Consider the following 144,179-nt stretch of genomic DNA (forward strand, 5'->3'; position numbering starts at 1 on the left):
AGAGCAATGCAGTCCCATACTCTTGCCAGGATCTCCTTCACACTGTTGCCAAATATCTGCATACTGACTGGGATGCATGCTGACTTACAATCTTCCCTTTTTACAGTGGTGGAACATCCTTCACATCCAGTCGCAAGCCTAGAAGGTCCTTTACGAAAACATCAAGTTCATATTTTGTTTTGTTTTTCTTATGTTGGAAGATAACTATTCTTATCAGATTAGTGACACATGCCTTCAATCCTAGAGCTGAGACAGAAGAAGCAAGAATTTTTGACCATCCCAGGAGAACATAGGCAGTTTAAGGCAAGCCTGAGATATATAAGGAGCCCCTGTTTAAAGCAAGCAAGAAAACAAACAAATACCTTTGGTTTCTTGCTTTATGCTTGGTGCTTAATTTCTTTGTCTCAAAAGTGTAAAATTAGTTTGGAGATGTCTCAGTGAGTAAAGCACTTGCCACACAAACTTGAGGACCAGAGTTTGGATCCCCCAGAACCCCATATTAAAATCTGTGTGGGTGTTAGCTCACTTATAATCCCAGCACTCAGAGGCAGAGACAGGGGACATTCAGAGCCAGCTAGCTCGCCAGATTAGCTGACCTGTTGTGGTCTGAGCTCAAGAAAGACACTGAACATTAACCTCTGGCCTCCACATACACATGCATGTGCACCCACACACACATCACACAAACATATGTATGCACACCACACATACACACAATGTAAAGCTATAGTCAGATTATTTCTATTTCATTACTTCTTTTTTTTGAGAAAATGATGAAATTTTTTATTTAAGAACAGAAAATTTGAACTGCTGTGCTGGATAGTTTTTGTCAACATGACACAAACTAGAGTCACCTGTGGTAAGGGAACCTCAACTGAGAAATGCCTCCATCCGATTGGCCTAAGGGTAAGCCTGTGGGGGCATTTTCTTGCTTGATCAATGATTAATGGGGGCGAGTCGAGCTCACTGTGGGTGATGCCACTCCTGAGCAGGTGGCCCTGAATTGGTAGTCTAAGAAAACAGGCTGAGCAAGCTATGGAGAGCAGGCCAGTAGGTAGCACCCTCCACCATTACTGCTGAGTTTCCTGCCTTGGTTTCCCTCAGCCAGCTGTTACCTAGAAATATAAAGTACAACAAACACCGTCCTTTTCAGGCTGCTTCTAGTCATGATGCTTACCATAGTAATGGAAAAACCAAACTAATATGGGGCTGTGGATGTTACTAGATGGAAGCATCTTTAAAATGCGCAAAGGTCTGGATGTAATCTCAACACTCAGGAGGCTGAGGAGGGAGGATCTGGAGGTTGAAGCCAGCCTAGGTTAGTGCAAGCTAGAAAAGCTTACAGTGGGACTTGGGAGATGGCTCAGCAACAAACAACAAAACTCTCTCTCTCTCTCTCTCTCTCTCTCTCTCTCTCTCTCTCTCTCACACACACACACACACACGCACACACACACACAAACACATGCACAATTAGCAAAGTTTCGTTTGATAAATGTTTTATAAACCTGTATCCACTGACTGCCATTTCCCTGCCCTTTTTATATTTAACTTCTACTACTGATGGCTTTTCCACACTGAGGAGAAAAACTGAAATGGCGTGAATCAAAACAGGACCGTGACCAGTACAAGCAGATAGATTACTGTAGCTGCCTCTCACAGCCGTCACCAGACCCCTCACTAGTGCCCAGAAAGACGAACCCTGTGGAATTGTAACAGAAGCATGAAATGTGCATTCGGGGACACACATAGCTCTGTCCTCAAGGAAAGAGGAACCACAGAGATACAGTCTAGAAAGAACAAATAAGATTAGAAGCAATAGTCTGGCCTCGATGTTTTGTCAAATTCTTAGTAGAATAGATAAAAGTTTGTCTTTATTTCCACAGTCCAAAAGGAAAAATAATGCCTGCAGCCAGGAAGATGTCACTGCTAATTCAATTTTCCTTTTCTAGTGTGTGTGTCACTTAGCACCTCTGGATATTTTGTAACCCTCCACTGTCTGCTGTGTTTCTTAATCCTGTTAGGTCTGAACTTCATGGCCAGTTGCTTTGGTCTTAGAAAAACCACAAGTGAGACCTGGTAGGACACCCTCTGGCCTCCAGGGATATGTGTTAGGAAATTTGGAATCCCTGGGCACCTAAAACCCCAGGGGATATAAACAGTCACTGGTTAGAGTAGTTCCCAAAGTATCTGCCTTTCTCCTTTCCCCTCTGCATTCTGAATCCCACAAGGAACAGGGGTGGGAGTGGGGTGGAACATGGTACATAAAGCTTTTCTTTTTCTTGTTAGTGTGTGTGTGTGCTTGTGGATGTGTGGTGTCTGCATGTGTTTATGTGCCCGTGTGGATGTTTGCACACAGGTAGCATGTGTGTCCATACATCTGGGGGCCACAGACTGATTTTGGTTATCTTCTTTGATGGCTCTCTGCCTTATTTTTTGAGACAGTGTCTCTCACTGACCTGGGGCTCACTAGCTAGCTAGCTGAACGACAAACCCCAGAAATCTATCTGTCTCTGCCATCTCCCCCACTGCTGGCTGGGGTTACAGGCGTACACTACCATGCCTAGCTTGTGTGTGGGTCCCGGGAATCCAAAGTCAGGTCAGCATGCTCATGCAGCAAACACTTTCCCACCTGAGCCATCTCCTGAGTCCCACTGTAAGCTTTTCTAGCTTGCACTAACTTAGGCTGGCCTCAACCTCCAGATCCTCCATCCTCAGCCTTCTGAGTGTTGAGATTACATTCAGCCTTCTCTTAAACACAAAAGTTGATGCCTCTGGGTCAGATGGGAGTTAATTCAACAATGCCTAGGGTTCAGGCACAGTTGTGGTTGAAACAGTATGGAGCCCTTTAAGGTTGGTGAAAAATCATTAAACATATAAAGCTTCCAGAATTTGTAATCCAAATCTATAAACTGATTTCCATACGCTGATGTAGAGAAGGCTCAATTATCATTCATCGCAGCTCTGTTATTGTCACAGCGTCTGAGCTGAGGCCAATCGGCAGCCGGATGCCTGCTTCTCCACCGCACCCCACCTGAAGCTCAAAGTGAAGGGGACAGGAGACACACGTTGAATAATTCAGGCCCTAAATCGCCCCCTGAGCTCCCTCTCAATTGTGTCTCATTCTCTGTAGATCCGGATGGTTCTGTGAACATCTATGGGTTTGAATCACGAAATTACCTCTATTGATTTCACTGGTGTGTGTGATATAAATTTACATTCTATCTTCCTGGCCTCATGCTTAAATGCCAATAAGTGTCCCTTCCAAACAGCCCAGCACACACCCGACCTTCAGCTTGCTGTGTTGTAAGGGAGCCTCTGCTGTTTCAAGCATGGTCTGCAGGGACTGTTATGGTCTGAAATTTAATATTTAAAATGTTACTTGTGAATGACTTACAACCTACAGCAAATGAGGAAACAGCCGCCTATGTGTCCAGTACCAAAATCATTTAAGTGTTCACATTTTCCCATACGCACTTTTGACTTGCCTGTAGATGGATCAATGGAAGCAAAAACAGAGAACCTCCCAGATTCACCTTACAGTCTGACACCTTCAGACTGTGTTTCTCTAAGCACACCTCTCAATTTGTGTGGTTCTTTCTCCCAGGAATGTTCCAGTATTTTTATTTTACACATGCGTGTGCACACACACACGTAATATATATTCATCTGTATATCTATATCAATATCTACATCTATATCTATATCCACTTTAAAGTGTACAGAAGGCTCACTGGATTCTGTTGCATGGTCACAAGGAGAACTTACATCAAAGGATCAAAAAGCAACATGTCTATGAACTACATGATGGCATTTTATTCAGCTATAGAGAAGAATGGAATTGTGTCTCAGGCAGGAAAGAGAATCCAATAACACTCATCATGTTATTCACTACATAAGCCAGACTCAGAAGGACAAAGACAAACAGGTTTTCTCTTTGCTGACCAGCCAGTCTTCAGCACTGTCCACCAACTGGAAGCAGTGCAGGAAGCTCTGCCACCTCCCGTCCCTCTTGTGGCTGTCACTGGTGAACGCCCACACTTTGCCATACTGATCAGTGCAATGGAAGCCCACTTCCCACTTCCACTAGTAATGCCCTATCCACCTTCCATACAAATGCTCAGAGTGGTGATTTGTGTGTGTCACTGGAATGTGCTTTTTGTCTCTATGTCTGAATGTTTAGTAATTTCTAGCAAATGCTTTTACATAGGGTCTTTTGTGTTTGTTGAGATTGTTTAATAGCCTGAAGAAATTTTAATAACTCTTCCAGGTGTGCATAACAGGAATATATTCTAATTTTATCATCTATATCCTTAACATGTGATTAGACTAAGCTTATTAATTGTGGCATTCAGAACTTCAATATCCATACGTACTTTTCATTTTCTTGATCTATCCATTTCCGAGAAATGTTTATTAAAATATCCCTGTGTGGCTGCAAAACTGTCACATTTCTTTCAGCTCTATCATTTTGGATTTATATGTTTTAAAGCTGTGTTGTTTGTTGAAATATCTTGGGAGGCAATTCTCTCTTAGAGCACACCTGCGCTCCTGGATGTGTCATAATTCCCTTCACAGGGACTCCATCCTCCTCATAACCTCATGCTTAACGTCTATATTAAAAATCTTATAAAGAGCTTGTGACATTTCTCTTAAATGTATGTGTCATGACCAGTTTTAGTCCTCAATTATACTAAGTTGTCTTAAATAGTATTCCATCAATGTTGATGTTGGACTGTTGGCTTCTTTTGCTAGTTTATCAGGAATAGCTTCTCCCATCTTATTACTTCCAAAGTTGCTTTTCAGGTACAGGTCTAGTAATTAGCATATAGGAATATTCAGGGTTTTAAGACAGTTCAAGAATGCATACATACTAGTTGATAGCTGTAACCCACTTACATTTATTGTGATTTCTAGGGCAGGTGGATTTTTGTCGTCTCATTATGTATGTTCTATTCTGCTTTCTATACTGTGTAGTTTATGGTTCCTTCTCATATTGAATGAGTTTTCTCCCTGTGCAATCCCATACTTTCTGAAGTCAGGCTCTGGTCTTCTGGTAGTTGCCCTTGCATTTTCAATGTTGGTACTTCATCACTGTGGTTAGCCCATTTCTCCTATTCTCCAGAGCAACACGGATTTTAGAAACCAGTAACCCCCATCTTCTCCTCCTCACCTGCTCCATTTCTGACTGTTTATTTTATATCCACCTTGTTTTCACTCCACCTCACATAAATGTTGTAAGAGAAATACTTCCTTAAAAAAGCTCAGGTTTTTCTGAGTAGCGACTGTGGCTATCAATCTGATTTTCCTTCAAGGTAATTTCATTGTCTTCTACCTCTGGTGACTTTTTACAGTTTTTCTTGTTTTTAATATTTTCAGCCTTACTTTGACGTACTCGGGTGCTTTATGTTTTTATCCCCTTAGAGCTCTAGTGTATCTCCTGAGCTTCAGAAGTCTTTCACATTGAATGTTGACTGCTTTCACTGTCTCAACTCTTTCCTTCCAAACATTTCTCACATTCTATTCTACATATTTCTTATCTGTCTTGTCTACCTCTTCTTCTCTGAGACATTCATCTTCATTAATGGTCTCTGCTTTACCTCATATCTTAACAATTCTGCTTAATTTTGTTAAATCTGGTGTCTAACACATTTATTATTGAGATTTGTTTTTCCAAAGCATATGCATTTTATCAGGACATATTTCATTTGTGTTTTTCTCTCAAATATGCTTTTGAATATTTTCATATTATCCTGGTTTTCATATCAGCTTATTTTCTCTTTTATTTAATTATTGAATACACTTACAAGCTCTTTTAAGCTGTTTCAGAAGTTCCTGGGATTGCTAATTTTACTGCCTATGGAATCTGCTGCATCCTTCTCATAGCTGGCCATTTATTCTTAGAGTTTTATGTTTATGAATTATTTCTAGTGGTGGTTATCTAGTGTCATTGGTGTTTCATGGGGTCTACTGATACAGTAGTTACTAGAGAAAGGTTTTGCATCAAAGTCTATAAGGACACATCATGTTTGCTGCTGTAGAACAAGTTTGTAATGTTAACCAGTCACTTGAGACTTTGGACAGCCCACGCTTTAAAAAGGATTCACCAAGCTTCACTTGTAAAGTGACCCCATAATGTAGACTTCGAATTTTGACTTCTCATGGAAGAGTTATTTTGCAACTCTCCAACTTAGGTTCCAACCTAGTGATAAATTCAACACCTTTTCTGGGTAGTACCAACAGACACAACTCTTCTGGTCTCCCCCTCACACATCAAGGATCTAGTGTCAACTTACCTAGACCTCAGCTTTCAATACTGCCCATCATCCTTGTAGGAACAGCATTTAGAACAACCCAAATGCATGAAGGTTTGCCTTCAATAACCAGTGATGCTGACCTCAACACCAAGGCTCTCTCCACTCATCGTGTACCACATGCTTTTTCTGTTGGGCCATCATCCAACACATCACAAACCCACTGTCTAACTCAGATATGCAGCAAGAAGGCCCTTGCCACTCCATTCTCGTTCATCTCCGTCTGATGAAAGGCTCTTTTCTTATAAGTTTGCTATCATTCTGCTCTGTAGAAATGTAAATTTTTGTATTCCCAAGGGCCATGCTACATTCTTCTTTTGCATCCAGAGTTGATGGGAGATGTCCTTCTGAATGCTGTGAATATATGTTTCTCTTATTGGTTGATGAATAAATGCTGATGGCCAGTAGCCATGCAGGAAGTATAGGCGGGGCTACCAGACAAGGAGAATTCTGGGAAGAGGAGGATAGAGAAAAAGGAGTGGCCAGGGAGACACCATGTAGCCCCCAATGGCAATACATAGCTGAATAGAAATGGGTTAATAATTATGGGACAGCTAGCCAATAAGAAGCCTGAGCCATTGGCCAAATGGTTTATAATTAATATAAGCCTCTGTGTGTTTATTTTGGAGCTAAATAGATGTGGCACTTGGCTGGAAAGAAACTCTGTCTTCACAGAGTCCTTGACTTTTTCTCTCTGTCTCTCTCTCTGTCTCTGCCGGTATCTCTCTTTTCTCTATCTTTCTGAGGTTGTCTTTATTTCTTCTTTCATTCACTCTCTTTCCTTCTTCCACCCCCAAGCTGGCACCTCAGTGCTCCTCCTTATCTAGAAGACCCGATTCTAGTGCAGTGGAGTATCTCCATGTTTTCAGCTAATCTTCCTTGCCTATGTTTTATGTCCTTTTTCTTTAAAGGCCAAAACTCAGAAGTAAAAAGCCTCAGAGGAAACCCTGGCTTCTAATTCTACACTGCTACAAACATCCCACACAGAAGGAGTTTGGTATGCTCCCTGCCCCTGAGTGAGTCTAAGCAAGGGATGACGGGAGGGGAAGGAAGACAGAAGCAGCTGTGGGGAGAGCAGCATTGATGAGTCCCCATGCCTTCCTGAGAGGTGTCAAAGTGGCTTCAGTTGTGGAGTCTGACACTCCTGTTCACATCCTGGTTATAGATTGAAGTTTCTGTCCCACCTGATCCTGCAGCTATTTAGTCCCAATTAAACGCACAGAGTGTGAGTTGCACTGGTTCCATCAACTTTCCAGAAGCTGCTTCCTTGTTTTAATGCTTTGGTTTGTTGGTTGGTTGGTTGGTTGGTTTTTTGAGACAGGGTTTCTCTGTGTAACTTTGGAGCCTGTTCTGGAACTCACTTTGTAGACCAGGTTGGATTTGAACTCACAGAGATCTACCTGCTTCTGCCTCCCAAGTGCTGGGATTAAAGTCAAGCACCACCACCACCTAGCTTGTTTTAATTGAGGGATAACTAGATCCTCTGTCCCATAGGCAGTAAATTAAACAGCATGCATTAAGGCATTATTAAATATTCCTCAACGAAGAATGGTTCCATTTCCATAATTTTTAAACTTTACCATGATGCAAAAGAATACTTATTTCATAAAACTGTACTTCAAATCTTAAATTTGACCTTTTCCTCTGCCAGCTATAAGTAGTATGAACTCCAGTCCCAGTCAGCCCCGCAATCAGGGAAACAACCAATGATCTACAGTACCCTGTGTCACTGAACTGACATGTGGAGTGGATTATAAGAATTAAATGCATGCTCAACTAAAGATATTTTCAACTTATGATGGATTTATCAAGATGTAACCCAGTATAAGCCAAGGAGCATCTACATGCTGTGACCTAGCAGGCTGTAACTTAATTGCCCAATAACTGGTGGTGGTTTTTATGAACACATGAGTAATGTTAGGGATCCACGTTTTACTTTGGACTGGGTGACCTTGAATGAATTATTTACTATCTCAATCTCTTTGCTCCCTCATCTGTCATAAATTGCATGGGGGTGTCATTTTCAACAACAGTACTTCCAAGCCTACAATACAGGATGTAGATTCCTTACCTAAAATACTTAGTATCAGAAATGTTGTGGCTTTTGGATTTTTTTAATTTGGAAGGGAGGGAGGGGTGTGTGTGTGTGTATGTGTGTTTGGTATTTTGGAAGGCAATTCTAAGCCTGGACTTCATTTGTATCTGTCTATATCTTAGACATAGAGCCCAGAGATATTTTTACAGAATATTATTTTTGTATACCTGTGTTTTGATTGCAGCCCCTCACATTGAAGTCAGGGTGGACCGTAAAGCATTTGTATTTTGGATTTTTTTGACGGGGCTGATGCTCTTGGTTTCCTTTGGGTCTCTTTTAGAGTTCCCAGCTTCTTATGACTGACCACCACAAGCTAATACTTGCACTTTTTCAAAATGACTTCATTACCTATTTTGTCACCCAAGATTTAAGTGGCTGGCTTCTCCCTATTATACTGAATTAATAGTAAGCCAAGATCTTTTTTACCTTACCGCTCTCATAAAGACATAAAGCAATGCTGACATTCCAGGTACTTGGGAATGTTTGTTGAATGAGCAAGTGGGTGAATAAATGGAAAAGAATAGTGTGGAGCGATCTGTTTCTGAAATGTGTGGCTCATACTGGCTAAGTTCCTGCCTGTGTCTGGCTTCCATCTAAGTTCATTTTAGTTCCAGTTAATGAACATTTACTTTGTACTCTCTCTGTCTCTCTCTGTCTCTCTGTCTCTCTCTCTCTCTTTCTCTCTCTCTCTCTCTCTCTCTCTCTCTCTCTGTGTGTGTGTGTGTGTGTGTGTGTGTGTGTGTGTGTGTGTGTGTGTGCAGGTGCATGTGTCTGTGCACGGGCCAGAAGTCAGTGTCGTTTCTTATTCTCCACCTTGTTTTTTTTAATATAGAGTCTCCCACTGAACCTTGAACTCACTGGTTAGGCTAGATGACTAACCTGCTAGCCTCAAGGATCCTCCTGTCTCTGCCTTGCAGTGCTGAGATCACAGGCACCCACCATCACACCTATTTGTGGGAGCTCTGGGGATCTGAATTCAGCATACTCATTACACTCATGCAGCAAGCCACCTCCTCACCCCCTCTATTCATGTGGTGAAACCCCTTGTCAGTTTCCAGCCAATAAGCAATTGGCCTCACATAAGGCTGATAAAGGTGGTGATGAGATCCCAGAGCCCCAGTAATCACCAAGAGAAATGCAACTTAAGGCAACAGAAGAGCCAGCTAACGGCAAATCAGATGAGCCAGACTTCAAGGGTATCTTCTGCTATCCAGGCAGACTGCCTAGGAATTCCTGTGTGTGTTCAGGACAGTTTTGGACATGAAAGTGGACTGCAGGAAGGGCACTTGGTTCCAGTCCAGGAGTCCCTGGTCCAGACTGTGGGCAGAGTTTTGAAGCATCAGGTGCTTTTCTTGTGGCGGTTGGTGATTGGATCACAGACAAGTATGGGACCCATATTGAGCCAATCAGATTATCTGTCTAGACCAAAAAAAAAAAAAAACAAGCAAATGAAAACAGCTATATAACTGATAGACCAGGGTTTAAGAGGTTGGAAGCTTTACTGGACCAGAGAGGAACTTTAGATGAAGGTTGAGAACATCCTATTGTAGAGGTCTCAGGGGCACCCTTGCATCCTGTAATTCCTTGAGTGAACAATTTACCTTTCTCTGAAATTCTCATAACTTCTATGTCCTTGGATCCTCCCAAGATGTTTCCTTTTCCCACATAAACTAGCAAGTCTGGATTTTGTAGCAAGAATTAACTCTGCTCAGTAAAGCGGTGTAGCTACCTTTTACCTGTGTTTAACTTCCTTTGATGTATTTCTCTGTGATTCTTAAGAGGGAAATAAACGGATACTCTGCAGTATACACACAGAGATCATCTCAACACAGGACAGAAAGTGTTCTAACACAGGACTAGGGCAGGGCCTGGGAACAAAAAAAAAAAAAAAAAGAAACATTCTGACTCTGCTTGAGTCAGGAGAGGGGAGGGTCTCAAGCAGTTCTGCATCCTGAGGGTGAGTGGGAGTTCTGGTGCATTACCAGAGCATCCAGAGCGTATTATAAGTACCTTGCACTAACGGATTGAGCAACTGGAGCTCCATCCGGAAAGTATTAACGGCACTTAGGATGCTTAAAGGAGGGAAGAGATGAAAAACCAAATGTAATTTGTATCCTATTTAATAGCTGCTTTAGTCAAGACGGGTTCCGATAGGGTAACAGATTCCACCTGGACTCTCAGGAGCTTACCCCAGGAAGGTTTACTGCCTCCTAGAGAGACATACCCAGCAAGACCAATGGAGAGCTCAGCTCCATGCAGTCTCTCAGGGATCTAAGTTGATGAAGATCCTGGAAGCTCTGACACTGTTCCTGAGCCATCTGAGACTCGAGACCTTCTTAGTCCTCACAGCAGAGGCAAGAAAGTGTCACTGTTAGCTTGATTATTAAATGCTTTGTGCCAGAAGATGTACATTTCACTTCTACTCTACCCCATTGTTCACAGCTAGCAACATAGTCCCACCCAACCTTCCAGTCATCCTCCTCAGGGGTATCCAGGAGGAAACCAGATGAGGGTGAGCATGACAAGTCCCCCAAGAAGGAAATTCTTCATATCGTACTCATGTGTGAACTTCACTGAACCCTTCTCCATCTGGGCATTCTTCCCATCTTCCCTTGTTAGGTGTCACAGACTCTCATGTACCCAGAGTTCTTGGGGCTAGAGCTGTGGTCCCATGAATGAGGTGCTCACTGAACAAGAGTGAGGACCTGAGTTTGTATCCCCAGAGTTCACACAACAAACTGGGTGTGGTGGTGTATACCTGTAACCCCAACACTGGAGATGGGAGTGGCAGAGGCTCGCTGGCTAGCCAGTCAAGCTGAAATAGAAACTTCTAAGTTCTCAGGGAGACACTTTCTCAAGAAATAAGGTGGACTGTCATGTGATAATAACGTTAACTGCTGGCCTTTCTAATGCACAGCCACATGGCCCAGATGCTTCTCACCACTTTCCTTTATGTCAGTCTAGACTGAGCCACCATCATTTCATGATTTTCTCATTGGTCCTTCACTGACCTTATAGCCTGTATTCTGTGATCTGCTCTCTACACAGTGCCGCCAGACCCCGTGAGTATCAATCCATCAAAGGTTCTTTTGGTCAGCCCCTTAAAGAAATACAAAATAATCTTTCCACTGCCTCTCCCACAGTGTTCTCTGATCCTTGGGTGTGGGAGTGTTTTTGCAGATGTGTCCATGAGACTGGGCTCCATAGCTCTGCATTTAGATTGGTTGTGGTTTTCTGCAGCTGTCTCCATCTAATGCAAGGAGAAATTTCCTTGATGAGGGTGTTTATAGTTTGCTGTTAGGGATTATGATTGTTTGTAAAGTGACAATTCTCCTTCAACAACCACGACTTCAATAGCACTGAGTAGTTGGCTTGGTTTCCCTCTTGTTGATCAGGTTTTAAACCTAATTAGAGAGCTATTGGTTATCCCCAAGGTGTGCATGCCACTATTGTGCCCTCACAGTTATTGTGACATAGTGGTCACTAAAGTGGTTTATAGGTAACTAGCTGGGTAGTACTCTTGGTTGCCTCCCTCCTTTGGAAGCTTGTGTGGTGCCTTCTTGTTCCATGGAAGCTGGTCCTTGGGGAGAAGACATTCATGTCACTTCCAGATCAAGGGTCTCTGGGGCCTGTGTCTGAAGTACTCTCACAAGCAGTTCACCCTTGACCCAGGATCTGTTCATGCATGCTGGCTCCATCTGAAATCAGTTTGCAAAAGACAATAGAGGATTGCTGCATCGCAGGAAGGTCACATGCCGGTCTGAGTCAGGCATTGTGCAGGTGCTGGGGTTGTTGGAATGGCTTTCATATACTTAGTACAAAGTTGGTTGTTGTAGCATGGTTATCTTAAACCAGGCAGTGGGGTGAAACCCAGGACCGTGTGCCTTCCCATTCCATCTCATAATAATGATGCTCCAGATCATTTGCTCTTCTACTCAAAACTCCATGGCCAGTCTCCATTGCATTCAAAGGAAAAGACAAAATCTTCACAATAACCTATGAGGCCCTGCATTGTGTGCTCTTCCTGTCTCACCACATTCCCACTTTGTTCTCTTCTGGTCCCCCCACCGCTCCTGTAGAGCCTGCTTCCTTGCCTTCCCCTCCAGAACCCTGAACTCCCCAATCTCAAGGCCTTTACTCTTGCTGCTGATTCTTGCCCTGAAGGACTTTGCCCCAAATATCACAACCTTAACTATTATACCTCTTTCAAGTAGTGGCTAAAATTCACACTCTTGGTGATGTATACTTAGACCACCCTATTTAATACTGTGAGTCTGTCTCACCCATGCACCAACTCTGGCATTACTCTCTTCCACTTTTCTATCTTTATCATCTCCTAATCAACTACACCAGCACACTTTCCTATCTCTGCTTGTGGCCCTTTTCACCCGAGGAAATTTAATGCAACTCCAGATACATAAAACAGGTATATAAATCAAATATTTCCTGAAAATAAACTGTAAAAGGATTTATCTTTAAGACAATTCTTCAATATACATAAGATTTTTCCCATTTCTTTAAAAATTGAATACTAACAAGATGGGTCTATTTGTTTACTTCTTCCATGAAGAATTAAATCTTGGCTGAATGTTTGGATGCTACAGGGTGAAAAGCATTTTGCAGAATTGACTGATATTTTGATTTTATAATTGTCAGCATTAAAAATGTAGTACAAAATAGTAGAAGTAAATTCAGGACTATTTCAGTTTTTTTTTCCTTGAACCTGTGTCCTAATTTTAAAACAAAATGTATTGAACAATGTTTTAGAGAGACTCATCAGCAACTCAAACAGAAATTTTTAAAATCAAACATTCTGAAACAATACAACCCGAAGTTTTACCAATTTTATACTCACGTGTTGAAGAGTGACAGCAAAAAATTATTAAATGTCTTTGTTTTCCTCAACTGAGTAACTGTGTGTCTGTAAGAGCAGAGAATGTCTAATAGACAATAGAGTCGTGGCAGCTCACGATGCCCAGTCACCTGAAAGCTCAGTCAAGGTGTGTTGGCAACATTTGTGGACAGCGAGTGGCATGATGGCATGCGCAGTGAAGAGAGAGCATTGCATGCTCAGAACCACACTGCAGTGAAGTCGCATGACACTACATGGGTGTGCACTGCCAAAACACCCAGGATTTGATGTGTGTTTGATTTTGACTTAATTTTTAGTTGTTGCACATTCAGAAACCTATGACTATTGACAGCCTTTTTGCAACTTCCCCATGAGGTCATGACCCATCCCTTAAGAACTGAGGGTAAACAACTGGATTGTTTACTGTGCTTGTTGTTTGTCCCTTGTTCCCCCAGGTTGTGAGATTCTTGCACTGGTCTCTTATCAGGAGCTACTTTAACAAGATGTTCATCTGTTTTACCTTGGGCATCAAGAACGGTACTTGCCACATATGTGCTCCACAAATATTTGCAGAATAAGTTAAAGAAATATGGGTTTGCTCTCAGTGATTCTGTCTGGTGAAATTACCTCACACCTCTGTGATCTTATAATATAAAATACAAGTTCATTAGGTAAAGATCAATCATCCTAGAAGAAGAATGGTCAGTGGATCTGAAATATAGCCTTATTAAATAACAAACAACTAGTAAAAGCTCTGTATCACTCATAAACAAATACAAACAAAAACAATAAGATAACATTCCCAGCTATTAAACTAAAAAACACTATCTTGCATTGGCAAATGTGCAGAGATGTTAGCACTCCTGTACACTATATATCCTGCGGGGAACCATGGAGTTGGCCTGGCATACCTGCCTTGAAAGACACGCACCATAGGTTTTTCAGGTTAGAGTCCATGGCTCCTGTAGCACAATGTACCATTCAGTTCCTCAGAGACCAATGTGTTCCCTCAGGCAGTGAAACATTTTTTGTTTCTCTGTATGTTCCCTTAGAAATCAAGGAAGCATGCCATTATATTCTGTTTCTGATAAATATATAAAAAGTCTGATTGCTCTTAATAAAATTGCCATAGCTTAAATTTTACCATTAACCCTCCATCTGGCCTAGTTACATTCTTTGAGATCATATCAAATGACCTTGGCCCAGTAAGTGCCAGCACTTACAATTTCCAAGAGGATAAATAACATTTTAGCAAGCATCTAGAAACCATAACATCATTTATACAGGTTTTCTCCTTTATAATCATAAATATGTATAAATACTTAGACATTAGAATCCTGCATCAATACAGTGGTTATATTAGCAAAAACTCTGGAAATAAGATAAATGCCAAAAAGAAATTACTCAAACTATGATGTCTATGAGAAATAGAAAGAAACTGGAAAAGAAAGAGTAAGTTCCCCCATCTGTCAATATTGATCCCACTCAGCAACTGGCCCTGGAGCATGCACTCAGTTCTCAGTGTCACTGACACTAAGATCCACAAGAGAGGGGCCCTTCCATCAAGGAAGCCATGGGTATGCCGAGAGACATTTGGTAAATTGAGTAAAAAAAGGGTGAGCTGAAAGTACCCATCTTCTTACCCTCAAAGAAAGGTCTATTCTGGGTGGAGTTTAGACTACTAAGAATCAAAATCACCAGCTAGAAATTCTAAACCATGAATGAAAATACTAGAGATGGAGGGAATATCACACCAGAAATGAAGGTAGTCATGGGGTGGACACTCCAATCTCAAGTCAGGAGGCACTAGTTATCCATCACTAACATTATCAACAACTCCAAATGGCTCTTATCGTGGTTGTTACCAAGTAGGAGTCTAAACATAGCTTAGCTGACTCTCTACTGCCAGGTCTCACAAGGCTGCAGTCCAGGTGCCTATCAACTCTGAGCTCTTGTCTGAAAGCTTGACTGGTAAAGAACCAGATTTGAAGCTCATACTGTTGTTGGCAGGATTCAGGTCCTGTGGGCTTTGGGCTGAGGGCCCCAGTCTCTTGCTAGCTGTTAGAGAATTAGAGTTTGTCACCAGCCCCCAGATATTTGTTGGCCTTCTCAACACAGCCACTTAGGATAAGTCAGCAAGTCTTCAAGAATTAAGTCTTCTGGTGAAATATGCTGTTTTGTTAATCATAAGCTTAACATATCCTGTCATCTTTGCCATATTAGTGAGAAGAGGGTCAGAGGTCCTATCCAGCCTCCAGAGGTGTATTGGTTAGAATTTGCTGTCAGTTGACACAGTCTGGAGTCATTTAAGACAATCAATGAGGAGTTGTCTAGATTGGATTGGCCTGTGGACGTGTCTGTGAGAGGGTGTCTCTATTGTTAGTTGACCCAGCACAACATTGGCAGCACCATTCCCAAGACAGAAGATGAATGAATAAGAATGAGACAACCTAACAAGCAGGCAGCATGGGTACATTAGTTACTCTCTGTTGTTGGTTGTGAGTGTAATGTAAAACAGCTCCTTGACTTCTTCAAAATGATGGAATATAACCTGAAATTATGAGCCTAACAAACCCTGTCTCCCTCAAAGTTTCTTTTGGCTAGGATATTTTATCAAAACAACAGAAATAAAGCTAAGACAAGAGGGGAAGACTGTATGGGTATGGGACTACCAGAAGTTGATTTGGGACAGACTTAGCGTCTTTCCAATGCAGAGCTCAAAAAGAATACTGTTAGTTCACGAGTCTGCCTCCTAGGGACTCCAAGTGTGAGCAGAGGGTGGGGAAGGGTGGAAGAGTTCACAAACCCAGTACCATAGAGTAGTCTTGATCTTGTCTGTCAACTAAAATGATCCCAAAATTTGCAAGATGATCCCCAACTTTACAAGATAATCCCTCCATCCTATAACTTCTAAGCATGGATATGGTTTTATCAAGAGTAGGAAACTAAGACTCAAAGAACTGTGCAGGTAAAAGAATATGGCACACAGCTTTCCCATGAAGGGAGGGGTGGGGAGTGTTGCAGCCTAGAACACACAGCCTATCACAAAGAGTAGCTCGGGAGACTGTCACCTGGCTAGAATCTCACAAATGAAATCTCCCTAGATTTAAAATTGTGTGGGCTCAATGAAACACATCTGTAAGCCGGATCCAGCTCCCAGCACCCCAGCCTCAGACCTTTGTGACTTTTGCAGAACACGTCAAGGCATTTGCTGAATTAAATTTTTTCCCACTCTCCTGATTCCTAGCTGCCCCTCAATTTCTGTCTTCTGAGCTTCCGGTTGTGTGAACCCCTCACATTCAAAGCCAGTCAGCCTGATGATTAGCTTTAAATTTCAGGAGCTTTAAGGTCTCCAAATTTGGAGGTAAGCGTAGTCTCATTAAGAAGTCATTTGATAAAAATTAGTCCCTCCAGGAATATTCTGGACTCAGAAGAAAGCTACAGCGTGCTCATTAGCTGGTGTAAGTTCCCAGTCCACCTTGGAGACCCTGATCCTCCTCTGAGTTTATCTCGGAAGCTCCAAACAGCTGCCATGGCATCTGGGGACCAGATGCCAATGATCCTACAATCTTTGGAAAGAAGGTAACAGAACTTGGAGCCACAGTCAGGGCTCTGCCCCTTGAGCCCTGCTTCCCTGTTTTAATCACTTCGACTTGAGCCTGAGAATGAAGGGACAGATTTCATCTTGCTGAGCAGATTTCTGAGCTTACCTCACCTAATCCTTGCAGGCTCTGTCACCGACTCAGTGGGGACAATCACTAAACGATGCTGGGGTGAACACAGGGAACTGCCCCTGGAGAAGGACCATCCCCCTAGGCCCATCCAGCTGTCTTCCTTCCCCTCAAGGTGATGGCTATATGTCCCTGGGAACCTGTAAACCTGTCCAGAAAAGGCCCCAACTTTAATCTCTCACCAAACCTGTTATAAAAGCTTTTTATGTTAAGTCGGTGGTGGTGTCAGAAGCAATGTGGCTGTATTTTTTGTCTCAAATATTTCTATTTTTATTTTTTGAAAATATAATTCATGCACATGAGTAAAGGAAAAATGCAAACAAAATAAAAGAGAGGTCTGTGGAAAGGAAATCCTTCACCAACACCCCTGAATCCCAGCTCCCCACCCCAGGGCAACTGCTGTGCTGGACTAGGTTCTCTGCTAAGAAAGATGGCTGTTTTTAAATTTTCTAATTTGGTCTCAGAAATAGCCAAAGGCCAAATAGAGTCCACAATAATGTAATTAAAATGAGTGATGAGGCTACACATGGAACATGTCAGAGCAAGAGAAAGATCACAAACAGTCTCACACACTGAGCAGAAAGTGTGTGTGTGTGTGTGTGTGTGTGTGAGAGAGAGAGAGAGAGAGAGAGAGAGAGAGAGAGAGAACCTCTCTGAAAACTCTAGTCAATTCCATAAACATTTATTGCATGCAGTGTGCCAGGCCCTGTCCCCAGTACTGTGGGTTATACTGAGATAAATCATATAAGGTCTCTGGCTTTGGGGAGCTTACAATAAGAATAACTCACATTGGATTGGCCCCTTTCCCTTTACAGGGAAAATTTCAGGAGAGTTGTGTCATAACTCAGGCCAGCCACAGCCAGAGGCATGCTGGGACTTGATCAGCCCAGGCTGGCAGGAGGGGGAAAGCAGCATGGGGGATGGCAACAGAGAACTAGCAACCTTAGCCAGGGCTCAGAACTACCGAGGAACAAGGACTTGGGCCAGAGCTCCGGCCCCTTGGGAAGGTTCAGGTACCATGGTCAAAGAAGCTGGATGCTTTCTATGCTGTTATGGGAATTCCATCTATCAGGCAACCATGCCTTTGAGCCCAGCTCTGCTCCTAATTACAAGTGTGGTTGGGAGCCAATTACTTCACCCTGGTACATCTCATCAGCTAAGAGAAATGATAGCTCCTTCCTTCCAGAGCTGATAGGAGGATTAGGGAGATCTGGCAAGCAAAAGCAGCATGGAGTTGTTTAAATAATGTTTAGCATGGATGTGGTTCTTGCATTGGAAATATTCAATCATGCTAGACTGTGGATCTCCACCACTTACTACAAAGAAGGGGATCATCCTGGTGAGGAGAGGTGACCAACAAATACTCTGGTTTACTTCAATTTCGTTTGATGCTGTGAGTCTGGTACCCACTCTGCCTTTTATGTTCTAGTCCCAGCATAGCATAGGGGAAACAGCAGAGTTTCCAAAACTCTAAGTTAAATGTTAAGTAAAATCAGCTCTCCATATACTGGACTCGGCTCTCCTACTCTGCCCCCACCTAGCCGGCTCACCAGGCTCTCCTGTCTCTTTCTGCACACAACTTCCAGGAACAAAGTAGTTCTGCATGAGCCCCTCACTTGCCAGCTCCAAGACTAATGGGTACCTAAGCTTTGAAAGCCTGTATCAGGGGTCCTATGCTAGGCAGAAGATCAGAACTGTTCCTCAGAGAAAGCTACACTTGGACAAAGGCCTGACGCTCTAGTTAGAGTATCTAGTTGGGAAGCTGGGCAGTTCCTGCATTCCTAGGAATGCAGAAAAGAATAATCTAGACTGATGGAACAGTGTGTGCAAAGGTCCTGGGGTGTTAAAGTATGTGGTGATTTGGGAATCTGGAAAGAAAAAGTAATGTGCCTGAAAAGGTAGATAATAAAAGACAAAATAGTTTTAAAAGGACACTGAAGGGGCATACAGTAGGCAGCTTGCAAAGGGTGTTATGGCCGAGTATGACAACACTGTGTCATACCCCTCACACTCTTTTCAAGGAAGGAGTGGCCACTTCTGATTCTGAACATGTGTTGCCAGCCTTCAGCTGTCAGACCCCTCTGGCATGACCTGGGATGCAGCTTCACCTATTGCCACGTTCTTCATGGGTTACCTCACAAACAGCAAAGGTGGAAGAAGTTGACACAGCTGAGGAGAACTGTGATGAACAGACTTGAGTCCTGAGCTCCTTGAGGAATAGCTGAGGCTGCTGTGGTCCCATTTCATACCTCTGCTCTCTGTGCCCCTATTCTCTTCTCCCCTTCATGGGTGAGGATACCAAGGGTAGACCTCTTAACAGACACGCTTTGTGCTGAAGTGTGTCTGAGAATCTGGCTTGTATAGAACCTGCTAAGAGCTTGGGATTTAACCTAAGAGTCACAAGAAGGGATTTAACCTAAACTCATGAGAAGGAGTAACACAATCATGGTTTCCTCTCAGAAATCTCAGCTGGTGGAATGGGGGAAGCGTTCAGTGGGTGAAGTGCTTGCCACGGAAGCATGAGGATGAGTTAGGATCCCCAGACCCCATGTGAAGGGCAGATGTGATGTACATGTACAATTCCAGCACATGGCAGATCCCGGGACCTCAGTGGCCAGCCAGTCTAGCAGGAGCGATGAGCTCCAGGTTCAGTGAGAGACCCTTTCTACATGTTAGATGGGAATGTTAGACATCCAGCATCAACCTCTGGCCTCCATGTGCACGCACACATGTGGAGACCAGAGGTTGACATCTCATGTCCCCTTCTACTGCTCTCCACCAGTTTTGAGACAGGTTCTCTCACTGACCTTGGAGTTCATTCATTGGCTAGAGCAGCTGGTCAAAGAGCTCCAGGGGAAAGGAGTACAAGACTTGTGTGTTCTTGCAGCAAGTTAGCAAGCAGAAAGATAAACTGCTTAGGCAAAGCAATTTTCTGGTTTGTTGTTTTGGTGTTTTCTCTGTGTTGGCTTATTTTGTGTTCTCTCAGAATTTAACGATTTGAATATCCCAGCTGGTATACTTCTGCTTCAGGGAAGGGTGCTTTTATACCTGTTCTGACCTGCGCACAGGAGACACAGCAGTGAATGTGACCGAGACTTTACTCAAGGAGTTTACTTCCTAGTGGCAAGGGGTGTGTGATGAACAAAGCATACCAAGTAGAGATGAGTCTTAGAACAGTAAATGACGGAAGGGAAGTGGGGTTCTGAGGAGGGAGCAACCACAAGCAGAACCTGGGAGAACAGCTTCCAGATTCCACTTGGCTTTTCTTATTGTGAGATTTTAAAGAAGAATGTCCCCTCGCTTTTTACATGGTAGACACAGAAGCAGCTCAGTGGCAGATGGTAGCCCACTCTGGGAGTCACTCAGGGCCCGGCAGGAAGAGGCCCCTCCTATTATTTTGCCACCAATTCTAATGGCTCGAACTGCTCCATGTCTTCCTTAAGAGTTGCCTTTCCTTCCCTCACGTTCCTCGAATTAGAGAAGGGTGGATGAGTGTGGTGTCAAGATGGATTGAAAATGCTAAAGAGCTTGAGTGTTCTTACAGCAAGCTATCTAGAATGATAGACTGTGCTCAGGCAAATTCCAGGTGTTGTGTTGCACCTATTGTGCATGTGTGTCTGTGTACGCATGTGCACATGTATGTGCACATAGAAGCCAGAGGTCCATGTAGGGTCTCTTCTTCAATTGCTCTCCGTTTAATTTTTTAAGACAAGGCCTCTTACTAAACCTGAAGCTCATCAATTGGCTAAACTGGCTAATCAGAGCCTCAAGGGTTGTCCTATGTCTGCCTCCCCAATGTCAAGACCGTCAGCTGGGCTGGTAGCCTGCCAGCAAGCCCAGGAGCTCTGCCTGTCTCCACCCTGCCCCCACAAAGTACATGATGATGTGTCCAGCTTTTTGGGGGTGATGAGGATCCAAACTCAGGTCCTCATGCCTGCACTGCAAGCGCTTCGCTGACTGAGCCATCTCCCCAGCCCCACCAAAAAGATTACAGGAGGCAATGCATGCAAGTACTGCACCTAGACTGTGACAACAATACCTTTACTCGGGGCTGGCACCATGTAGGTGCTCAGTAAACATTTGTTAAGTGAATGAATGAACAAATCAGATAACCTCCAAACCCCTTGCCCGAGTCCCCGCTCACCCTCCTGGAACACACATTGATTTGTTCTGGATTTCTTGATAATTAATCTCTTGACAAAATTTAAGACCTGTTAATTACCCCTGATTAATTAGGGTGAACTTTTTAATTGCTTCTCTAAGCTGAAATACACTGTCAATAGGCCCCATAATTAGTGACCCAGTAATCAGTTTTAAACCAATTATCCCAGGGTAACAAGTGAAACTAGGCAAGAAGTGCCCCAGGGGCTTGGGCCAATTTCAGTGGAACTCAGAATAATACAAATTGGCACTTGTGGAGTGAAGAACGTATGTTTGGTGTGATTAGAAATACGGATACTTAGGGTCTCTGGAGTGTTTCATTTGTCCGAGTTTTCAGCCCTGTATTATTGATAGCGAAACAATAGGTGCGCTTCCTGAGTATCCAATGAAGCCTGGGGCAGATTCTCAGGTTGTTTGTACGTCTTGGAGACAACATAGTCATGCAGGTTGTGCACTGCACAGTTCCAGGGGCATCATTTATACTGAACCCACATGAACAGCACCTCTGAAAATCGTGCAGTGCAAAGCATAGGTGTGATGCCTGTGGGTCACATGGTGTGAAGTAGAATTTGTGTTCCTACAAGGGAGACTTGGAGGTAGGCTTGGCGGCATGTTAAGCTCTCCCGAGATGGGAAAACGCAAGGACTGGGCAGCGTTTGTGGTCTATCACGAGCACAGAGTTGTATCATGTGTGCATTTAATTTCTACCAATCTTACCTCTTGTGTTTGGAAAGAAATTTAACAAAAGGAAATAATAACGAACCGTACAGGCAATTCTGCTTGCCACTCCATTCAATACAGGCACACCCAGAGCGAGCCTGAACCTGCTGTTCCCCATGTTCTTCTACAAAGAGATGGTCACACCGTGTGAAGCATTTAAAGATTAGTACCTTTGTTTTCAGTGTTATTAACTTTTTAAACAGCAGGGCCTTCTTGCAGTCATTCATTGGATATCCAATTGGAGAAGAGATTTCTTCCCATAGTGACGGGAAACTGGCTGGGCTGGCCTTTCTGAAAGATGGCATATGATCTCCAGCACAGAGCCTTTCTTGGTAATTTTCAAGAATAATTTTGAAAATGCAGGGTTTTTCCCCTCTACTTTTCTGCCATTTTGAATTTTTCTTCTACTGTTATTCTTTCCCAGGAATCACACCCTGAGCCTCATAAATGCTAGGCAAATGCTTTGCCAGCTGAGCTGCTTTCTTAGCTAGATTGTCCTCCTTTTATGTCCCCTGGAAACCCCAAGGCAAAGCATAATTCCATCTTAAGGGAGTCTGGTAAAATTGTCTTTCTTAATAGGTACAGATCCTAGTAGACCAGAGGATTCTCAGGTCATGGCTAAGGCCAGCTGCATCAGAAGCATCTAGAATGCTTGCATTAAGAAAATGCAGACTTGTGCCAGGTAGAATGGAACACCCTTGCCATCTTGGTAATCTAGAGGTTAAGCCAAGAGGAATAAAAGTTTGAGGCCTGTCTGAGCTACAAGTGAGTTCAAGTTCAGCCCAAGTCACAGGATCCTATCTCAAAAAATAAAAGGAAGACTAGGGATGTAACTTAGGGGCATGTTCAAGGCTTTAGGCTCAGTTCCCTCTAAAACCAAACAACATTCCAAAAGGGAAAAACACAACTTATTCATGCCAGGCCTGGAGCTCATGACGGTAGAATACCCTATTCACACCAATCCTGGTGACACATGCCTGTAAATCCAGAATTATGATCATTGAGACATAATGGTCAATGCTGGGGAATGGTTCATTTAGCAGTGCTCTCCATAAAATCCTGAGGACCTGAATTCAATACCCAGAACCCACGCAAAATACTCAAGAATGGGCACCAATTTATAATCCTAGCTCTTGAGGTAGAATAGCCAAATTGGGGAGCTCTAGGTAAAAGTGGGAGTCCTTGAACCAAAAAGATAGAGAATCATTAAAGAAGACAACTGAAGCTGCCTTCCATGCATACCCCCCTACACACACACTTGAGTTTAGATCCCAGCACCTACTCTGAAAACCAGGCATCCCCAGAGCTATGGCCAGAAAGAGAGGGATCCCAGAGGCTGGCTGACTGGCCAAACTAGCCAAAAAGCAAGCTCCATGTTCTTTAAGAGACCTTGTGTCAACAAAAACAGTAGAGAATGATGGAGGATGACACCTGGTATCAACCTCTGGCCTTTATATATGTCTGCAAAGGCAAGCACATCCACATATATACATACAACGCACACACACACACACACACACACACACACATACACACACACAATAAGAACACTGATTGTTGATTCCCACTTCAGACCTATTATATCATAATATGCAGGCAAAAGGTCCTAAAATCTTCATTTTAAGGAGCTTTCTGGGCCTTTGAGGCACACACTATAAACTTAGGTGAAGGGAAAATGAGGGTCCCTGTCAGTCACTGATCTGCCTTCTCCACCTAGGACAAGATTGTTTCATAGTACACATTTGAGAAGTATTGATTCACTGCAAACAAGGCTCTGGGTTTGCTCTGGTTCGTGAGTACATAGGCCCAGCCAGCCCTAGATGGAGGAGAAGGGATGAGCGCCTCCTGCTCTTCCCTCAGGCTTCTCCAGGACAGAGGCCAGGGACCTGCCTTAGGAAACTGCAGCTCAGCAAGGACCCTGCCACCTGCTTCTCATCCTCTGGGAAGCATCTCACAGATGCCATTAGCCATTCATTTGAGGCCTAATCCTCTAATCCAACTGCTTGCCTGCTGATGTGCCAAGTGAGAAATATGCACAGACACAAGCCACTTGTTCCCACAGTTATTTCCAGCTGGTGAGAAGGAGGCAGCTGGGGGAAGAGGCTTTAGGCTTTGCTCTCTGAGCCAGGAAGCCCCAGAGTGGTAGTGGGACTTAGCCCTTCCATCCAGGCTCTTCTCACTCAGATGCCTACAGCTTGGAGAGGACGAGTCCCTGAGAAGATGGCAGGATGGCTCCATATTGAGACTATTGTGTGAAAGTCACATGTTGCTCAAGCACCTCACTCTTTCGGGAAGGATTTGCTGAGTATCTATTGCATGCATAGCACTGTGTGGGTGGCATGGACTCACGAGCAGACTCAGAGTCAGGCTTTGGGGAGCTCGCAGGCAGCTTCCTGTGCTCTCAGTTTTCTGTTCCTTTGTCAGCCCAAAGAGCTTACTAGCTCTCCAAAGTTCTACTCCATTTGGAGACAAGGAGATTGCCTTAGTCATGGTTTCCAGTGCTGCGATGGAACACCACGACCAAAAGCAAGTCGGAGAGGAAAGTGTCTATTTGGCCTCCACTTCACATTACAGACCATCATTGAAGCAAACCATGATAGGAACTCTAACGGGACTGGAACCCGGAGGCAGGAGCAAATGCACAAGTCATGGAGGAACAGGGCTTACTATTGGCTTGCTTCCGACGGCTTACTCAGTCTGCTTTCTTAGAGAACCCAACATGATCAGTCAAGGGATAGCACTACCCACAATGCTCTGGGCCCTCCCACACCAATCACTAATTAAGAAAATGCCCTAGAACCCAATCTTATGGAGGTCTTTTCTCAGTTGAGGTTCCTCCTCTCAGATGACTTTAGCTGTGTCAACATAAAACTGTCCAGCAGAGATAGCAACACCGTGGCTTCACCCTCCGCTATGCCATCCTCCACATCCCCACTACCCACTGTGTTCCCACCACCCCACCACATTTCTGTGATCCCCTTATTTGATACAAATGCTTCTCACTTGTGCTTACTTAAATGTGCCATCTGTTTTTCCGAGCAGAGCCCCACTCAGGCTCCCTCTCTGAGGTGGGGGATAGGTCGGTGAGTAAGGGAGGGTGTGCTCCCCTGTGTGGCACCCATGAAGGCCAGTGGATGACATCAGGATAGCTTCCTTAGTCATCTTCCACCTTTTTATTTTATTTTATTTTTGAGACAAGGTGTCTCCATAAACCTGGAACTCACTGTTAGGCTAGTATCCCTAAGATCTGCAATATCTGTCCCTCTAACCCCAGCACTGGGGTTGCAGGTAGGCATTGTCGTGCCCAGCTTTTATGTGAATGCAAGAGATACAAACTCAGATCCGCACACTTGCATCACAAGCACTGTACACTCTCCCTCATATACACATCTCCCATACATACGTCTCTCATGCACGCTTGATGAAGAAGCTGAGATCAAGGTTGCAAATTGAGTCCTTGGACCACATGTGGCACAGATGTGTCTCCTCAAGCCTGTAGTGTGTTGGGTCTTCACTTGTTTTCATATTTGCAAGAATAGTTGCAGTCACTGATAAAACAAAAACAAATGACAAAACGAAACAACCTCCCTTAACAACTAAAACAAAGGGACAGCAGCAGGCTTCTAGTTCTGGGTGGCATCAGCATTTCAGGCTGGGTGTCAGCTGCTCACTCTAAGGCACGGTGGTTTCCTGTTGGCCACAGTCTCCACCATTCCCTATGGGGCACTGGTGCTGTGACTGTTCTTCTCTTGCTACACCCCTGCTGCCTTTCTGAGGGTAAAGAGGAAAAGGAACGTTCTCTCTTCTTGTGCCAAGTAGACACTGAGAAGATAAAAGTTAGACCTGGGGGTGGGGCATAAGCAAATATCTTTGTAGAAACAGATTCATCCCAAATCATAACAGGACACCCTGCCTGCTAAACATTCATTTTCATTACCTTCCAAACTCAAGAGATGATTTACACTGTGGGCACTAAAATAGAGTTTTCGTTAAATTTCTGCCTTAAAGGCATCCAACAATAGCTCAGTAAGATAGATAACAAGTGAATTTGGACCAAATTAGACAAAGGCAGGCTAAATGAGTCCTCTAATCTCTACATGTCCTCACTCTCCAGCATAAACTGCAGACTCCCTGGAGTACAGATTCCAGGAAAAGGACCAGGCTGATCTAGAAAACACGTTCAACTGAGATAGATAAGGGCCTGATCTAGCCTTACATACAGACCTCTGTTTACACCACTTCAATTTTGCTTTCAAGGAAGGAGAAACTGAGACTGATTGAATTTTACACCGCACTAGAGATTTTGTACATACTATTTTGTTTGGTACACAGGGTTTCATGTACCCCAGGCTGGCCTCCCACTTGATATGCAGCTGAAGATGCCTTTTAACTGCTAATCCTACCTCTTCTACTTCCCAAGTGCTGGGATCATAGGCCTGCACCACAATCCCCGGCTATATACAATGCAGGGATCAAACCCAAGAGTTGCACATGCTAGGCAGCTCTACTGACTGAACTTCCATATGATCCCTTTTGAACAAGGTAAGAATTTTGTAAAGTATCTGTTATGACTCCCATTTTTAATATAAAGAATCTGAAGTCCAAAGAGAAGAAACTGGGGCAACATCACAGGACTCGGATGTGCCGGAACCGAGAGACAAAGCATTCACATACATCTCTATTGTCACCACTGGATAAAGACTTCAAGAGAGTTAAGCAAGCTGAGGAAACCTCATTATTTAATTAATATAAGGTTTTCTGTCTTTAACAATATAGAGATCTTCCCATATCTGTCTTCACGGGTCTACCCTCATTCTCATTAGCAGCTGTAAGAAGTCCGGATGCCAGAGCTGCCTACCTGCTCTCTGTTGGTGGACACGGACAGTTTCCCAGTGTGTCATGGACTGAGGTGCACTGCTGTAGACTCTCTGCACCACCCCCCACCTTTGCATTCTTTTGTGACTAGCTCTATAAGCAAATTACTAAAACTGGAATTGCTTTTTCAGTGGCATGTACATTTAAATTTTCTATGTAGGTCCAGCCAGATTTTCCCAGGCCAATTCACCATTCCCATTAACAGGAATACTTGTTTTCACAGTCCCCTCATGGACAGAGCAGTCTTTTAATAATCTTTTTCTGTGCTAGGCAAAAGGCTATGATTTTATTGGATATCATTAATTATTATTATTACTAGTGTATAAGTCACTTGTTTTTTTTTTCTCCTGTAAGATAGGCTGTTGTATGTCCTTTGCCTATTTGAGGTAAGATTGAAGCCCTTTGTCTCACTTGAGTATCTCAGTTCAGATAAGGTCACAGGTTCTTGAGAAGGACTCCAAAAGGAACTTGGAACAAGTCTATGGTCCAAAAAGAGAACAGCAGTCTGTCAGTATCATATGAGAGAGTTAATAAGAATAGGTTCAACCTAGGTCGGATGGTAGTAGTGCACACTTTTAATCCCAGAACTCAGGAGTAAGAGGCAGGTGGATCTCTGTGACTCTTAGGCCAGCCTGGTCTACAAAGAATGGTTTCAACCCAGGGCACTTGCAGCAAAGCCAGGGCTATACAGTAAGCATCCCGGCAGTCAGATTTTAAGTGACAACAGCCCTATCCCCTCCATGTCACATCTGTGATGGGAAGATCTGTAGACAAGGAGTGCCATATCCTGCTCCAGGGAACATAACGCTGGAGACAAATGAGACAAGTCACAAAGTTGTCACTGCATAAATAAGTATATGACTAAGAGCCAAGGGACTTTGAGAACTCAGGGATAAGTGCTGGTGAGCAGACAACAAAAGTTCTGTCCCAAATGCACCTGTTTCTTTCAAGACAATCAGCCACAGTTAGAAATGGGAGAAGGGCTTCCAAGACAATAACAGAAGAGATGCTTTTCTTTATCAGAGACAAGGGAGATCCTTTATCCCTCAGCTGTAGTTGGGGCAAGACATGCACAGCCATATCCCTTTGTATCTGGAGGGTGTCAAGACACCCGAGATGACACTATTTGCATACGTCCCTGCCACATCCTGCCACACACTGTGAATCATCTCCAGATGACTTAGGATACAGATACAACGGAGACATCATGTAAATGGCCTGACTGTGGTCCTCAGGGAATATCACCAAAAAAAAAGTGTGTGTTTTTAGCACAGACACAAATCTTTTTCCATGTTCCGTGGATCTGTTGTTGGCTGAGTTCATCAGTGTAGAGCCCAAAACTATTGAAGACCAAGTACACTGCTTAAAAATATGAAGTCTAGACCAGCAAGATGGCTCAGCAGACAAAAGTGTTTGCCATGAAGTCTGACAACCTGATCTCATCCTGGAACTCACAAGTTGTCCTCTGACCTCCACGTGTGTTTTGCTATATGCCCGTTCCCTAATTAAATAAATATAAAAAAATTAAAGTCTGATTGCTCACACCAGAATTTCCAAGGAAGCAATAGGCAAAGTTGTATGTTTAACAAGCACCCAGATGATTACATGCACAGAGAAATTTCTCTGAGACAATCGTTCTCAGCAGAGTACTTACAGACATGCCACTCATGACAATATAGTTTATTGTTCTGGAACTAGGTCAGGCACTTCTTTGTGGTTGGTTGTTTGGTTAGCTGGTTGGTTGGTTGGTTGGTTGGTTAGCTGGTTGATTGGTTGGTTAGTTGGTTGGTTGTTTGGTTAACTGGTTGGTTGACTTTCTCTCTGCTAGTGATTGCAACTTTTCTGTCCATATTGAAAAACACTGGTCCCTTGGTGGTCAACCTGACAGACGACCAGAAGCACCTGGATGCTGAAACACTAATTTTATAACCCAGACAATGAAACAGTTTCTGGATGGATCCTCAGAACACACAGACCATTGTCACACTGTAATTGCTTGGAATTTGTTCTACAAGCCACCCTATGCCCACATCTGTGGATGCTTATACCTTCCCATATGCTCTAAAGTTTAAGGTAAAAATCATAGAAGTCTAAACATCTCTAGTTTACTTACAATACCTAGCACAAATTGAATGTTGTAGAAACATGTTGTATAAACAGTTATTGTATGATATTACTTGGAGAATGATGATAAGAAAAATGTCTGCAAATGTTCACTGCAGATACTTTCTTAAAATAAATTTAATCATTTGGCTGAATCCATAGATACTGAAGACTGCCTGCTTGCCATGACATTACCATGTACTATGGTTGCAATACCCAAGAGAGTTACTAATTTAGTTCATTCACAAGTTGGAACCCTCTCTCAGGAAGACCACACCCAAGAAGACTGGATGTGAGAAAACAGAGATGTTCCAGAAATAGAGGGAGGTGAGGGTGGGAGAATCCTTCTAGGGAAGGCCCCTACTTACTGTGTTCCTTGCTAGGTTTATCCTGAACCTATAGGCAATTTGTTGACCCCTGTTCCTGCTCTATGGAAATGCAACAGAGACCTTAGGGGATTGGAAGGGTTCCTTTTGTCCTTTTCATGTTTGTTTGTTTCTTTGGTTGTTCATTTGTGTTTCTTTTATATTTTCCATGTCAAGGTCTCACTATGCAGCTCAGGCTAGCCTTGAAGTTGGAAGGCTCCTGCCTCAATGAGGCATTAATGCTAGGCACCTGTGGTGGTTTGAACAGGAATGACACAATAGGCTCAAATATGTGAATGCTTGGTTATTAAAGAGTGGCACTACCTGAGAGAGATTAGGAGGTGTGGTCCTGTTTTGAGTGGGTGTCACCTTGTTGAAGGAATAATGTCACTGAGGGTGGACTTGAGGTTTAAAAACCCCAAGCCAGTTCCAGTGTGACTCTCTTCCTGCTGTCTGAGGATCTGGTCGTAGACTCTCAGCTCCTTCTCCAACACCATGTTTGCCTTCATGCCACCATGCTTCCCACCATGAAGATAATGGACTAAACCTCTGAAACTGTAAGTCAGCCCCATTTAGATACTTTCCTTTATAAGAGTTGCTGTGGTCGTGGTGTCTCTTCCCAGCAATGGAAACCCTAAGACAGCGCCTCACCTGCCTCTTCTTTTGTTAGTTTTTTTTCCATCTGTGTAATATCATCACTAATCTGCACAAAACCTGTCCTTTCTTCTACTACATTGGTCAGTCCCTTTCCCTTCCCCCTGCCCCATATCTTGGAAGGACAGCACGACCTTAAACTTTCTGAGACCTGCTCTTAACACTCTCTGAGCTACTGGTCTTGCTGCTCTGACTTCTCACCATTCCAGTGACAGACTCTGAGGCTGCCATGTCACTGGGACCTTTCTCGTCCTCAGTTCTCCTGAGAGCAGGGTTCAGAGAAACAGATACTCAATTCCATTAAGTGTCAACATTTTGCAGACACTCACCCACTGACATTCTGACTGCAGACCTAAGGCTTCCAGAAGCTCCCTTCCCCATCCAAAACCAGCCCTGCCCAGATTCTCTGCCCAGGAGTATAAAGTTGTATCTTTTTATTATTTTCATTATTGTTAATGGATACTTCTATATACTTGCTCACCTTTTTTTGTTGGATGACTGTTTCTTTTTTTTATAAATTTTATTTAAATTAGAAACAATCTTATTTTACATATCAATCCCAGTTCCCTCCCCCTCCCATCCTCCCATGTTCCCCATCCCATCCCCCATCGACTTCCCAGGGAGGGTGAGGCCTCACAAAATCTGTCAAGTCATTTGGGGCAGGGCCTAGGCCCTCCCCTGTGTATCTAGACTAAGAAAGTATAAACAGCTGTCCTGAGCAAATGGGAACTCATGAACCCCAGTCTGACAGCTGGGAAACCAACATAGGACCAAACCAGGCCCCTGAATGTGTGTATCAGCTAGGAGCACTGGGCAGTCTATGGGGCCTCTGGCAGTGGAACCAGGATGTATCCCCAGTGCACGAATGGGCTTCAGGAGCCCATTTCCTATGGAGGAATACTCAATTGTTCACCTTTTACGCTCACACTTTCTTCTCTACGAGTCTACCTCTTAGGGGATTCTTACCAAATCAATTTACCATCCTCATTTTGTCTTTCTAGAGGTTTCTGTTGTAAGGAGAGTGGTGCATGGGGATTCTTTCAAGTTGACTTCTTTCAGAATGGAGGTAGATTGCTTTGCTGGTGGATGTTGTTGCCTGTTCCTTTAAGTCACATGAAGTCCAGAGATAAGCCTCTGACATCCTTGTGTGTCCAGAGCCTCAGAACATGCTCTGATCAAAGTTGCCTTTCACAGCCTGTTGTACTCCCAGACTCAGTTTCCCACAGGTCACTACCCCTCCTTCTCGGACCTGACCCTGGGCTATTGCTCACATTTTCTTCTCTGTGACTCCAGTTGCCAATTGTTTACTCAGAATCTCTGTCTTATTCCCTCTGAGATACTGTAACAAATTGACAGAAGCTTCTTGGCCCTCCCAGTCTGCTTTTGCTGCTGTAACAAAGTATCATAGGCTGGGAAATTGATAATCATCAAAATTCATTTATCTTATGGGGTTTGGGGAGACCAAGATAAATGCTTCAATGTGTTGGGTGTCTGGTGAGGGCTTGGCCTGTGCTTCCAAGATGGCATCTCAAAGAATGTGTCCCCACATGGCGAAAGAACAAAATGGCAAAGCTCTGTGGGAAGCTTTTTGTAAGCAAGGATATTAATGTCATTCACAAAGGGGGAATCCTCATAACCTGAAGTTCACATGTCTTAGTATCGTAGCAAAGGGAATTGCATTACATCGAGAATTTTAGAGAGATTCAAGCCATGGCTTGAGCTACAGTATTTATTTCTCGAAGTTTTGCTAGGTATGCATTTTTTTCTATGCACCTTGACAAAAACTTGAGAGAACCACTTAGAGGAAGAAAGACTTATTTTGTCTCACAGTTTCCCGGGGTTCAGTGTATAGTCACTTGATCCCATGGGCTAAGGCGTGGTGTGGTGCCTGTCACAAAAGCAGTTCTTCACCTCATGGTCAACAGGAAGCAGAGGGGACCAGGCGCAACCTTCAAAATAGTCGCCCATTCTTCAACTAGAACTTACTTCCCAATGTTTCCAGAGACCTCCGAAATAATGCCCTCAACTGGGAAACCAAGCCTTCAACACAGGAGCCTGTGGGGGAGTTTGATGTATAAAATTTTGATGCTGGCCATCACAGTGCTGGCGGATGTGGGGTCTGATGGAAGCCCTTTCCTGGTTTACATTTTCTTATTTTCTTACGGCTCAGAAAGAAAGCTATTGAGCCTTGCAGCTCCTCTTGTGATTGTGGCTGTGTGTGTTCAGCCAAAGGTTGCTATCAGGTATCTTCCTCAGCCATTTCTACCTCCATTTTTGAGACACATTTCTCCCTGAACCTGGAGTTTGCTGATTCAGCTGCCTCCCACTGCTGAAATGACAGGTATATGCTACTGCCCCGGCTTTTTTACATAAACGCTGAAGATTCAAACTCAGAGCCTGCCGGCTGCACAGCAAGCGCTTTACCAGCTAGGTCACTGCCCCAGTTACTTGTTTCACCATCCATAAGGGCTCCACCCTAAGGGCCTAATTATATTTCCAAGGCTCCACTACCAAATGCTATAGCACTGGATGTTAGCATTCCATCATGCGGATTTGATCAGTAGGGACACACCAACATTCTATGTGGTTCCTTGGAATTGAAAAAATTAAAAAACAAACAAACAAAGCAAAGCAGGAAACTCACCAGAGAAATCACTGGAAAGCCACAGGAACAGCAATGAATCTTTGAAGGTTTAGGGCATATAACCCATGGATAAAGACAGAAATTTAGGGGCCCTTTGATGGGAGTGGCCCAAGAACGAGCAGCATCAGCAGCATCCCCCATCTGTTGGGAAATCAGAAGCTTAGGCTCTGTCCCGTGCACTCATTTCTACAAATCTGTCACCTCCCAAACCAACCCCTACCTTTAGAAGGAGGCTAGCCATCCTCATCCATCCATCCTCATTTCTCTGGTATCTTTCCCTACTTTCTCTCATTCCAACAGTATGGTTGCAAATGGACATGAACAAATAAGAGACAGACAGTCGAGGGGTTGTTAAAGAAAGAGTATCCTCTTGACCAGCATCACCTAGCAAAGATGTCCTATTACAAGTATATTCCCGCTATGTTCTTATGGATCATGTCCCTGGGATAACCCAGCTTTCTTACATTATTCTGTGTTCTTTTTAAAGTGCTATAGCCACTACTCCTATGGTTGGGTAGCTGGGTTTTGTGAGCTGAAGACAAGTATATTGTGTAGATAGGGCCTATGCATTCGGGATGTTGTAGAGTTCGGGAGGGAGGAATTGGGGGTAAGTTACTAAGGACATCTGAATCACACTATCACAGGCATGGAAGCCCTTGGTGCTACATCACAGTTAATACCTTTTGCTTTGTTTGTATCATACATCATTTTTTATTTGTCCCAACAGATGCAGAAATGCTCACATCCCAGGTCAATAGTTTTTGCATTAGAAACTTTCTGCTAACATGTACTCCTTCCAAAAAAAATACCTTCCAAATACAAGCACATACTTTTTCTCAAGTTGAGGCACACTATGTGACTAAGATCTGGTCACAGCCACAACCTTATCCTGGTGGATAAGGAGTTGTTAGGTCCTTGTGTATGCCTTGGGATTGAGCTGGCTCAGCTCACACTCCTTTGTGTATGCCTTCCTGGTGGGGGGTGCCTAGCTTTGGAATCATCTTTACATCACAGGTTAACTGATACCTAAGAAGATCTAGACTGTTGTACCATTCTGCAATTTAATGATGTACTATCTAATTAAGCCATGTTCATCTGTCTGCCTGCAGAGTCTTAACAGCCACCGATCATATTTTTGCTTCTTTTGTTTCATAGTTATGATGCCTTTCAAATTTCCCTTCTGCCAAAGGCTTGGCCCCTGAGGCTGTTTCTTATCATTTATTCCTTCTGCCGCAGGCACACTGTACATTCCTCTTCTCTCACTTTGCAGAGAGCTTCCTTTCTGTAGATAGCCAAGTCCAAAATGCCTGCAAACTCTCTCAGACAAAAGACTTAGCTGAATAAAATTCATGTGTGTGTGTGTGTGTGTGTGTGTGTGTGTGTGTGTGTGTGTGTACATACTTTGCTGTGGAAGTTGAGGGAGGCAATAGGACACATGCAACATGAATAGGACACATACAATATAAAAGTGAGGGGGAAACTGCTTGGGGTCTGAAGGATACAAAGTAAGGAGAGGGGTTTAACAGGGGTTGTGGGGAAATACCACAATGATGGGAGATAAGAATTGGAAAGGGAGAATGATAGAAGGGAAGTTTAAATGGGGATAAAAGTGGGAGGATAGATCAGAGAGGAGTACTAGGGGAAGAATAACTTGCACTAAGGATATTTGGGAAAAGCCATATTTTATAATATATAAATATGCATATATAGTGTGTTTGCTTGTGTTTGTGTACATGTGAATAAGAGTGTGTGTGTGTGTGTGTGTGTGTGTGTGTGTGTGTGTGTGTGTGTGTGTGTGTGTGTGCATTTAGTTGGGCTTTCTCTACACAGGGATTTGCTTATCCAAATAAGAAGCCCAGTACCAGGTATAAGCTACAGACCCTAACTTTTTTTATCAGAGGTGCCCTGGAGGGCCCTGAAACAATACAGGTTATTACCATTGCTCTTGATTGCCCACCAGAACTCAATTGTAAGACAATTTCTGAACAAAGCACACATGTTCACTAGAAAGCATGGATAAATCTAATTAGAATCAAAGGGGAAGCTTCTTCCGTTCTGTCTGGTTTTCACAGCTCTGGAAGCTGGTATGCAGGCTGCTAGCGGGAAAAGTCATCAACAGTTTTACCCAGCTGTGAACCCTGAACTGCAATAATGACCAGCATGGCAAGGTATACCCCTGGGTGTAATAATGGCACAGATGTTATGGGGTTAACAAATCACTTTCTGGTTGGATTTAAGGCCTGATTCACAGGAGGAAGCACATGTCTAGTGTTGTAAACCTGACTAAGAACCCATTGTTGGGAAGCTCACAGTTTCTAGGAATGAACCTATTACCATTATTCTACTAGATGGACACAGCACCAAACTGCCCTCTAAATTCATATTTTTCTACTATAGATTAACAAAGTTTTCAGACTTTATGAGAGAAGTAAATTTCTATGTCCAGTGGATGGCAGTTAAATCAGAAACTCACAACCCATCAACTAGTGGTTAAATCTGACACTTAGAACTGGTCAAGTGTCACTAGGGTGTTCAGTCACAAATGGTGTATCACACCCCTCCCCAAAGCTCAGGGACCATCAAAGAAGACAAATACCATCCTTATCAAACTCAGGATTGAATCTTTAATCCAAAATCTTATCTTAGAAACAAACACAATTTAGTCCACGTTGTGTATTAGTCCATTGTTTTACATTTATTTATTTGTTTATTATTTATGCGGGGTGGGAGGTGCACTCCACGGTGCACATGTGCAGGCAGAGGATAAGTTTCCAGAGTTGATTTTCTCTCCCTGATGTGTGGGTTCTGGGAATAGAATTCACATCTTCAGGCTTAATGGCAAGAATAGTCACTTTTTATTACCATAACAAAATATACACAGCTGAGTAACTACACAGAAAAACAAAAATGTTTCTGTAGCTCACAGCTGGAGAGGCTGAAAGTCCAAAACACCTAGTAAGGCATCCATGGCAGACATCAGGGGCCCAAATCAGAGCCAGAGATCACATCACCAGACAGGAAGCCAAAATGACTGGAGCCTTCAATCCCTGGCAAAGGCATGCCTCCCACTGACCTAACCAGCAGCTAACATGCATACTATTGAACAAGCCTGCAAAGCACAAGCCCTTGGGGGAGAAAACACAGCCAAACCATAATCCATCCACTGACCACCACTGCACATGCTTCAGTAACAGAAAAACAAAGTCATTTGCAGTTCTCCTTGGTTCTCAATTTTATAGTAAAGAAACAGTAACAGAATGGCATAAATATAATACCCACCATTCAACATAGTCATGTAAACAAAGTTGGAACAACAGGGTCCTTGGCTACAGAAAAGAGATTTTCTGAGCCAGACTCTCATCTGTCCCTAGAGAACTTATTAAAAGTACAGATTTCTACAGAGCATGGTGGTGCATGCCTTTAATCCCAGCACTGGAGTGGCTGAGGCAGGAAGACCACAAATTCACAATACAATGATCAATCCAGAGAGAAGGGAAATGGGAATGAATCCTGCTGCTCACCTGAGGTTAAAACATACAAGTTGTAGTGGAATAAAAATGGCTCCATAGACTCATATACTTACATGCTTATTCTCCCCCCCCCCACCTTCCCACCCCCACACCTCCCCCCCTGCAGTTGGTGGAACTGTTTGGGAAGGATTAGAAGGTGTGGCCTTGTTGGAGGCGGTATATCCCTGGGGGTGGGTTTTGAAGTTTAAAATCCCATGCTATTCCCAGTTAGCATGCTCTGTGTGTGTGTGTGTGTGTGTCTCTGTCTCTGTCTCTCCCTTTTCCGCTTCCTCTCCCTCTCCCTCTCTCTCTTCCTCTTTCTCTAGTTCTCATTGTTGTCTTAATACATAGGTTCTCAGCTATTGGTCTAGTGTCAAGCCTGCCTATCTGATGTTATAATCCCTGTCATGATGCTCAAGTACTCTTAACCCTTTGAAACTATGAGCAAGCCCCCAATGAGCTCTTTCTTCTATGAGTTTCCTTGGCTATGGCATCTCTTCATAAAAATAGAAAAGTAACTAAGACACCAGTGAATTCTGTCAAAGCAAGTTTAGTGATCACTACCTTGGGGAAATCCAGGAGAATGGGAATATACGAAAAGAAATCATTCAGAACCAGGGGATGGTACTTACCATAGGACTTTGTATGCAATTCTGTGAGAGAATGCAGGCTTATCCCTTGTGGTTCTGCCAGGGAAAGGAGCCACACCAGTTACTAGGATGGATGAATACAACCTAAGAAACATTTTGTAAAGTATAAAGTTGTATTTAAAAGGGGGTAACTAAAAGGAGGGAAGAAAACTCAGAGACATGAGTACATCCCCCAAGGGTCAAGGCAGCGAGGGAAGGAACTAGTGTTTCTAAAACTCAAAAGTTCAGAGGTGATGCAAACCAGCTGGCACTGATGCTGAAGTCTCTCATGAGACTGAGTCACCTATGAGTTCAGAAAACCAACACCACAGGCTGGACAAGGAGAGAAAAGTCTTGTTCCGATGTTCACAGAACAGGAAGCTAATGGGAAGAGGTTAAGTCTCCCCTTTTTGTTTCATCCCCACAGCTTACTTTAACAGAGGAAGCCTCCCCTACGGGCAGAGTCTGACTGGGAGTAAAGGCTGTGCCTCACAGTAGGAAGAAATATGATTGACAGTCTCAGTCACAGCATCATAAAAACCAATACAGAGGGTTGAATCTGCAGCCAGTGTGTGCAAAAAGAAAGAGGGGCTCTTTCACAATCACTTTGCAGAAGAATTTTATTCTGTCACTATACTCCCATGAAGATGAAGCCCAGAGAGGTCAAGTTACCTGTGAAAGGTCACACAGTAGCATTAATTCTGAGTTGGCTCCTGCCCTCACAGAGCACTCAGATGAGAATTCTGTTTTGCAATCTCCACTCGTTTTTCCCCGGAATTGGTTTCTACCCCATCTCGCCTACCCCCAAGAGGAGCTGCTCCTGAGATGTAATTTAGTTTCCCAAAAGCTAAGGTTTTCCTTTTCTGAGTTTACCAGGACCTGCATGTAATTGAGGTACCACTGACAATGTCTTCACTGGATGGACCAGGGAATGGTTTACAGCTTCAAGAGTTGAATCACTGTACATGAGAAAGCTTTCCAGCCATCACTCCATTGGGGTTGGAGGTAAAATTATCAGAAGACCTTTGAACTAGCTTATGGCATATTGTGGATCCCACCAAATTCTCCAGTTCTCCAGCCACACTCTTTGCAATGACTTCATTGCTCCTCCTGTTGCTCTGGCTATCAAGAACGGTATGGTACAAGCAAAGTCTTTTAAAATCATTAGCTTCTCTTCCTTCCCTCCTTCCCTTTCCCCTCCCTCCCTCCTTCCTCCTCTCCTCTTTCCTTCCCTCCCTCCATCTCTCCTTTCTTCTTTCCTTCATTCTCTCCCTCCTTCCTTCCCTCCCTATAAATCTATTGAAGAAAAGACACAGTGAACACAGCAGTCATCCCAGATCAGCTGACCCAATTGCCAGATGACCAACCAGGCAGGTGAGACCATCAACTGTTTAGTTAAATCTTCATCTAACTGTAGTTTCATGAGTTAACAGGGCTTAGTGATCCATAGACTCATAGCATAAAAGCTTAATGTTTCAAGTCAGAGTAGTATGATTATTTGTTACACAGGACTGTGACAATGAGCAAACTGATCCACTATACCAAAGGTAAAACCAAGAGCCATGCCACAGGCACAGAGAAAGATGGCATTAGGGATCCACGGGGTAGGAAGCTATAGACAGGAGCAATTCCAAAGACCCAGTTCTAACCTGTTTTTACTGTGCTGTATTTCTCCTCTGTTCCTGTGGAGTTCCTCCTGTTATTCAGCTCAACCATCAAATCCCAGAGAAAGAATATGATTGGTCCATTATGGAACTTTAACTCAGCCCTGGTCTGCATTGTGATTGACAACTCCCCCCAAATCACTGGACATGGATTTCAATAGTTCCTCAAAGAGTTTCTGAGATACAGCAGCCCCAAAATGAAACATGAGCTCTGGGCAAGCATGAGGAATGGAATCTTCTACAAGCTCAGGATCTTCCTTCAGGTTTCATAGCATACATTTGTCAGGGAGCCAGGACACAAGGAGTTCTGGCTACGGTTGGATGACAGATTGAGCGTCCAAAAGATTCTCCAACAATTGGAATCACAGCCCAAAGCTAGCAAGATGAAATTAAATGTGGATTAATGTGAAGGCCTGCACTTGTGTTCAAAGGAAGTAACAGCTGGTGGGGGATGAGATAAGAGTGTTGACGTTTAATGGTAGCTTGTGTGGAAAGATTAGAAACTCAGAATGTGCCAACAGTGAGAAGATGTCAAAGATGGCGGACAGCTGCTGCTGGGCTAACGAGAGGGCTAAGGAACGGAAGATGTGATCTTCATAAACAATCCCCTCAGCTCTATGAGGCCACTCTGGGACACTAACAGCCTAAGATTGGGTGTCTAGCACACGCTAGATGAGCTTGCATCAGCTAGACCATCTCAATTAACTAACTCATGCACACAATGCTATTATTCCTATCTTCCAGGTGATGTAAGCAAAGCAAGGAGACGTTAAGTAACTTGCCCAAGGACACCCAGCTTTGATGGAGCTTTGGAACCCAAAATGAATGATTCCAGGTCTTATGCTCATAACTCCTAAGTCACATGGCTCCCAGTGTGACAATGGCATCCTGCTCTTGGGTGGAAGACAGAAGGAAGTGTGATTGGTTTGTACCCTGGATTTACAGGCACCTTCATCCTGGAAGGTGTTAGATTTGCCCTTTCAACCATGAGACTTCATGGGAAAGAACTAGACCACGCTAGGGCCAATAGCTAAAGAAATGTAGTCCCGTGCATCCAGGCGTTGAGGAGTGAGACACGAGGATGAAATCTACTCCGTTAGCTGTTAGAGCTGAAGCTGAAGCCATGGGTAGGGTTTATGGTGGCATAGCTTCCTCTCAGGGCTCTGAAGATCGTTCTGATCGAGACTGTACTCATACTAAATCTCAGAACACAAATAATATACCATTACTAGACTTTTATTATATGCTAAGAATGTCTCAGTCGTGACATAGAGAGGCATTTTCATAATAAAACCGTAAGACCGGTTGCCATTAAGTCGATTACTGTATGCTAATCACTGCATGGTTTTAAGGAAAGGGTGTCAATATCATCCCCACAAAAACAAAACAAAACAAACAAACAAACAAACAAAAACACAACATGCAGCACAGAGAGGCTAAGAAAGCATCCAACGTCACACAGCTAGGAAAAGGCAGGTTCGGTTTGTGAATCAAATTGCCCAATCCTTAGCCAGAGCTCCCTGCTGTAAGACTGCAGGTCTCCTGGGACAATAGGGAGCCCTGGTGAAGGCTTCTAGACACTAGAAAGCTTGCAACCTCTGTGGGCATACTGGAATGAAATCAAAGTCTCCTCCCACCCTTGGAATCTAAAGCCCAGCGGCACATTGTTTAATTCTGGAAGAATACCAGCAGACACATACAGCCCCGCACTGTGGGGATGTGCAGTGATCCCGCCAGACCTGGGCTCTGCTGTGCAGCCAGGATGTTCCACACAGCGGGCCAGCTCGATGTGTTTTATTAAAAGGCAGCGTTTATCCGGCCTGCTCCTGGCAGGGCTGCGGCTGCAGTTTATTAGGACATCATTTGGAGTGTAAATTGTTGCCGGTTTATAAAAAGGCTTTCGCAAAGCGTCTCCGCTGGGATGGCTGGTATCCGCAGCTTGGGGCAAACAGGCTTTAACTAAATCATTGATTTCCCTGGGAAGCAGCAGCGGGCAGGAGCCTCGCCCAGCTGCTTAGCTGCTGACACCCTGTTCCTGGAGGGCAAAGTGGCAAGGCTCCTTCCAGCTGCCCTGACAGCACATGTGCCTCCTGTCTCCTATATGCCCAAAAGCTAGTAGTGGCTCCGGGGACATTTGAAAGCGGCTGCTGGGAACCCCTGTCTCGCCTCAGTAAATGAGGGCATTGTGAGCAATGTCACAATCAGGCAGGCATGGTACCAAGGGTGACCCTGGGCTTCGATGCTGGATTCAGCAAAGAAAAATGAGGACCAAGAGCGTCAAGATAGCTCAGTGAATAAAGACGTCTGCCGCCAACCTTGACAGCCTCGGTTCTGGGACCCACATTGTGGAATGTGGTGGAAAGAGAGAACTGACTTCTGCAGCACACCCACTGGCACAGACGCCCCAACATACGCACGCTCACAAATAAGTAAATGAGAAGACCAGATTGACAATGACCAACTTTTTAGAGTAAATGAGAAGACCAGATTGACAATGACCAACTTTTTAGAGTAAGTGTGGAGCCTGTTGGTCCGAAATTTGCAGCCGGCTGCCTTCACCACCCCTTAGTCCCTCTTGAGTGAAGTCCTCTGTGTTTTGAAAGTTAGCGTACACAGTAATGGGTTTCATTGTAGCATTGTCATAGGCTCGTCCTTATCCTTCCTTCCACTGTGCACCCTGCTGTGCCCCTGCCCTCTGTAACTGGTTGGGTTCCTTGCGTGAGATGCTACACACCTGTAATTTCAAATCACATCATCTATGCCATCTCCACCATTCCTCCACCAAGATTTCTTTCTCTCTTCTAACAACCTACTGTCAAGTTTCATAATCTCCTCTGTGTGTGTGTGTGTGTGTGTGTGTGTGTGTATCTACATAATTTTAAATGCAGCTTCCATGAGTGCCAGGAAACATGCAGTGTTTGCTTTTCTAAGCCTGGCTTATTTCACTTAACAGAATGACTTACAGGTCCATTTATTTTCCTATAAATGTCATGACTTCATTCCTCTTTATGGCTGAATACAATTCACTGGTATGCATGTACCACATCTTCATCATGTGTCTGTCTGTTGATGGGTGTCTAGACTGATTCCACTTCTTGGCTATTGTGAATAGTGTAGCATTAAGCATGCATTCATGGGTATCCTTGTGGCATGTTGATTGCAGCTCTTCCTTCAGGTATGTATGGAATAGCTGTGTCATTCGAAAGTTCTGTTTCTCATTTTTGAAAGAATCTGCACACTGATTCCCACAGTGGCTAAACGAGTGTCTATTGCCACCAGCAGTTTGTCAGTTTGCTCTTTCCCCACATCTTTGCCAGAAATCTTCACCACTTGTTGCTGTGATGATGTCTATTCTGACTGAGGTGAGATGGAATCTCAGCAGTTTTCATTTGTTTCCCTGATAACTAAGGATTTTGAACACCTTTTCAAATATTTATTAGTCATTTATAAAGTCTTCTATTGAAAACTATTTCGTTCTTTGCTCCACTAATTGGTTGGACAATTTTTGATGTTTAATTTGTGCAGTTCTTTATATATTCATAATAATAATCCCTTCTACATTGTAATTGGCAAGGATTTTTTTCTTGTTCTGCAGGCTGTCTCTCCACTCTGGTGATTGTTTCTGTCCTGTGCAGGAGCTTTTATCCCACATATATCATTTGTCAGTTCTTCAGATTGTTTCCTGTGTCAATAGAGTTTTTTTCTGAAATGTCTTGCCTATTCCTGTATTGTGAAGTGTCCTCCCCTGACAGTTCTAGGGTTTCAGGTGTCACATAAAGATCTTTGCTCCACTTTAAATTGACTTTTGTACAGAGAGTTGTGGATGTAGTTTCTTTCTTATAAGTATGGAAATAGAACTTTCCCAACACCATTTCTTAAAGAGATCATCTTTCTGCCAATGTATGTCTTGACCCCTTTATCAGAACTTCAGCTGCTATAACTGGGTTTATTTCTGAGTCTTCTAGTCAATTCTATTGTTCTACATGTTTGGTCTGCATTTGTGCCAGAACCATGCTGGGTTTGTTACCACATCTCTGTAATATAATTTGAGATCAATCAAGGATTGTGATACTTCCAGAATTGCTCTTGGTCATTTGGAGTTTTTTGTGCTTCCTATGAATTTTAGGATTTTTTTCTTAGTTCTGCAAAGAATGCTGTTGGGATTTTTGTTGGAGAATGAATCTGTTCTTGGTGTCACAACCATTTTCACAACACAAATCTTGCTGATCCCTGAGTGTCAATGGCCTTTCTATCTAGTCACATCTTCTTTCGTTTTCATCATAAATTTGCATTGTAAATGTCTATAGGCTATTTCTAGCTTGAGGGGTGGTGATGTTTGTGGTGTGAGGAATGTTGTAAGTGAAATTTTCACCTGGTTTCTTTCTCATTAAGTGCCCTGTTGGTATATGGAAATGGTGCTGGTTATGTCTAATGATTTTGTGCCTTGCTCAAACATTTCTCTGAAAGTATCCACCATGTATTTCTGGCAGAACTTTCAGGGTCTCTTAAGTATAGGACCATGCTATCTGCAAGTAGGGATAATTTGACTTACAGCTTTCTTATTTCTATCCCTTTTATTTCTTTTTCTTGTCATATTGTTCTAGCTAAGACTTGAATCACCGCATCGAATGTCAGTAGAAAAAGTGAGCACCATTATCTCATGCTAGATTTTGGAAGAAATGTTTTCAGTTTTCTCTCATTTGATACAATGCTGGCTTTAGTTTTATTTTGTTGAGAGAAGTTCCTTTTTTTCCCTTTTCAGGATTTTTATGAAGAAGAGATGTTAAGTTTGCCTAAGTCCTTTTCTGCACCAGTTGAGATGACCATGTGCGGCTCTTCCAAAGTCTGTTATGTGCTGAATTACGTATACTGATTTGCATATGTTAAATCAGCCTTGCCTCCATGGAAAAAAACCAACTTGCTCTTGATTATAATCTTAATGTGTTCTTCAATTTAGTCTGCTGAAATTTTATTAAGAAATTTATGTCTGTGTTCATCATGGAGATTGGTTTAAAGTTTTTTGTGTGTGTGTGTGTCCTTATCCAACCTTTGGCTTCATCTGAGCCTGGTGGAACCCTTTCCTATTCTAGTTTATGAACAGCCAAAGGAGTAGGGGTGTTTGGTGGGATTCTGCAGTGGATCGATCCAGTCCCACACTTGGGAGACATTATCACTTTGAGCTCACTGATTTTTTAAATGGATGATCAAGTTAAATTGTTTATATCATCTTGACTTAATTATGGTAGACCATATGTGCCTAGGAATTTATTCATTTCTTCTACATTTTTCCAGTTAATACCAGTTTTCAAAGTATTCCTTAACAGTTTTCTGGATCTCATGGGAATCTATAGTAAGCTACCATTTCTAATTCCTAATTATATTAATTTGGATCATCTGTTCCTCTTAGTTTGGCTGTGAATCTGACATTCCTGTCAATCTTTTCAAAAAACCAATTTGTTTTTGGATTGTGAGCATTATTCTTATAGTCTTGCTAGTGTTAACTTCTGTCTTGCAACAATAGTAAGAATAGTCTTTATTATTTTCTTGTGATCTACTACAGTTTCAGGGCTTGGATTGCTATTGTTTTACTAAGACCTTTATATGAATCCATCATTAGGCTATTATTTGAAATCTTCATGTTTTTTAAAGTAGTTATAGCAATAAATTTTCCTCTTAGAACTGTATCCCAAAGGTTCTGATAAGTTGAATTACATTTTCATTTGATTCTAGTAATTTTTACATTTCCTTCATGATTTGTTAAATTACTAGTCATTAAAGGGTCAATTGTTTAATACCTATGTATTATGTAGTTTCTGTAGGTTTAGATGAGTTTTGTTTGATTTTTTTGGGGGGGAGAGGGGTTTGCTTTGCTACTGATTTCTACTGTTGCTGTAATCTGAGCTGATAAGATACAAGAAATTATCTTGATACTTCCATATGTGGTATGACTTGATTTGTGTCCTAGCATTCTAGGAGCTCTGCTTTAGAGAAGGTTCCACAGGTTGCTGAGAAGAATGTGCCTTCTGGTAGGTGGAATAGTCTGAATCTGTTAAGTCCATTTTGATCTCTAGCATAGTTTAACTCTGAAGGAGTCATTGTTGGTTTTTAAGATGATCTATGTAAATTAGAATGAACTACTGAAATCACCACTCTTACTGTATCAAGACTTACTCTACTTTTTATGATTATTAGTGATTATTTTATGAAATTGGAGGCCCAAGCATTTGATGTGCAAATATTCACAATTGTTATAACCTTTTGATGAAATAGTCCTTGTGTTTGTATGTAATGGTCTTCTTTATCTCTTTGAAGTTTGGTTTGAAGTCTGTTTTATCAGTTATCAGAATAGTGACACCAGATTTCTTTTGACTTCCATTTGCTTAATTGATTGTTTTTCATTCTTTGACTCTCAGTTAGTGGTTGTCATTACCAGTAAGATGTGTTTCTTGGAAACAGCACCTAGTTGTATCTAGATTTTAATCTGGTCAGTTGATACAATTTTATAAGTGAGTTAAGACCATTTACATATAAAGTTATAATAGAGAAAATCCCTGTTATTTTGTTAGTTACTTTTCTGGTTGTGGATTTTTGGTTTTGTTTTCTACTCTATCAGTACTATTAATTTGTTTAGTTAGTGTTATTTGATATAATGGGTTGCTTATGAACTTTCCTATATCTATCTCTTACTCTCATGAAATTTATTCTTTTCTATGCGCTCATGATTAAGATACTCTTTCTCCTATACTTATAGTACATATAGTATTCTTTTAAGTGTCTTCCTACAATGGTCTTATGGAGGTCATAAATGCCTCCTGTGTTGGAATGTCTATTTCTCTCTCTCTAGACCTGGGGAAATTTTCTTCTTCGTTTCATTGACTGGAGTCTCTATGTCATGAGTGTTTATCATGGCACTTCTAGCTCATGGATTCTTAGGTTTGGTTTCTTGATTATATCCCACAGTTCTTAGATATTGTGGTCATGCTTGTTGATTTTTCCTTTTTTATAACTGAATATTGTATTTTGTCAGCCTTGTATTTCATCTATGAGCATCTATCTTCTGTGTGGTTGAGTATAGTGATGATGTTTTCCATTATTTTTTGGTTTGGGTTTTGACTTCTAGTCACTGACTTTTCTATTTCCAACATTTCTAATTGATTTTCTTTCTCAGAATCTTGATTTCCTTAATACATTTTTTTCTTTCATGCTGATTTTCTCATTCTAGATAGTTTGGCACAGAAAATGTATATCAGGTAATGATTACCACAATCACGGTGCTGTGTAACAAATCACCAGGAGCTTATTGATTTATTCAAAGAATATTTGTGCTCAAGCTCCAAGCAATGGGAGTTTAATCTGTAGATTATTCTGGAAGCTGCTTCTGGTTCCAGCACATGAATGACTTTGGGTCTAACCAAGAGTATCTGTCCTAGGACCCAAGAAACATGGATGGCAGTCATTATGGAGTAAGTTCTTTACATTGTAAATCATAGGAGTTAATGGAGTGGGGTCCAATGATATAATTAAATGTAAGGCCTCTGTTCATATCTAATCTCTAGTATCCCATTTTTCAACAAGTTCAACACTAGTGGAGAAGGAAAGTATGATCTCCTAGAAGCATATGTAGATAAAAAGTAAACCTGACATCATAAGAGGTATTTGTTGGATGACTGAACCAAAAATAGCTAACCAAGTAGTTCATTCCCTCCTGCCTCTGTGGAGGACTTCTCTCTTCATTATTTCTTCATTGTTTTCTAGCACTGTTCTTCTTTCCCTTTAGCCTCTGTAGAATGTTCATCTCACTTTCAAAGCAAAGAAGAACAAAGAGAAAGATGGAAAACAAAAGAAAGAAGAAGGAATGAGAAGAAAGGAAGGTAAATTCAAATGCAAAACCATTAAGCTGGGGTGTGGCTAACTGGAGGAGTACCTTCCTGGCATTCACAAAGCCCTGGGTTTGATCCCAATACCGCCATCAAAAATGTCTCTTGACCTTACTTCCTCATTGCCCTTTTTTCAACTCCAATACATCTTCTTTAAAAAGTACAATTTAAAGCATCAAGAAGCTGCACATTCTACCCACCAGATGGGTTAAATGAAGGGTTTTCTGGAGCAAGGCATTCTAAGAGTGTGGACTCAGAACACACGCATTCTCTGTGAAAAGAAGTCTGAAAGTGTCTATGGGAATTTAATACACACTTACCCATTGAGTCAGCAATTCTACCTCTAGGAATTTATCCAACAAACATCTCTGCACATTTCTTTGTAGAAAAAAAGGAAGAATTGTAGAATAATAGCTATTATAACAGTGTTTGCAAGAATAAAAGCTATCCGTAAGTATGATATAGCCACTAATAAAACACTATAGATATTGAAAGAATGAAGTTGGTCTATACTTTGTGACTTGGAAATTTCTCCAAGATACATTAAGCTAGGGAGATATTGAACAGTATAAAGGATATGCACTCGTGTGTGTGTGTGTGTGTGTGTGTGTGTGTGTATGTAAAATGGTTCCCTCTGAGCACAGTTCCAAACACAATGTCTGCAGATCACTGACTCAGAGTTCACATTCCCAGTAGACCAAACTACAACACCTGAAATGAACACTTACTAATTCTGTAAAGAGGTAAACTTACTTTTTAAAAAGTCACTTTAAATACCCCACTTTTTGGCGTTCATAATCTTCCACTGTGAAAAATTGTTCTTCCTCAAAGTGACCGCTAAGGTACTCTGATTGCTATTCCAGGGTCCTACCAGGAAAGTTATGAAGGTCATTAATCAATTAGGTTCTTTGTCTTCTGATCAGTCCCCTTCTAGTGGTGTCTGACCCCAACCACCTGACATTTCCGTAACCCAGTTGCCACTTCACGCGTGCCAAATGACTTCTTGTTGTCCCAAACTTGGAGATTTTAATCTCGTGTATTAAGCCAGCAGGGCCCAGTAATTCCCTGAATGCATTTTTATTGACTTTGTAAATCAGACTTGCCCACATCAGGGACTGCGACCAGGAAAGAGGTGTTTGTCTGTGAAATTGGCTGGACACACACCATTGACTGTGATGATAACCAGTGATTCGTGGGGCCAGATAGACAAGCCACATGCACTAAGCAGATTAAAATATAACAAAACAAAAAGGTTCCATTACCAGGAATACCATCAAAGAGCAGCAGGATGTTTGTGATAAAGGATGGAAAAACAAACTGGTTCCACATCTGGAAGGAAGCCCCAAACAATGCTCTGCTTCCTCTTTGATCAGCCAAAGAGAAAGTATGGGGACGCTGATGCAGGTGAGCCCACACTTCCTCCCAAGCCCTTTGGCCAAAGTCAGAAGCTGTTTCTTGTTTCCACTGGCCCCTGTGAACAAGGTTGCACATAACTCCATGAATCTCTGCAGGAATCACCTATAAAATAAGTGTTTTAAAATGATCTCTCCCACTAAGGACAGAATCTAATGAGTGCAATGGTCTAACCCATGTGACTTCATCTTTCATTAGCCTCCTTTCCCATAATCCTCAGGGCCTTTCTACTTGTCATTCTTTCTGCCTGCAATAGTCTTCATCCAGATAACTCCATATCTAGCTTATTCACTCCACTTAGGACTCTAGATAGATGCCACCACTTTTTGCAAAGCCTTCCTTGGCTGGACATGATAGTGTGTGCCTGTAATCCCAGCACACAGGATGCTGAGGCAGGGGGACTGAGGGGTCAAGGTCAACCTGAGTTATGTAGTAAGCTCAAGGCCAACTTGGACCACACAGTGAGACCTGCCACAAAAAAAAGAAAGGAAAAAAGGAAAGAAGGAAGGAAGGAAATGAGGAGGAAGAAGAGGATGAGGAGGAGAAAGAGGAAGAAACACAACAACAGCCTTTGATCAGGAAATAAAAGTGGCCCTTACTTCCCATCCTCCCACTTCTGTTTCTTTCTCCATAGCATTTGTGTGGAGTGGTGTCATATCGTGTATTCTGTGCTTATTTATTTTAGGCCCTGCCCTCCAGAGAGCAAGTGGTTTGTGTCTGTTCTGCTCGCTGCTGTATGCTCGGTGTCTAGAATACTAACTGCACAAATATTTGATGAATGAATGAATGATGTCGCTGAGTTCCTTTTCGTTTCTCTTATCCTAAGTGGCTTAATTCATTCATACATTTGTCTAACAAACGTTTGCAGAGGAACTGCTGCAAGCCAGTCATATGTTGTGCTGGGTCTCAACAGGATGGTGCCATGGTGAGTGTAAAATGCCATGTTCTCTGCAGGTTTCAGGAGCATTTGGCATCAGTTCATTTACTGGGAAGAACTGTGTGTCTCAGCCGCAATAAACAAGAAGACAGGTGTCCTGCATATAGTGATGAGACGATTACTCAAAATTCCTTACCCTCCTTCTCTGGAACTTTCTTCGTACCTTGCATTCTGGGTCTTAACCATTATCACAGCTTCCAGTCTCTCCAAGACAGAGGCTGCTGGCTGGCCATCACTGCTGGTTCTCAGCTTCTTTGACACACGGAGGCTCAGCCCAAGATTTTGTTCACATTTCCCAGTATCCATTGCAGTGTCTGTTTAATTTCTGTCCAATGGGATGTGAGTATGAGTGATATGTTGATTTCCCAATAGTCAGACCTGCACTGCCTAGTAAAAATAGACTGTAAGCCATTGCCAATGTAGTGATCATGCTTGATATGTAAAAAGAGAAACAAGAAACTAAGTTTAATAATATACTTAAACAATTGTATAGGCTATTGTTCTCAAGATACCAGACAAGAAGCAGCTTCAGGGAAAGAGGCTTATCTGGGCTCATGGTTTGAGGAGATGCAGCCCATTGTGGTAGGAAGAGCTGGCAGCTGGAGACTGAGGCTGTTGGCTGTTTGTATCCACTGTCAGGAGACAGCAATAGGACAATGTGTGTGGATGGTTTAAACTTCAAGTACTGCCCACAGTGGCCCATTTCCTCCAACAAGACTCCACCACTTAAAGATCCCACAGCTTCTCAAAACAGCACCCCTATCTGGTGTTCCAATAGCCTATGGGGGCATTTAACACCAAACAACAAAAACAGTATGTTCAAACAGTCCTGATGTCAATGAGAAAACCTCCTAACAGCATCAATGAGGTGTTTGCATCCTTCTGCCTTGGGTCCTCAGACCATGATGATAATGCTGAATTTTCCTCAGGAATCTCTGATCTATATTTAAAACACCATTCTCAGGTCATTCAAACACACAAGCTTTACAATAACCAAACAAAGTCCTTCTATAATTTGAATTAAAGACAATGGAAATTAGATATAAATTCTCTTCCTCCATCTCACTAGCCACTTTGCTAGTGCCCAATAGGTTCTATGGCTGTAAAGATCTGAAGACCAGCATGCACTGCTCTGTGATCTCCCTCTGCCCTCTGACTGGGGAATGAAGACATTCAGAAGAGGAGACTTGTAATGGGGAGTCATACGTTGGGGTTGGCAAAGTCACTCTACCTGCCGCTGAACTATTATATGCAGGAGAAACAAACCCACGTTCTCTTTAAGCCTGTGTTTTCTCATACCTTAGCTGTAGTTTACCCACCACTAACTAACATGAACTCCAGGATTTTTGTTACAGCTGCACTAGAGACTCCCAGAATATCACTCCCAAAACGTCACCTGGATATATCTCTAAAACTAGTGTTACTTTCTAGTAATACCATCAGCACTAGAGTTTCCCGGCCTGTGCATCATTTCAGCCTCTCCATCATGGCTCAGCAAATTCTCATCTGGGATTCTATGGGAGCCTGGGGTGGGTAAAGATGCCTACGTTTGAATTCAGCCTCCACCACTAGGATGGTTAACTTCATATATCAGCTTTGTTGGACCACAAGGTACTCCTTTATTTGATCACATACTATTCTGAGTGAGGATGCTGCTGGTGAGACTGACACTTTAAACAGTGGACTGAGTTGAAGCAGATGACCCTTCCTAAAGTTGTGGGCCCTATCCAATCACTTAGAACAAAAAGACTGATTCTCCCAAACTCAGAGGGAGTCCTTCTTCCTGACAGCTTTTAAACTGGAATGTTGGCTCTTTGGTGCCTTCAAACTCAAGCTGAAGCATCAACTCTTTCTGGAACCTACGCTTGCCAGTGTTGATACTGCAATGCACCATCAGCCTCCAGTCCCAGATCTTCAACTCAATGACAGTATATCTTGGGAGTTGTCAGTCTCAAAAAGAGAAAATCACATGAACCAGTTCCTTAGAAAAATGAATGAATGAATGAATCAGTGCCCTTCCTCTGGAGAGCATCATTACTGACTAACAGACCAAATGACACCACTGCACCTTGGTTTCCTCCACTATAAAATGAAGATGATAGCAGCCCTCTGCTACATATTAGTCATGATTATTGTGTTATTATTATCACACGCAAGCTCTGCCAGCCACTGCTAAGAGAGAATATAAACTATGCTGGTGTGTACTGGGATGGGGGAGCAAGTTCAAGGTCTCCAGCTCTGCCTGGTACCTCAGCATTCAGAGAACACTTTGTACCCATCCTTGGTCATTTCCCTCTCCTATTCCCTTCAGCAACTGATGAGTTTCAGACCCACAGTATTACCTCCTCTTGCCCCCTAAGATAGCCTTCTTCCCCTCAGGTTAAGCCCTGCCTTCTATTTCACAGAGAAAATTATGGCTCTCAGGCAAGAACTTGTTAATTAATTTTGTTTCATCCTCTCATGCTTTTGATCTTGTGCCCTCTCCCTCCTTAGGGATGTTCTCTTCACATTAACTTTTCTCTCTTGATTCTGAGCCTTCCCCTTTCCTGCAGCTCTTTCTGTCTTAACCAGTCACCATGCCTGGGGCCAGCTTATTGTTAGACACTTCCTGCTGTCTAGCCTCTTCTTAACACCCCACCTGTCAGGCTTCTTCAGACACTGCTCCACTTTTGCGGTCTAGTCTCCTTTCCAGCCTTCTCAATAGGGCAGTTCAGGAAAGGGAATAGGCTGCTCCCATTGCTAGGAAAGACCAGGCCAGGTGGAAGGATCAAGGTGCATAATCCTCAAGGTCGGGATGTGCTTGCATTGGAACAGAATGAGAAAAGAGGAGAGCGTTAAAGATGAAATCTGGACAGCAGGTATGGTCCAGTGTCACAGGGAGTTGGCTTTGACTGTAAGAGTAATGAGGAGTCATAGCAGGGTTTTGAGAATAGCAGTAGTAGGATCCCAGCCTCTAGCTTACATTGTAAACAGCTCTTTTTACAAAGAAGCAAGTGTACAAATATGGTTCAGCCAATAAAATGCTTAATGCTTGCTACACAAGTCTAAAGACCTGAGTTCAGATCCCCTGCACTCATGTGAAAGCCAGGCATGGCGGTGTATACCTGACATCCTAGCACTTGGGAGGCTGAGATGGAGGGTCTCTGAAGCTTCCTGGGAAACTACTGTTGCCAAATTAGCGAGCTCCAGATAAAATAGGAGAGCCTGTCTCAAAAACTGAAGTGGCAAGGAATAGAGGAAGATGACTGATATCAACTAACTTCTGGCTCACACACCAAAAGCATAGCAAAATAAAATAATTACACTAATCCAATTCTGGGTATATTTTAAAAGTCAAGCCAAAAGGATCTGCTGGCATTTGGGATGTGAACAAGAAAAAAGAGAAATTAAAGGGGACTGGGTATGGTAGCACAGACCTGTAATCTTGGCTGCTTGGGAAGCTGACGCAGGAGAATCAAGAGTGTGAGGCCAATCTGGAGTACAAAGGGATAACTCCCATCTGGAAAACAAAAGTCACAAAGAATGCACCAAGGTTTTTTGCTTTCCCATCTATAGTTCACTTATCCTACAGTCTCACACTTAAATGAGCATCAGATTTAAAATTATGGCCCAAATGTTTTACACACAGTGCAAGAGTAAGTAAATAATATAAGCATGGCAAGAAAATGGGGGAGAGAAAGGTGTTAATATCTAAGATAGATAGATAGATAGATAGATAGATAGATAGATAGATAGATAGATTGATTGATAGTCTTAGTTAGGGTTTCTATTGCTGTAAAGAGACACCATGACCACTACAACCCTTATAAAGAAAAACATTTATGTGGATGGGTTATAGTTTCAGAGGTTTAGTCCATTATCATCATGATGGGACATGGTGGCATGCAGGCAGATAAGGTACTGGAGAAGGAGCTAAGAGTTCTACATCTTGATCTGCAGGCAGCAAAAGGAGTCTGTGTACTAGACCTATTTTGAGCATATATAACCTCAAAGCCTGCCTCCACAGTGACATGCTTCCTCCAACAAGGCCACACCTACTCCAACAAACACACACCTCCTAATAGTGCCACTCCCTATGGCCTATGGGGGCCATTTTCATTCAATCCAATATATGATAGATGGATAGAGGTATATCTGTGTTTGCTGTTATGCATATACTGAAGGATGGCCACTTGAAGACACTTTCAAAAGAGTTATAATTAGAAATCTTTGAGAATGAGACTTCAGAGTGGGAAGGAGTAGAGCAAGAACAATGGGTTTCAAGAATAGTTATTTTATGCCAATTTCTTTCCATTTTTAAAAACAATGAATATAAATTGTTTTTATTAAAAATGTAAGAAGTAAATGAGCTTGGGGCTTGTGCTCCAATATATAACCCCATGCCCATTAAACCCAGTAGATCACAAAACAAAGCAAAACAGCAAATGACGTGAAAATCGGAGGGGGACTTGTTGGAAGAACAGGTTCAGCAAGAATTGAGTGGGATGAAGGAAGGTAATGGAGAGCTGTGAGATGAAACTGTCAAAGAATAATAACAGCATAGTCATAAAAAGTGGGAGAGGCTCTTCTGTTCTGCAAGTTATAGCACGAGCCTGCCGTATCCTCCCATACTCAAGCAAAAATCGCATTTCCTCCTTTGTTCAAGTTTTTCTTGATTCCCTTTATTGGCATGATAATGCTGATCTTGCTATAAATTTTTTAAAGAGCTCGGGCAAAACATAAACATTTGGGCTCCCAAGTGATGTTGCCTGTCAGCACCATTCAGAAGCTTATTTCCCATAATGCCACTTCAATGTAGAAGCAAGCCCAGAGCTGCCAGAGGACCTGCTGCAGAGGTTTGCTTTGACATAGACCATGGTGTGCATGAGAGAAAGACAGAGACAGAGACAGAGAGAGACAGTGTGTGTGTACACAGGCAGGTTGTGGGGGATTCATGACTGTTACACAAAGACAGTGACCCAGGTCACTGGCATTGCTCCTAATTGTTAGGTGCTTGTTAAATATCCTTCTTAAGCTGGGTGGTAGTGCACTCACCTTTAATCCCAGCACTTGGGAGGCAGAGGCAAGTGGATCTCAGTGAGTTTGAAGCTAGTCTGGTCTACAAAGTGAGTTCCAGGACATCCAGAACTGTTACACAGAGAAACCCTGTCATGAAAAAGCAATAAATAAATAAATAAATCCCCCTAAAGACAGTTTTTGTGAAGGACTATAGCTCAGTTGGTAGAGTGCTTGCCTAGCACACATGAACCCTGAGGTTCAGTCCCTAGCACTGTATAAAGTGGGTGGGTGTGGTCATTTGTACTTCTAATTCCCAGTGATTAAAGCAGGAGGATCAGAAGTTCAACGCCATCTTTAGTTTCATAAAAAGTTCAGGGCCAACCTCAGTTACATGACATCCTGTCTGGAAAACAAGAACTACTAAAGGGCTAAATAGTTTCGGCAATCTAGACCTATGTAATTTTTCTATGTCACCACCTCCCTTCACTCACTTGTCCCCTGCACCTGCTCACTTGTGGCCCTTATTGTTCATGACACTGCATTCTTCGCCTGCTGGCCTTTGCCTGTGAAGGTAGCCTTGCCAGCTAATCTCTTTTTGTACTAGCAATTGTACAAATAAGGGGTTTCATCAGGATATGTCCATGCAAGTATTCAATGCACTTTGTTCGTATGCACCCCATCTATTTCCCTCTCTGATCTCCCTTTTTTCCTCCTTCCACATCCCATTTGCTTCCATTTCTCCCCTCCCAGATTCCACATTTAAGAGAAAACCTGCAATATTTGTCTGCATTGACTTACTTTGCTTAGCATAATGATCTCCGGTTCCATCCATTTCCCCGTAACTGACATCATTTCATTTTTCTTTATGGATGAATAAAACTCCATTGTGTGTAAGTACTACATTTTCTTTATCCATTCACCTGTTGATGGATATCAAGGCTGGTTCTGTGCACTGAATACTATGAATAGAGCTGCAGAAAATAAGGGTGTGCTGCAGGTCTCTCTCTGGTATGTTGACTTAGCGTCTGCTGGGTATACCAAGCAGTAGTGTGACTAGGGCTTAGGAAAGTTCTAGTTTGAGAGTTTTGAGGAATCTCCATACTGATTTGCATAGTGGATGCACCAGTCTACACTCCCATCAGCAACATATATGTTCCCTTTTCAGTACTCTCTCCATCATCTGCTGTCACTTGCTTTCTTGATGACAACAAACCTCTCTGGCATGGGTAAGTTGAAGCTTGGTGAGTTGCTGGCCAGCATGTCCCTGATGAGCTCTCCTATTAAAGAGTTAATGGAGCATCATTGCTGTAGGGATCTACCTACCTAACCCTGCATCCTTGTTCCCAGCTCTGAAAGCCCATGTGTTGGAATGTTAACCTTTTATGTTTTGATTCTTATATTGCTGGAACTTAGAGGTGGAGCTTTGGAGCACCCAGGGTTAGAAGCCTTGAGGGTGGGGCCTTCAAGATAGGATTGGTGTCTTTACAATCAAGAGTGGTCTGAGCTGGTACACTGCCTTTCTGCTGTCATGTGATGCCTTCCTCCGTGAAAACGGTACAGCAAGAATGCCCTTGCCATATTCAGACTGATTGACATTGGTCTTCCTGTCTCCACCCTCAAGAATTATAGGAAGCACATTTCTTTGGGAATTAACCTGTCTGTTGAATTCTGCTACAGTAACATCAAACACACTGAGACATCAGCCCTGGCTGGTCCTGTGAACTTTTCGGTTCTTAGTCTTTAGACCGTGGATTCTTTGTAACTACTGCCATCCACTCCAGCCCTGAAGGCTGCCCCAGGGATGGAAAGCATGTATTCTGCCTCTTGGTCTGTACATTCATTCACGTATGCCCTCAACCTACAAATGTGTCTGGATGGCAAGCACTGAGAGCACCACCATGATCAGAACACCAGAGACATTGTCTAATGGGTAATGGTGGACAGCCAAACGAGAAATAGCTGCTGTGTCAAGGGTCTGCTCAGAGAGGAAGTGCAGTATACCAAAAGGACACACACAAATATGCATGACTAGGCGAGAAGGCAGGACGGACTGAAAGGAAGTAGAGAGGAGGAAGAACATTACACAAACACATCTTAGACACGGAAGTCCAGGGAGAGTGGAGAGAGTGGTACATGAACTAAGTGGCAGAGATGCTGCCGGGGGCAGGGTTGGAGAAATGGAGAGCAGGAAAATCCAGGCCTCCGAAGGTCTTGCAGATCCGCTGAGGGAGTTTGGAATTTATTCTAAAGTAATTGAGAGCTGTGGGGGACTCAAAGCAGGGGAGTGACATGACCAACCCTCTGCTTTCTCACAACTTTACATTTTAGACTCTTACTGTTAAAGCTGGCAGGGCTAGTCAGGAAATCATGTAACATACTAGGATGTTTCAAAGTTAAATCTTACAGAACATTCATAGACATGTTTTCTCATCACTGTGACTTCCTGAAATCCTTCTGAGTTGACATGTTAACTAATTATTTTTATTGTAAAGGTATACTGGAGGTCTGGAGAGATGGCTCAGTGGCTAGGAGCAGTAGCTGCTCTTTCGGGGGCTCCAGGTACAATTCCTAGCACCCACACACTGCTTACCACCATCTGTAACTCCAGGTCCAGGGGACCTGTGCCCACTTCTGGCCTCTGCAGGCACCAGGCACACATATGGTGCACATACATGTGAGCAGGCAAAAAAACGCCAAACACACAAAAATAAATGTTTCTTAAAAGATACATAAGCCCAGCACAATTCTTCACAGACCTTGAAAGAACAATAATCAATTTTGTATGGAAAAACAAAAGACCCAGGATAGCCAAAACAACCCTGTTCAACAAGGCAACGTCCGGAGGCATCACTATCCCTGACCTCAAGCTCTATTATAGAGCTATAGTCCTGAAAACAGCTTGGTATTGGCACAAAAATAGACAGGCAGACCAATGGAATCGAATTGAAAATCCGGGTATTAACCCACACACGTACGAACATCTGATCTTTGACAAAGAAGCTAAAAATATACAATGGAATAAAGAAAGCATCTTCAACAAATGGTGCTGGCATAATTGGAGACTGGCATGTAGAAGAATGCGGATCGATCCATGTTTATCGCCATGCACAAAACTTAAGTCCAAATGGATCAAAGACCTCAACATAAATCCAGCCACACTGAACCTCTTAGAAGAGAAAGTGGGTGGTACCCTTGAACGAATTGGTACAGGAGACAGCTTCCTGAACATAACACCAGTAGCACAGACAGTGAGATCAACAATTAATAAATGGGACCTACTGAAACTGAGAAGCTTCTGTAAGGCAAAGGACACAGTCAGCAAGACAAAAAGGCAGCCCACAGAATGGGAAAAAATATTCACTAATCCCACATCTGACAGAGGGTTGATCTCCAAAATTTACAAAGAACTCAAGAAGCAAGTCTCCAAAACAGCAAAGGACCCAATTAAGAAGTGGGCTGCAGAACTAAATAGAGAGTTTTCAATAGAGGAGTCTAAAATGGCTGAGAGGCACTTGAGAAAGTGCTCAACATCCTTAGCCATCCGGGAAATGCAAATCAAAGCAACTCTGAGATACCATCTCACTCCTGTCAGAATGGCTAAAATCAAAAACACCAATGACAATTTATGCTGGAGAGGATGTGGTGAAAGGGGGACACTCCTCCATTGCTGGTGGGAGTGCCAACTGGTTCAGCCACTTTGGAAAGCAGCATGGAGATTCCTCAGAAAAATGGGAATAAACCTACCACAAGACCCAGCAACTCCACTCTTAGGCATATATCCAAAAGATGCCCATTCATATAACAAAGATGTCTGTTCCACTATGTTCATAGCAGCTTTATTTGTAATAGCCAGAACTTGGAAGCAACCTAGATGTCCCTCACCCGAAGAGTGGATAGAGAAAATGTGGTACATCTACACAATGGAGTACTATTCAGCAGAAAAAAATAATGGAATCATGAGATTCGCAGGCAAATGGATGACACTAGAAGAAACCATCCTGAGTGAGGTAACCCAGTCACAAAAAGAGAAACATGGCATGTACTCTCTCATATATGGATTTTAGACATAGATCTGGGGAGTGCCAGCCTACAATCCTATGGCCAGAGAGTCTGGGAAACAGAAACTTCATTTAGTGGCTGGTTAAGTACTGAGCTGAACTCAAGAAAGCCAGTATCAGAGAGGGAGGACTGATGATCAAAAGGATTAAGACTGGGCTGGTTTAACCCCCAGAAACAGCTGACCAGACAAAGGTTAACTCTTGAATCCCAGGCATCAGCCTGGGAATCCAGCATGGGACTGATCAAGACCCCCTGAATCTGGGTGTCAGTGAGGAGGCCTAGGTAATCTATTGAGCCTTGGACAGCAGATCAGTACCCATCCCAAGTATACACACGGACTCTGGACTCCCATAGAACAATGTGAGGTGCACTCTCACCCTGAACTCTTGGGGAAGGGTCTAGGCCCTGCCCTATATGAAATGACAGACTATGGACACCCCCATGGAGGGCCTCACCCTCCCTGGGGGAATGAGGGGATAACGGGGGGGGGGATGGGGGGAGGACATGGGAGGAGGGGAGGGAAAGGGAGAGGGACCTCGAACTGACTTGTGAAGCAACCTTGTTTCTTATCTAAATTTAAAATGGAAAATAAAAAAAAATAATAATAAATAAAAAAAGATAACAGAGAACAAAAAGATACATAAGAACCAGATATAACAGAACATTTCACTAATTTTCTAAACACAGTTTCTGCAACTCAAATCACCCCCAGGTTTACTAGTGACAGGCAACGGCCATCCTCCCGTGTGCCCATGGGTAGCCTCATACACCACTATACACATGCATCCTTCCACATGTATTGAATTCCAAAGTCTATGTTCTTCACTTAACAAATATCACAATAGTTTTTCATGTTATTAGGATTGTTATTCAAAGATTTCATGGTGGGTTATTTTTATTGTGATTTTTGTTCCTTGAGTAATAATTCCCAACACAGAACATGGCATTAGAGTCAGCTCTTATAAAAAAAAAAAGTGCTTTCCAGGTAAGCATTTCAGTAAATGCCCTTGTGGTTTTTTTTCATTCTCTGTACATGTGTTTATTCCTAAGAAAAACTCATTTTTAAGAAGGAAAAAGAAAAACATATTTGTCTTAGAAATAAACATGGTTCCTACCACTTTTGGAGCCTGCTTCTTATTTAGCAATATATTGTGAACATTTTCTCTATGAATGATACATGTTTCTCTGTATAGTCGGAAACCCCATTGGTGTTCTGCCCTCTACTATTTAGGGTCAAACTTATCAAACCTCCCTCATTGCCCTTACCAACCTTTGGAGTGCCTGCTAACAAAGCCCCATGTACTTAAGCCTTAATTAGGTGAAGGGAAATGCTCACTGTATTACATGGCACTGTAAGATGTTGTGGTTTGAATGAGAATGGCCCCCATTGTTGTGGAATGTTACTTTAAGCAAAGATGTGTTACATATGTTTGTGCTACATTTGTTTCAAGATGTAAAGATGTGTTCTTTTGCCTGCCTAAGGCACCTGATTGGTCTAATAAAAAGCCGAACATCCAATAGCTAGGCAGTAGAGGGATAGGTAGAGTTAGCAGGCAGAAAGAATAAGTAGGAGCAGGAAACGAGGCTCAAGAGGAGAGAGAAGAAAGAACAAGGTAGAGAGAAAGATACCCAGGACCAGTCAGCCAGGGAGCCACCAGACAGACAGACAGACACAGGGTAGGACACACAGAATGAAAGAAAGGTAAAAAAGAAAATCCCGGAGTCAAAACATAGGTGAAGAGAAGCAGTTTAAATTGAGTTGTAAGTCAGTAGGGCAAGCATAAGATAAGGCTAAGCATTTGTAATATTAATGTCTCTATGTTATGATTTGGGAGCTGTTTGGTGGTTCAAAAAGAAGCCTGCTACATGCCATAAACTCATATATTTGAATGCTTAGATACCAGGGAGAGGAAACATTTGAAAGAATTAAAAGGATTAGGAAGTATCACCTTACTGGAGTAGGAATGGCCTTGTTGGAGGAAGTGTGTCACTGGGATTGAGCTCTGAGGTTCCAAAAACTCATGCCAAGCTCAGGCTCTCTCTTGCCCCTTCTTTCCCACACCTGCTTATGGATCAAGATGTAGCTCTCAACTACTGCTCCATTGCCATTCTCCCCACCATGATGATAATGGAGTAAGCCTTTGAAATCGTAAGCAACCCCCGGTTCAATGCTTTCCTTTGTAAGAGTTGCCTTGGTTGTGGCATCTCTTCATAGCAATAGGACACTGTCTAAGACAGAAGTTTAGCTGGGTGCTGAGTTTTTCACAGTCCTGTTTGATATTACGATTCCTCATTAGTCTCCTTGTGTAACCTTAACTCCCCTCCCCAGAATAATCAATTTCTCTGTCTGCTACCCACATATTTAGGCTCATGCATTTCTCAATTCTACATTTATCATGTGGTTTAAAAGTTGGTTTCCCACAGGCCCTGTACCCTGCCTGGGCAGCACAATAGAGCCAGTCCTGTTGATGGAGTTGTGAGTGAGCCAGCCCCAAAGTTGTGAGCATGGGAGAGCTGTCCCCATTACTCATCTGTCATGTGTCAGCATGGGCAGGGCAGAGATGTCCTTCCCCGACCCCTGCCCATCAATGCCTTGGGCAGGTGGAAGAGCTGACCCTGAGGTCAGAAGGGCAGAAAGTTGCCCCTAACCACCACCAGCAGCAACACTCGAGAGAGCAGGCCCTGCACCTCAAGTGAGGAGCACAATGGATCCAACCCCATTGACAGAGGTGTGGGCCAGCCCTGATGCTGTGAGCATGGAAGAGCAATCCCCATTACTCGCCTGTCAGGTGACGGCACAGGCAGAACAGAGATGTCCCCCTTGCTGCCCATCAATGCCTGAGGCGGGTGGGAGAGCTGGCCCCACCCTCATCAGCTGCAGTGCTGGGGAGTGTGGCCCCTATACCACACCATGCCTGAGCAACACAGCAGAGCTGACCCTGAGGACATGAAAGCAGAACTGCCCCCCCCTTGCTCAGTGCTGCAAAGGGTGAACTACCCAGGACAGTGCAGGAGAGCTCATCCTGGTGGTGAGGACAGGGAGAGCTGGCAGGCTGACCAACCCTGCAACTACCCAGGCCCAGAACTAGGGTTATGGGTTGGCCCACCCCAACATCCACCCCATCTGTGATCTGCTGGAGCACGTAAAGGGACTGCTCCTGCAGATCCAAAGCTGCAGGATTCCCACATCACAGGGCAACAGCAGGATAACCAAAAGGAGTTCCAGTTAGGGCCCAGCATCAATAGTGTAGCAGAAACCAGAGGCCCCTAACCAGACCAATGACTCTGCAATGAACACTTGCAAGTAAAGACGTATGGACAAAAAGGTTTACTGTGTGACTCACTGTGTCACACTACAAATTCCACAGTAATAATTTTCCTTTTGTTCTCTTAAATTGTATTGGGTGAGTGGGGTTCAAGGGTAGAGGGTAGATATGAAGGGATGGAAAACGAATGGGATTGAGATGCATGATATGAAAGACAGGACAATAAATAAAAAGAAAGTTGGTTTCTCTCTTTTTTAATTACCACTGTTCAATACCGTCTGTTAACTGTATTCTGTACGCCACTGTTCACACCACTGTGTCATACAAGGAAGGGTTATGAAAATCCCAATGCTCATGGATTTACAAAGGATTGCAGAGACTGGCAGACATGTAACACTGAGGACCAGGTATTTTGTTAGGGAATAAGCACAGAGTGTTGTTACAGGACAGAGCAGAGCATCAGCTTGCAGATAATGAGTAGAAAAGGAATGAGGACAGCCAGGGAGCTGCCTGGAGGAGACAGCTAAACTAATTCTTACTTGTTTGGCATGCGCTGTCTCTACTGAGACTGCCTCTGCTCTTACCAAAATCACAAAGTTCCACCATTGCCTCCCTTCAAGACAATGGCCTTAATTCAGTCCACACTCTACATGATGTCTCTGTGGGGCTTCTCACTATCCATTGTCCACTAATTTCTCATTTATTTATTTGCCAGATATTACCTGAGAATACTTCTTATGCTGACAAGGGGGGTGCAGGGTGAGTTCTTGCCTTTTGTGGCATATCTCCTAGTCCCACATTTTAGACCCTTCAACCATATGATTTGAATATGGTTTGTCTCCTCCTCCATTCAATCTTGGTCCCCAGACAGTCAAAACTTACACCACTGTAACAAAGCACCCAGCATAAATGACACAGGACAGGAAATTTTTCTTTTGGTTTTAGAACGTTCAGTGTCATGGCAGGGAGGGCATGGTGAAGCAGCTGAGTTCACATCACAGGGCCAAGAAGCAGGATGAGGCAACAGCAGGACTCTTCTGTCTCTTTCCTACATCCCCTTTTGATCCATCAGGACCTGCATCCCATGGCATGGTGCCACTTACCTTTATGGAGGGCCCTGCACCTCAGAGCTCTCTGAAAACACCTTCACAGGTGTCCTGAGACCTGAACTTCACCAAGCCAGAACCTTCAGTTCTCCCTCTTGTTTTTTCAAACAGAGTTTGCTCTTGTCTTGGAACCTGCCAAATGAGCTGAGCTGACTGGTTAGTGAGCCGAGAGTTTTGTTTGTCATCTCAATATTCCCAGCTCTGGGATTATGCATACATATTACCATGTCTGGCTTTAAAAAACAAAACAAAACCATAGACATGGATTTTGGGCATCAAATTCAGGTCTTTATGTTTGCAAAGCCAGCATTTTCCTGACTGAGTCATTTCCCGAATCCATTGATTTCACTAGTGACCTACTCACCTCTCAAGGTTCACACAGTCTCTCAACACTGTTACTGGAAACTATGGTTAAACTTTGTTGTTACCTTGATATACATCCACATACATGAGAGTCTTCCTCTAGAGTAGCCAACAGTTAACTCAAGAATGGGTTGTTACAAAGGGAGTCTGGTCCCTGGTGCTTGTCTCTTGCATGCACTTGATCCCTCTTCTAGCATCTACCAGAAGCTGAGAGCCCTGAACCAAAATAAATCCTAGAATCCACTCAGTCTCAAGCATTCTGTTGTATCAACAGAACACAGGTGAATGCTGCCCCGTCTGACTTCATTTACTCTTTGGTCACTAGGTTCTCTCAGAAATCCTTTTATTCCAGTGGCTCCAAGAAGTCAATAACCACTATGAATCACTAACCCCAAAGCTGATGTATTCATACAATCTTCAATTTCCAGAAGACTAAATATTTTGTATAGGAAAACATTTTCATGGTTTGTCTATGCTCTCATTGCTAGAAATAGGATGAACAAGGCAATTTTCCTCCTGTCAAGGTGCTTCAGTAGCAAAGTTACCTATGAATATATTCAGACTCACTAAACTTCATCCAGACATGTGTGTCCTGGTCCATTCTTGAATACAGAACATTCTGCTTTCACAGCTTCCTGTGATTCCACTGCACACCCCAGGGGCCACTGCTCATACAATCTACAAAGTATATTAGGCCCTCCTACAAATGACCAGTACACAACCTACACAGCCTATGTGACAGTTTTCACCAGATGCCATGTGCAGCTCAGAGAGTGACAGGTAACTAGTTATCAACCCTGATGGCTCAATTGGTGGCTTCCTTGGTGATTGTCCTCTGCTGGGTGAGAGGTTAGATCTGGATTAATTTTCCTCACTTTGCTTACACTATCCCTCAGGAGCAGAGTTCTAAAACTACAAGTCTCTGCTGTGGAACAGTCTTTTTGTATACTGTGAATATTTTCTGTTGTCATTACTTTAATAAAGGGCTAAATGGCCAATAGCTAGGCAGGTAAAGGTTAAATGGGACTTTTGGACAAAAAGAGAGCACGGGGATGAAGAAGGGCGGAGTCACCAGCCAGACACAGAGGAAGCAGGATATGTAGAAAATGAGGTAACAAGCCATGAGCCATGTGGCAGCATTTAAATTAATAAACATGGGTTAATTTAAGTTGTAAATTAAGTTAATAATAATTAAATTAAATTAAGTTAGTAATAATAATAATTTGGGAGCTGGCTGATGGAACAGAGAGATTCTGCCTACAGGTCTCCTCCCATTAAGTGATGAGACAAAGCCTTGACTTAAAGGACTCTGTCTTCCTTCTTCAGGGCTCTGAGTAGTTGTTAAGTAATTTCTCCATTCCACAATCTACTCCCAGACTGACCGACTGTATACTGTGTCTTGTTTGCCCTGCATTGGTATTTTGAATTTAACTGTCAACTAATTTCCCATAAATAAACATTTTCAGCTTCTTTGGAAAAGCTGGAATAAAGGACACTGAGACCACATTCCAGGCTAAGTGCAGTCAAGTGAAACCAGGGAGCAGCCTCCTGGGGCAGCAAATGTCATACGTAGACATAGCCTGCCTGCTGACTCTCTGATCTAGCTGGCTTTGTTTTGTCACCCGCCTGACCCCTACAGCCAGTCACTCACAGTAATTTTAATTCTTTTTTTCATTTAGCAATGATTGATTTTCAAAGTCTATTAATTCATTGGATTTTCTAGTGATAACAAGTCTTGACCATAGGATAAAAATAACTCAATAAGTTTAAAACACACAACAAAACAGATTCCAAGAGTATTTTAGATGTATACACACCCATACACACTCATACACACACACACACTTGTTTGTAGAGGCCAGAAGAAAGCATCATCAATGCCTCTAGCTGAAGCTACAGGCAATTCATGGTTCTGGGAACTGAACGCTATTGTGAAGAGCAGGAGTCCTTTTTCACTTCTGAGCCATATCTCCAGCCCCACAACACCCCCCAACCTTGTCACTATACACACAATCTATTATACCTGAGGAAGCAGTGGCCCAGCCTTCATTTCTTCCAAGAAGACCTGCCCAATGACGAATGTATTTTCAAAACTCATCTCTGATTTACCTTGAAATGAGCTCAGATATCTCCCAAAGCCAGTAATCAGCTGAATCCAAAAGGCAAGGCTCCCCAGCAGAGGGTTTGAATCATTTTAAAGTAACCCTTTGTGACCTCACCAGACATTGATGAGAAAGGGAAATACTGTTCCTAAGCAAGCTCCTGGAACTAAATGCAAACTTAAGATTCAGCATTTCCATGTAAGAAAAGTCTAGATGTTCAAAGATACCCAGCAAAGGCAGAACAGGCATGCTCCAATTTACTGTTTTGATCAGTGCAAATGGTCTACCTTTAGAGAAAGTATACTTCAACACGCACGCACGCACGCGCACGCACACACACACGCACACACACACACACACGCTTGCCTTGATGCATATTGTACAGTTACTGGATTAACATGGGACTGCATGAACACTCAGCTCTCTCATTCCTCCACTTAGAGGCAAACAGAAGGTATAGATGGTGTGTAACTAACAAAACAGGGACATCAAGGAACTTCTGCCCAATGCAGTATGGACTTCTAGAACCAGCTCAATGGTTCTCAGAGTCTGGCAATTGACCGGCAACTTATTCAAGGAAAGGAGAGAAGCTAGTAGAGCACTACCATCCATCTCCCCTTCCAACCTGCTTCCTTGAGTCCAAGTAGTTTGGGCTCCAGGCAGGAAAGGAGAAAAGGCTGGACTCCTGACTTCTTCCTGGAGATGTGCAGAGACACACAGAAGTTTGAGCTTCCAAATCAAGCAGGAGACTCCATTCCTTCATACCCACCAAGGAGTGTAGCCCAACAGACCTACATAGTCATCAACTTTCATTTCACCTACCCCTCTGCTACCAACACAGATAAACTACCCTACAAAACTGGTTGGTTTTCACAACGAAAAAAAATCACCATTCCCTTCAATATCCAGCACAGTTAGCGTCAGTCTCACCTCCGAGTGCATCTTCCCCCATCTTCCTCCTATCACCCTCGCCCCCGGTGGAAGAGAATCTGCTTCCCAAGTTAACTCTTCCAAAAGGCAGGCTTTGAATGAGTCATCCTTCTCTTCCGGTTCCATCCTTCAAAACACCGATGAAGGCCTCTCTGTGCTCTCAAGAATCCTGGACACCTAAATGAGATCCTGACAACGTGGAATTGGCTGGCACATACCTTTTGCCTGCGGTGCTCTCCCGCTGCCTCCTCTCACTTCCACACTTGTTGCAGGTGAAACCATCAGCTTCCAGAGGACTCCTCACTTCTTCTGGAAGCGTCTCCTGATCTCCCATCTTCTCACAGGAAGCAAGTGCTTGGATTAGCATCTGACTAATATCCTATAAAGTGTAATGCCCAAGAAAACAAAGACTCATACTGGAAGCCCCAGCACCCAGAACAGTCTAGAATAATGTGATTGAGTGAATATTTGAAATACAAAGAATTGAAGACTGCCATTTGGAATGTGACAGAGTCTAACTATGTAACCCCATATGGCCTTGAACTCAGCACCTCCTGTCTCTCAGCCTCCACAGCAGTAGAGATGTAGGCCAGATGGATTGGTTTTAAAATCAGACTTGGGACTTCTTGGTCACACCAACTTTCAGCTGATGAGGGACAGAGTAAAACCTTTCCCTTGCAGACCTGTGTTTGGTGAGAAGTTTCCACAGATGGGAAGAATCTTTCTCATCTCTGTTACCCACAAGGCTTTACCTCTGAGTCCCTGTCAGAAAAGCCTTGGGATTTGTTTTCAATGTCTGTGGCAAACTCTGAGACTCCACTCCTTCCTTTATCCTTAAGGTTCCTCTTCCTCCCCTCCATCTCACCACCCACACCAGCTTCTGGGTTTCCCAAAGCAGCGCTTGACTGGTATTCACTTTATTTCATCCCTTTTCTCCTCAAGTGAGGGATGGAAATTGCCTTTTATGACGATCTTAGCTGATGTAAGAAGCCTACAAATACACTCTGGACTCCAAAGAAAGGGAGCATACAGAGTACAGAGTCAAGAGAAATTGAATTGCTACCAAGCAGAAGAGACGAGTAAGAGGGGAAGGGAGGGGGAAACATGTTTTATTGTCCCTCTCCATGAGATCCAATACACTTCTTTCCCCTATGAAAGTAGAATGAGCATCGTATTGAGAAATTCACTGAAAATCAAGAATAATCAATCGTCTCAGGTAAAAGACAATAAGCAAATTGGAAGCTACTTTGAAGGCAACCAGTAGAAGGCAAGGCTAATACAAGAGACAGAATCAGTGATGGAGGAAATAAATAAGGAAATTCACTTCCTTCTCTTACCAAACTCGGGGGGGGGAGGCAAAATAACAAAAACCAAAAGCAAATTGCAGAAATCTCCCCAAGGAAACTTCTTTTGCAGTGGTGTGGAGGACTGCAGACTCCCAGTTGAGAATGAGAGACATTGAAGGCTTCTGTGACAATGCCCCTTCCCCTACTCCACCCCCAAAAGAAACAATCTAGACAGGAAGCCATTAAAGAGAACTCTCAAAATTTGTGATAGGAATCGTGAAGGTGAAGTGTAGCTCCTCACGATCAATGGCCTCTGGTGGAGGTGGGGTGGGGAAGGACTCAGTTTTCCTTAAGGGATTGGCACCAGGAGTTTAACCATGCTCCAGTGAGTATATGGACAACACAAATTTATGGACAGCACAAATTGGACTTGTATTTTTTCTGTTCTTTTTTTTTTCAGTGTGGGGCAGCGTCACAAGTCAGGGGTGAACTTGGGAGGGCTGGAAACAAATGTGATTGGAGTGGGCCATGTGAAACTCCCAAATAATCAATAAAATATTATGTTGGAAAATAAAATAACTAAGAACTAAAAAGAGGGTGAGAGAGAGAGGTGGGAGGAGGAAACTAGTAATAATTGAAAACTGAGGCGTGACTTTCTTTTAAACAATTAAATTAAAGAAATACTGAGAAAAATTAATTCCTACTCATATTCAAGGGAAACTATGGTATTGGCCTAATACTGTGCCCTATACCACTAAATGGTCTCTACAATGGCGCTAAATTGGAGTGGTGTCCAAAAGTTCTATATATACAACCACGTTGTCATTTGGAGCAAAAAGCTGAATAAGGTACTTGAAGACAAGTGTCAGAAAAATAAGATCATAATCCCAGGTAAATCCTCAAAGATATAATGGGTGAGTGCTATCTGTGTAACCTGATTTCAAACCCCTAGCTCCTACATCAAAAGCCAGGGATGGAAGCATAGATCTGTAACCTCAGAATGGGGGACAGAGATAGGCAGAGACTGGGAGCTCACTGGTCAGCCAATCAAACTGAAATGCCAAGCTCCAGGCTCAGTGAGAGACACTTTGCAAAGAAAAAAGATGGAAAGTCACAGAGGAAGACATCCAACATCACATGTACAGGCAAGAAGTGCATCTGCACACAGGTGAATGTGTGTGTGTGTAAACATGCTTCTTGCCTATACATGTGATACTGGATGTCTTCTTCTGTGACTCTCCATCTTTTTCATATATATATGAAATATATGTGTGAGTGTGTGTGCATGTGTGTGTCTGTGTGTGTGTGTCACCATTCTGCACACACACACTTAAAGCTCTGTACTCCAGGGGGAGTAAGCATGAATGTTACCCTGACATAAAAAGAATAAGAGCAGTCAGTCTTCAATATTGTATGTATGTATGTATGTATGCATATATATAATGCACATAAGTTTCATTGCCCCACACAGAATGTTTTCTCTTTAAATAATTATTTTAAAGATGGAATTAAACTCACAAACCCTTGCAAAGAGAAAAGTCTCTGTTTAATTGGGGTTTTTATTGCTGTGAAGAGACACAATGACCAGGGCAAATCTTATACAGGAAAATCTAATTTGGGCTGGCTTACAGTTCAGAGGTGTGGTCCATTATCATGGTGGGAAGCATAACAGCACACAGGCAGACATGGTGCTGGAGAGGGAGTCGAGAGTTCTGCATAAGGATCAGCAAGCAATGGGAAGGGAGACACACACAGGGCCTGACTTGAGCTTCTGAAACCTCAAAGGCACCCTCAGCGACGTACTTCCTCCAAGGCCACACCTCCTAATAGTACCACTCCCTTTTGACCAAGTATTCAAATATTGAGCCCATGGGGAACCATTCTTATTCAAACCATCACAGTCTCATAACAAAATTTCTCATCTATTACAGAAAGGAGCACTTTAGTTTGTATTCCAGGATGGATTTTGATAGTATAAGATAGGCTGAAGAAGGCTCTAAAAGAAAATAAGGTATTTGCTGATAAAATTAAAATTAAAGTAAATGCTTCTCAAGTTTTTACAGAAATTTGTTGAGGGGATCTTAAAGATAAAGGAAACACTAAAAACAAAATGTCAAAAAATAAAGCAAACAAGTAGGATTAAAAATATCTGTTGGTAACCATCATTAGAATGTTTTTGGGGGGAGATAAAATGGACAGCGGTGGTAAGGATTGATCCAAATCCATGCTCAGTGGCTTTATAATATTACATGATGAATTAGCCAATGGACATGGAGATGGGGACTCAATGAGGAGAAGAAAGCCAGATACAGTGGAGCATATCTGTAACCTCAGCACTCAGGAGACTGCGGCAAAGGAGATAGTGACACCCAGGCCAGCCTGTGATACATAGTGAGACTCTGTCTCAAGAGAGAGAAAGTCATCCAGGACACCAGATCCATAGCCTGTGTGGCCAGGACAGTGGTGCCACCAACTGAGAAAGATTCAAAAAAAGGTATGAACGTGGCTTTGGCCATATTAATGGGCCTTGCCTGAGGTGCTTTGATGGATGTGTGAAGTAGAGTGTTCAGATATATGGCCTGGGCCACAGAATGTTCACCACCATAGAAAATCAGAGTCCACCCCGCCAAGATTTGTACCGAGTACTTTACCTAGAGGGATTTCCCAGCACAAAATTTTACGAACACTACAGAAAGATTTATAGAGAGTTATATAGTCCCCACCAAGAAATGGGAACTATATACATTTCAGTCCAAATGGATGGATAACTAAAACCAACAAAGCATGAGTGATTTATGCCTGCAGTTCTGATGCTCATTGCTGTATAAGAAACACTCCAGGACAAGACAGTGCCTCTGATCCCCAAGCTTATTTCCACTCTGGGCCTACCACTTACCAACTGTGGGTGTGCTTGTTGACATACTGGAGACCATCCCCATCCCTTTGGATTTTATGAGGATCAACCCATGTCAGAAGATTGTCAGGGCATGGCATTCAGTCAGTATTGCCCATTGATCTTATTGAAGTCTAATCTAGAGTGTGTTGGTTGCACAATCCAATATCCTGTCTTCTACCATCCACTGTTGAGGCAGGTACTCACTGCTGCTTCTAATTCAGCCCTATTGATGTTTGAAAAGAAATTGTGCCTTGTGGTTTATGTACTTGCATAAGATCTGATTATATACAAGTTTCTAGTGATGCCATGAAAAGATTTAACCCTTTTCTGACAGGATTCCAGAAATTTCAGCAAGATATTAAGTATTCTTGATTTAAAAGTGGGAAGCAAAATATTTAATTACATATTTTGAGGCATATGTGTACAGATGTATGAATTTTTTTCTATTTATTTCTCACAAATAATCCACCTTAGGTCCAAAATCTAACACCCTACCTTTGTGCTGCAAATAACTCTGCCTGGTTACAGACACAGTCTTGGGAGAACATTCTAGCTAACCTCTGCTTGGTTCCACAGAAGCAAATGGGTGGGTGAGAGATTTCCCAAGAGGCTAGATATTAATTTGTCCTCATTGATCATGATTGATGACAGTCACCAGGCTTCCTAGGTGCTGTCCAAACTTAGGACAATGACAGCTGCCAGAAAGAAGCAGAAATATGGTTCACCATCTCTTAGTCTCCTAAGCTGGCTTCAATAACAGCATCAAGAGAAAAGACATGTCTTGAGTTATTCTTGAGGAATCACCCCAAATAAAGACTGAATATATCTGTGATTCATGGCAACCGCTTTCAGGGCATGATCTCAGAATACGTGATCTGTGCAAGCCCCACCCACATTTCCCTCCAGATCTTCCCTTGTCGTGGAACAGAAAGGCTCACATTTTGTGATATCCATATTGACCTTGTGCTTCATCAGCTTGAGGCATGCCCCAGTTGACTGTCACTATGGGGACCAGTAGCCTTGTCACCTTGCCTCCAGGGCAGGTTCTACACAGTTGAGTAAAAGGGAGTTCAGATCACTGAGTGTGAACTCAGGCTATGTTCTTGGCTTAATTCCTTCTTCTTACCATAGGAGGATGCTCCGAGAGCTTCCTCATCTCATTGAGTCCTCAACTACCTACCAGTCAAGACATCCCTTCAACTATCTTAGCTTACTTCCATTTCCATCCATATAGCACATGTAACCCTCCTAACCTGCAAAAACAAACAGACATCAGCCATTGCACACCTTGGAAATAAAAAGCTCTTCTTTCTGCTCAATACTACTCACAAGGGAAGTCAAGAAACCTTATGATTCTTCACAGAAGACAGTTAACCTATTCCTTCATGGTCCACAACTCATGACGTTTCTACTTCATACTATCCCATAGCCCTGTGCATGCCTATTTCACCATCCTCAAGTTGAAAAGAAGAAGAAGATGATGATGATGATGATGTGTGTGTGTATCTGTCTGTCTGTCTGTCTGTGTAGACAAATGTTTGTACATGCATAGAGGCCAGAGTCAACACTGAATGCCTTCCTCCATTGCCTTTCACCTTAATTTTGAAGACAGTCTGTCATGGAAATTAGGGCTCACAGATTCAGTGGGGTAACTGGTCAACAAGCTCCTGGGATCCCCTTGCTAGCCCTTCCCCAAGTACTGGGATTACAGGAATTTATAGCTTGCTTTTATATGTGGGTTCTGGAGATTCAATTCAGGTCCTCATGCTTTTGGGACATGCACTTTGTCAACTGAGTCACCACCTGAGCCTCAGTTTACCATTGGACTCTTGGATTGAATCAGACTAAACTGCAAGAATCTGGAATGTGTGGATGATGTTCAGTGAATTTTAGTTTACAAAGAGAGTCTTGGTGGTGATCTAGGGGCTCTGGAGATGGCTTTGTGGTAAAGTGCTTCTCATGCAAACATGAAGACCTGAGTTTAGATTTCCAGCATACACATAAAAGTCAGATATGGGCACATTTGTCTATAACCCCAGACCTGGTGCTGGAGCATAGGGCACAAACAGGAGAATCCTTGGAGCTCATTGGCCAGCCACCTAGCTAAATCAATAAGCTTCTTTTTCAGTGAGGGACTCTATCTCAAGACAAAATAAGGCAGAGAACAGCCAAGGAAGATATTAACCTCTGCCCTCCACATGCACATGCACATACACATCACACACATATATATACACACACACACACATACATGCACATGAACACGCACATACACATACACACGTACAAACACATACACATGCACATACACACACATATACATACACACACACATGCACATACACATACACACATGCATAAAACACCTGGGTACATACGAGCACAGGCACACATTAACAGGCACATACAACATGCACAAACACATGCCTAATAACATTCAGCACTGCACACATACACTCATAGAAAGCAGCTAAAACTTGAGTTATAGAAAGGCTAAATAACTTTTGCAAGGTCACATAGCTGGTAATTCATAAAGGGGGAGTCAAAGTCAGCTGACCTTTCTCACCATTGGATTGGTATCAATATATTTGCCTTCCAGTCCCATCTACTATCTTTTCTGAAAAACAGCAACACCTTTCCAAAGTCCTCCTTGTCAAACAAAATGCACATCACACCCTTTACATGATAATTCTGCTGTGGCTTCTGCTGGCTTGCGACTGGTTCATCCAACCTTGCAGCAATTTATGTGGAGTGGTCACATGCCCCTTTGGGATAATGGGTCCTTCCTGGTGAAAATGCCTTTGCTTCTAAGCTGGACACTCTTAATAATGTTTCCAAGCCTGTAGGTAAGTTACGAGAAGTCTTGGTGAGAAGTTGGGCTTTCGTATAGCTTTCATATGGGCTGAGCATGGGTAGGGCTGTGGGTGCTGGGTTAGGTGGCATGCCAAGAGATTTAAACCAGGGTTGTTTGGTGCAGACAGACCTTAAATCAGTGCAGGTACTGCAGTCTTTAGCTGCTGGATTTTGCCACAAGTTTCTTTTGGAGCCTATTTACTAACGGCTGAACCAGAGGCCATCCTGAGACTCAGCTGTCCCCTTCAGCTGGCAAGCAGCCACCTAAAATGGGAGTTTGCTAAGCAGCAGTGTCTACCTCGCAGTCCCTTCCCAGGGGACAGGGGACCTTTTGCATCAGAATCGAAGCAAAGGTATTATGTTTTTAATGTGTCCCTGGCCCTAACTGGGCATTGCATGACAGAGGCCCAGAGTGGCATCTTTAACAGATGACTCAAGCACTCTATTTCAATCTGTTCCAAGTTCTGCAGTGACAGTCGATTTTTTTAAGCCTTGTCATCTTTCAGAGCCATTAAGTCAACAGGCACAGCCGTCTGGCACTGAGACATAGCTACAACTTCACAAGGTTTAGCAGACGATCCATAAAAGGCGTTTCTCTCCTTCGCACCCACTCGCCTCCTACACCCACCACTTCACGTTAAAAAAAAGTAAAATGCTTTTACTGCCCCAAACATAAATAAGTAATAAAGTGTGAGCCTCCATGGTGATGCCCTGAATGTTAAAGGAGTCTGCAGAGCCATCCCAGTCAGCTTTTGATGCTGCCGATGCACGGTGATGTCTTAGCCAAGTGCTTTCTGGCATCACATTGTCTGGGTCCAAGTCCCAAACTTGTCTCTTACACACAATGTTGCTTCAAGATGCAGTCTGGCTCCTGTGGGCCTCAGTTCCCTTACCTGCTACTTTAGTAGTACCAACAGGACTCGTGGCTGCAAGTTTTCAATCAAATGGGTTGGTGTGTGCAGCATGGGTGGCTTAGGGGAAAAGGACAATCCCCTCTGGCTGCCACTGGGAAAAAACACTGTAAGATGAACTGAATGAGAGCCATCAGCACAAGAGAAATTATTGGGGGATGGAAGGATAATTTAGCTCACAATTGCCTGTAACCTGTAACTCTGGCACCAGGGAATCTGAAAAATGGACATATACACACATGCATGCACACACACACACACACACACACACGAGACATACACACACAAACAAGCATAAAAATAAATCCAAATCGTGAAAATCTAGGAATTGTTGACAACAAGAAGGAATGGAGGCAGAGAGTAAACATCTGCTGACAACTAGAACAACACAGGTTGCTGGGAAACATTTAGCATCATTTTTTGCAGGCTTTCAAAATGAAAATAATACATAAAATATACAATAATAATTTTTGAAAATGATACGAATTTGAAGGATAGTGTACAGGGGTAGATGGGAGGGATTGGTGGGAGGAAAGGGGAGGAAGAAATGTTATAATTAAAATACAATCCCAAGAACAAAAGAAAAAAATTTTAATTTACAAAGGTAGTGGGTTTCTTTGCCACTTCCAGGAAAGGCCAAGGGACCAAACTCCTTGCTGGTGAGCAAGCTCCCTGAAGAGAGGTGCTACCTAAACAAAAGTTATTTTTTTAATATCTTCATAAGCAGTGAAAGTAAAAGACGTTCTTTGAAATTAATTACAGAGTCAGAACTGGCTCTGTTTCCAAGTTCCTCTTTGGCCTTGTAAAAATGGAAGTGAGATTTCCCAGCAGGGCAAGAGAGAGAACTGTTTTCTTTAGTGAGGGACTGTGGGTTGCTTCTCACTCTGCCTCCTTTGGGCAAGAATCCCAGGCGCTGTGACCTCCATTTACAAGGCTTCAATGGGAAAATAATAATAATAATAATATGTTCTGTTCCTCCAAGATTGTCAAGTGTCATGCAGATATTAACTAATTAATTCTCCTAAATCAGCAGAGAAAATGGATTCCAAAGGTTTCTGAGCACTCTTGAAATGTAAATGAGGTCACACACCAGCCTGTCCCTTCCAGGCCTGCAGCACAGAAATGGCTACTAGATCACCTGGAATGAAAGTCAAATTCTGCCTTGAAAGGACCCTTGGGCTGGGTGTCTGCTAACTCTAGCCCAGTGGTTCTCAACCTGTGTGTTGCAGGTAGCCCAAGACCATCAGAAAACACAGATGTCTATATTATGATTCATAGAAGTAGCAAAATTACAATTAAAAGTAGGAATGGAAATAATTTTATGGTTGGGGGTCACCACAGCATGAGTAACAGTATTAAAGGGAGCAGTGTTGGGAAGGTTGAGATCCACTGCTCTAGACCATCACAGGGCTCCAGCTCATTCTGCCTAGGGACTTTGACATCCACACTCTGATCCCTCTATCTGGAATTCTCTCACTGTATGTTACTCTCCCCACACTTAAGCTCCTAGCCAGGCATGTGTGGCCTTCTCAGAAAGGCCTCCTGGCCTACTCTCTTGCATGCATGCTCCTGCTTCTACTTTCTTTTCTGTGAGACCTGCCTCAAGTTACACTATCCAGTGTGTTTGCTCTTGTTCGTGGTGTCAGTCAGCTTTCCATTTGTATAACAAAACACCTGAGGTGATCAACTTAAAAAGAGGAAAGATTGACTTTGGCTCACGGTTGTGGAGGACTAAGTCATAGCCAGTAGCTACCTGTGGCAGGACATCATGGAGTGTACGATGGTTTTTGCTGACTAACACGTAGAGTCATCTAGGAAATGAGCCTGTGCGCATGTCCATATGGGCATTTTTTTATTAGGTTAATGCGGTAGGAAGATCCAGCATAAACCAGGAGGCACCGTTTGCTGTGTTAGATCCCAGACTGAATCAAAAGGAGAGAGTTGAGCACCTACATTCACCTTCCCCTGGTTTCTGACTGCCGGCACGATGTGACCGGCGCCTCATGCTCTCACCTCTGTGCCTTCCCACCATGACAGACTGTCCCCTGGAACTGTAAGCCCCAAATATTTTCTTTCTGAAATTGCTTTTGTGAGGGTATTTTATCACAGCAACGAGGAAAACAGACGTGTGATGGAGTGAAACCTCACACCTTATAGCTGGGACTCAGTGAGAGACGTGTCCCCATTGACCTGAAATCTTCCATTAGGCTCCACATTTTAAGGTCACTACTACCTCCCAACAGTGCCAGGCTGTGACAAAGCCTTTAACACTCAGACCTCTGAGAGCCATTCCACGTTCTGCTGCGATACTCAAACATTGTTTTTCTGGTTAAAATGAGACCTGAAGTATAGGCAGAGTTTCTCTATATCTCGGCAGCTGCTCCCCCAAATAACCACACAGACACTTATTATTAATTATAAATTCTCAACTGACAGCTCAGGCTTATTACTAACTAGCTTTTACAACTTAACCTATTTCTATGAATCCATGTGCTGCCCTGGGGCTCGTGGCTTTACCTCTCTTGAATGTCATGCTTCCTTTCCATCTGGCTGGTGACTCCCCTCTCTACCCTCCTTAATTCTAGCATTCTCTCTGCCCCAAATTTCCTGCCTAGACATCAGCCAATCAACTTTTTATTAACAATGAAAGCAACACATATATACAGTGTACAAAGATTGTTCTGAAGTACTGGGGCACATCTGGTTGGCTCCCCTATCATAGTATATTTTGGTATAAGTGGTATACAATAGATAATCAATAAATTTTAAATTCACAAATAAGTGAAGACAAAGATAATTTGACCTATTCTTTTATGTCCAAACTAGCAGAGATGAAGTGACATTTTGTGCATAAGATTCCCTCCTCTAAGATGTCCAGACTTATCCCATATAAGACTTCAGGATTGAACTTGTCGTCCCCAAGCTGCCTTCTTTTTTCTTGAGTACACTCAGAATTCTCTCATCTTGTCAAATCCATCTCCTCAGAAGCCAAGTGCTATCCCCAAAAGCACATGTTCTCACCTAGTACTCTGCCTGCTTTGGGGATTTGCATTATGGCCCCATCTGACATCATGAGTTGGAGATGAGTAAGCATGGGCTACTAAGCCCAGGAGAGCTGGAGACTTGGAGATGTCTTCCCCCTCTCTTGTTGATGAAAAACCCAGTTTGAGAGTGTGAAAGGCTCACGAACCCCCAGTAATCCAGGATCAGTTACTGTGTCCCACTTCTTCCATTGACCCAAGAGGTTTTCTAGAGACTAGGACCCCATAGTTACTACCCATTAGTGTGGCACAAGATATACTTAAATGTACTTGAATCTCCCCAACACTCAAATTAGGCATTGGTGAGCCAGTTTTACCAACAAATAAATTGTGGTCCAAAGAATTTAACAGGATGTTAAGAAACTGTGACTTCCACATTCACTGTTACGTCAATATTATCTTAAGTGTTACTATAATAGTCATACTGGCTGGTTTTGTGTGTCAACTTGACACAAGCTAGTGTCATCAGATGGAGCCTCAGTTGAAGAAATGCCTCCATGAGATCCAGCTGTAAGGCATTTTCACAATTAGCCCATTGTGAGTGGTACCATCCCTGGGCTGGTGGTCCTAGCTTCTATAAGCAAGTCAGGGAAGGAGCACCCCTCCATAGTCTCTGTATCAACTGCTGCCTCCAGGATCCTGCCCTGCTTGAGTTCCTGCCCTGACTTCCTTCAGTAATGAGCAGCAATGCAGCAGTGTAAACCAAATAAACCCTTTCCTCCCTAACTTGCTTTTTGGTCATGGTGTTTCATCACAGCCATAGAAACTCTAATTAAGGCAATAATTATCAAGTCCCTACTGAGTGGGCCCAACATCATGATTCTGGGAACACCAAACACCTCCTCACTAGCCCCCTACCGCTATCCCAGTCAACACAGTGGTTCCTGCCATTTGTAACTAGAAGTTGCTACAGTACACCCTTGGTTGGCTTTTCATCTCTTCTTTTACCTGTGTGGCTAATTCTGTCTATCAGATTATCCGTTTGAAATACCTAGAAATATGTGTGCTTTTCTGGTTATCCAATGAGCAGTTGAGATTCTTATCCATCCCCTGCCTATATACCTCTCCATACTCATCATCTTTTCTCATGACAAAATCCAAACCCATCAAACTACAGGACCCAGTTAGTCACATTTGCAGAGACATTGCTCTCTAAACCCACTAGGTTCTTTCTACCCTGGAATTCTTCTGTTCCTTAAATAAACCATGTTCGTGCCCAATTCAGGTCTTGTGTCATTTTTCTCCCTCTGAAAAGCCTGCTCTGCTTGGCATGTTCTGCTCACACATCTAATATTCTCCTTACAGTGGGATCTCTTCACAGTATCTAGACTATCCCTTTTAATCCAGGCTATGTTCTGCCTTCTTACCACCATCTAGCACCTCCAAATAAGACCACAACTCCTTGATATGATGAAAAGACCCTATGTGATTGTCCTCCACCCATAATTTCCCCTGGCCCATTCTGCCCTACCCACACCATCCTCTTGGTAGTTCCCTGAAGAAACCAAATCTGATGCCTCAAGCTCACTATACTTCTGGTTCCCTGGGGATTTTCCCAAGTACTCTTCCTTCCTACCATGGAGGTCTTGGTCCAAATATCCCTTCTTTGGAGTGATCTTCCCCTAACCAACTCTTCCAGCATTTCCCCAGTGATGGGCCCCTAATCACCTGTTCCAGCACTACTCTCTGACTCTACTCTTGATTATGGACCCTTCCAGACATGCCCCAAATTGACTGGATTTGCTTCTCCCTCAAAGCCTCCATGGAACACTGTGGTGACTCTCAAGATGCTCACATACACTCTAGTATGTATAATACTGTCCTTTCCTTAAACCTTTCTTTCTCTTGATGTCAAGGCTTTAATATATATTAGAACTTTTTCTTGATAACCCCAACTTGGCTTTATAAATAAAAACAAATATTGTATTTGTCATTGTCATCTTCATTGCTAAGATTTATTGACCACTGCACTTGCTATACACAAAGTATTTTATAAGAGCCTTATACATATTTCACTGAACTTTCATGACAACTCTACAATGAGTACTATTAATACCCTCACTTCAGAAAAGGGGACCCTGAGGCATAGGGAAGCAGATTAAGTATCCAAAACGTGTGACACGACTAGCAAATGGGAAATGTGACCTCATTCCTTCCCTGCCAGTGAGGTTTTGGGTTCTGGTGGAATGCATGATGTCAAGTAGTTGCAGTATATAGTAACAGTAAAGAATATAGAAATTAGATAACCTTGGTGGATTATAAAAAGATGAGTATAGATTTGGGGGAGAATGGAATATGATCAAAATGTATTGTATGCATGCATGAAATTCTCAAAGAACTCATAAAAACAATATATTTTTAAAGAGAAATTTGTTCTGAAAGGGAACACACAGTAAGTCATAATTCTTAATTATAACTGAGCTGCATGCTGGGAAGATAAAGCACGGGGTGCTAAGAGAATCGATATGGACACTAAAAGGCCCTGGGAAGAGTTTCTCAGAGGAAGATACCATGCCAGTGAGAGAAATCACTGTTTAGGCAAAGAAAAGTTTGTCACGCAAAGGCTTGGGCAGAAAGGATTTTGCTGCCCAGAGGAACTTAAAGGAGACCATCACAGACCCAGAAGAAGGAGTAGCTAAGAGAAAGCTCGTGAGAATAGTAACGACAATTATAGGCATGCAGAGTTCCATGCCTAGTGCTACCCCAACCCCAATATTTTAGTCAACTTTCTGTTTCTATAACAAAAAACCCGAGGCAAACAACTTAAAAGAAGTAAAGATGTACTTTGTCCATAGTTTCAGAGTTTCCATCTATAGTCACTGTCCACATTGGTTTGAGGCATGATGTGGTGAAAAAGACCATCGTGGTGGGGAGCCCATGGTGGAGCCAAGATCCTCACCTCACTACAGACATAAAGCAAAAATACAGAGAAGAGGAGGCCAGGATCTCAATATCCCCTTCGAAGACACTCCCACATAATGATATAAATTCTCTTCACAAGGTTTTCCCTCCTAAAGGCCCCAGAACTCACAGTTAAGAACCAAAGCAAACCTAGTACATGGAGGCAACACAGGCACAGGGTGGCTTGTGGCAGTCACTGTTTTCAGTGACTGCAGGCATGACCTAAACATGAAGAAATGGTTCTATGTGCCCTGGCTGTCAGCATCTTTTAATCTCCCAGTCCCCCAAGTCAGACATATTTCCCAGAGAAAAGGGACAGTTACTTTCCAACTAGTAAAGAAAAATCCCACCTGGAGGAAGCTGGATTTAAAATAAGATATTGGTCTCTTTTGCACCAAGAAGGGTTTATACTTTCATTATTGGTGTTTGGACAATGGTTATTAAAAACACACAAAAGGTGAACATGAATCTATAGTCAAAGATTCTTTTTTTAACTGAATTAAACCTGAGATACAGATGTTCACCCTAAACAGGATCAGAGTTTTAAGGAGTACCTTTATTTAGAATTGTGTACATTTTTTGATAGGTCATATAATTTATGGGCTAATTGTTTAAGCAAATAACTGCACAGCTCCTGGACATCAGATAAACTTTGTGTTACTCTGGGCCTTGGAAACTAATAGAAAGAGATAGCAGAAGAGTGTGGGTCCTTTCTCTAAAGCTGTTTCTGGGTCAGAGATGCTCAGTGTGTGGAACCAGGCAAAGCCTAGGAATGGAGTCTGTCCAGAAGTCTCAGAAGGAGCAAGCAACAGATATTGAAGATCTCTGCAGACCAGACATTTGTGTTGTCCTAAGCACCAAACTGGTCATCATCAGCTACAGCAGCAATTATCTCTGTAAAGAACACAGGAAGAAATCAAAGATGGAAGGGAGGAAACCCCAGTTTGGTTGGCATCAGATTTCTCATTAGCCTCAAATTTTAACTGCAAGATAATGGAGTAGTTATATGCAAGTCCATGGCCACACTCAGAAAGTCTAAAGTGGGTAACACAGTGTGACAAGAAAACTGACAAAAGCAGCCGGGTGGTGGTGGTGCACGCCTTTAATCCCAGCACTCGGGAGGCAGAGGCAGGCGGATCTCTGTGAGTTCGAGGCCAGGCTGGACCGACAGCCTCCAAAACAATACAGAGAAACCCTGTCTCATAAAACTAAAAAAAAATAAAAATTAAAAAAAGAAAACTGACAAAAGCCTGAACAGATGAATAACTATGGATGAGTGCAGAGGCCATGGTCAACTTTTTATAGAGATCCACATCCAAATTTCTTGCCAAATAATTCCTATGTTATTTAAATTAGCTAAGGTCATAGGGAAGGATGACTCAAGTTGACTCTGTCTTCAAAGCTCTAGTCTTGCAGGAATGGGAAAATTGTGGGAAAGATGGTTACTAAGTTGACTTTCCTCTTAGAGACAGTCTTGATATGTAGCTCAAGTTGGTCTCAAACTCATGATGTAATTCATACTGGCCTCAAAATTGTGATCCCTCTGCCTCAGCCTCCCCAGTGCTGGCGTGCATTTACTCAAGTTGATTTTATAGTATCTCCATGGCATTCAAATGGTTAAAATTCATATCACAGCTTTAAGTAAATATAAAGGCTAAAATAATTAATAGAGGGTCCATTTGTTGAGAGGTTGATTATTGGAACACCCAGAGTAAATGTGGTCACTAGGGAAGAATGTGATGCCTAAAGGAAAAGCAAGATAGAACTTCAGAAGCATTTAAAGCTTAAATTTTAAGCTATGGAGTGAGGATGTCAAGTCCAGGAGAAGCATGAGTAATTGATGGAGATCCAGGTGCACATGGAACCATGATGTGCATGGCCAGTAGTCTTGAATGCCAAGGAAGGACCAAGTTGGAAGAGTATTCAGCAATATGGCCTCTGAATGGCTAGGAGAAATACCTTCAGTGAAGTGTGTGGATTGAGTGGAAGCATCTCTCTGTCTCCTAGTTACACAGACAGGGAGGGAGCAGACCACATAATCTACACTATTTTTCAGTAAAAGTGAACAGAAGCTTAAACTTAGAGATCAGGGTAACACAGATTCAGATGCCAGCTCTACTATTGGAAATCTGTCAATCATTTCATATCTCTGAGCAGAACTCACCTTATGTGTAGAATAATGCCAATGCTAATCTTGTAGCTCTTGTGGCAACTGAAATAACTCATTTTATGTTAGTTACACTGGCAACTAACATACAGTAGTGGTCAGCAAACTTAGGATATTATTGTTATTTTTAATAAAACGGATAATTAAGTCATCTGCTGAGAAAGGATAGGAGACTCAAAGAGAAGCAGAAACAGCTGCTGTACATATTTAAATGGATAACTTCCCACAGCTTAAAAAAGGGCCAGGAGCAGTAAGATTCAGCTGGAACAAGAGTATATAAACTTGAAAAGAACCCAGCCATCCTGCACAATAAGACACTGTAGTGGCTAGTCTTGGTTGTCAGTCTGGGACATCTTAGAGGATGGGACCTCATTTGAAGAACTGCCCCCCATCAGATTGCCCTGTGGGCATGTTGGAGAGTATTCTCTTGTTTGCAAACTGATGCAGAAGGGCTCATCTCACTATGAGCAATATACCATGCCTAGGCAGGCAGGCCAGGGCTATGTAAAAAGGGTAGCTGATGTGAGCCAGCAGCAAACGGTGTTCCTCTGTGAGTTCTGCCTCAAGCTCCTGCCTTGAGTTCCTGCTTGGTTTCCTGGGTAATGGACTGTAACCTATATAATAATAACACTGCAAGATGAACAAGCTGTAAGATGAAATAAACTTTCTTCCCCAAGTTGTTTTGGGTCTTGGTAGTTCTCAGAAATACACAATTAGTGATCTATGGATTGGGTAGAACAAATGATTGTTGGGAGAATTTTGCAGAATGGCAATAGCTAAACTCACTTGGTAAGGGAAAGGACAGATCCAATCAAAATAGGAGAGCCCAGTATATTTGGAGATAGGGCAGAACTGTGAGTCACAGTATGGAAATATCAAGATTTATGAGAAACTGGGCCTTGAGTCAGGGTAGACTTAGAGCACCTCAATCATGTTTCGTCTAATTCTACCTTTTACTGTATTTCTTCTATGATCAACCTGCTATCTATGGATATACAGTATGTTCAATAATCTTATCTCAAGATGATGTTCATTAGAGGTAGACATCTTAGAGTCAGGCACACACTGCATTAAACGCAATCTCAAAGATAATTCTATAGGCCAAGTAGATTTTGATGTTAACTATAGTAAACTCAAAAGAATGAGTAACTGGACCAGGACTGGGACCTGGGCAATGTGAACCCAAAGGCTGAGCGGGCAAACATGCACACACTGCATATACAGCATAAAGGCAGGGAGGCTCTGAGATGGGGCCAGTAACCCAGGTTTCCAGGTAGTCATATCTCTTGTGTGTATAGAGGATGGAATGGCCAGAGCTATAGTGGCTGCTGCATAGATGATGATAAAGTGATAATTTCAGTGTTCATATTACAAAGAGACTTGATCTTCCATCACAGGTACTCACTCCCTCTGAAGGAAACCAGAAGCCAAGTTCTTGAGCCCGAAATAACCAACTATGCAACCTCCCCCCAGATTCCTAACTCCCAGAAACCATGAGATAATACTTATTGTTTTGTGAGGTTTGTTGTAAATTTCTTTTTTTAATAATTTGTTAAATAATTTGTTCTTTTTTTTGGTTTTTTGAGACAGTGTTTCTCTGTATTGTTTTGGTGACTGTCCTGGAACTCACTCTGTAGACCAGGCTAGCCTTGAACTCACAGAGATCTGCCTGCCTCTGCCTCCCGAGTGCTGGGATTAAAGGCGTGCACCACCAACGTCCAGCAGTTTGTTTATTTTTATTTATGTACATTGGCATTTTGCCTGCATGTTTGTCTGTATGAGGGCATCAGATCCCCTGGAACAGGAGTTACAGACAGCTATGACCTGCTACATGGGTGCTTGGAATTGAACTTGGGTCCTCTGGAAGAACAGCCAGTGCTCTTAACCACTGAGCCTTCCCTTTTAAACTTCTTTACATTTGAGAATTCCATTGAGTAACTGGTTATGCTGCAATAGCTAACTAGTGCAACCATCTATGCTGTTTCTGACACTCCCTGATGCTGAGCATAGAGGACTAAGTAAGACTCAGCTCCTGACATGTGAAAATTTATATGGAAGCAAAGATGTGAATAAACGTCTGGCTTCATTTATCCATATGCAGAGCTTGTCAGGCTTGGGTTGGGAGGGGACACTTATATTAGTGGTCAACTCTACTACATAGGAACCAAAAAGTATGCACTGAGGGGGTAACACAACTTTCATCTTGAAGATGAATCACAGTTAGGCGGATGACAAGGTGGGGAAGAGACAGTCAATGCAGAGAGAACAGATCCGTGACAAGGTGCAGAAGATAGAACAGCAATGTGATGGTTGAGTATGGCCAGAATTAGAAATAACCAAATAACGAGATGTCCCATGAGCTTTGCAAAGAGCCCTGAATATTCAAAAGAAACTGTCATGTGCACTACACATTTGATCCATTTGAGAAGCCATACTATTTTAAAGTCATTTTTCAGGTCAGAGGTCACACATTGATATTCTCTGGGGAACATGAATCAATTTTTTTTCACCTTCGAAGTTACTAAATGAATCTGGATCAGTTATTAACATTCTTTAAAAAGGAGTTTCTTAGATGAGATCCAGACTTTCAACTCTGATGAAACTATCAGAGGATCTGCTGGTACATTTCCATTTTCTAGTTGCCTAGAATGAGGTGGCAGCTTCAGATAGAGCAAACATCTCATAGTTACCGGAGTTCCCATCTGGCGGGTACAATGTATTCAACTTTGCATCTCCTGCAACTGGAAGATAAATATGTGTGTGGTACAAATATCACACCTGTAAGAGAACAGCTGTGAACTCCCATCACCTGCAGCAACTAAGGACCACCTGGAAGGATGAAGCAAACGAATATTGATTTACAGAAGTGACTCTTCCCTTCTGACATGCACATGAATTGCCTAGGGTCTTGTTAAAACACAAAATTCTGGTTCACTTGGCCAGCATGAGACCTGAGATTGTGTGAATCCTCCCAGGTGACATGGATACCTTTGGTCCAAAATCACATGCCAAGTTGCAAGGGATCTGGGGACCTTGGTGTGTGGATGGAAGATGAGACATAACAATTATTATTTTTAGAATAGTGTAGAACTTTCAGGAAATTAATACCTATGGATACTTTTGACTTGTACAGATAATTTTACACACAACCTCACGCACACACACACACACACACACACACATGCACACACACACACAAGCATAAGCATTCTGGGGTCAGACTGCCTAGATTCACTTCCCAACTGTACCACTTAGAAATAGTTACTACCCTCTAGGGTTCAGCTTTCCATCCATGAAACTGAGTCTTACAGAAGCACCTGACTTAAGATTGTTATCAAGACAAAGTAGGGAACACACAGATAGAACTCAGTGGTACAGTGCGTGGCATACACACTACATGACCAACTTATATTTGCTATTTCTACTACCCTTGCTTTGTGGATGAGAAAAATAACACTGCAGAAGGTTAATTTGAGGAAGAGGTAGGATCCGTTTCTTTCTTCTTCTTCTTTTCTTTGAAATTATCTTGGAAAACAAAGAACAAGAGGTTTGGGTGAGGACATGTCTAGAGAGAGAAACAATCCATGCTCTCCCTCTAAGCCCTGAAGTATGCTGCTTTCCAGTTTAAGTATGTCCAGAAGACATCAGATCATGGTAATAGTGACAGAGAAAATTCACCGAATTTCCCCAGCAATTTCATGACAGAAGCAAGCACTGTTGAATTATTACTCCTGGACTCTGCTGATAGATGATGTGAACTAGCCCAAAGTTCACCAACTGGCAAGTTTGGAGTTTGAGCTAAGGTAGTTTGGTTCAAGCATTGGAGAGCTCTGCTGCCTCAATAAAATTTGCTTGTGAGGAGCTGGGGGACAGCTCAGTAGTTAACACTTGCAGTGAAAGAGAAAAGTCAGAGTTCCAATACCCAGAATGACCCACCTGTAATCCCAGCTTCAGGAAGCAGAGAAAGGGTGGTCTGGCAACACTATTCCTATTGAGCAGCTCTAGATCTGATTAAAACATCCTGCTTTAATACATAGGGTGGAAGGAGTACTAAGGATAGTTCCTGACATTAGCTCAAGCCTCCACATGTATAGGGACCCACATTCCTATGCACACACAAGTGTGGCTACACACATGCAAACATGCATATACACACATACATACCACATGAAAATAGGAAAAAGGGAAAATGCACAAGGAGATGATTTTACTGATAAATTCTACCAACAATCTAAGGAACAAATAATTCTACTTTTGCATTAAATTTTCCATAAAAGGAATAAATACTCTCTAACTGATCCTGTAAGAACAACATGACCCCACTAATAAAATCAGATAAGAATATTACAAGAAAACTACAGACCAAGTATTTACAATTATACACAGAAATGATAATCAAAATATTAGCACACTGAATTCAACAATAAAACCAACTGTAGTTATGCACACCTGTAATAACCCCAGCATTTGGGAGATGGAGACAATAATACCCAGTGTTCAGGTTATCCTGGTTTACATGGTAAGCATGAGGCCAACCAGGGTTGAATGCAACACTGCTTCAAGAAAATATTCAGCAGTCTTTTTAAAAAATAATACATTATAACCAAAAGGCTTTATCCCAGAGAAGCAAGGTTGATTTAGTATTCAAAATAAATCAAATAGTTAAGCTACCTGTCAAAACATATTAATAAACTAAGAAAGAATAATATATATGATTATCTCAACAGCTGCCAAAAATATCATTTGTAAAAATACACAACACTCCTTTCTAATACACTCAGCAACGCAGGATAAAAGTTCTCCAATCTAATAAAGAGCATCTACAAATAATGTTCTATAAATACCATGATGAAATGGTAAGTGCTTTTCCCTGGGGATAAGGAAGAAGGCAAGGGTATCCACTCTAACTACTTCTATTAAACATTGTACTGAAGTCCAAACAGTGATGCTGAGAAAGAAAAGAACTAGACACAGTCACACAGAAAGCAAATGAAACTCTACTCTGATAGAATCAGCAAGAAGGCTACTAGAAGTAGCAAGTACTTTCAGCAAGGTGGCAGGAATGAATAATTAGAAATTGACATTAATAAAATAATACCACTCATAATAACATCTTAGGGGATAAATTTGACAACCCAAGTTTTATCCCCAGGACCCACACAGTGAAAGGAGAGAACTGATTCCCCAAAGTTGTTCTCTGACTTCTGTGCATGCTCATTCATAGGCATGCAGAAAGATAGATAGATGATAGATAGATAGATAGATAAATATATATATAGATGATAGATAGATACAAATGATAGATTGATAGATGATAGATAGATATATAGATATACAAGCATGAATAAATATTATATTAACTCTTTTAAAAAGAACAAAACAAGTTGCAGAGAAGAGAGTATCATATCTAATAAATGATGTTGCTGATAACAGACTAGAATGTCAAATGTATAAGGAACTCTCAAGTGTTCCCAATAAGACAAATATACCAGCAAATGGTTCAAATACTGGAATGGATGTTTCACCAGAGAAGAATGCAGATGAGAAGTAATCCATGAAAGAAGATGCAGCCATTGGTCTTTAGAGAAGTGTAAAATGGAAGTACATGTTGCCGCTGTTTCCATTAGAGTAGTGAGAACTGAAGCATCACCTAGGAAGGGTGGGAAGTAGTGGACTTCTGGAAAGTGGGTTCTCAATTCCTGTTTGTTTGTTTGTTTGTTTGTTTGTTTTTTGAGAAAGGGTTTCTCTGTGTAGCTTTGTAGACCAGGCTGGCCTCAAACTCAGAGAGATCCGCCAGCCTCTGCCTCCCAAGTGTTGGGATTAAAGATGTGCACCACCACTGCCTGGAAAGGGTTATCAATTCCTTAAGAACACATTCTTTGTGCTACCATGTATAGATGCCACAATTTCCATTCATCTGTGGGTAGGCAGTTAAGCTAACTCCCTGATTTGGCTGATGTAGGGAACGTGGTAAACATGGGAAAGCAGCGTCGCTGCTGTATACTGACTTTTACTTCTTCACCTATCTGCTTAACTGTAGTACAATAAGACTATATGGTAGTTTGATTCATAGTTTTGTTTGTTTCTGAAGCATTTTCAGGAACATGGATGTCATTGTGTTAAGCAAAATAAGCCAGACTCGGAAAAACAAGTACCACATGTTTACTCCCATGATGAACCTTTAAATAAAAGAAAGACATGAAAGCAAAAGGAAGGACTTGTAGTAAACAGAAAGGGGGCCCACTAGAGATAGGGGTTAACTGCATGCAATGTGGGTGATAAATATAAACAAAGTAGCATATAGATGTGCTTGAAAATGTCATGATAAAAGTCACTCTTTTGCACTACCCATACACTAATTGAGGGATAAATACACCCATTCTATGAAGCAACCATTCTAACCATAGCTGTCTTTGCCAAAAAAGAAGTGGAAGCACATGTCCATATGAAACTTTGTACGTTAAAGTTCATAACACCACTGCAATTAATACCAAAACCTGAAAACAACCCAAGTATGCCATTGTTAGGCAAATTCAACAAATGCTTGTGTAGTCACACAATTCTCAGCAATAAGAGATGATGGAATGTGGATACACCTCAATGTGAATAATCTCAAAATAATTATGCTAAGTGAAGAAAATGGAACAAAAAATATACATGTTAACCCACTTTGATGAAAAAACATGCAAACTAATATTCCCAAATGGCACACAGCATCTGGGAGGGTGGATGAAAAGCATTTAAAGGGGCACAAGGCAGGGCTGCGGAGGTGACAGGCTTGGTGCACCAGCATGAGAACCTAAGTTTGGATCTCCAGCCCATAGTGACTATGGTTGCTTACAATCCCACCCAGCACCAGGAACCTGGGAGGTCCTTGCTCCATCAGACACCCTGCGTCAAAAACCAAGTGGAGAACAACTGGAATAGACACCAGCATCAACCTCCACACACATGCACATGCAACCACACGCAATGTGCACACACGTCCAGGGACAAACACATAGGCACACACACAAATAAAAGGACACAAGGAAACTTTTAAGGTGATCATCACATTCATTATATCTGTGGTTTCACAGGCATAGAAACGGGGAAAGTTATCAGTTGTGCATTGCATATCTGTGCAATTTATTAATATCATTGATGCATCAAGACTCTGGGGACTTTTAGCTGCATCAACAGGTAGGTGGGTGGGTGGGGGAGCAGATGAAGAGAGAAACGTTTTCTTCACTTGTGGCTAAGAAACAAGACAATTTCCCTCTGGATGTTCCACCCTGGGATTCATTTCTCTCCCTGTTCATATCACATCCACATTTATCATCTGTCTGAACTCTGCCACCCCCAGGGACCAGATGCTTGATCGCTAATTGCATTGCCATTAGATTGGTCTCCCCTCTGGGACTGTGAGACATTTGTGAGTTCAGAGCTTTTCATTTTCTTATCTCACCATGATCACAGACCTCATGTTAGCGCACACACAAAAAGCACTCAATAAAGATTTTCTGGCTAATTGATTTACTGATTAATTAATTGGAAAAGCTATAAATTCTGTAAGATGGTATTTCTAAAATCCGATGGGACTTAGAGAAGTAGGTTTTTATTAAACTGTTTGCTTTCAAAAATGGGGGAGAAAAGTATAGAATCTTTGACTTCCACATTTTTCATGATTGCTACCTAAGCTTTTACAGTTGGAAAACTGCCTCTAAAAATAACTAAGTAAGTAAATACACCACTTAAAATTTAAAAAAAAAGCTCCAACAGACACATTGGTGACTCTGGCAAAATCAGACTAAGTCTTTTCACTGTCTGGGTTTTGCCAGAGGTTGGCATCCAACTCCCTTCTTCTCTTAAGTGGTTCTAGAAGATTCAAGTTAAAAACCACAGAGTGAAACAAAACAATGGATTCATGGAACCAAGTAATCAGAAAAAAATCCAACACCAAGCCAAGCTGTCTGCTTGGGCAAAAGCCATGACCCAGCAAATCGCAGAAATTTCCATCTATATTTATAGCTCTGAAACGCTTGGGGGACCATGGGACAGGCAGGTGAGGGAGTTCTGGCTCTGAGAGGTCCTGGGAACACAGTGTTCTCTCCCGCCTTTGACAGAAAGAAAGCCAAGGTTGGAGCTTACCAGAGGCTGTTGACACCAGAAGAGACACCTAGTTTCACCAAGCATTCGTTTCTTCCTTTGTTTGACAGGGTCTTTTATTCCTACTTGGTTCATAAACCAAGACAACTATATGGGGATACAGCTCAGTAACAAAGCCCTTGCTTAGCATGTGCGAGGCCCTGAGTTCAGTCCCCAGTGCTGAGGGGAAAACAGTATTTATTAGTAGTATGTATCCTATTCAAGAGCACAGATAAGTAATCCATTTGCATAAACATACTGATGGAGATATACTCTCTGATGATGCAACAGAGGCTTTACGCCGATTAAAGATTTGCCCAAGATTCACACAGCCAGCTAAGTGATGGATGGAGGATCTGAACTTGGGTCTGCCTGGCTCCAAAAGCCTTGGATCTCAATCTATGGGCAACAAGATGGCTCAGCAGGTAAAGGCACCTGCTGCCAAGCCTGATAATCTGAGTTCAATCCCTGGGACACACAGGGGGAAGGAGAGAATCACCTTTTAAGCTGCCGTGGGTCTCCAATTTGTGGCTAAATGTGGTAGAGTACAAATGGAAATGTGGGGACTAGTCTCTTACCAGGGCTCTGTTAGGAGCCCAGCACACTACAAGAGTCACAAACATAAATTTTTCTTAAATTGAAAAATGAATATAATATGTGTCTTTGTCTAAACCAAATACAATCCAAGTTCAAACCCCAATCCCACCAGAACAGGGCTACCCGGAAGGTGCACTTTGTTAGTCTTTTCTTCCTCTTCCTCTGGTCCCAACACAGCTCCAAGACAAATTCAAAGGCTGCCCCCACACACACACATACCCAGGGCCTAATGGCTCCAGCCATTGTTTCCACTTGGGGGTAGCCTGCGGTAGAATTGTTAGCCACCAGTTCCTGGCTCTTCAGGCAGTCTTCCTGGCACTGCCAATACTTTCTTCCTTTCAAGACTTGCAAGATCTGACCACCTGAGGGAAAATCTGCTTCATCTTCCCTGGAAGTGAATACAAACTTAAAGGACACAAGGACTGATTAAGCCACCTGAATGAGAGAAGAAAAGGGACATCTCAGCCTTTTCTGCTGAACTCCAACTGAGAAATAAGGCACAACTCATTCCTCCACAGCCCATTCAGCCAGATTCAATTCCTAATGAATTGCTGTGCTGAACTTGCATCCTCAGTCAGTTCTCCCCATGGTGGTGGGCTGTTTGTCTACAGGCTTAAGCAAGAGTATGTGGCCAGCTTACAGATTGTGACAGAGGACTCAGTCTTCCTGTGAGGTCACAGCCCTTCATGCATGTGAAAAAGAAGAGGCAAGGCAGTCGTCACCGTTTATTTACATGTACATGTTAATGCATTTATTGATGTATTTACTAAGCATCTGCCATGTCTAAGATACAATGCAAAACTCAAGTATTTTATTCCAAGTTCATCTCATGACCAGGAAATGTTAATTTTATTTCTATTTTACACATGAGAAGGCTTACCAAAATTAAAGGTCTTTCCCAGGGCCCTAGGGCCAACAAACGAGAGAATCAAGATCTGAACCCAAAGCACCAAATTTCGACAATTACTACTTTTGGTGTTTTATTCTCTTACTTTTTGTCCTTTTCAGGGTCCTGTCACACCACTCCCACATAAATCACACATGGAGGCTTATTCTTAGTTATGAATGCCCGGCCTTAGCTTGGCTTGTTGCCAGTCAGCTTTTCTTCAATTAACCTGCCTACCTTTTCCCTTTGGGCTTTTATCTTTCTTTCTTCTATATTTCTTACTTTCCTTCTTATTCCATGGCTGGCTGGTGGCTGGTGGCTGGGTGGCTGTGTGGCTGGGTGGCTGTGTGGCTGGGTGGCTGTGTGGCTGGGTGGCTGGGTGGCTGGGTGGCTGGTGGCTGTGTGGCTGTGTGGATGTGTGGCTGAGTGGCTGGGTGGCTGGGTGGCTGTGTGGCTGTGTGGCTGTGTGGCTGGGTGGCTGGGTGGCTGGTGGCTGGGTGGCTGGGTGGCTGTGTGGCTGGGTGGCTGGGTGGCTGTGTGGCTGTGTGGCTGGGTGGCTGGGTGGCTGGGTGGCTGGGTGGCTGGGTGGCTGGGTGGCTGGGTGGCTGGGTGGCTGGGTGGCTGGGTGGCTGGGTGGCTGGGTGGCTGACTCCTCATGTCTTCCTCTCCTTGTTCTCTCACTGCTCTCTTCCCCTTGGTTCTCTTCTATTTACACTCTTGCCTGCCAGTCCCGCCTATCCTTGCTCCTGCCTCGCTATTGGCCATTCCATTCTTTGTTAAACCATCAGGTGTTTTAGACAGGCAAAGAATCACAGCTTCACAGAGTTAAATAAATGAAGCATAAACAAAAGTCACACACCTTAAAATAATAGTCTACCACAAATTACAGTGGCTCTCATGGCACTTTTACAATCCAAACTGACAAGGCAACTACCTACTTGCTATAAAGGAGGTTAAAGGCATAACAACGTGACTGAATGAGTAATTTGACTTCAATAAAAGAAAGTGCTTTGAAAAGCTAGAGGCAGCCGTAGGAAGATGGCCCAGGGAGTAACAACAGCACTTGCTCAGGAAGCCTAGGACATGAGTTCAAATCCCTAAAAGTTGACATGGCTATACATGCCTGTAGCATTGGGAGATGGAGCAATTCCCAAGAACTCATAAGCTAGCCAGCCTAGCCAAAATGGTGAGCTTTGGGTTCAGGGAGAGACCCTGTCTCAAGACAGTAAGACAGAGAGTAATAAAGGGATACGGTAAACTCTTGCTCTGGCCTCTGCATGCATGCAACACACACACACACACACACACACACACCACGGGGTGGAAGGAAGTAAATCCAATTTTCTCTGAAATTTTAGTATGTCCTCAGCCCCAAAGAGTTCATATATTGATGGGGGATGTCCTTCTGTATATATGTTTCTCTTATTAGTTGATAACTAAAACACTGATTGGCCAGTAGCTAGGCAGGAGGTATAGGTGGGGCTATGAAATGAGAATTCTGGGAAGGAGGAAGGCAGAGAGAAGCCACAAGTGAGATGCCATGTAGCTACTGGGAAGATAGGACGCGCCAGGTGTTCTTTGGTAGCATAAGAACATGTAGAAACATATATGTTACTAGTTATGGGTTAATAATTAAGAGAGAGCTAGTCAATAAGAAGCCTGAGCCATAGACCAAACAGTTTATAATTAATATAAGTTTTTGTGTGTTTATTTGGAGCTAATCAGCTGTGGAACCATGTGGGAAAGAAACTCCATCTACAATACATCTTTCTTTAAATGCTGTTGGATCACAGGGGATGGGAAGGAAAAAGGTAAATACGTGGCTTTGATTTCTTAAAGGGCTCCACTCAAACAGTCACCCCTGGATCCATGCTAAAAACATTGTAAACATTTATGAAAATGATAGCAAATTTTACATGCTATTTCCTATATGCTGGATGCTATTCCAGGTAACTTGTAAATACATTAGCCATTCAACCATCTAAACAATTTTTTTCAGTCAGTGTTAAATGTGTGCTTTTGAGAGTTAAGCAACTAGCTCTGATGCGAGACCTGCCTAGCAGCATTTGCCAATACCCTAGTGTGAATATTGCCTCCACCACCAATGGCAAGCTACCATTGTGACATCACAAACCTCAGAGGTGGTGGAGTCTCACATCACCTGTCCCTGTGACAATGACATCCTATGTCATGGGGAGGGAGATGCACTGTGTGTCACTGTCACCACACAGAAGAAAAAGACACAAATAGCCCCAGGAGCACAGAGAGTAAACTGGGGGAGACTCATTAGCAATTGATGAGTCTGGAGTATTTATTGCATTTAATTTTAATTGCAAGTTTATAAAATTTAATTTTTAATGATGGCCATCTTTAGCAGCCAGCTCTCAAATTTTCTGATTATCAGTTGGCTCTGACAAACCATTGACTTCAGCATGTAATGGTCCTTCGTGCCATTTACAGAAGGAAACCGATGCATGGAGAGGCTGCATGCTTTGTAAAAGGTCACACAGCTAGCAAATGGAGGGGACAGAACTAGAATTCTAGAATCTATTCTCACCTATCTGTCAATGGCTTCCTTCCAGGACTGTTAACTTCCTGACCCAATAGGCCATGGGTTTCCTTTTGGGTTTTTCTCAAGGTCTACATCAACTGCATTTGATGGACTAGTCAACCATAGGGCTATGGGTTGAGTGTGGTTTCTTCCCCAGACCTTGGGAGCTAAAACATCCTTTTGTACCCACAGCCAAGAGGTTCTCACCATATGATTGGTTCCCAGGCCTTCACCTGGCCTTGCTGCCAGCCCAGCATGCCTTGCCCTTTGTGTTCTGCGCCTGCGTCCAACCGCACATCCATTATGGAAAGGAGGGTCCCTTAATGCAGCGCAAATTACAGCTGGAACACCGGCAAATTGCCGGCTTTTACTAGCACATAAACTGAGCGGAACCTCTGAGATAGATCCGTATTACCCTAAACGGCATCCATAATTCATACCTGCCGCAGAAACGCTTCCCTCTCCCAGGGCTGGAGCCGATCTATTATTGATGGGCCCCTCGGAAGGCCACGACCGTTTCTCATGCCCCAGCCATCTGCTGGCGAGGTCCATTCCTCAGGCGGCAGCCACGCATTTATTCATCAGAATCAACCCCCAATTAGTTTCCTAGCAGGACCCGGGGGGAGGATTTATTTGAGGAATCAAAGTGAGTGCTTCTAGAACAGTACCCCCAGTCCCACCCCTGTGATGCTGATCAATACACACAGAACCAGCCAGCAGCAGGCTATGTTAACGTTCATGCCTTAGGAAGCCACAGGATCAAAACTAAAAGCTGCATCCCTCGATCCTGCAAAGGGCTGGGTGGCTGCAGCTTCAGGCCTAGGGTGAAGTCGCTGCTTCTCCCAGCACAGAGAAGTCATTGCAGAGAAGCGGGGGGCTCCCCGTCAAGACATAGTGGTGGGAAATATAATAATAATAATAATAATAATAATAATAATAATAATAATAATAATAATAATAATAATCAGGAGGAGGGGAGAGGGAAAAGGAAGACGAAGGAGCATTGCACGAATTATGATCTAGACCTTTCAGGAAAGTCTTAACAACTCTATGAGGTAAGTTTTGATTATTCTCTTCGCTTTATGGCTGGGGAAACTGACCAGCATGCCTTGAGCCTCTTGACTGGGTAGTTGGCACTACCAAGTGTTTGAGCCCAGAAGTCCATACTCTTAACCACTGCTCTATGCTGCCATCTAGAGGAAGAGGGGAGGGAGCGCACAAGCTACGTCCCTTCAATGGCAATTGCCCAATGCAAGTGACTTTTTCTCTACAGGCAGTCAGTCCTGTCTGCTGACAAAAAACCCTCAATAGCTGCATATATGAGGGAAAAGTGCTTTTTAATGTCAGTGTTGTTTTGTTCTGTGCTTTGTTTTGGATGAGTGACTACTTTTTAAATGGCTAAGAGAGTTAAAGGGCATTAATAAGCATGGCTTAGACAGACCATACCAGTTGTGTATTTGGTTTTGTTGACAGGTTTCACTATGTCGCCTCAAACTGTGTTCATCCTGCCTCAGCCTCCCAAGTACTGGGACTACAGGTGTGTGCTACTATGTCTGGATGGCAGGCTGTGTCTTTCTAGAATATTGCTATGGGGCAGGGAGCAGGTCATGAAAGGGGGAGGTTGGTATTTAAAAGGCTGGGCTGAACTGGATGGAAGCATTCAGAGAAATGGTATGTTTATTAAACAGATGCCTGGGTGTCAGGGTCTGCACCCTGATAAGGATTCTGCTGTCCCAGCCAGATAGTCAAGGAAAAACTACTGTAACACTTGGCAGAGTAAAAGGGCTGGACAGAAGCCAAGGACCCCTTCAACCACTCCTCATACCCATGTCTGGCAGAGGATGGTAGAGCATGCTGTGGGTTGATGCAACTCTGCACACAAGCCCTCCACCCTCTGCAGGGATCTGACGCTGCCTGGTCGCTCTCTAAGTGACCCTAGTCATCTCCCCCTTTCACATCTTTATGGTTAATTTCTCAGATCCTCTGTTGCCCCTAGAACACAGCAGAGCTTAAAGCCCCTCCCACTCTACCATAAAACTTCTCTGCCCTGTATTCTCCTTGCTCGTGTCTCATCTTTGCCTCTTTCCCCTAGGAAAAGTCACAGAGGTGGTCCAGTGTGTGTGAGGTCCTCAATGAGCTCAAGACCCAAGCCAGAGGGCTGCATATGAAGAAAAACCAGGATGGCACGTGGAGCTGAGACTAGTGCAGGAGAGGGGGAGGATGTGGAGCCAGGAAACGTTCTGATTTAACTAAGTATCAACTGGGAAGTCCACAGGCAAGGCCTGCAGTGAGTGTCCCAAAGTGAGGAGAGGTACCAGAGAACTGTGACCAAAGAAGAGCTGAATGGGCACCAGATCCTGGTGTTTGCTGAGCGACTTTGGGGAAGTCTCCTAGTCTCTCTGAGCCTCTGTGGGCTCACTAAAGTTGGACATGGTCATACTTCCTTCCTTACATGACTCAGAAGGCTGCAAGGAAGTTGGAGAACAAACCAAGTGTCACCACGTAGAAAGCAGTCAGCAGACAGTGCCACTGCCTTTTGAAGACAAATGCCTAAGGCAAAGATACTGGTGCTTCTGAAAAACAGCAGTCGGGTCTGTGCTGGGGCTGTAGAGTGGGCATACATGTTTCTGGGGGAGGAAGGCTGAATTTCCCTGGGCTTACAGTGGGGAAGACCTCAATGCTCGCGCGCGCGCACACGCGCACACACACACACACACACACACACACACACACACACACACACACACGGAGGACACGTCTCCACAGAGGTGACTTTATACTCCAGCTCTCAGGGGAGGCCCCAGAACTGCTCTAAGTCAGTTCATGCCTGTTCAGTGGTTTTAGTACTTTTGGTCTCACCAAATGCTCCAGTGGAGATGATTAATCATATAACAGCCATCAAAGGAACTTACCTCACCCAGATTCTTAGGAGGATTCCAGTGGCAGAGACCATGGGGATGGGAAATGTCCTTCTGAATATATGTTCTCTTATTGGTTGATGAATGAAACACCAGTTGGCCAGTAGCCAGGCAGGAAGTATAGTCGAGGAGAATTCTAGGGAAAGGGAGGCAGAGAGAACCCATCAGAGGATGCCATATAGCTGTTGAGGGAGCAAGAGGCCCAGGAATTTCCCGGTAAGATAAGACCATGTAGAAATACTTAGATTAATAAAAATGGGTTAATAATTAAGAAAGAGCTAGACAATAAGAAGCCTGAGCCATAGGTCAAACAGTTTATAATTTATGTAAGTCTCTGTGTTTTTATTTGGGGCTAAACAGCAGTGGGACCAGGCAGACCGGGAATCTCTGGCTACACCATGGGCCCCCCAGAGTCTTCTCTTCTGTCTCCCCTAGCAACAGTGCCTCCATGTTTAGCTGCTACGTGAATACTCCGAAAGGGAAAGTATATGCTTCTCAGATTTGTTTGATACTGGGTCTCACCATGTGCCTGATTTCTAGTCAGGAGATGTAAGCTAAGTGTTATTGTGACTCTAAGGAAAGGTGGCACCTTCCTTGATTCAACTTCCCCTTCTACTGGCTGAGTACCAGTCATCTGTTGAAACAGTCAGAACATCAAGATGGAAGGAGCCTACACTAACTTTGTTTATAGAAAGGCAAATAGTCTTTCATCTCACTCGACTGCTCCCAGAACCCTAAAATCTGCCTCGGGACCTGGAGAAGAGAGGGCGAGCTGAAAGGGTGAAGATGCTGTGTGGAGGCAGGGATAATGATTCACAGGACTTGGTTCAAATATAGGTTAAATATAATTTATTTCGGGGAGAAGTTACTTAACACAAGAAGCAGATGGCCGCTGCAGGTTCCCGCTCTCAGGATCCGCACAGGCTGCTCCCTGTGACCCAACCAAACACAAGAGAGAGCCACCTGCCTCGATCCCAGACCTAAAACTCACTCTCCGTCACATCCACACCTGTGATCACACCCAAACGGGCATGGTCAGTGCTACAGATGCAGGTGGGGTGGATATCTCACTACAATATTGTGAGTGTATGTGGTAGCTAGGATCTCTCACTTCAACTTAGGAGGATCTGAGTTTGGCTTTTTTCCAACTCGATTAACCTGGATAAGTTAGTTAAACCCTATGCATCTCCACACCTACCATAGCATGTGGATACAATTGGTTTCCTCCATGTTAATGATATGGTGCATGTGGTGTTCTCTCTCTCTCTCTCTCTCTCTCTCTCTCTCTCTCTCTCTCTCTCTCTCTCTCTCTCTCTCTCTCTCTCTCCAGAGCATCTGAGACAACTCACTAGCTACTAAGGGAGAGGCCCTGTGGCCTACTCTTCTCTTACAGGTCCCACATGGCTTGCTGGTAACTATCACAATGGGATTCAATTTCAACATGAATTCTGGTGGGGACACATAGTAAGATACAGGAAATATCTACTGAGACCACCAGAATTCTAATTCTGACCAACAGCATTCTTCTCTCTCACTGAGATCCAGTCACTCACCTCTAAGTGGCCCTCCTGTCAGAAGTAGGACATGGGACTAACCAGTGTATAGTGACCACATGACAGCCACTCAAACCAAGACGCTCTGCATTGTCCCCGCTTCCTCGCTCTTCGTGATTCTCCTACCCTTTTGGCCTCTAGGCCTTACTGCATTTCTCTAACATGCCCTGCTTTCTCTGGCTTTTGGTCATTTCACTAGTGTGTCCTAGTATGTATTTATTTCTAGTTATTGACTTGGCTTATCACTTGCCTTTTAGCCTCCTTTGTCTCTTCTTCCAGGAAACCTTTTTGCCTTCATGGCTGATCCAAACCCCAGCACTTACTCAGAGCAAGGCCCTTATCACATGACACTGTAATTTTCCATTTGCATGGCTACCTTTCCCTAACAATACTGTAAGTTCCATGGCAACAGAATGGGCTTTTGTTCAGCTTTATACCCAACTATCCTTGTATTTGCACTGGTATTGTCCTAGTGTTTTGAACACATCACATATCCTTTTTTTGGTTTTTGTTGTTGTTTTTTTTTTCAAGACAGGGTTTCTCTGTGAAACAGTCCTGGCTGTCCTGGAACTCACTCTGTAGACCAGGCTGGCTTTGAAATCACAGAGATCCATCTGCCTCTGCCTCCTGAGCCCTGGGATTAAAGGCATGCATCACCGCCGCTGCCACCACCACCACCCAGCCACATCACATATTCAATGCACATTTGAATAACTAAATGAATGGAGTGTTCTACTTTAAGACTATGTAAAAAGTGCTAGTCGGACAACTCCTATGAGCAAGCCAATATAATATAGAAAACCAGTGAACTCAGAGCTTATTCCCGGAGTTAATTCTTCCAGAATCCCACTGGCTTGCTGTGTCAAGGAGCATCAGAGGGATGGGCAGACGCCCATATACTGATCTTCCTTCCTGCTTCAAAGGAAGAGATGATGCCTCTGCACAGGCTGGCTTCTCCATCTCTCCTCTAAACCACACCCCTTCGTTTACCTCAGTGTTCACTTTTGTGTGAAAAGATGTCTACTCACCTCCACTCCTCCCACTTGCAAGAATAAAAATAGCCTAAGACTCCCCAGTAATAAAGTGGTCCTCTCTGCAGGCAACAGGTTGTGTCTCCCGTTCTCTTCCCATGTACACAAAAGCTCCACTTCCACGCAGAACCTCAAGGGGGCGCCATTCACATTGAGGTCTGAGATGAATAACCTTTAGAGAGCAAAGCTCTAGGAAGCATAGTGGGATGGAAGACATTCCCTCACCTACTGCTTGCCTGCTCGCTTGCTTACTAGCTCACATGCACCTCGTTTGCCAATGGACATTCTGAGTGTCGCTGATATTTCTTCACCTCTGAATGTCAGGGCTGGCCTTTCCCTGACTCCACAAGTTTGCTCCCTTCTTGTTCTCTCTCTCCCTCTCCCTCTCCCTCTCCCTCTCCCTCTCTCTTTCTCCTTTAGATCTTTAGTTCTTGATGTTCACCTGCATTCTTACTAATTTTATCTTCTTCATCTTGCTCTTTCTGGTGGGGGAAGGATAGTGAAAGTCCCACCCATGAGTGGGTCCCAAATGCAGGATGTGAGCAAACCCTGTCCACTCACCCACTCGCCTTGCTGTCTCTCTCATCTTCCTACGCCTGCCGCCGCTGCCTTTGTCCGGGTTCACGTGCGCTCCTCACCTCCTCTTCCTCGGACACTCCCCATCTGTGCCAGCATGACTTCCCACTGAGGCAGGCTTCTCTGCTCCCTTCCTCTCTTTAACTCTCTGTCAGCCTCACTTCTGCAATGGGCACGGTGAGACCACTGAACCTGGACCACTCTGTGGGTAGAGGGAAATTTTTATTTGGGAAATCAAATTGCTGCCCTGCTTCATGGGAATTGAAAGCAGGTTTTATATGATAATCAGTGGGGGGACGGGGTTTGAGCTGATCCAGGCTGTTCAGACTAATGGGGACTAGATGTCCTTGCTTGCAGTAGTTGACTATTGGGGGCAGATGAGGGAGGCAGTATTTTTCTGATAATCAGAAGCTCACCTCTGGAGAGTCCTGAGGAATGCTGACCCTAGGCTCCTGTTTACCCAATAACAGTCCTTCTGATTAGGAATTGTCACCAGCCATGGCATCAGAAGGACCCACTTTGTAGCTAACAACACCACCTGCCTGCTTTAATCAGATAGCATACTAGAGCTCATCAAAGTCGCTCCCATACTAGCACTTTCTTGACCTTCCATGGTCTAAATTGTTCTCGTGTGTGTTGATGACATCTGTGAGCACATGGAATTTATGTTATGAAAGCTAATCAATAGTCCGGGGGAGGGAGACAGACTGAGACCAGCAAGATGGCTCAGCAGGCAATGGCAATTGCCACCCCACAGTGAAAACCTGACAACTTGAATTTAATCTCTAGAACCCACATAAAGGTTGAAAAAGAAAACCAACTCCACAAAGTTGTTCTCTGGCCTCAAAACACATATGCCCCCATACATCATATACACACAATAATAAATACTAAATAAATAACAATAGGGATATGTTTGTCTCAAAGATGGTCTAGCCAAAGGTGGTGATAATTCAAGAATAAAACAGAAATGTGCCTATAGGTGATGGACCCAGGATCCTCAGCAGAGTTGGGGTTTTTTGTTTTGTTTTGTTTCGTTTTGGTTTTTTTTTTTTTTTGGTTTTTCGAAACAGGGTTTCTCTGTATTGTTTTGGATGCTGTCCTGGAACTTGCTCTGTATACCAAGCTGGCCTTGAACTTACAGAGATCCACCTGCCTCTGCTTCCCGAGTGCTGGGATTAAAAGCGTGTGCCACCAATGCCCAGCTCAGAGTTGTTTTCTAAAAGCAAAAGACCAATAAGCCATATTTCAAAAACTACATCCAACTTGATTCTTACCCTCTAAATTCAGACTTTATCCCTCTCAGCTCTAAATAAATCTGGAATCCTTTACTTGTTTGTTTGATTAATGAGATGGTTGGTCAGTTGGTTGGTTGGTAGGTTTGTCTCATGTTTCCCCAGACTAGCCTCTTTAAATTCACTAAGTATGAAGGATGACCTTGAACTTCTGATCCTCCAGCCACTACCTCCAGAGTGATGAGATTGCATGTGCACCACCAAACCCAGGTTATATACTGCTATCGTTGGTAAGTACTCTACCCATCGTGCTACACCCCCAACCTTGAGCCTGTGTTTTTGTTTATTTGGTTGGTTGGTTTTCTTCCCCTTAAATCAATCTCATTGTTAAGCTGTTTAGAACACTGTACATCAATGTTCCACGGACCCATGGCCTATACGACAAAGTCCAAAATATGAAAGATTGTTACGAGAGTGGGGTCTTAGTGAATCCTATACCTGTCTGGAGACCCCTAAAGTATTTCCCCAGTGCTTCTTGAGTGCTAGACAGCTCACAAAGAGCAGCAATTGCAGAGGGCTGAAAGGCTCCCATGTTGACTATATCTGCCCTGGTCTGCCCAAGAGGCCAGCACCCTATCATTCCCCAATAAATCAGGAGGTCATTTTTCACAAACTGAAGTTCAATATGACCATCGTTTTCTCCCCTAACCAGCCCCGGGATTGCTCTGTGCTCTTTATTACCTTTCAATGACTTAAGCCCCTGAACTGAATAACTTCATCAAGGTGTCAACCTAAACAGATTTTCCCCATAATGGCCCAACTCTCACAGGTTCTTAATGAAAAATATTGATTCCCAAGGATTAGTTGCAGATTTATGTGTTGGGATGCTGATCTCACTGTCACCTGACACCTTATCAGTGGATGAAAGGACCTAGTTTCCCTTCGTGGTTTTAAAAAAGCAATCACTGACTATGTCAGGGGGCAGTTTAGGTCCAGAAAAACAAATAAAAGTCTGTGTCGCACCCTCTGGAATACTTAGCAGACAGTGGAGGAGGGGGGAAGCCACCAAGACACCTGTCTGCCTTTTCTCCTTAGCATCTTCCCTGGGTGGATAACAGGGAGAGCGGACATAGGAAATTAGAAGAGTAAACAGGTCAGATACCCACTCTCTCGATGTGACTGATCTCTGGGACACAGTAGGAGAAAAGCAAGCTAAGTACACACTGTCTGGGCCTGCAGACTCTGACTGGAAGGAATTCTGATGCTGTTGTCTCCAAACAGCATTCAGTCAACACCAGCTGGGGTCTGCTCTGCCAACTCGCTCCATTAAATGTAGTTCTCACAGGATGAAATTGAGGCTTTGGCACCTAAAGCCTCAGAAGGATACACAGCAGACTTTCCTGTCACCCAGAGGTGGCTGGAATAAGATTCATTCTCTGACTTTCTGATAGATATTGATCGAAAGTCTGTTATGTGCCAAGGCACTGTGTGAGACAGCTGGGAACTCCAGGACCAACAAAGCGAGATGCGGTTCTCTGTCATGGTGATGAAATCAGACTAAAAACCGATAACTGAGTAATTATCAATTAATTATTCATTAATCAATTAATTGCATTTATTAAATACACATTTGTTTAATTGATATAATATTTACTTGATTAACAGAAACAAATGTAGACTTGCAACTAGGTAAGAGGATAGAGGGTGGAGACAGAGAACTAATGCAGCCTGGAACGACAGTACAGCCCGTGAGAAAAGTCAAGGAGCTTTTCCCGACAAAGGGATGGTCAGAGCAATACCTGAAAAACAGGAGGATTTCACTGGAGAGGCATGGAGGGTGGGCTCACTGGAGAGGCATGGAGGGTGGGCTCACTGGAGAGGCATGGAGGGTGGGCTCACTGGAGAGGCATGGAGGGTAGTTGGGTTCACTGGAGAGGCATGGAGGGTGGGCTCACTGGAGAGGCATGGAGGGTGGGCTCACTGGAGAGGCATGGAGGGTGGGCTCACTGGAGAGGCATGGAGGGTAGTTGGGTTCACTGGAGAGGCATGGAGGATGGGCTCACTGGAGAGGCATGGAGGGTAGTTGGGTTCACTGGAGAGGCATGGAGGGTGGGCTCACTGGAGAGGCATGGAGGGTGGGCTCACTGGAGAGGCATGGAGGGTGGGCTCACTAAAGAAGCGTGAGCAGGGACACATTAGAGCAATGAAAATAGTCTGTGCAAACATCCAGTTCTGGAGGGAGCCTGGCAGAATACATAGAGCAGTGATTGTGGACCTGGCACTAGATGCAGAGTTGTGTCCATGAAAGCATGCAGGTCACATGCAAGCCAGAATAGCTATGAATACAGCCTGACATTAAACTGTAAGCTTACTTAAGACAGTATGGGTTTCCTGTGGATTTTTTATAACTTCATTGTATGGTTATTGAACAAATTTTGCAGATGTCAATGTTGTGTTGCAGTGTCACACAAAATAAATGTCTGTGTGCTCTCCCAATCTGAAAGCCATAGATTAGACACCTCTGTGTAGTCCAAGACAATTCTTCATTCACCGTGGTCCAGAGAAAACAAAAGGTCAGACAGCCCTCATCAGAAGGCTCTGGAGAGCCAGACAAGGCCATACCCTGGCTTTCAGTCACTATTCCAAGAGAATCAGGCAATCATTGAAGGACTGTCACATCCACACTTGGTGAAGAACACTTTGGCTACACAGTGGAGAATCTGTTGCAACAGCTTTGGAATAAAAACAGGAGTTGCTGAGGAGGAGACAGCAAAGGCCCAGTTGAGACAGAAAACAGTGACTTCTGGTTACAGAGAGGCAACAGAATCAAAACTATAGATAAATAAATAGGAATTGCTACTGAGCTGCTCACGGGTCCAAGAAGTGGTAAAGTTGGTTGCACAGGTAACCCCAAACTTCTCAACTGAGAAGGGTAAGCTCTTCATCTTTACACCCTGAAAGCTATATCATCTCTGTCACAATTATTGGGGTCTGCTGCTAGAAAACACAGGCAGCCACAGGCAACATAGAAGCAAACATTTATGGCTATGTTCCAATAAAGTTTGATTTCAAAAAGCCAATGGTAAGCAGAATTCAGGCCTCCAGCTAGAGTTTGCTGGGCCTGCCCTAGAGGCCATTCCAGGATGTCCTTCACTCATTCCATCCATTCATACCCTCAATTCAAACCCCTCCCCTTCCTAATATACCATTGTTGTTATTTCACTTTCCATGTTGGCTTCTCATTCTTTGCCTGTCTCACTTCTCTGGGTTGCAGGAGCAAAGCACTCAGGAATGGATTAGTACCTTTCTCAGGAAACTGAGGTCATGTTCCAGGGCCTGGACTAGTTGCCCAGGATGGCTTCTTATAAAGAAGATACTACTCTTGTTTTACCACTCTGAAGTGCACCTACACCCCCCCCCACCCATTCTCCATCAGGACTTGAGGCCCTCACCAGATGAAACAACCTGCCTGGTCTTGGATTTCCCAGCCTCCCAAGCTGTAAGTCAAATCAATCCTCTTGAGTATCCTAAGAAGTTTGCTAAGACAACTCTGGTTGCAGAGACATTTATGGAAAGAGTCTGTCTAGAAACCATCTTTACAACTAAATCTAACTCCACTTATGATTGTCTCTCTGCTTCAGACTCAAATCCTGGGTAGAGCACATCAGAATAGCTCAGGATCTCTCCTTGCCTAAGAAAGGAGGAGTCTCTAATAACTAGCCCATGAACTTGCATCAAATGGGAGACTGATCATTCTTCAAAAGGAAACTAAGAGTTAGAAATAAACCAACTCAGAATCCATCAAATGATTCCCAGTAAGGAGCCAAGAAAATACAGAAAAGAGATGCTAGTCCTTCAACAAATGGTGTGCGAACAGTTGGACATCCCTTACCTCACACCACCCACCAAGATTAACTCAAGATGGATCATAGACCCAAATATAACATCTAAAGCTATAAAAGTCCTAGCAGATACTTTTGTGAGCTTGGACTAGGAAAACATTTATTAGAAATGACACTAAAAGGACAATCCATGAAAGAAAAATAATGACAAATTGAACGTCATCAAAACTTAAAACTTCTGCTCTTTAAAAGACATAGCTAGGGGGGCCAGAGAGATGGCTAAGCAGTTAAGAGCACTAGATGCTCTTCCAAAAGACCTGGGTTCAATTCCCAGCACCCACATGGCAGGTCACAACTGTAATTCCAGTTCCAGGGGATCTGACACCCTCACACAGACATGCAGGCAAAACACCAATGCACACAAAATAAAAAAAAATAAAAGACATAAATAAGAAAATGCAAAGACAAGACAAACAAGAACAAAACTTTTGCAAGAGCTCTGTCTTCTTAGCCTCGACTTCCACTCACACTCCCAAATCAACACAGCCACGCCCCCTACTTCCAAATATGCCAGGCCTCTTTATTCCTATTCTTGTGTCTGTCTCTCCCCCTCCTCTTCCTCCTCCTCCTTTGCCCATCCCACTTCTCTGGTTGTGGGCAGATCTCTCAGGCATAGATTTGTAATACCTTTTTCAGGAGAGTGAATTCTTTCTCTGAACTTATTAACCAGAATTCTTATAAAATCACAGTTCAAAGCAAGACTGGCCTTAATGGAAAGGAGAAAACTTCAAGTTGTGTCAGGAATCTTCCAATTGGATGGTGCAGATGACTGTGAGATTGTATAAGTTTTCTAAACCTCATTGACCTGTGCACATACTGTGGTCGTTTTTGATGTATGTAAATTATGCTTTGTTGAAGCCGATAGATAATAAGAGAGGAAGGGAGGAGGGACGAAGAGGAGGAAGAAAGAGAGGAAGAGGGAAGAAGGATAGGGATGGAAAGGAGAGAGGAAGAAGGGGAAATGAGAGAAAGAAGGAAGAAAAGTAGGAAAGGAGGGAGGGGGAAGAAGGAAGATTCAAAGAAAGGAAGAAGAGAGGCAAAGAAAGAAAGAGCGTGCTCAACTGGGATGAAAATTACTTGGACATCCCTTTTTTAGAAATGTAATAACGTCCTCAATTCCATTGGGAAAACAAGAAACAGTGACTTGCCAATGTCACACAACTAGTAAAGGGCAGAAATCAGATGGGAACGCCTAAGTCACTGAAACCAAACCCAAGCTCTTCACTCCTCCCCCAAACCGTCTTCTATCCCCTTCCAATAACCCATGCCGATCAGCTCTACTCTGTAAGGAACGAGCACAACGGACCTTCGCTTGTTGCTAGGTGACCAGAATCCTCATACATCTGATGTGTGAGCCAAAGACCCTGTGGGGCTCATGCCCTCAGAGGGTGCATTGCGGATGTGCTGTTGCTCTTCAAGTGCCCCAGCCTTGGTGTGCCCAGACTAGCTTAGCGCTTTCCACATATTGCTCATCTGGCAGAGAATTACTACACTGCTCTACAAGTTCCCACAGATGGCTTTATTTTCCATTGCTATTAAATTGGTTTTGAACAAGACATAATTCTTCAAGTGCCTGGTGCGCTCTCTGGGTTTGCTCAAGCAAGATTCCATAAAAATGTAAATAATCGGAACACTTCTGGGATTATTTATCACAACTGACTTGCGGCTGTAAATTTATGTATTAATTTCAGCTATAAGCTTCAGTGGGGGAAAGATGAACAGTTGAAAATAGACTCTCCCACCTCACATCCTCTCTATATCCCATCTCTACTCTGCTCCCAGTGAACATACTGTGACCTAGACCAGGAATCTGAGTCTAAAAGACATTAAACAAGATCAAAAAGAAACTGGGTGGCAAGTGTGGGAAAGTAAGCCATGGGTTCATCTCTTACTACTTCCACTTGCTGCTAGAGCTTTAGACACAGCAGCTTCCTCCCCATTCATTCTGCCAGTTCGCTGCAGGAACTTTGCACATGCTCCCTTGGTCTATAATGTTTCTTTCCCCTTTTACTTGGTTCGGCCTTCCTCATCCTTCAGTTCTGAGCTCACCTGCATCTCCCAGAGCCCGGCACAGAGTTGAGGATGGATGGATCTGTGTTGCATGAATGAGTGGCTTCGTTTCTACCAGGAGACCATAACCACACTCTTGAGAGCCCTCCTTCCATGCCCTTGGTTCTTTCACTGTACTCTACACACAAGCCTGAGGTGGTTTTCATTCATTCAGCGTCTATGTGCTGGATCAGAAAACTGATCTCACTTGGCCTACGTATGCCAAGAGATGGAGGTACCTGAGATCTTTCTGGGTGGACAGTCCTTAGTCAATCAAGGTAGGTATGGGCTTATACACACTCCAGCTCCTGTAGGAACCAACCCGTACCATCCTGAACTCCCACATAACATGGAGCCTCATAACCCTGAACTGAACCGACTCACACTCTTTTTGACTCCTCCCTTCTCTCGTTCCAGTGTTTCCAAGAGCCTCTCTTGATAAATCATATTTATGCAAATCCTTGTCTCCAGGTCTGCTTTCAGGGAAGCCAGGCTGAAACACAGAGCCTTCTGCTGGAAAAGGTTCTCGATGCACTGGGATTAACATCATAAATTTCATTGCATGAAGGCACTCTAAACAGACAAGCTATTTTCTGGTTCAGATGAGGATATGGTGAGACTGTAACTAGTAGGCAATGGTCACGCCTGTTCACTGAACCTTGCTACACTTCAATCCTTGCTCTGATGAGTTTGAGCCCCACTATAAAGGAATTACAAGTCTGAACCCCTGGCATCCTAGTCACACTAGACCTGGGAGTCTAGTGGCCAGTTGACTTGGGAATAAGCCAATGCCCTCTCTAACTTGCCCCTCCATAATATTTCAGCTTTAGCCCAGTGCAAGATAAGGCCAGGATTCTGTGTAGAGGGGGCTGTCAGATGCTCAGAGGATCCTGGGGATTGAGATACATGTTGATGAGTTCTGTGACCTCTGACACATGTCTTTAGTTTTAGGGGACAAAATTATTAATCACCAAGGGGATGGGAAGATGGCTTGAAGGATAAAGTGCTTGCATCATAATCATGAGGACTTGAGTCCCCAGCACCCAGGTAAAAAGCCAGGGAGGCAGTCTATACCTGTAAGCCCAGCACTGTGGTAGGGGACAGACAGGAGATTCCTGGAGCCTTGCTGGCCAGCCAGTCCAGACAAAAACAGTGAGCTCCAGATTCAGTAAAAGACTGTGCCTCAAAAAGTAAGGTGGAAAGCAATATAGGAATCACCCAAAGTCAGTCTCTGGCTTCTACACAGAGAAGCCAAGGACAATATGATTCAGACAAAGTGGCAGGCTATGGAATGGGACAAGAATTTTGCCAACTCTACATCTAATGGAGGGCTAGTATTCAAAATGTATAAAGAACTCAAAAACACCAAGAAAACAAATAAACCAATAAAAATGGGGTACAGATCTAAACAGAGAATTCACAAAACAGGAAAGCCAAATGGCTGAGAAGCACTTAAAGAAATGTTCAACATTCTTAGAGCCATCAGGGAAATACAAATCAAACCTACTTTGAGATTTCATCTTACACCAATAAGATGGCCAAGATTAATAAAACAATGACAGCTCATGCTAGTGAGGATGTGGAATATGGGGAACACTCGTCCATAGCTGTTGAGAGTGTGAACTTGTTTGTACAGCCACTATGGAAATCGGTCTGATCATCAGAAAGATGGGGATTGATCCTCTCCAAGACCCAGTTCTACTGCTCTTGGCACATACCCAAAGAACAATTCATCCTACTACAAAGACACTTATTCAGACATGTTTATTGCTGCTCTATGCATAACAGTCAAAAACTAGAAACAACCTTGATGTCCATCGATGGGCTCCTGGATATAGAAAATGTGGTACATTTACAAAATGGAATATTACTCAGCTATTTTTTTTTGGTTTTTATGAGACAGGGTTTCTCTGTATTGTTTCGGAGGCTATCGGTCCAGCCCGGCCTCGAACTCACAGAGATCCGCCTGCCTCTGCCTCCCGAGTGCTGGGATTAAAGGCGTGCACCACCACCGCCCGGCTACTCAGCCATTTTTTTAAAACTGAAATTTGCAGATTAATTGGATGAAACTAAAAAAAAAGTCTTAGGTGATGTAATTCAGTCCCATAAAGATGAATATGGTATATATTCACTTATCTGTAGATATTGGTTGTTAAGTCATAACAAGCAAGCTACAATCCATATAACCACAAAGGTTATATAGAAAGTAAGGGTCTAGGGGAGGGAGGATGGATCTCCCTCAGAAGGGGAAATAGAACCAATGGTTATGGATAGATGAGGGGCAGGACTGAAATAAGAGAATCAAAGAAGGGAAAAGGGAGGAGTGAGAGAGAGAATGTTGGGAGGGGAAGTTAAAACTAAGGGCCATTTGAGGTGTTTTATGGAAAGCTAATGCAATGGACGCTTCCTATAATATATACATATATGAAGCCGGTCTAAATGAAACCACCAGATAATGGGAAAGACAGAACCCCAATAGGACATTTCTCATCACCAAATAAAACTTCCAGTACCCAGAATGGATTACATCTAATGGAGTTATTGCCCAAAGAAGTCCCATGGGAACCCCTAAATAACCCAGGCTACTGCCAAGGCTATTCGTTGCTTTCTACAAACTGACAGTAAGGCTGTATTGCTACAGACAACAACTACCAACTCATTGAACATGGAGAAGTTGAGCTGGTGCCTACATAGAGCCTTCACCTCTTGAGGCTAATATTCCTGGTACAGGAAGGTACTCTGCATACCACCAAAGAAGAAAAGTAAACACCAATCCAACTACAAACCCTTTGACCTACAAGAGTAACTTGACTACACAATATGCTGATACAACAGTAGCACAAAACTTGTGGGAATAATCAACCAATATCTGACTTGAGTTTAGGCCTGCTTCATGAGATGGAACCCATATCTAATGCAGCTTTTGCAGCCAAGAACCTGAGACTAGATAGGTCAGGGACCTAGGAGAAAAACCAAATACTACTGTTCTGATAAAGGAATGTCGCAATAAAATGGCTCCTAATGACATTCTACTTTATTCATAGATCTATGCCTTCATCTGCCTTCATCAGAAAAGCTTCCCCCTGCAGCATGATAGGAACAAATACAGAGATACACAGCCAGGCCACTTGCATAGAGTAAAAGAGACCTTGGAACACTCAGCCCATCAAATCCCCCCTCCTGGGGCTCAGGAAACTTTGCAGAAGAAGAGGTGAAAGAGTATGGTGTCCAGAAGGAATGGAAGACACCAAGGAGTCAAAGCCTTCTGGACACAACGGGGCTGGTGCACATCTGAACTCACAGAGATGGTGGTAGCATGCACAGGGCTTGTATGGGTACCAATGGGGTCCTAGAGCTGAAAGGAGAAGTGGGGGCACTCCCCCATCCCTAACCAGTAAGCTACCTCCTGTTGATAGACACTTGCAAATGAGAACTTAGTTTGCCCCAAGAGAGTCTCACCAGGGAAACAAACCACTCTTAAGGAGAGGCTCCATGCCTGGCAGTAGGTGGCCAATGCAAAATAAACTCAATGGTTTGTTGGAGGTTCTTTAGCTCATAATATTGTCAGAGCAGTTCTGTTGTTGGAGTTTCTTGGTTTTTGTTTCTGCCTTACAGGTTCTTTGTGTATATGCTATAGTTTCTGGTCTTCCTGAGTGTGCAAAAGTCTGTGTAACTACATCTATCCTTGTTTCTTTGGCTCTTGTTTGTTTGTTTGGTTGGTTGGGTGGTTGGTTGATTGGTTGATTGGTTATTTCTGTCTTACTTTTTTTTAACTTTTTATTGATTCTTTGTGGATTTCACATTATGCATTCCTAACCTACTCATCTCTCTATCCCTTTGTTTCCACTCTGCGCCCTTACAACCCTACCAAAAACCCAAAATTTAAAAGTAAAAACAAAAAAAAATCAAAACAATAAAAATAAAACAACAACAACAAAGAAACAATTTTTTAAAAAAATCGGTGTAGTGTGGCCCAGTGAGTCACACAGTATACCCTTTAGTCTACACATCTTTGTAAAGCATCATTGGTCTGGTTCAAAGCCTCTGGCTTCTGCTATACCTTTGATACTGGGTCCTCACTGGGACTCCTGTTGGATATACTGTTATTGCCTCATGTCTGGAGATCCTGTAGCTTTGGATCTGCAAATCCAGCCCCTTCATGCTCTAGCAGTTCACAAATGAGGTGGGTGTTGTAGGGCAAGGGGGGGGGCTACCTGTGGTAGCTGAGTTGATCAACCTGCCAGCTTTCCCTCATCATCACCACCCAGGTGAGCTCTCCAGCACGTGTCCCAGCCAGCTCACCCAGTGTAGCAGACAGCAAGGAGCAGGACCAGTTCCCCTGCTCTCACCCTCTGGTCTGGCTCTCCCACACTCATACCCTCAGGGCCAGCTCTACTGTTTAGCCCAGGAGAAGTGTAGAGCCCACTCTCTGGATTGCTGGTGAGGAGGCAGGGATAGTTCTTCCCTTCTCATTCCCCAGAAGCCAGCTCTCCTGCCTGTCGCAGGTGACAAGAGGGGAGAACACATTTCCCTTACTCTTGCAACCCCATGGCATTCGAGGGAGGGGCAAGAACAACAGCTCTCCTGCTTTCACCCCACAGGCCCAGCTCACCTGCACCCCTCTCAACAGGGTCAGCTCTAATGTGCTACATGGGCAAGGTTCTGGGTCCATTCTCCCTTGAGTTGCAGCTGGTGAGAGGCAGGACCAGCCCTCTCCCCTGCCGAAGGTGGCAGGGGGCGAAGGGAAGCAGGGCCGTTTTTTCTTTACCCATGCTACCCCATGGCAGGCAGAGAGCAGGTTCAGTCCTCCTGCTCTAATGTCCTCCTACCCGAGTGCCAGCTCACCTGTGCACCTCCCCAGCTCCCCCTAAACTCCCCCCACAGCCCACAAGATCAGTTCTATTGTGCTACCCTGGCAAGGTGCAGGACCTGGCTCTTCTGAGTGCTGAGGCTGATGAAGGGCAGGACCAGTTCCCTAGTGCTACATCCAGTGAGGAGCAGGACCAACTCTGTGTAGCCCTGTCCTCACTGCTTTCGGTGGTAAAACAAACAATGGACATCAACACAGACCACAGCTGTGGCAGAACCACAGACCTAGACATGGCCCTTGGTGGGAGCACAGGCTACTCAATTCTGCATGGCCTTGGTAGAGGCTCAACCCTCGAAAACTAATTTGGCCCTAGGTGGCAGCCCAGGCTCTTTATGTCTGCATGGTGCTTAGTGGCACTATGGAATATGCACATTAGTACAGACTCCAACTATGGTTGGACTATGGACCCAGACATGATCCTTGCCTATAGCATGGCCCTCAAACCTCCACATGATCCCATGTGTTGGCTTAGAACCCAAGCCTTTAATAGCCACAGGAGCCTGGTTATGGTAGGGCCATGATTTTGTCCTATTCTTATTTATTTGCTTTTGATTTTATCTTGATGTATTTTATTTTATTATTTTTCCTTATATGCCTGTTTGTTTTCTAGCAAGAGATGGAAAAGGTGTGTATCCTGATGTGAGGGAAGGTTGGAAGAACGGGTAGGAATGTGGGGAGGGGAAGCTATAATCAGAATATATTGTATGAAAATATCTATTGTCAATAAAAGAGGGATAGGCCACTTCCGGAGAAGCAATGTGATTCCTAAAATGTCGCTCCTCCCCCAAGTATCCACGTTCTAATGTCATGAACCTACAAACACATTGTGTTCTATCACATGTCAGAATGGACATCAAAGATGCAATGACATTAAGAGTGGAGAGACGGAGTGAGTATACTACACTGTTTAGGTCAGACCACTGTAACCACAGGGTCCTTATAAGGAGAGAAAAGGAAAGAAGGGTGGAGAAGACGTGACAATGGAGGCAGATATCCAAGCGATGCTGCCCTGAACCAAGACATGCAAGTAGCCTCTGTTTCTGGAATAGATGGGGGTTTATCTAACATCTCCTCTCAAACCCCCAGAGTCTCCATAAGGAGTGGCATTGATTTCAGCCCATTTTAAGCCATTAAGCCTATAGCAACTGTCACAACTGTGAAAAGAGATTCATAGGCAGATGTAGTCATGGCTGCGAACACCAGTTGCAAAGTCCTAAGGTGGGGCATCTTCTACCAAAGATGTATGGTGGACCAAGTGCCCCAGTGACATTGGGGAGGGAGTAGAGAGACAGGTGACATAGAACCTCACGGATCACCAGCTATAGAAAGCTCGAATTTTCTTCCAAGATTGGTGAGAGACACTAGGAATTTTTAAGACAACCTGAGCTGCATTAAGACAAAATGCATCCACTATGTAGAGAAAGATGCAGAGGATGGCCACTAATGAGGACCCCTAAGCAGACGCAGAGAGGCTAGTAGAAAGCCCTTGCAGCAATCTGGAACAAGCACGGGTGCCCTGATCAAAGCAGTGGGGATCAGGTAAAGAGATGGCTACAAGATACACCTCAGACACTGACTTATGGCCCTGAAAAAAATCAAATAAAATAATTTGGACATCTTAATGCCAGGGGCCCTTTGATCAAATAAAAGCCCGCTTTTCAGACACCACATGTTGGCTTTCGACAGTGACAAATGATGTCACCACACAGGTAATCCCCAGAGCAGGGACTTGGGGATGTTGCAGGAGAACAGAAAGGGTAAAAGGAAGATGGATGTTCTGTCCTGAACACCCAAGGACAAATGGCTGCCCATCAAGGAAGAAATTAACCCAAGTGCATATGTATGGGTTGGCCATGCAGGGGACACTTGAGAAGACAGAATGTTATTTATGGGGACAATGACTTACCCTCCCAAACAACCATAAAGTCCCAACCTGTCTTAGTACTGTGAAATTCTCAACTTCAATCTCCAAACTGAAGGTGCAAAAATGAGCATGGATCCTTCAGGAATTCAGATTTGATGAGAAGTGTATCCACAGACCTGCCAGCAGATGTTACAGGGAGTTGGCAGTGTTAGATTCATGCCTGATGACAGAAGTGTTGAGTGCAATCGGTGTTCTGATTTTATTTTTAAGCCAGGAGAAGGGGAATCAAATTTGTCCTGGGGTGACCTTCCTAAGAGCTACTGTCACTCACTAGAAATAATCATTGTAATGTTGAGGCTGACAACAAAGCCATTTCGTGAGCACTGGCTGTACACGGCACTGTGACATAGACCGTTAGCACCCCCGCATTAGACAAGAGGAAATGGCATCCCCAGAAAGTGCTTTCCAGCATCCTATAAAGAAGCAGTGGAGACCACATTCTGAACTAGAACTCTGAACACTGTATAGTCCACAGACCAAGTCACAATCACCATTGTCCTTGTAAATGAAGCTTTTTTTTTGGAACCTGCTCCTTTATTCCAATGCCTTTGGCTCTTTCCCACCCCTAGAGCTAGCAGAAAAGCTGCAAGACCCATGTGGCCTACAGGGCCTGAAATATGACTGCCTGGCCCTTTGTCGTAAAAGGGCAGTGTGTGCCAAGCCCCTAGCCCTGCATCACCCTGGGAGTTGTACCTCATAATTTTCCTCCAACTCCTTCACGCAGTCTACATTCTCTCCCCCTCACACTCACACACCTATTCTAGGTCACGGGATAAGCCAGCAGGACCCTTCCATTTCCTCTGATGCCTTTAGCTTGCCTAAAAAGACCCCAACAGTCCCTCTCCTACACCTGCTCTGCTGTTGAGAGGAAGGGCTGGGCAAAGACTAGACTAGAAGCCAGACTCTGAGTTTCTGTGACCTCCAAGACCTGTTCAATTACATGGGGAAAAGAATCAGGGGACCCAGGTGGTGACGCTCTCCCTAAGCATTGTTTTTGAAAAATATGAATGTTATCTATGTGGAGTCAACTTTTTTTTCTAGCCAAACATAGTCCTAACCTATATAATAGACACACACCACAGTATAGTTTCCTTTAAAAAAATGAAAAAGGGGTTTGGAGATGGAGGCCAAAGGTCTCTGTTGGGTATCTTCCCCAATTGTTCTCTCTCTCTCCACCTTAGCTTTTGAGATAGGGTCTCTCACAGAATCTGGAGCTCACAGAACTGACCAGTGAGGTCTTCCAGGGATTAAAACCATTATACAGTCTCAGCCTCCCCAGCTGTGGGATTCAGGTACATGCCACCACAGTGAGATTTTTCACACGGGCTCTGGAGTGTTGAACTTGGGTCCTCACGCTTGCAAGGCAAGCCCTTCTCTGACTGAGCCATCTCCCCACCACACCCCTCAAGAATAGTTTCTCTCATGTCACTTTTCAGTGGCAGGAAGGAGCTTATAGAAACTCTACACAGCCAAGAGAATTGGGGATGAGACAGTATTATGGTTTGGAACCATGTGGTCCCCCAAAGGTCTGCATGATTATAACCATTATACAATCCTGCCCCAAAGTCAACAGCAACAGGCACAAATGTCACAGTCAAACACTGGATCCCTTATCTGGTCATTGAATCCAAACACTTCCTCTTTGATTTCTTTAAAACACTACACTTGTTTTCCATTCAGCACTTTCACTGGTTGGCATAATAAAGCAAAGTAGGGAATGCTGTCCCCTGAGTATGATTGCCATTATCACCTTAATCAGGGCCACTGTGACTGCCCACAGGAGGCCCTTGGCAAGTTTGAACCTGTTCATGCTCCTTCATGAAAAAGGAAACTGGTGATGGTCAAAAAACCCTATCCCTCTCTAACCACTCCTTCCAGTGCTCTGCCTCCACAGCTGTACATGTTCTCTAGTACCCTCAGGATACAGAGAGTGGAAGGGACCCCACTTACACAGTATAAGGAAGTCATCTTCCATGTGAGGTGGGACTTTTTGGTGATGCAGCAGTTGGGAGTCACTCCTGCAAGTAACCCCTTACCCACACTCCTTCAGCATGTTGGTAGTGCCTCATCTGGGGTAAATAGACATTTGTTCATGTCTCTCTGGGAAACAGTCTTTGATCCATTCACCTGGTCTTGAATTCTAGAACCATGCCATGCTATTTTAATTGCTAGAAACTTGCAATAAACTATTATATCTTGCAATCCACTTTTCTCAAATTATTCTAACTGAACCATAGAGTTAATTTATTAAGCTACTCAAATTGGAAATACCACATGTTGTCTGTCGGCTATTTTTAGAGTAATTTGAATCTCTAAATTCTTTATGTTCCAATGCAGATGACTGAGCAATCTCTTTGTGGGTTTAAACCATCTCTATTGCTCGAAGTGTTTATAGTTTTCTTCATGTACTTGTCATGTTGCAAGCAGCCTGGTTATTTTAAATGTTGGTGTTACTGCAAATGCTTATCTAGTTATTGACTTGCAGGTGTCCATTCCTAACCGACCACCATACTCGCATTTCCACGGAGGTTCTGACAATTCCTAACAAGGAGTCACATCACTTGTGAATTATATGTTGAACTCTTTTTAAATCTTTGTTTAATCGTATTTGTGGGTGTGTGTGTGGGTGTATGTGGGTGTGCATGTGTGTAATATGTGTGGGTATGCACAGCACAATGCATATGTGTACACTGAAGGACACTTTCTGGAGTCTATTCTCTTCTTCCACCTTTAAATAGATTATGGGGATCATACTTTGTGGGGGTTTCTGCAATCACCAGGGCCAGCAAAGTGCCAAGCAGGTGAGGCAAGGAAATCTGGTTCAAAATGACTCAGTAGACAGTGTGGGTTCAAGCTTCTGGAGTCTGACACTAGGCAATTTGTTGTAGGCTTATTTAAGTGCAATACAATTTGGAAAAACCTATCCTGGTATAAAACAATCCCCTGTGCACAGGGAGGCATAATTACTTTGAAATTCTTCTCAAAGCACATCTCACTTTCTTCATAAAGATGGGTTCTAAAGATAGGCTACATGTGTTATCTTCAGCCTAGATGGGATTTGGTGTGGTATCCATCATACAGATAGTGCAGAGGTCACTTGGGCTATTAGCTACCTCTGGTCCTGCCTGTGGGTCTTGGGGGAGCCCCTGGACATCCAGTAATACAAAAGGTGAGTAGACTATTAGCCACCTCCAGTCCTGCTGTGGGAGCTTGGTATGGCCCTACAGATAGCACATATCATTAACCACCTCCATTATCAGTCTTCTGGGTGGAAAACGAGGTTAGAGAACTTTGCCATAGAAGAGGTAATCCTATGTGTTTAGCATTCCCAATGTCTTTACTGCTTATCTGTGAGTGCAAAGATCTTTGGGCTCCCAACAATACTTGTATCCTCGTGCTTTTACCTGCTGAGCCATCTCCCTAATCCCTACACTCTTTTTTCTGTTAATTAAATCTCTTGTTTCTCTATTATGACATAATGTCACTAGCATTGGGCATTGGTCAACAGTTTCACAATATATAACATGTGAGATAATTGTTTATAATATATTATTTAATATATATGACTGTGGTGGTTTGAAAGAAAATGGCCCCTAAAGGATTGCACTATTAGAAGACATGGCTTTGTTGGAGTAGGTATGACCTTGTTGGAGGAAGTGTGTCATTGTGGAGGTGGCCTTTGAGGTCTCATATATGCTCAAGCCATGTTCAGTGTCTCCGTTCACTTCCTGTTGCCTGCAAGATATAGAGCTCTCAGCTCCTTCTCCAACACCATGTCTGCCTGCATGCCACCGTGTCCCACCATGATGATAATAGACTAAACCTCTGAAACTGTAAGCCACCCAGTTAAATGTTTCCTTTATAAGAGTTGTCGGGACTGGAGAGATGCTCAGAGGTTAAGAGCACTGACTGCTCTTCCAGGGGTCCTGAGTTCAATTCCCAGCAACCACATGATGGCTCACAACCATCTACAGTTCAATCTGGTGCCCTCTTCTGGCATGTAGGTAGAACACTGTATATGTAATAAATAAATAAATCTTTAAAAAAAAGAGTTGTCATGGTATCTCTTCACAACAATACAAACCCTAACTAAGACAATGATATATAACAACAATATGATAACAAAATACTATAACTAAGTACCATGGGCTAGAGGACTATTAAGCAACAAAAGTTTATTTTTCTCATGGTTCCAGAGGCTGAAGTCCAAGATGAAGGTCAATGAGGTTGTCTTCACTGAGTCCCCCTCCTCAGCTTACAAATGGCTGTCTTCTCCTGTGTCTCCACGTGACCTTCACTCCTCACATTCTATGTCTGAATTTTCCATCTTGTAAGGACAAGAGAGATCCTATTTTAACTGAATAAATGCTGTAGGGAGACTACCTCAATCATATACTGGGGCACTTGGGGTTTAAGACTTCAACATATGAATTTGGGGGCCACAATTGTGCCCATAGCAGGGAACATCTTTGTCTATGGTATAAATGTATCTTCAGTTTCCTCTTCAAGTCTGAAGTGTCTTTAGGGTTAAAAGATGCTTTTCATCATGCTTCATTCAAATTCCTAAAAGGCTTTATGTCAGGAATAGACCTGAGGTCTATTAAAGGCCTTTCAGAGCCTATTGACATAACCATATGGAATATTTTATGAATAGATTTCCTGTTATAAAACAATTCTGCCTGAGCATTTAAGATATATCGAGATCCTACAAAGTGACAAGAAAAGAATTGTTTTTAATGTGGTATAAATTAAGCTAAGAGTATAAACAGACAACTTAGGCAAAAAGAAACAGCAGAAAAATCTCCACTTCACTAGTAATCAAGGAAATGCAAATTAAAACAGAAATGAAAGCCCATCCCACACAAGCGTTAGCAAGGTGTGGGAGGCAGAAATATCCCCTCCTCCTGACAGGATGCTTGATGCTGCAGCCTCATTCACACATGTGGGTGGGGAGTGTACACATTTGTGCTAGCATTGTTATAACAGCAGCTAAGAAAAGAAACAACCTACATTTTTGTCTCAGTCCACGCTGCTATAACAAAACACTGCAAACTCAGTGGCTTATAAACAACAGAAGAAGGCTGGAAGGTGGGAGCCAGGAGGCAGCCTAGTCAGGTTCTGCTGAGGACTTCCGCCCTAGGCTGCAGACATCTGCCTTCTCACTATATCCTCACATGGTTGAGAGGACTCTGGAGTCTCTTTTGTAAGTCCGCCTTCATGACTTAATTATGTCCTGTGTCAGCTTTATGTTATAACAAAATACCCAAGTTAAGCGACCTAAAGGTGGAAAGGGCTTGGGGGCTCAAAATTGCAAAGCTTTCAAAGCAGTTATGGGGAATATAATTGCTTGGCCCCACTTCTTTGGGAATATCATGCCAGGAAGCATCTGGCAGAAGAAAGCAGCTCATAATGGTGATCAGGAGACAGATACAGATCCCAATAAACCCTTCAATGCCATTGTCCCAATATATCCTTCAATGCCACGCCCCCAATGGCCTACTTCCTCCAACTAGGCCCACTTCCTATAATTTCCACCACTTCCCAATATCTGGGACTGAAGTCTTTAACACACAAACTTTTGGACTAACCAGATCCAGAATATTAAGGCCCCAAAGACCACCCCCCCCACACACCAAGATCCTAATGCACTGTTAGGGCTTCAACATAGTAATCTGAACTAGAAGCAAATGATCTTGACAGAATAATGTCCACACACACAATGAATAGCATTAATGAGAAACATGACACACCCTAGAGTCACCTGAGAAGAAGGTCTGAATGAGAAACAATCTACATTGGATTGCCCTGTGGGTATGCCTTGAGGGAATTATCTTAATTAAATTGGTTGATGAGGGAACACCCAGCCCAGTGTGGGCAACACCATTCCCTAGCCAGAGGGTTCCAAACTGTATGATAGCTGAGAAATTGGGCTTAGTACAAGCAAAGGAGCAAACGAGCATGTGTGCATCCATTCTCTCTCTCTGCTCTTGACTGCAGATGAGATGTGACCAGCTATCTCAAGTCCCTACCACTGTGATATCCCCACAGTGATCCACTGTAACCTGGCATTATAAACCAAATTATCTTCTCTCTCCCCTAAGTTGCATTTTGTCAGGGTATTTTATCACAGCAACATAAATAAAACTAGGGAAACATGTTTTAAAAGCCAATAATTAAGTAAATATGGAATATGGATACAACAAATGGGTGGGTGAATCTCAAAATCATAAAAAAGGAAGGGCATACAAAATCACGTATGTCTAGATAGTCGTGGATATTTATAAAAGTTGTAGGGACCACAGAAAGCATAAACTGGAGGAGTAAATGTCAGCTCCAAAGTTGTGATCTCTGATTTTTGCAAGGGGTGGGTGGGGAGATGAAGGGAGGGGGGAGACATAGAAGCCAAGAGCTGTTCAGAGAGGGTGAATGAATTCATCTGTAAGATTTTCTTTTCTTTCTTTTTAAATAAACTTATCTGCACAAGAAAAGATTTTGCATTCCTAGGACAAACCCTACTTGGTCATGGTGAATGATTCCATTAACACATTATCGAATTGTTTGCTGTTATTTTATTTATAGTTTTCATCTACTGCCGTCCATGGTTGTCTCTTCTCCCCTTTTCCACTATATTCTTCCAAATTGAATTTCAGGGTTGTTCTATCCCCCATAAAATGAATTAAAGTGTTTTCTATGCTTCTCTGTAATCTGGAACCATTAGCTGAGTATTAAAAAATATCTTTTATTGGAAAATCTAAAGAAGAAAACATTAGAAAATATCTATGCAAAAAGGCTCCTTTAGACTTAACATTTGTAATGTGCATTTTACGTTTATATTTTTTCCATTCAGGCTGATTCTTTTTTTATAAGTCTACTTTTGTAATTCGTATTTCACAAAACAAATCTGTGTCATTGCAGAGAGTTATGCTTGGTAATATCTTGACTTTCTATCTCTCACAGGCCTCTGAAAGTGCCTCGTCATTGATAATTTTGTTTTTCCTCTCTTGAGCCATCTGGTCAGAGCTTCAGCTAAACTGTGGGTTTTCTTCTCAGAAGCGCCTCTCTGATACACTTCCCACTTTTCTGCTCTAAGATCTGTGACTTTCTGCTTTGTTCCTTAAAGACTTCTTTTTCTGAATTCCTTTTAATGCTTTTGCTAATTTTCATACTTCTTGATTTTAAAGCTAGCTCCATTTATTTTTTATTTTCAACAGTAAACAGCAATTTGAGAACCCTGGCTGCGTCCCACACATTCTCATATGTTTTATTCACACTCTCATTATTCTCTAAATGGTGTTTGACTGTACGTTTTATTTCTCCTTAGACTCCATAATTTCTTAAGAGATTATTCTTCTTAGTCCATCTCTGAATAGTAATAGCTGTCCAGTATAAATGTGAGGGACGTAGACTATGAGGCCAAAACCAAAGGACGTGTCTAGCATGGTACTCTACTAACACTCACTAGGTGATGACAGTTGGGTAGGATGTAAACAGGTTGTTGGTCATGAGGAATGGTATTGACTCCTTAGTTAATATCATAACCTAAAATAACTGAAAAGAAGCAATCTCCCCCCGCCTCAGCTTGTGTCACATGAGGCTTCCACTTGCTGTTCTTAGAGACCATTATCAACAGTAGGTATTGTTTGTGACTTGAATGAGAGTTGTCATCCATGGGCTCACGTATTTAAACAGTTGACTCCCATTTACCTTTTTTTTTCTTTTTTACAGTTATGAGACCTTTAAGAGTCTTGCTGGAGGGAAGTTTGTCACTTTGAGATTGGGCTTACAGCCTGACCCCAATTCCTATTCTACCTCTCTGCTTCCAGACTACTAAAAATATTATTCTCTAGCTTCCTGGATAGCAGACCAGCCTAACACTGCTGTGCCTGTGTGTTCCCCACTGTGATGGGCTGTATCCCCTGCAGAACTGTAAGTCCAACTTAGCCCTTTTCTCTAAGCTGCTCTTTGTCAGACACCCTGTCACAGCAACAGAAAATAACTAATATGGAAGCACTTACAGTAATACAGTACAATACAGAAGTAACTAAAACAGAATCATTAGTAATACATACATACAGTAATACAGTAGTAACTAATACAGAAGTATTTGCAGCACAGAAATACAGTAATACAGAAGTAACAAAAGTAACTTGTAGAGAGAAGCCTTTTCCTTGCCAGCCGCTTTGGGCTCTGCCGCATTGTAGTCCCCAAATAACACACAAGACGCTGTATTAATTATGAAGCTGTTGGCCTTGTTTGTTTCTTACTAGCTAGCTCTGACTTAAGTATTTATCCCATAATTGTTAATCTAAGTATTTCTCTTACCGGAGAAAAGTTCCGGACATCTTACTTCTCTGGCGGGTTTCCCTTCGTGATTCCCTGTGTTTCTCCTACCCAGAGTCCTCCTGGACTCCAAGTCCCACCTATCTTGCTTCCCTATTGGCCAACAGTGCTTTATTGACATATACACAGGACTTCCCCCATCAGTAACTAATACATTCAACTGAGTAAATCCACAAGACTCAGTTTAATGAAGAGCAAAGATCTTTTAGCAATCAGGGCCAAATCCTCCCACTATCCTTAAGAGAATTACCAAATACATTGCTCACACTGGAAATGTACCTCTCCAGTGTGCCCAGCATGAACAAGGTCATTTCATCATGGCCAAACCTCATAGGTAAACTGGCCAGCAGGCATGAATACCAACCTTCTAAGAAACACACATTGACAAGACATGCATATCACAATATGTCAACTGCAAATTTTAAGGTGCTAGGGCTACAAGATGACTCAGCATGTTAGGATGCTGCTACACTTTGTAACCTGATGTCAATCCCCAAGACCCATACAGTGGAAGTGTGCCATAGTGTGAGTATATGTATATGCACATTCATACCCAGGCACACAAGACAAATAAATAATTATATTTTTTAAAGATTAAACATGTTCCTCTGTATCTTTCTAATTTTTTATGACAAAATAGTTAAAATTTGGTGTATATGTCTATATTTAAAGGGAAATCCATTATATGTAACTTGTGTGTGTGTGTGTGTGTGTGTGTGTAGGCAGACTTATCTTTCCCACTAGCAGCTCTCAAATAAACACACTGAAGTTTATATTAATTATAAATGCTCATCCATCATCCAGTGGCTCAGGTTTGTTACTTGATAACCCTTACATTTTAAATTAACCCATATTTCCTATCTATGCTTTGCCATGTGGCTCAGGGTACATTTTCTCAGTATAGCATGCCCATCTTGCTTCTCTCTATTTCTCTCGTGACTCCTGATTATTTCACCCTTCTTCCTCACAGCATTGTCACTTTGGCTCTCCCACCTAACCTTATCTTCTTCAGCTATTGGACAGTCAGCTTCTTTATTAACCAATGACAGTAATACATATTCACAAGTGTAAAGAAGAATTATTCCACAGCAAATAATATATATATATCTTATATATAATGCATTTTTCCTTTCAAACTATATTAGCACTATCTGTGTTGTTACTGTAAATGCCCCCCTTGCTGTCAAAACAACTAATATGAGGGCTGGAAAGATAACTTCTGCTCTTCCAGAAGACAGTTTAGACTCCTGCAACTATGTCAGGCAACTCACAACCACCTGTAACTCCACATCCAGAGGGATCTGATGATTCTGGTCTCTATGGGCATTGCAGTCATAAGCACACACAAACACACACACACACACACACACACACACACACATATTTAAAAACTAAAAATACATCTAAAAACTAAAACAATTAATTAAAAAACAAAATAGCAAATGTCAGCTATTTTGCAGTTATCTGTTTTCATGTTTTTATTTTTTATTTTTTATTTAAATTAGAAACAATCAATCCCAACTTTTCATATTTTTCCTGAGTTTATACAAACATTCATCCATGAAGAGTCACAAGGAAGATCTCCTACCTAAAATAGGCTCTTCTTCAAAACTAGGATTTTATTGTACAAATTTGGTTAACAAGAATAGGCCCCCACATGGATCTGACCTGTTCTCAATCATGGCATAAAACTCTAGAATACAAAAAATACTATAATCTCTTCAATAGTCCCCATCTTCTGGATAGGTCTCTTATTTTCAGAATTTTTCAAGTTTTGGATATTTGTAATAGACAGATTTCTACTGAGTATTTATCTTCAATTCCATCTAAGTCAAAATGTGTACACACTTTGCATTTCAGTAGCACTGTCCAGATTTTTTTCCTTTGACTAGCTAAAACAACACCTATTCATACCCACAAAGTGGAAGACCCTTCATTCTCTCTCGGTGATCACAGCCATGATTATGAGTCATTTTGATTTGGGCCAAACTAATGAATTTCCAACATGATCCCACTGTGGTTTTGATTTGCATTCGTCTTCCTCCCATAAGAATGAGCATAGCATCATTTGCATATTAGCTATTTGCAATTCCTTGTCTATCTTTGCCTATCTCTTTATTGAATTTTTTTTTTACATTTTAGAAGGTCTTGTAGATTAAAAGCTTAGCCCTAGAGCCCTCCAGGAACTTTGCTCAGAATGGTTTAATGCAGGCTAGGAGTTCTCCTGGAATCATTGGTGTGAAAGAAAGCCTGGAAGGATGCCATTTTGCCACTATGTGCATATAAGCTGATAAAATTAATATAGAGAAGCAAACCAGAATAGGGAAAGACAAAGAGCTAATGATATTGTTTAAATACCTAGATACAGCCATACTTTGAAACTCCAATGGTTTGAACATTGACTTTCCAAGTTATAAGAGCCAATATATTTCCTCTGCAGCATGTGACCCAAGTCCTCCTGACTACAGTGTCATTCTAGTATTAGTTCTGAGTACAGGTAACATTTTAACTTTCCTTATTGTAACCCTTGGGTTTCCTGTGACATGGGTGTAACAGGAAAAAAAATAAGACCCAGAGACAGATATTGAGGTTCAAACTTTAGGCTGAAGATCAGAAAAGTAAAGCAACTGGCCACTAGCTCTTACTCTACTTCAGGCTAAAAGGTAGTCCTGGCTCCACTAAACCTCAGATTAAAACCTCTCCTCAGCATAGCTGGGTAATCCAGAGACTGCAATGTCTTCCTATTCTCAATGTGGCTGGAGAATGAACGCCTGTTACTGACTACTGAAGACCCTGCTCCTATCTTTTATACCTCTCTAGTGCTGGGATTAAAAGTATATGATCCCAGGTGTTGAGATAATCTTTGTGTGAACTGTTTATTCTTAGGACTGGATCAACCTTGTTTAGATCTGGGTGGCCTTGAACTCACAGAAATCCAACTACCTCTTAATCCTGAGTCCTAGGATTAAAGGTGTGTACCACCACCTCCTAAATTCTGGCTGCTGGGATTAAAGGTGTGTATCACCACTGCCTGATCTCTATAGCGTGAGCCTGACTTTGCTTTCTGAATCCTCAGTCAAGCTTTTATAAATCATAAATAATGTAACACCACACTTGGGAACCTGATAGGTGTCCTGCCAGAATAGCAGTCCCATGGGAAGAGCACCATCACTTTGCACGAGATAGCTACACCTAAGACCACAACAGTCAGCCGGGCGTTGGTGGCGCACGCCTTTAATCCCAGCACTCCGGAGGCAGAGGCAGGCGGATCTCTGTGAGTTCGAGACCAGCCTGGACTACCAAGCGAGTTCCAGAACAGCCTCCAAAGCCACAGAGAAACCCTATCTCGAAAAAAAAAAAAAGACCACAACAGTCTTTGCTAACATTGATCATGGGTCCTTGTGTGCTATATTATACATTGAAGGGAACTCATTGAACGTTTCTTCATTATCTTTGTCATATAACAACCTCCATAAGTCAGGTCCCAGGACTTAGAAGACAGTCAAGCTCATATATCCAAGGTCCTATGGGGCAGAGTGAGGTATGTTATGCTGAAGTAACAACAACAAATCCTCAGCATCTCAATGCCTTAATTAGTTTTGCTTCCTCTGCACTACACAGCCGGCCCAGCAAAGTGAAGGGCAGTCTGATCATCTACCTGAGCTGTGTTCCAGGATCACCCGGCAAGTTGAAGGAAGCACACAAAATGGCATGATGCTTTTTAAATTGTAAAACTTGCGAGCATATGTACTGGGGAGATGGGGTCTGTAGGTAAAACTGCACAAGCAGGAGGATACCCAGCAGCCATGTAAAGGCTTGTCTCACCCTGGTGCTCGGTGGGAACGCAGTCACAGAAGGATAGTGGGAGCTTGCTGACCAGCCAACGGAGCCAAAATCACAAGGTTCAGTGAGAGACTCTACATCAAAAGGAAAGGAGAAGCAGTATAGGAAAACATTCAGTGTAGACCTGTGACCTCTACATGCACACGCATTTAGTGTACACTATTGTACAGAATAATAGATTTTTTTCATGACATTTCATGCATGTTACCAAAGTATGTCCGTATATTCACCCCTTCCTTCTTGTCCCCTACACTCCACCCTTCTCCTTTCATATCTTCTTTTTTCAGATTCCACATATGAGACTAAGTGTGATATTTGTCTTTCTTGGTCTGGCTTATTCCACCTAATATAGGCCCATCCACTCTCCTACAAATGACATAATTTCATTGTTCTTTATGAATGGATAATATCCATTGTATATAATACCGTACTTTTGTTACCCATCCATCCACTTCCAGATGCCGAGGCTGATTCCATATCTTGGTTCTTGTGAATAGTGCTGTAATAAACATGAGTGTGTGGATGTCTCTGTTGATCCTGACTTGGCTTCTGACAAATACCCAGAGTGGCATAGCTGAATCATACGGGAGTTTGAGGTGGGTTTGTTTGTTTGTTTGCTTGTTTTGCTTTGAGAAAACTCCATACTGATTTCTTTTTTTTTTATTTTATTTTCCAGTTTAAATTTAGATAAGAATCAAGGTTGCTTCACAAGTCAGTTCCAGGTCCCTCTCCCATTCCCTCCCTTCCTCCCGTGCCCTCCCCTCCCCCCCCCCCCCCGTTATCCTCTCATTTCTCCAGGCACAAAACTTAAGTCCAAATGGATCAAAGACCTCAACATAAATCCAGCCACACTGAACCTCTTAGAAGAGAAAGTGGGTGGTACCTTTGAACGAATTGGTACAGGAGACAGCTTCCTGAACATAACACCAGTAGCACAGGCAGTAAGATCAACAATTAATAAATGGGACCTACTGAAACTGAGAAGCTTCTGTAAGGCAAAGGACACAGTCAGCAAGACAAAAAGGCAGCCCACAGAATGGGAAAAAATATTCACTAATCCCACATCTGACAGAGGGTTGATCTCCAAAATTTACAAAGAACTCAAGAAGCAAGTCTCCAAAACAGCAAAGGACCCAATTAAGAAGTGGGCTGCAGAACTAAATAGAGAGTTTTCAATAGAGGAGTCTAAAATGGCTGAGAGGCACTTGAGAAAGTGCTCAACATCCTTAGCCATCCGGGAAATGCAAATCAAAACAACTCTCAGATACCATCTCACCCCTGTCAGAATGGCTAAAATCAAAAACACCAATGACAATTTATGCTGGAGAGGATGTGGTGAAAGGGGGACACTCCTCCATTGCTGGTGGGAGTGCCAACTGGTTCAGCCACTTTGGAAATCAGTGTGGAGATTCCTCAGAAAAATGGGAATAAACCTACCACAAGACCCAGCAACTCCACTCTTAGGCATATATCCAAAAGATGCCCATTCATACAACAAAGAGGTCTGTTCCACTATGTTCATAGCAGCTTTATTTGTAATTGCCAGAACGTGGAAGCAACCTAGATGTCCCTCACCCGAAGAGTGGATAGAGAAAATGTGGTACATCTACACAATGGAGTACTATTCAGCAGAAAAAAATAATGGAATCATGAGATTCGCAGGCAAATGGATGACACTAGAAGAAACCATCCTGAGTGAGGTAACCCAGTCACAAAAAGAGAAACATGGCATGTACTCTCTCATATATGGATTTTAGACATAGATCTGGGGAGTGCCAGCCTACAATCCTATGGCCAGAGAGTCTGGGAAACAGAAACTTTATTTAGTGGCTGATCGAAGAAGAGGCAGACTCCCTTGGTTAAGTACTGAGCTGAACTCAAGAAAGCCAGTAACAGAGAGGGAGGACTGATGATCAAAGGGATTAAGACTGGGCTGGTTTAACCCCCAGAAACAGCTGACCAGACAAAGGTTAACTCTTGAATCCCAGGCATTAGCCTGGGAAGCCAGCATGGTACTGATCAAGACCCCCTGAATCTGGGTGTCAGTGAAGAGGCCTAGGGAATCTATTGAGCCTTGGGCAGCAGATCAGTACCCATCCCAAGTATACACACGGACTTTGGACTCCAATAGAACAATGTGAGGTGCACTCTCACCCAGAACTCTTGGGAAAGGGTCTAGGCCCTGCCCTATATGAAATGACACACCATACTGATTTCTTATAGTGGTTGAGCCAGTACACATTCTCACCAGCAGTCTGTGTGTTGTAGTTCAAATGCAGAATGTCCCCCACCCAGAGATTTATGTTTTGAGTCCTTCTTTTCCCATCTGCTGGTGCTCTGACTGCTGCTTCCTCATTAGACAAACAAGCCCCACCCCCACCCCTGCCCCTGTGTATGTTCAAGGCAGGAAGAGAAGAGGGGTTTAATCCACCTGTGCCCAAAAAGAAGGGAGCTGGTCATAAAACAACAGCAATATCCACAACCACAGAGCGCTGGCTGGTCTGGGCTCTTCCCCAAACAAAGATGTAATGACTGGGAGAATTCTGTTTCCCTCTCTGCTGGGTGGAACCTTGAGACTTGAACATCTCTTTATCTAACCTCACCTTTCCCTCTCTGTCCCATTCTGTTCTCCGATGCTCTCGTGGAGGGATTCTCACCTTTTCGTTTTATTTTAGTAGACCTTTGGGGTTCCCGAGCACAAAGCTCTTCTAAAAGTCCGTGTTTGGATCAGCGGAAGGGTGGTTTGGATTTTCTTTTTCTTTTTTTTTTCCAAGGGAAGTTTAAAACCCTTCATTCTGTATTCAGGAATAAATGAGAAGTGGTGTTATTTATAATTGGCTCCCTCTAATTCAGACTAAATGTAGATTAATCCTAATTGATAACACATAAAATTTAATTAAACCTTAATAAAGAACCTGGGAAAGAGCCCTCCATAGATGATATCAATGGTAATACTGGCTGCTGCACACTGCAGCATGAAAGATAAAATGCAGTGTGTGCAAGTGTTTCCTGGACTTTGCAAAAGTCCAGGCCCGGGTCATTACCCCAAACCCAGCGTTCATCAAATTGTGGACACTCTGAGAGATGGTGTTCTCCACACGGTTCTCTGGTAAGAAGTTTGGATTGTAAGAGTTCCCTAGGACTTCATCACCTCCTTCCTTCTCCCTGCTGGCCACGGGCTGCTCAGGTCCCTGACCTTGAAGCCACCCTGAATCCTTTCCAGAAGTGGCTGTCGTCACAGTCTCCTCCACCTCAGCAGATAAACCCCACCCAACCACACATTGTGTTACAGAAATCCAATTAACACAGCAACATAAACATCACCCTTCTGATCAATGTTCCCAGCACAGTAACATTTTTATTTCATGTACTCACGAATATTTTAATGTGTTCAGGAGTGATTGAGAACCGATCTTCCATGGTCGATCACTGCAGAATCTAATTATTTAAAATGAATAGAGAGTGCATGGAGGTGGGGATCTGCCTCCCAGTAACAGGGTTCCTGCCTTACAAACAGGAACACTCATCCCAGCAGCTAACGAAGGAGCAAAGGGCCAATGCTGCAGTGGCCTGCGGAGTGTCCACTTTGTCTAGAGAGACAGTCACTTCTCTACCCACAATTGCTGGAAAGATTTCTTAATTTGCATTATAATCTGAAAAGAAAAGTCAGATTTAAAAGTTAAGTGAAGACTGGGGGTACACAGCTCAGTGGTAAAACACTTGCCTAGCACATTCAGGGCTCTGAGTTCTATCTCTCCACAGCACTGGAAAAAAAAAGGTGGAATTGTCAAGTTTACACAGCATGTACATTTAGGATCATGGTTTAAGCCTAAGGCACTGTGACTGCAAATCTTGTAGCCACAGCCACCAGGGTATGCTTCCTCTTTCTTTTTGTTTTTGTTGTTGTTGTTGTTGCTGTTGTTTTTGTTTGTTTGGTTGGTTGGTTTTGGTTTTCTAATTGCTTGTAAAATGTCAGGAATGGGCTAGGATACTTTCATGTGTGGCCTCACTTCAGCTTTATAATAATCATGTGAAACAGGAGTTCTTCTTCCCAGTTCCAAGTCGAAGCTAACCAAAATACTCAGTCCCCGAGTCCATTATTCAGACACTGACCGCATGAGAAATATAGGTGGAGAGTGCTGGGATGTAAATGTCCTTTCTTCTCGGCAGTAGCAGGTCCAGTCTCTAATCCCCATGCTTCATTGTCTGGAGACAGAATATTTAGGGTGCTAGTTGGGTGGGCATTACCATTGATATCACTGATACCATCTGTGGAGGGTTCTTTATTAAGGTTTTAATTAAATTTTGTGTTATTCTACATTTACTCTAAATTACCGGAAGCCAAATACAAACAATACCACTTCTCATTTATTCTTGAATCTGTGAACTCCAAGTTCAGTGAGCGACCCTGTCTCAAAAAAAAATATGAATATTGATTAAGGAAGACACAGAATACTGACTTCTGGCCTCTTCCACATGTGAGCACACACACATGCACACATGCATACCTGAACCTGCACATACATGTGCACACACATACACAAACACACACATTTTTAAAAAGGAAAGCATCTCGCACTTCTTCCCTCCTCCCTTTCTTCCCCACCCCCTCACTCCTCTCTGTCTCCCTCATCTCTCATCTCAGGTACAGCAAGACAGCAAGACATCCCTCATCAGAAATAAAGCCCCCAGCATCTTAGTCTTCCAGATTTAGGAAGAAGTGTGTTTCTGTTATTTGACCCCTGGTCCTTGGTATTTTGCTACAGAAACTTGAACTGATAGGACAGCTGGGATCTACCCAACTGCTCTAACATTGGCTTGTGTAGAACAAGAAGCTGAGCAAAGTGAGAGTGGAGGGATATAAGATGGTCTCTGCACTTTTGGAAGGTGACTCTCTCTCTGGAATAATGACTAATTATAATGACAAGCTAGATTCCAATATCAGTGTATGCCTGTCTTCATCAGGCATCCCGTTTCAACTGAAAATTCACCCTGTGCTATGTACTGCATGACACACTGAGGACACAAAGATGGACAGGGGAAAGCTCCTGGAAACATCCACATGCAGTGAAGAATGTTGGAGTCATCTGCGTTTCTGTAAATGATTTGCAAAACTTATTTAAATGCATCATAACTGAGCCGAGTGTCTATTCCCAGTTCTTTTCCTTAAATGTTAAAACTAAAGACAGCACTTGCCATCTGCTGCAGCTTGAGATCTTCTTCCCCCAAGGCCCCCTGACATGGTAAGCCCTGGCTGGTGCCCCATGAGCTATAGCTCACCAGCCTACTAAGAGCATTTAAAATCAGGCAGAGCACCTGCTGGCCTTTTCTCTGAAATGCACAATGCTGTAATCTTGTAACTCTGCCTTGCAGGTGACTCCAGACTACTCGACAACCAGAGACCTGGATCCTATGGTGTTCAGCTCAGGCATTTACTCATCTGGGTCTTTGAACTCCTGATGTTTGTTCAACAAATTTACTAAGCATATTCTCTATGCTTAGTAAACAGAATATCAATGATACAGAGGTAAACAAAAAACATGCAGGCCCTGCTCCATGAAGCAAAGCCTAGAGGGAAAAGACTAACCTTGAGTAAGTTCAATGACTATTTGGGAGACATACCAAGCACATCAAGAATATGTAACACGTGGATCTGGACTGCTATGATTCTCCTGGAGCACATGATATTTGAGCTAGCAATGAAGCATGTCAGCCAAGCCTGGAGTCCCAGCTGCTCCAGAGGTTGAAGCAAGAAGATCCTAAGTTCAAGCCCTACCCTGTCAACTTAGAAAAACCTTTCTAGCATTGCTTTTAGAAGAAGGAAAGAAAAGAAATGAAGCAAGTGGAGATGGTGGTGACAAGGACTGCTGAATTGTTCAGGCAAGAAGAGCAGCAGAAGGAGGATAGAGTGAGATAGAGCAAAGAAATCTGGTTGTATGTCCTGTCGGTCCATTTTAAGAAGTTCATTATTGGTCCCTCTGGCAGCATCAGGTAAACAGGCCAGCTTCCCAGCCTGTGTTCCAGAGCCTGCAGATCGCCTGGGAACTGCACAGAGCTCCCAATCCCGGCGGGAGCCAAGCACCCCAGACTCCAGATCTTCTCTCCCACCAACGAGACTATGAAACGAGAGGAGGCTGGGAGTACAGGGAAGTAGCTGTCCCTCTGGCAGCATCAGGTAAACAGGCCAGCTTCCTGGCCTGTGTTCCAGAGCCTGCAGATCGCCTGGGAACTGCACAGAGCTCCCCATCCCGGCGGGAGCCAAGCACCCCAGACTCCAGATCTTCTCTCCCACCAAAGAGACCAGGAAACTACAGGAGCCAGGGAGACCAGGAGAGTAGCTGTTCCTGATCAGGTACAACAGGACCCAGCATAGGGTCCAGGGGTCCAGGTAGGAGGCTAAGCGCCCCAGATTCCTGTTCTTCTTCTCTACCCACGGACCAGCATTTGGACAAGGTATAGAAGAACCACCAGATTACTGGACTTACTAGCACCCACCAAAAGGGAACTCTGGTCCCCAGACCAGGAAGGGGCTCTTTCTGCACCCACTAGAAGAAGAGATGGAAAAGAGACAATACAAAAACACAGTCAGCAACAGAAAAACAAATATGACACCGCCAGATTCTAGAGACTCCACACCAGCAAGACCCCAATATTCCAACGTGAAGGAAGCAGAAGAAAACGACCTTAAAAGCACTTTCATGAAAATGATAGAGGCCCTAAAAGAGGACATTGGAAAATCTCTCAAAGAAATGGAAGAAAAAACAAACCAAAAAATGCAAGAAATGGAAGAAAAAACAAACCAAAAAATGCAAGAATTGGAAGAAAAAACAAACCAAAAAAGGCACGAAATGGAAGAAGAAATGAAGCAAAAACTGCAAGAAATGGAAGAAAAAGCAAAGCAAAAAATGCAAGAATTAGAAGAAGAAACATACCAAAAAAGGCAGGAAATGGAAGAAGAAACAAAGCAAAAAATGCAAGAAATGGTAGAAAAAACAAAGCAAAAAATGAAAAAAATGGAGGAAGAAACAAACCAAAAAAGGCAGGAAATGGAAGAAGAAACAAAGCACAAAATCCAAGAAATGGAACAAAAAGCAAACCAAAAAATGCAAGAAATGGAAGAAAGAACAAACCAAAAAATTAATAAAAGGCAACAAATGGACGAACAGATAAACAGAAAATTGCAAGAAGCAATGCAAACGCTGCAAGGGTTGAAAACTGAAATAGAGACACTAAAAAAAACACAATCTGAAGAAAGGCAGAAAATAGAAAAGCTGGACACACAGTCAGGCACTACCAATACAAGCATTACCAACAGAATAGAAGAGATGGAAGAGAGAATCTCAAGTGTTGAAGATACATTAGGAGAAATGGATTTATCAACCAAAGAAAACCTTAAATCCAACAAATCCTTAACACAAAACATCCAGGAATTATGGGACACCATGAAAAGACCAAACCTAAGAATAATAGGTATAGAAGAAGGAGAAGAAACCCACCTCAAAGGGGCAGAAGGCATATTCAACAAAATCATAGAAGAAAACTTTCCCAACCTTAAGAAAGACATGCCAATGAAGGTACAAGAAGCCTACAGAACACCAAATAGAGTGGACCACAAAAAAATCCCCTCGCCACATAATAATCAAGACCCCAAACATACAGAATAAAGAAAGAATATTAAGAGCAGCTAAGGAAAAAGGTCAAGTAACATATAAAGGCAGACCTATCAGAATTACACCTGATTTCTCCATGGAAACTCTGAAAGCCAGAAGGTCCTGGATAGATATTCTACCTACACTAAGAGACCATGGATGCCAGCCCAGACTACTATACCCGGCAAAGCTCTCAATCACTATAGACGGAGAAAACAAGATATTCCATGACAAAACTAGATTCAACCAATATGTGTCCACTAACCCAGCCCTACAGAAAATTTTGGAAGGAAAACTCCAACCCAAGGAAGCTAACTACAACCAGAAAAACATAAGCATTAGAGAATCCCTCTCTACCAACAGCCAAAAGAACAAAGGGGTGAAATTCCACCCATAATTCCACCAACAACAACCATCGCAAATCGAAGAAGGATGAGCAATCAATGGTCATTAATATCCCTCAATATTAACGGCCTTAACTCACCCATAAAAAGACACAGACTAGCAGAATGGATTCGAAAACAGAACCCTTCCTTCTGCTGCATACAAGAAACACACCTCACCCTCAAAGACAGACATTACTTGAGAGTTAAAGGTTGGGAAAAAATTTTTCAATCAAATGGACCCAAGAAACAAGCAGGGGTAGCAATCCTAATATCTAACAAACTAGACTTTAAAATAAAATCAATCAAAAGAGATGAAGGAGGTCATTACATACTCATCACAGGTGAAACCCACCAAGATGAAGTGTCTATCCTGAACATCTATGCCCCCAATACAAAGGCATCCACATTCGTTAAAGAAACATTATTAGAACTTAAATCTCATCTAAAGCCCCACACAGTTATAGTGGGAGATTTCAACACACCACTCTCACCACTAGACAAGAATACCAGACAGAAACTCAACAAAGAAGCAAAGGGTCTAATAGAAGTAATGACCCAACTGGGATTAACAGATATCTATAGAACATTTCATCCACATAAAAAAGAATATACCTTCTTCTCACCACCACATGGAACCTTCTCAAAAATCGACCACATACTTGGCAACATATCAAACCTCAGCAACTACAAAAAAATTGGAATAACTCCATGCATCTTATCAGACCACCATGCCTTAAAATTAGAATTCAACAACAACACAAATTGCAGAAAACCTACAACCTCATGGAAATTGAATAATGCTCAACTGCACCATCCCTGGGTCAAAGAGGAAATAAAAAAAGAAATTAAAGACTTCCTCGAATTCAATGAGAATGAAGACACAACATACCCAAACCTATGGGACACTTTGAAAGCAGTGCTACGGGGAAGTTCATAGCACTAAGTGCTCACATGAAGAAACAGGAAAACAGTTATACCAGAGAATTAACATCACAGCTAAAAGCTCTAGAACACAAAGAAGCAAACTCCCCAGGAGGAGTAGACGCCAGGAAATAATCAAATTGAGGGCTGAAATCAACAAAGTAGAAACCAGGAAAACAATACAAAGAATCAATGCAACGAAGAATTGGTTCTTTGAGAAAATCAACAAGATAGACAAACCTTTGTCCAAACTTACCAAACAGCAGAGAGTGAACACGCAAATTAACAAAATCAGAAATGAAAAGGGGGACATAACAACAGACTCTGAGGAAATCCAGAGAATCATTAGGTCATACTTTGAAAACCTGTACTCCACAAAATTCGAAAATTTAAAGGAAATGGATGACTTCCTGGACAGCTATCATTTGCCAAAACTAAATCAAGAACAGATAAGCAATTTAAATAGACCTATAACCCCTATGGAAATAGAAGCTGTCATCAAAAGTCTCCCAACCAAAAAAAGTCCAGGTCCAGATGGCCTCAGTGCAGAATTCTACCACAAATTCAAAGAACAGCTTATACCAATTCTTCTCAAAGTGTTCCACACAATAGAAGCAAAAGGGTCTTTGCCAAACTCTTTCTATGAGGCTTCAATAACCTTGATCCCCAAGCCACACAAAGATACAACCAAGAAAGAGAACTTCAGACCAATATCCCTCATGAACATTGATGCAAAAATACTCACTAAAATACTGGCAAATCGGATCCAAGAACACATCAAAACAATCATTCACCACGATCAAGTAGGTTTCATCCCAGGGATGCAGGGATGGTTCAACATACGAAAAGCCATCAACGTAATCCACCATATAAACAAGCTGAAAAACAAAAATCACATGATCATCTCACTAGATGCTGAAAAAGCCTTTGACAAAATCCAACACCCCTTCATGATAAAGGTCTGGAGAGATCTGGGATAACAGGGACATACTTAAACATAATAAAAGCCATATACAGTAAACCATCAGCCAACATCAAACTAAATGGACAGAAACTCAACGCAATTCCTCTAAAATTAGGAACAAAACAAGGCTGTCCACTCTCTCCATACCTTTTCAACATGGTACTTGAAGTTCTAGCTATTGCCATACGACAACAAAGGGGGATCAAGGGGATACAAATTGGGAAGGAAGAAGTCAAACTTTCACTGTTTGCAGACGATATGATAGTTTACATCAATGACCCAAAGAACTCTACCAGGGAACTCTTACAGCTGATTAACACCTTCAGCAAAGTGGCAGGTTACAAGATCAACTCAAGAAAGTCAGTAGCCCTACTATATACAGATGATAAAAGGGCTGAAAGAGAAATCAGAGAAACATCACCCTTTACAATTGCCACAAACAACATAAAATACCTTGGGGTAACGCTAACCAAACAAGTGAAAGACCTGTATCGTAAGAACTTTGAATCTTTAAAGAAAGAAATTAAAGAAGCCCTCAGAAAATGGAAAGATCTCCCATGCTCTTGGATAGGTAGGATCAATGTAGTAAAAATGGCAATCCTGCCAAAAGCAATCTACAGATCCAATGCTATCCCCATTAAAATCCCAGCACAATTCTTCATAGACCTTGAAAGAACAATAATCAATTTTGTATGGAAAAACAAAAGACCCAGGATAGCCAAAACAACCCTGTTCAACAAGGCAACGTCCGGAGGCATCACTATCCCTGACCTCAAGCTCTATTATAGAGCTATAGTCCTGAAAACAGCTTGGTATTGGCACAAAAATAGACAGGCAGACCAATGGAATCGAATTGAAAATCCGGGTATTAACCCACACACGTACGAACATCTGATCTTTGACAAAGAAGCTAAAAATATACAATGGAATAAAGAAAGCATCTTCAACAAATGGTGCTGGCATAATTGGAGACTGGCATGTAGAAGAATGCGGATCGATCCATGTTTATCGCCATGCACAAAACTTAAGTCCAAATGGATCAAAGACCTCAACATAAATCCAGCCACACTGAACCTCTTAGAAGAGAAAGTGGGTGGTACCCTTGAACGAATTGGTACAGGAGACAGCTTCCTGAACATAACACCAGTAGCACAGACAGTGAGATCAACAATTAATAAATGGGACCTACTGAAACTGAGAAGCTTCTGTAAGGCAAAGGACACAGTCAGCAAGACAAAAAGGCAGCCCACAGAATGGGAAAAAATATTCACTAATCCCACATCTGACAGAGGGTTGATCTCCAAAATTTACAAAGAACTCAAGAAGCAAGTCTCCAAAACAGCAAAGGACCCAATTAAGAAGTGGGCTGCAGAACTAAATAGAGAGTTTTCAATAGAGGAGTCTAAAATGGCTGAGAGGCACTTGAGAAAGTGCTCAACATCCTTAGCCATCCGGGAAATGCAAATCAAAACAACTCTCAGATACCATCTCACCCCTGTCAGAATGGCTAAAATCAAAAACACCAATGACAATTTATGCTGGAGAGGATGTGGTGAAAGGGGACACTCCTCCATTGCTGGTGGGAGTGCCAACTGGTTCAGCCACTTTGGAAAGCAGTATGGAGATTCCTCAGAAAAATGGGAATAAACCTACCACAAGACCCAGCAACTCCACTCTTAGGCATATATCCAAAAGATGCCCATTCATATAACAAAGATGTCTGTTCCACTATGTTCATAGCAGCTTTATTTGTAATAGCCAGAACGTGGAAGCAACCTAGATGTCCCTCACCCGAAGAGTGGATAGAGAAAATGTGGTACATCTACACAATGGAGTACTATTCAGCAGAAAAAAATAATGGAATCATGAGATTCGCAGGCAAATGGATGACACTAGAAGAAACCATCCTGAGTGAGGTAACCCAGTCACAAAAAGAGAAACATGGCATGTACTCTCTTATATATGGATTTTAGACATAGATCTGGGGAGTGCCAGCCTACAATCCTATGGCCAGAGAGTCTGGGAAACAGAAACTTCATTTAGTGGCTGGTTAAGTACTGAGCTGAACTCAAGAAAGCCAGTATCAGAGAGGGAGGACTGATGATCAAAGGGATTAAGACTGGGCTGGTTGAACCCCCAGTAACAGCTGACCAGACAAAGGTTAACTCTTGAATCCCAGGCATCAGCCTGGGAATCCAGCATGGGACTGATCAAGACCCCCTGAATCTGGGTGTCAGTGAGGAGGCCTAGGGAATCTATTGAGCCTTGGACAGCAGATCAGTACCCATCCCAAGTATACACACGGTCTCTGGACTCCCATAGAACAATGTGAGGTGCACTCTCACCCTGAACTCTTGGGGAAGGGTCTAGGCCCTGCCCTATATGAAATGACAGACTATGGACACCCCCATGGAGGGCCTCACCCTCCCTGGGGGAATGAGGGGATAACGGGGGGGGGATGGGGGAGGGCACGGGAGGAGGGGAGGGAAAGGGAGAGGGACCTCGTACTGACTTGTGAAGCAACCTTGTTTCTTATCTAAATTTAAAATGGAAAATAAAAAAATATTAATAAAAAAAGAAGTTCATTATTGATCCTGAAGGCAGAAGAGATTTGCTAAAGGATTTACCGGGGCACATGATTAGGTTTGCATTTTGTAAAGGTAATTGTGATGCTGAGAGAGATGGAAAAACAAGAAACATTGGTGCCTTTGCAGCAGTACAGATGGGAGAGAGGGTAGCAACTACACCATCATAGAGATGGTGGAAATGGAGGGGCTGGATCTAGATATGAGTTTAGCAGATGCCACAGGACGTGGTAAGAGCTTAGATGAGGTAGAATACAGGCTGGTTTTACCTTGAACTGATGTTTCTGTCAGTCTTAGGTGATGAAAAATATAGGAGTATCAAGTCTGAAGAGGAAGGGCTATGCTCAGAAGCTCACTTCTAGACACACTGAGATGCTGAGAGACTTTCAAGATGAGCCCAGAAAGGAAAGCTGGCCAGCCCTTCCATACTGGTCATGTATTTATTCTTACTATCATGTAAAAAGACATGGTTAGTATGAGTGAACCCTTCCATCCTGTGAATCTCAAGTGGTTCATGTGCTTCTGTTGGAGACAAAATTCAAACGGATGTTCTGGGTACACAGAGATGGTTCAACACTCATTTGTAGCACCTTGGACAGCTCCCAAGCTGCCCCAGCAACTCCACTTAGGTATCTTACCTCCTCTCTTGTCCCTTACTGCCTCCACTGATCTCAGACCCTATTTTTTTGTATGTCACTCACTTACTCTATTACCTACAGTTTGGAAAGCAAATAACACAATATAGTAAGAAGTCTTCCACAATCTGATTTTTTTTCTTTTTAAAACATGATCTTGCTATGTATTGCAGGCTGGTCTTGAACTCATGATCCTCCTGCCTCAGCCACCTGAGTGCTAGAAATACAGGTGTGTGCCACGGGGCCTGGCTACCACTTGATTCTTGATGTGGTTTTCCACAAGATGATGAGAGTCGAAGGCAAGAGATCAATAGGAACCTTCCCGGAATTGGAGAGTGTAGTGGAAGGGAGAGCGGGAAGGTGGGAGGTGAGCGGATGGGAAATTGAGCATTGAGCACTTGCGTCTTCACAGTTACTTCTGCACCTGCATGTGTACGTGCATGCCTGCATGTGTGTGTGTGTGTGTGTGTGTGTGTGTGTGTGTGTTCACATGCCTGAGTGCAGGTAGATGTTTGCCGCAACTAATGTGCTGAGATGAGAGAACACCCTTGGGTGGCAGCCCTCGGCTCCCACCTTGTTTGGGACAATCTCACTTCTTTTTTCTGTGTGTCAACACTGAAGTCAGGCTTTGGCCCATGAGCCTCCATACCCACCTCCCACCTCACCACAGGTGTCCTGGGATCGCAGACAACACTTCAGCATACAGTTCTTACATGGGCTAGGGGATTCAAACTCTAGTCATTGTGTTTGCATGGCAAGCGTTTTAATCCCAGCACTGAGAGGAATCTTGACATAGTTTTAAGAAGTACCACAGAGCAGTGTACATTTAAAATGCAGTCTAGGTATAAAGACAGAGCTTGGTCGTGAATAAACATTCCAATAACAGTATTGATTCAGGTCCCAAACTTCTAATTAGAAGATAAAAGAAAAGGAGAGAACATGAGCTGGTCCCTATGTCCTCACATGCCATAATGTTCATAATATACTTCTTTCAAAAGGAAAGGAAAGGACAGCTTGCTGAGCACAATCTGTCCACAATCCAGCAGGCAACAGGTTAACACCAAGCACGGTACAAAATTTCAAGCTTCTCAACTTTCACTCAAAACTCAGTGTCCATTCTAATTGACCAGTGGGCATGCTGGAAAACTATCACTTTTTAAAAACATCTATTTTTCTCCCCACCAAAAAAGAAAAGAAAGTCTCATTCTTTAAAAAAAAATCTTGATGTGGCTCCAATCAGAATTATGTGATGACTGTCCTGCTGGAAGAATTTTAGAATACCGGGTCTCAATTTCCATTGTGATCACGACTCGCATGTCAAAAAACATTTACATAAAAGACCAGCTCTCATAGGCTAACCCAAATTTTCAGACGCATTCTTCTCTGCATTCCCAGCAGGTGCAAGCTGCAGGATTAGGGCTTGTCCTCAAGGCTCTCTGCTTAGTGCTGTCACAAGGCTGAAGGGAGCTGCTCCTTCTTGAAGGCCTGTCTCAGCTCCCTTCTCCCCACCTATCTTCGTGTTTTGTCTCTGTCCCTTAATAGTTCTCATTATTAAGCTCTGCCACCCTGCCTGCTTCGTCAGCACTCTGGGAACGTACACATTGGCAGATGCGCTGCTGTTGTTCACGCTGTATCTGGCCCACTCTCCAGCTTGTGGTAGACTTTCCAGGATATTTATTGCTAGGCTACATGCTATTTGCATAGTGACCCTCCTCATTGGTTGCTGTCACAACTGTGACAACTGTCTCTGCATGGTTACTACTACAGGGGGCACAAAGCTCCTTCTAGGACAGAACTGGTAAAATAAAAAAAAAGTTCCTCCCATTTGAAGGAGCAGAATCCATTTGTCTGTCTGTTCCAAGGACCTTTGCCTTTCCAAGCTTTGCTGTTCTATTCTTTTAATTAAACATATTCTTTGACAAGTTTGAACATGTACAGAAAGCATTGGATTTCACTAACCTCACCTTCTCTACCTCCCTTCAAGCCCCCTTTTCACATTTGTGTCTTTTGCTTTGCATTATGACCCACTGATTTTGCCATGACTGTCTGCATAGCCATGGTGCAGAACTATCCATTGGAGCCTGGTGGGCTTAGCAGCTACACAACTGAAGTCAATGACTCCACCCCATCCCTAGTACCCATCAGTAGCCCATAGCTCCCCAGGGTGGGAGGAGGGTTGGTGAGCCCCTCTTGGCCCTTGACTAGCTATTGATAGGCCCAGTCTCAGGAAGGCCTGCACAGCTGCTATGTGTTCATGACTGCAGTGGCATGGCATACCAGAAGACAGCTTTTCATGGTGCTTTTCCCTATCATCAGCTCTTACATGCTCTATACACCCCCTTCCATGACATTCCCTGAGTCTGAGTGATGTAGATGTCTGGGTTAGGGCTGAGCATATAGCAGTTATTTATTCTCAGCACCTGCAATAGCCATGAGTCTCCATTCACTGCGTTCACCATGAAAACAAGCCTCTTATCACACTTATCTGTCGTATGAGATGAACATTCAGAAGGCAGTTTGACACCACCAACCCTCTCCCATTCTCGGCATCTCTATCTACTCCCATCATTATCTGATAATAAATATCCTCTTTTGCTTTCGAATGTTTGTTATGGGACAAAACATCTTTGGTTCTCCTGTTTCTCTCTTGTTGGATACTAAAAGGAGTTACTCTTCTTAAAAGCACCACCATGCTGAGAAACCAGATGAAGGTCTTCAGTACCCCAGTAGTGAGCCAGTGACTCATGTAATTCACATAAAATGACAGGGATGTCTCAAATCTTCATACTCTAGCATAGGGAGCAGATTTTCAAGGGTGTGTCTAGTCAGCAGGCAGTGTTCTTCCATGCGGTCACCAAGGGGCCCAGGCTCTTTTCGTCTTCTGACTCCACTTCCACTAGAGCTTTGGAATCACCTTCATTTACCTGAAGGAACAGGAAGGTAATGGGGGGGGTGCCTCTTCTTGAAAAGCCACCACTAGAGAGTGAAGCGTGTCACTCCTATCCTGTCTCATTGATAAGCACTAACCACAAATTACATGATGCAAGGAGAGCTGAGACCTGTGCTCCCTGGCTAGGAAGCTGCCTCCCAACAGCAATGCTAGGAAGGGGTTGTCACCTACCACAGTCAGTGAATTAGAAGACCATGCAATAAAACAAAGGAAATCCATCGGCTTGGAGGCTAAGAACACATTCTCAGATTCATTCTTCCCAAGTCTCTTAGTAAGAATCCTTTACCAGTCATGGGATGTGGGGTTTTATGACATTGTGGGGTGACTTTGAACTAGAAGGTTGTACATGGAGTGCAATGCAGCTAAACCTTCAAACTAGGCTGGAGTACACACAGCCTGATGCCACCAACCCTGTCCACATAAGGAAGCACATGGAGCATCCTTCAATTATTTGAAATGAAGAGGTCTCTGTGTGACTCGGATTCCTGTCACTATGATCAAACACCAGAGGCAATTAGCTTGTGAAAAGAAAAGGTTTGAGATCCAGTGAGATATCTCAGTAAGAAATGGCACTTGTCACCAGCTAGACCACCAGAGTTGGAGCTCCACAATCCACAAAGTAAAACCCACAAGGAAAGAACTAACTCAGGAGACTGGCCTCTGACATCTACACATATGCTGTGACATGTATACATTTATGCACACATGCACACACATACCACAAGAAATAAAAGAAAAAATTAAGACAAGGAGAAAAGGTCCTGGGGGTTCCAATCCAAGGTCAAGTGACCAATTGTTTTCCACCTCTGCCACAACAGAACATCCTGAAGAAGTAATCAATGGGGCCAACCCCTGTCATGATCCTGGAAAAAGATTGAGAGACAAGATGAACCGCACTCTCACAATTCCCTTTAGGAGCATTCTACAAGTCCACAGAACCCCCAACAACATGTCCCTGGGGACCAAGTCTTAAACACATAAACCTTTAACATCCAAACATCAGCAATCCCCCGTCTTCTGTGTGTTTCTACTGCCCTCAGAACATCTTGCCACTGTCATCAGCCTTGTTTCCCATCTTTGAGGCCACCATATACCCCATAAGAAATGCCCGTAGTAAACTCCTAGGACCTGTGTCCAAGAGAGCCGAAATAATTTTTTTTCATGTGAGAGCTACTGGTACATAATGAACATTTTTATTTTTTAAAGTGTTTTCTTTCATAGAGAAAAAATATAATTCATTATTTTCCTAAAAAATCATAAAGAAAAAAATGCTAGTGGGAAAGGCTTGGCATTTGAAACCTAGTGGGAGATTTCTCCAGCAGATGGTTTAGTGACAAAAAGCTTTTAAGAATTTCTGACTAGAGAGAGAAGGAGAGGGAGAGGGAAGGCAGGAGGGAAGGGAGGGAGAGAGTGGAAGAGAGAGAGAAAAGGGATAGAGGAGGCAGAAGGGAAGGAAGGGACGGGGAAAACCAGAGAAAAGAGAGGGAGACGCACAGAGAGAGACAGAGACAGAGTTGATGTGATAAATGCTTTAAAAGACAGCCATTCTTACTCAAGGTCTGATGACTCAAACGACCTATACACCAGATCATAGACTTATTTCAAAATCTGGCCTTACATCAGAATAGCATGGAAATCGTGTTTAAAGCACTCAGAATCAGAATATCGATGGGTGGTGACCAGACATGAATATTGTTAAAGCTCCATCAGTGATGGTGTTGAAACCCAGTGACCCTTGTATGTTTAATTTTGATAAGATCTCTAAGTTGAGGTAGCTCATATTGTCTCAGAAAACACCCTATACTCTTTGACACTTGCTTTTTTTGTTTTGGTTTGGTTTGGTTTGGTTTGGGTTTTTATTTTGTTTTGCTTTTTGTTGTTGTTTTGTTGTTGTTGTTGTTGTTTGTTTTATCGATTCAAACATGCCAGCAGCAGACCCTTTGGACCTTCCTATTTCCCCAAGAAGCATTTGGATGCTGTCCTTATGAATTTGATGGTTTCACTTGCAAACAAGAGCAACAGAGTTCATGGTTAATTCACTCTGAACCGTGTTACATCCAGAGCTTCAGTCAAAATTGGTTGCTCTGGGGAGTATGGAAGCATCCTGGAAAGGACACAGGCTTTGGCTGATGAACTTTAACTTGCAACCATACCCTCTGCTAGCTAAGAGCTCAATACAAGGCCCTTCAATTCATTTTATTTAATACAAAATACAATATAGGACTGGGTTATATTGACCCTACAGCATGGGAAAACATCTGAGGA

This window comes from Mesocricetus auratus, unplaced genomic scaffold, assembly GCF_017639785.1.
Source record: "Mesocricetus auratus isolate SY011 unplaced genomic scaffold, BCM_Maur_2.0 Super-Scaffold_4256, whole genome shotgun sequence".
Taxonomy (NCBI): domain Eukaryota; kingdom Metazoa; phylum Chordata; class Mammalia; order Rodentia; family Cricetidae; genus Mesocricetus; species Mesocricetus auratus.